We start from the raw sequence: 144,179 nt of genomic DNA, 5'->3' as shown, positions 1-144,179 counted from the left end.
TGAAATGAAAATCGCTTTATCGTCACGAGTAGGCTTCAATGAAGTTACTGTGAAAAGCCCCTAGTCGCCACATTCCAGCGCCTGTCTGGGGAGGCTGGTACGGGAATCGAACCGTGCTGCTGGCCTGCTCGGTCTGCTTTAAAAGCCAGCGATTTAGCCCAGTGAGCTAAACCAGCCCCTGGTTGTGACAGTAATAAAAATTATTATTGATTATTAACACCGGACTTCAACGTGTGATAGGTAGATATTATAGATACATAGAACAGTACAGCACAGAACAGGCCCTTCGGCCCTTGATGTTGTGCCGAGCAATGATCACCCCACTCAAGTCAACGTATCCACCCTATACCAGTAACCCCCCCCCCATGTATATAAATAATGTGGCTACAGGAACAGGTCAGAGGCTGGGAATTCTGTGGGGAGTAACTCACCCCCCAGTCTCCCCAAAATCTGCTCGCTGTCTACAGGGTACGAGTCAGGAATGTGCTGCCAGAGATTCTGACTCAGAAAGATTTGCGGATGGCTGTTTGTTCTTTGAATGGTGAGAAAAGGATAAGGATTACTTTGTACCGGGTAAGTGAGACTGTGGCTAGAGGGATTAGAGGGTTTTAGTTTGAACAGTGAAGGAGCTCATTATCGGCATTGTATGCATATTTTCAAGGATTGCATAGTCCTGTTATGTAGGTTGGCTGAATTGTCTTCACAAGTGCCCTGAAGGCTTTATCAAATTCATGATCAACAATAAAACATTCAGCTGAGGAAGGAGTCAGTGCTCCGAAAGCTCGTGTTTGAAACAAACATGTTGGACTTTAACCTGGTGTTGTAAGACTTCTTACTGTGCTCACCCCAGTCCAACGCCGACATCTCCACGTCAACAATAAAACCAGCATCTCTCCCGTGCCTGGACGTGTGTAGCTCCAACAACACTGAAGAAGCTCGATGTCACCCGGGTGGTTCTTTGATCATCGCCACATCCATCAGTTTAAACATTGACCCCCCTCCCCCGGCGACGTGCATTGTGCAACATAACACAAGATGCATTGCAGCAACCCATCGTGGAAGTTCTCAAAACCCACAACCTCTACGACATAGAAGGACAAGCGCAGCCAATGAACATCACCACCCCACCTGGAGGTTCCCCTCCAAGTCACTCACCATCCTGACTCGGGAATATATCGGCCGTTCCTTCGCTGCCATTGGGTCAAAATCCCAGAATTCCCTCCCTAACAGCACTGTGGGTGTACCTACACCACATGGACCACAGCGGTTCAAGAAGACAGCTCACCCCCACCTTCTCAAGGGGCAATTAGGGATGGACATGCCCACATCCCATTGTTAAGAACCCCACTGATGTGTCGCTGATCCCTCAATCCACCTTGAAGGAATTAATGAGCGGTTTCCACCTCCGGGTGAACCCCTCCTCTGACCCCCGCAAAGCGAACTTGACCTTCTCAAGCGGCAGGAATTCTGTCAGGTTGTTCACCCACATCCCTGCCATTGGTGGCTCCGAGACCCGCTAACATAACAAAATCAGTCTCCGGGCTATCAGGGAGGCAAAGGCCAATACATCGGCCTCTCAGTCCATCACACAAACCCGCCTCCCATCCATTGACTCCATCTACACCTCCCGCTGCCTGGGGAAAGCGGGCAGCATAATCAAAGATCCCTCCCACCCGGCTTACTCACTCTTCCAAATTCTTCCATCGGGCAGGAGATACAAAAGTCTGAGGACATGCATGAACAGACTCAAAAACAGCTTCTTCCCCACTGTTCCCAGACTCCTAAACGACCCTCTTATGGACTGACCTCATTAACACTACACCCTGTATGCTTCACCCGATGCCGGTGTTATGTAGTTACATTGTCCAAAGATGTGCAGGTTAGGTGGATTGACCGTGCTAAATTGCCCTGAGTGTCCAAAATTGACTTTAGTGTTGGGTGGGGTTACTGGGTCATGGGAATAGGGTGGAGGTGTGGGCTTAGGTAGGGTGCTTTTTCCAAGAGCTGGTGCAGACTCGATGGGCCGAATGGCCTCCTTCTGCTCTGTAAATTCTGTAAAAATTCTGTAAATTGTGTACCTTGTGTTGCCCTATTATGTATTTTCTTTAATTTCCTTTTCTTTTCATGTACTTAATGATCTGTTGAGCTGCTCGCAGAAAAATACTTTTTACTGTACCTCGATACACGTGACAATAAACAAATCCAAATCCAATCCCCCCCACCTGGACTCCTGGGTCTTCCGACGCACCAAATATCGGGGCCACCCCCACACCCAGAACCTCAGACACAACATCCGAGAACCCCCTGCAAGAACTCCCTCAGCTTTGGACACACCCAAATCGTGGACGTGATTCGCGGGACCCCCACACACCCCACCCACACCTATCCTCCACCCCTGGAAAGAACCAGCTTATCCTCGCAACTCATACATCTCCTCCAACTCCTCCAGTTACACAAACTATCCTACCACAAACAAGTCCCTAAAGTACTCTATCCCCACCAGCCACCAACCCCCGGTACCTCACATCCAGTCCGGCGGGCACAAACCTGTGATTATCACATGACGGCGCCCACAACGACGCGTCCTCCGACCCGAAATACAGCCTAGACTGGCTCCACTCCCGTAACGCCGAAACCACCACTGGCCTCATGGGGTACCTGACCAGCGAGAACGGAAGGGGCGCCAACCACAGGGCCCTCGAACTCGCCCCCTACACGACACCGCCTCCAGCCGCCCCCACACCGACCCCTCCTCCACCGCTCATTTCCTCACCATTGCGATGTTTGCTGCCCAATAATAAGTCATCAAAGTTGGTGCCGCCAGCCCCCCCCCCCCCCCCCCCTTACCCCCTCTCCAAGAACACCCCCCTCACCTGTGGGGTCTTCGCCGCCTGCAGAAACCCCAAAATTATCCCGTTTACCTTCCTGTAAAAGGACTTGGGAACAAAGATAGGGAGGTTCTGGAACAAGAACAGGAAATCGGGCAGGACCGTCGTTTTCACCGTCTGCACGCATCCAGCCAGTGACAGAAACTCCTAAACTCCGCCTTCATTCCCTCCTCCAGCCGTGAAGAATATTCATTAACTTAAAAGAAACACATAGCCTGAGAGGCTACAATACAGCACAATAATACACTTAACTAAAGTCAAAAATAGATAAAGTCGCCACAGTCCCAGATGACCACAGAGGGGGGAGAGCTGACTGGTGGTGATTTAACCGGAGGGTCACGGCACCTCAGGCGAGGGGGCAAGATTCAGAAGGCGGGGCCTTTATGGATAACCTCAGCCGTAACGGGGATTGAACCCACGCTGATGGCCTCGCTCCGCATGACAAACCAGCTGTCCAGCCCTGCGTGCTCCCTAGCGAGCAATAATCATAGAATCATAGAATTTACAGTGCAGAAGGAGGCCATTCGGCCCATCGAGTCTGCACCGGCTCTTGGAAGGAGCACCCTACCCAAAGTCCACACCTCCACCCCATCCCCACAATCCAGCAACCCCACGCAACACTAAGGGCAATTTTGGACACTAAGGGGCAATTTAGCATGGCCAATCCACCTAACCTGCACATTTTTGGACTGTGGGAGGAAACCGGAGCACCCGGAGGAAACCCACGCAGTCACGGGGAGAACGTGCAGACTTTGCACGGATAGTGATCCAAGCTGGGAATCTAACATGGGACCCTGGCGCTGTGAAGCAATTGTGCTAACCACTGTGCTACCGTGCTGCCCACGGTAATGGCGACACACACACACACACACACACACACACAGTATTTCATGAAGTTAACCCCTGTCCCCAGTTATCTATATTCCTGAACTATGAAAATGCCCCTTTCCCAAATAACATCCAATATTATATAACCCTATACAGTGGTTAGCACTGTTGCTTCTCAGCGCCAGGGTCCCGGGTTCGATTCCCGGCTTGGGTCACTGCCTGTGCAGAGTCTGCATGTTCTCCCCGTGTCTGCGTGGGTTTCCTCCGGGTGCTCCGGTTTCCTCCCACAAGTCCCGAAAGACGTGCTGTTAGGTGAATTGGACATTTGGAATTCTCCCTCCGTGTACCCGAACAGGCGCTGGAGTGTGGCGACTAGGGGCTTTTCACAGTAACTTCCTTGCAGTGTTAATGTAAGCTTATTTGTGACAATAATTAAGATTATGAAAAAATAAATCCCGCAGGTAGATATCACCCACACATTCGAGAAATGCCCCTTTCCCAAGCAACATCCGGAATATTATATGTGGAGAGAGAGGGGAGCTCATGTTTTGTGTCTGGATGTCTTTTTGTCAAGAGTCATCCTGACTTGAAACATTAGCTCTGTGTTCTCTCCACAGACGCTGTGGGACCTGCTGTGGGCTGGATGGTGTCCGACGACCGGATGATGGTACTGTGGGAGTGGCAGAGCGCCGGTCCGATTGACTGTGTAACTCTTTGCACTGATGTTGGTCTTTTTCTCACTGGCGGGGAATTGTACGTTTCGGATTATATTCTTGTTGCTTATTGTTTTTGTGCCTGGCAGCTGGGTGCTTGCTGGTTGCGGCCCCTCGTGCTTCTGTGCACTGGAGGTTCAGGGGCCTTCCCGGTGCTGGTGAGGGGGAAGGGTGTTCCCTCTCTTCTCTCCTCAGCTGTGCTCCGCCTGCCTTTTACCGGCGGACTGTGTTACTTGCGGGCGCTTTTCCACTGAAGTGGGGCTGTTGCTGGAACCAGGTTGGGGGCGGGGTGGAAGAGAGCATGTGCTAAATTATAATAATAATAATCTTTATTATTGTCACAAGTTGGCTTACATTAACACTGCAATGAAGTTACTGTGAAAATCCCCTAGTCGCCACATTCCGGCGCCTGTTCAGGTACACGGAGGGAGAATTCAGAATGGTCAATCCACCTAACAGCACGACTTTGGACTGTGGGAGGAAACTGGAGCACCCGGAGGAAACCCACGCAGACACGGGGAGAACGTGCAGACTCCGCACAGACAGTGACTCAGCGGGGAATCGAACCCGGGTCTCTTGCCGATGTGAAGCAACAGAGCTAACCACTGTGCTACCGTGCCGCCCATGCTCGAGTGTTGGTGGCTCTGCCTTCTTTGCATCTCATTTTTGGCTTTTTGTGGTCGCCCTATATTTTGTCTTGAATTTTTTGTGTAACTGGGCTGGGTTTTATTGGGGGTTGAATTGTGCCCCCTCTTAGGAAAGGGGGGGGGGGGTGTTCTCTCTCTCTCTCTCTCCCTCTCCCTCCCGCCATGCCCTGCACGGTGTCTTCCATTCCGGTGGTCTGTGCTGCTCGTTTGGGTGCCTTTCTGCTGATGTGGGGGCAGGAGGTACCGTTGGATGGGGGTGGGGGTGTGCTGGCTTGAAAGCTGGTGGTTTTATTTTCTTGTTGATTCACTGGTTTGTGTCTGTGGTGGATAGGGGATGTTTTTAGCTGATTGTTTTGTGTTCTTTTGTATTATGGATTTGTTAATAAACTCTGTGTGCTAGTAGTTCCTTGCAACCCTTTGATTGGAGGTAATGAAGTGCTTGGCAACCGATTGGATGTTGTTTCCAGAGGGAGGGCAGATAGGGAGTACATGCATTGATTGGACCAGCTTAGAGGTCAGTCACATGACAGCTGATAACTATCCTGCAGATATAGGGCTGTGGTTGTAGCAATTGCTTCACATGTTCTGTTAGGAAGTTGGTTGTAAACGGTTGGGAGAGAGAGAGAGAAAAAAAAACAACACACAAGCAAGGGACAATGAAGACTGTGAGTATTAACCTAACACTGGGTTAGTAATAATGAGGTATTTTGAATTGGAATGGGAAGTGTTCTACTGAAAGCTGATTTTAAAGCTGGCTGATTGATATGCTCCTCTCATCAGGGCTTTAACCTACAGCTGAAGATGGTTTTTGCCTTTTCTGGTAACTGGTCCCTTGTGTAAAACACACCAGTAAACAGATCTCCTAAATTGAGACAGCTATAGCCAAAATGTTGTTGGTTTAACATCCTCCAAACTAATCTCTAATAGGCCAGAACTCTTTCCAACTATACTGCACCTGAAGATGCTCTCTATAGAACTTTTAAAATCTTACCCTTTTAAGGTCCTGATGACCTGGTTTAGGTCCTAGTTTAGCTCATTGGGCTAAATCACTGGCTTACCAAGCAGGCCAGCAGCACGGTTCGATTCCCGTACCAGCCTCCCCGGACAGGTGCCGGAATGTGGAGACTAGGGGCTTTTCACAGTAACTTCATTGAAGCCTACTCGTGACAATAAGCGATTTTTATTTTCATTTCATTTTTCATTTCATATCTGCTAGAGAGTTTCTTTTTAAATCTTGCATTTCTGTAGCAATGCTCTTATCTGCACAGTAAGCTCATGCATATATCACTGAGCTAATGGAGCAGGTAATCTGTTTTTAGTAATGTTGATTGAGGAATAAATATTGACTGTGGGAGGGCCTCTGCTGTGCTTCAAAGTAGTGTTATGGGGTTATCTTTGTCTGTGCCTGAAGAGGGCAGACAGGACTCTGTTTTAATAACTTGCAGGATTGGCACATGTTAGATGGATTGGCTATTGCTAAATTGCCCCTTGGTGTCCGAAGGGTGGGGTGGGTGTGGTGTTTTTTTTGGAAGGTCAGTGCAGACTTGATGGGCTGAATGACCTCCTTTTGCACTGTAGGAATGCTATCGTCATATTGAACGGTGGAACAGGCTAGACCTACTTCTCCAATTTCACACGGCTAACTTCTCCTAATTCATATGTACGTGTAGAAGCACTACACTGTGGGTTACAAGGTCAGAGGCTGGGAACTCGGGCGGGGGGGGGGGGGGGGGGGGGGGGGGGAGTAACTCCCCTCCTGACTCTCCTCCTGTCTCCCCAAATCCTGTTCACCATCTACCAGGCACAAGTCAGGAGTGTGATGCCTGTGATTAACTGACAACTGATGTGAGAAACCAACCAATTTTGAGATCTGTTCGCTGATGGGTTCTTGGGGGGGAGGGAAGGGGAGTGGGTTCTGATGATGAACACTCCAGATCCATTAGGCCCTGATTTTAGGATATATTCTACAATGCTAAAATTAAATTGCATCTTTACTCTTGTGAAGTAGGTATTATCTCCCATCTTCTCCAATTACAATTTAACTTTGTGACCCACTAACCAGTATGAACTTGTTTCTGATGTGGAATATCAACCTTCTGACTTGTTGAGTGACTCGGATAGGAGTGTGACTCAATGACAGCTGACTTGGCATTGCACTTTCTAGCACTTTCCAGTGAGGCATTGGATCACAGCAGCATTTTTGTTAAACTTTAGCACTGTTTTGCCCAGTTGGGATTGGGAAGCTGGTTCTCCCAAGTTGGGGAGAAAACCTGCTCCAGGTTAGCTTCATCACGAGGGAGAATTGGAAGTGATCAGTATTCAAAGAGCTGGAATACCACTTCTGTATCCACATTGAGATCTGACAACTGCCCTCCTGCTAAGCAAGTGAATCCACCCCTTTGCTGGTAATTGGCTAGTTCAGAACCTTTTTTAGATATTCATTTAGGCAGCATGGTAGCACAAGTGGCTGTAGTTTCACAGCACCAGGGTCCTAGGTTCGATTCCCCGCTGGGTAACGGTCTGTGCAGACTCTGCACGTTCTCCCAGTGTCTGTGGGGGTTTCCTCCGGTTTCCTCCCACAGCCCAAAGATGTGCCGGTTAGGTGGAATGGCCACGATCGATTGTCCTTGGTGACCAAAAGGGTTAGGAGGGGTTACGGGGATAGGGTGGCAGAGGGCTTAAGTGGGTCGGTGCAGACTCGCTGGGCCGAATGGCCTCCTTCTGCACTGTATGTTCTATGTCTACGATTGTCGGTTTCCTCCGGATGCTCCCGTTTCCTCCCACAAGTCCAGAAAAGACCTGCTTATTAGGTGAATTAGCATGGTAGCACAGTGGTCAGCACTATTGCATCACCACTCTGTCATAATATCCACTCATGTATATGATGAGATGCAGACAGGCAGTGATTGACACATTGGATGACCAATGAGCACACACGACTCAGAACAACCAATCATCAGACAGGACACCACCACTATAAAGCCCACAGGGCACTAAGGCTCTCCCTCACTCACAGGACACAGCTAGGGAAATAGTCACAGTGCACAGGCCAATGAACATCACCATATGGTAGAGAGCTAGTGTGGTCAAGCCAGTAGGAGGTTCAGTTAGGTACATAGAGTGTCAACCCACAGCAGATTATGTACAGCAATCAACAGGTTCAATAAAACCGTGTTGGACCATCTCTTGTGTCGGAAGCCTGTTTCTCGTTTTACTGCATCCAGTTGCAGCCGATGTTAGACCAGCGCAGTTAACACATCACACTCCAGGGTCCCAGGTTCGATTCCCGGCTTGGGTCACTGTCTGTTCAGAGTCTGCACATTCTCCCTGTGTCTGCGTGGGTTTCCTCCCGGGTGCTCCGGTTTCCTCCCACAAGTCCCGAAAGACGTGCTGTTTGGTGAATTGGACATTCTGAATTCTCCCTCCGTGTACCCAAACAGGCGCCGGAATGTGGCGACGAGGGGATTTTCACAGTAACTTCATTGCAGTGTTAATGTCAGCCTACTTGTGACACCAATAAAGATGATTATAGTTGTCAATAAACAAATTCATGATCTTTTTAACAAGCTTAAGAATCTGATACCTGGCCAGCACGGTGACGCAGTGGGTTAGCACAGCTGCCTCACGGCGCTGAGGTCCCAGGTTCGATCCCGGCTCTGGGTCTCTGTCCATGTGGAGTTTGCACATTCTCCCCGTGTTTGCGTGAATTTCGCCCCCAACAACCCAAAGATGTGCAGGTTAGGTAGATTGGCCATGCTAAATTGCCCCTTGGAAAAATGAATTGGGTACTCTAAATTTAAAAAAAAAAATGATACCTAATAATCATCACAATCGTTCATGAGAGCTTTTGTACAGATGATTACAAACGATGGCTGGTAAGACCTTTTTGATATTTTTTTTTTGTTTTGTTTTGTTTGCTCACTGGAAAGTTCTTTGTCTGAATAAAAAAAACATCAGCTTTTGTGACATGATCTGTGAATGCAATGGATAATCCATGTTCTATAATGGCTTGGCAAGAGAAAATACTTCATCTGTACCCTTCTGACCTCCAGCCTGCTGAGCTGGACTCAATAAGCCTAATGTGTGTGTTTTTTTTTTGAGGAATTGGCTTGTTCTAAGTGGTTTCCAGGTGATTTGAGGGCTCCCAAAGCCATCAAAAACAGATGAGATACCTGAAGTCGGTTTGTATTTCTTAAAAACCTGGTTGGTAATGGCACACTCTGTTCCTGACCTTGCTTGGGGAGAGGACTGGGAGGGGGGAGAACTAAGCTACCTATCTGATCCACCCACTGAATGGTTCACGCTTTCCTCACCTAGTTTGCACTACATGGATTTGAGGCCTTGCTCTTTCTACATTACTAGATAGGTCCATAGGACCCCATTCAGCCCTTTGAGCGTGCTCTGTCATTCAATCAGGTCGTGGTTGATCTCTTCCTGGTCTCGAGGTCACCTCCCTACCTCCACTGCACTATGGAGTGGCGACTTCCACAAATCCCTCTGAGAAGTAGTAGTTTCTCCTCATCTCAGTTCGAAATCTACCGCCTCTCAACCTATATCTGTGACCTCTTGTTCTAGGTTGGCCCACATTTCGGAACATTTGATCTACATTTACTTTATCAATCCCTTTTAGTATTTTATATACTTTGATCAGATCCCCTCTCAATCCTTCTAAACTCCAGCGAGTATGAGCCCAAACTGTTGAATTTCTCCCCGTGAGTCAATCCTTTCGTCCCCGGAATCGATCTGGTGAACCTCCTCCGAACTGCCTCCAATGCCGCCACATCCTTCCTCAAATAAGGAGACCCCATCTGGACACAATACTCCAGATGTGGTTGCTCCTCATTCTACCCTCCCATGGCATAGAGTTGATAGCAAGAGAAGGCAACTTGGAGATGATCACCTGTTGTGATTTTCCCTGCCTGTAAACTCTCTCCTTGCGGTCAACCTCTCTAAATATGAGGCTAGTTCTCCACAAGGGGGAGTGCCCCATTTCTAAAAGCAAAAATATATTTCCATGGACCCTGGAGAGGCAAATCTAGTGACGGCTCAGTCGCTTAAACTCTCCCCCCCCCCCCCCCCACACAACCTCTTGTGTAGTATTAATGCAGGCCCTTTGTTGCTTGTGTCAACTTTCTAGAAAACTGAATTATCATCTCGCTATTGCTTGATTAGCCAACAGGAACCTGATGCTTCTGCATTTGCTATCTGACCTGAATGATGAAGCAACTGGAGTTGGGGCTTTCAAGGCAGCTTGAAGCTGGGAGATGAAAATAAACTGAAGAGTGTGGGGGTGGTGGGGGGGAAAGAACGTGACAAATGTAGATTTTATCCAAAACATCTATGGTGCAATTTTTGCGCTTCATGTCTACAGAACAGATACTTAACCGGTGATTTTCGTTTACTGTTTCCACCCATTTTTTGTCTTTGAAAAAAATAAGCTGCTATCGTTCGGGTTCCTCAAACATTAATTATGCCTTTTTGCGTGTTTTGCTGTCCAGATTTTTGCCTATAATTAGCGTCCTCCTGAAACTCCTTGGGGGAAGTGTTGCTATGTGTTTGGGTGCGAATATCAAAGGTTTAGAGCTCGACCACCTGGATCCGAGGAAATATTTTTTTTTAAGAAACAAGTCCCTTAGATATGAAACCAGGAGGAGGCATTCCGCCCTTCCTTCGAGTCTGTTGCATCATGTTGGATTATGCTGGACCTTCCACCTCCAATGCCTTTCCTCACACTATCCCCATATCCCTTTTTACTGTCTGGAAATCTGGCCTTGTCCATGTTGATCGAGCCTGGGGTAGAGAATTCCAAAGATTCACCAGCCTGGGTCTCCGTCCTAAATAATAATAATAATCTTCATTGAATAATGTAAGCCTACTTGATAATGAGAGAATTCAATGTCCAATTCGCTTAACACCCTGGGCGAGATTCTCCGCAACTGTGGAGAATCGTAAAGGCTGCTGTGGGACAGGCCGTGACCCACGGCAGCCTTCACGCCCACTTCCGGGGCCGATTCTCTCTTCCCCCCCCCCCCCCCCGGGCAGGGCTAGGAGCGCGGCCCCGTGTGTCACGGCGGCAAGGCCGCACGCCAAGCGTCACGCCGGCTGACGCGGGCGATGACTTCAGCCGCGCATGCGCAGGTTGGAGAACGCCAATCTGCGCATGCGCAGTTGGCATCTTTTCCCTCAGCCGCCCCGCAAGACGTGGCGGCTTGATCTTGCGGCGCGGCGGAGGGAAAAGAGTGCGTCCGTTACGGACGCACTGCCCACGATCGGCGGGCACCGATCGCGGGCCTATGCCCCCTTGGCACGGCTGTGGTACTGCCGTGCCAATCGGGCCCCCAGGTGCCCCAAACGGGCATCTGGCACCCGTTTCACGACGGCAGCAAGCAGGTGTGTTTGCTGCCCTGTTGAAACGGGCGTGAAGGCCCGGTCGCTCGGCCCATCGGCCTCGGGGAATCGCTGCTCGCCGTAAAAAAACGGCGAGCGGCGATTTGTGGCGTGGGCGGGCGGGGGGGGGGGGGAAGAATAGCGGGAGGGTGTGAAAAATGGCGGGTGTCTTTGGGACGTGTGGGAGACACCCGGGGGAAACACAGACACGGGGAGAACGTGCAGACTCCGCACAAACAGTGACCCAAGCCGGGAATCGAACACGGGGCGCTGTGAAGCAACAGTGCTAACCACTATGCTGCCGTGCCGCTCTAACCGTTTACGTGGGGTCTGAATGCTTTTGTGGAGTTGGGAGTACTTTGGTTTGATCCATCCTGCCCATCAGTTTTAAAGGTTCATTAAACTTTTAATAATATACCTTCATGAAGGTGACTGGCCAAGGCTAAATGGTTTCCTGAGAAGCTTTACACCACAGGAGGCGATTAGCCAATCGGGTATCCACTGACCTTCCCACACCCCTGTCCAATTCCCTCTGTGCCTTAATCACGGCCAGTCCACCTAACCTGCATGTATTTGGACTGATGGATGAAACGGGGAAACAGAGGAAACACCACAGACTCTCCCAAAGCTGAAATTGAACCTGGGTTCAATGTTGCCTAGTATGGAGGGTGCTAGCTATGAAGAAAGGTTGAGTAGATTAGGATTATTTTCGTTGGAAAGACTGAGGTTGAGAGTGGACCTGATTGAGGTCTACAAAATTGAGAGGTATGGACAGGGTGGATAGCAACCAGCTTTTCCCAAGAGTGGGGGTGTCAGTTACAAGGGGCCACGAGTTTAAGGTGAGAGGGGGAAAGTTTAAGGGAGATGTGCGTGGGAAGTTTTTTTACGCAGAGGGTGGTGGGTGCCTGGAAACACTTTGCAAGCGGAGGTGATAGTGGTGGGCACGATAGCATCATTTAAGATGCATCTGGACAGATACATGAACGGGCGGGGAACAGAGGGAAGTAGATCCTTGGAAAATAGGCGACAGGTTTAGATAAAGGATCTGGATCGGCACAGGCTGGGAGGGCCGAAGGGCCTGTTCCTGTGCTGTAACTTTCTTTGTTCTTTGGGTCCTTGACAGTGAGGCATCACTGCCAGCCACTGTACCACCATTTGGAGTTTTCTATGATGTCCTTGGGTTTGCTGCATAATGTACGTCGTTTTGAATCTGCTGCATGGGAGGGAAGAGGACAAGAGTTGCAGCATTTTTGCATTTCTTCCTGCTTGTTCTGGGGTTTAATTTCCAGTGGATATTAAATTGGGGAAATTGCAGAGGTGGGTTTTCCACCACTGGTTGTATTTGAACTGAAATCCCATGTGACTTGTGCCATTGGGGAGTGACCTGATTTGTCTGATTTCCTGTTCAATAGGTTCTGGAAATGTTTGATGTTGACATGAAAGTTGGTGACACAGTCAAAATCAAAGTTTTTGTTGACCCAGAAGCAGACAGGTAAGAGTTTAATAAATCTGTCTCTCTGTCTCTGTCTCTCTCTGTGTCTCTCTCTCTCTCTCTCTCTCTCCTAGTCCTGTAACACTCAACAACCCTATTCTTTGAAATCTGGCCTCCTTGTACATTTCCCACCCCCACTAGTGACGACTGGGTGTAGTCGAGGAATTATAGAACATGCAGTGCAGAAAGAGGCCATTCGGCCCATCTAGTCTGCACTGACTCACTTAAGCCCTCACTTCCACCCCATCCCCGTAACCCAATAACCCTATCCCCGTAACCCAATAACCCCTTCTGACCTTTTTGGTCACCTAAGGGGCAATTTAGCACGGCCAATCCACCTAACCTGCTCGTCTTTGGACTGTGGGAGGAAACCCACCCAGACACGGGGAGAAAGTCCGCACACAGTGACCCAAGCCAGGAATCGAACCTGGGACCCTGGAGCTGTGAAGCAACAGTGCTAACCACTGTGTTACCGTGCCGCCCAGTAGTTTTCACTACCCAGGCCTTCAGAGTGCAGTGGTCAATGAATTTCAAAGTAGTTAAAATACAGTTTTGTACCCCACCAGTTAGTCTATTTCATATTTTATTGTATTTTATGTTGGGGTGAGCCCTTCTCTTCTAAATATGTGTGTGTGTATATATTTGAGTTTGAACTTTACCACGGCAGTTTTGAGGAAATTAACAGTGGTGTTCAGAAAGTGAGGCTGTTTGTTTTTTTTTTATGCTTTTGCGGGAAAGAGGAAGTGTTTCTTGCCTGACCTGGCTAGGGTTCCAATCCAAAGTTCACTGGTACTTCCCCCCCCCCCCCCCCCCCCCCCCCTCAAATGGCAACTCTTCCCCAGAAACTGCTAGAGATGAATGATGAATAACAACCTTGTCCACATAGATTTACCACGTCTTGTTTAATCGTTATCATCAGGGGTTGGTTTAGCTCACCAGGCTAAATCGCTGGCTTTTAAAGCAGACCAAGCAGGCCAGCAGCACGGTTCGATTCCTGTACCAGCCTCCCCGGACAGGCGCCGGAATGTGGCGACTAGGGGCTTTTCACAGTAACTTCATTGAAGCCTACTCGTGACAATAAGCAATTTTCATTCATTTCATTTCATCTTTCGGAGGATGGAGCTTGAACTTTTTCTTTTTTCTGTTGCAGATTTGCAATTAGCCTGGGAAAAGATGACTTTGACTTGGCATTGCACTTCAACCCTCGGTTTGACGATCATCAAGACGGTCAGGTGATTGTCTTTAACAGTAAAGAAGGTGGTGAGTGGTGTACAGAGCAGAGAGAGGACTCCTTCTTCATGTTCGAGAAGGGAGAATGCTTTAAGGTGAGCATGGGAGACTGTGATCTAATTTCCCCACGGTTGATTTTTGAGGGAGGACACCAGCTCCCAAGTCTTGTCGTCCTCCAGGGTGGGTTGGCCTTGGGGAATCCGAGTCTGACCTTGGCTCTGCCTCTTGCTTCATTCCAACACCAGGGTAAAAGTCCAGCAGGTTTGTTTCAAACATTCACCTGAGGAAGGAGCTGCGCTCCGAAAGCTCGTGTTTGAAGCAAACCTGTTGGTCTTTAACCTGGTGTTGTCCGACTTCTTACTGTGCTCACCCCAATCCAACTCCGGCATTTCCACATCATTCTGGAGGGAAGTGGAATTGAAACAAAAGGCCTGAATGAAGTGGGGATGTGAAGCATTAGTTGACCCGAATCCTAACTCCTCGAGTGTCTTGTGTGTTGTGTTCAGTCTGTTCGCCTGTTGCAGATGGTCCACGCAGCACCTTATGCAAATCCTCCCCATGTTAACTGTCATAATATACACATCGGTATATGATGGTGCAGAGAGACATACTGCAAGACCAATCAACACAGCAGCCAATCACCAGTGTGGGCACAGTCACTATAAAGCCAGAGGGCACTAGTTTTCCCGCTCATTCGGGATGCAGCCTCTGAGACAGACAGAGCCCGCAGTCAGTAGCGCGAACATCTACCATGTGCTAGCAGTATAGGCTGGTCAGGTTAGGTATAGGTCTTCAGTCAATCTAACATAGTGTCGACCCACAGTGCAAGTATGTTCAACAGCTCTTAGTTCAATAAAATAGAGTTAGAACATAGAACAGTACAGCACAGAACAGGCCCTTCGGCCCTCAATATTGTGCCGAGCCATGATCACCCTACTCAAACCCACGTATCCACCCTATACCCGTAACCCAACAACCCCCCCTTAACCTTACTTTTATTAGGACACTATGGGCAATTTAGCATGGCCAATCCACCTAACCTGCACATCTTTGGACTGTGGGAGGAAACCGGAGCACCCGGAGGAAACCCACGCACCCAGGGGGAGGACGTGCAGACTCCACACAGACAGTGACCCAGCCGGGAATCGAACCTGGGACCCTGGAGCTGTGAAGCATTTATGCTAACCACCATGCTACCCTGCTGCCCCAAACAGTTGAACTGTTACAAGTGTTGGTAGCCTGTCTATGTTACTGCTAAGGTAAACGCGGTCTCCACAGATCCAGAGTACCCAACACATCATTAACCATACTGTGTAGCAGTCCCAATACGACCAGTTAATGATTTGTCAGCCAGGGTTGACTTAATTTGCCAAAGGCACTCTGAATGAGATGATCTGTTGGAAAAGCCATAAATGGTGATTCCTTTGAATATGCAATTTTCTTTTTTTTGAGGGACAATGGATTGAGATCCAATTAGAGTTGGATGTATTGGCCCATTTCCTCTTGGGGGGAGGGGGGGGGGGGGGGAGAAACACTTAAAATGGCCATTCGGGGATGATGTCAGGAAGCACTTCAAAGAGTGAGTTGTTTCTGTCACTTCAACAATTCAGCCCAGGCCCATCTACTGCCGCAGTTAATTTGCGTCCCATCCGTCTGTGCTGTCACTTGTGTTCCGACACGATGCCTGTATTAAAAAAAAAACTGGACCATTCTTTTAAAAAGCCAGGATATGTCTTGCATTATTGAGTAGCCTGCCACAAACGAGGCAGCACTGCGATTTTTAAACCTACCAGTTCTTAATCCTTGTGCCTAACCCACTGTGTACCGGATCCGGATGGCAGTTTGGCTGCAGTAAAATACTGCCTTCCTCGTCAGAGGCTTTTGAGTTCCTTTACCCCCCCCCCCCCCCCCCCCCCCCCAAGCTGTATCCACCTGATTTGGATGAGGGCCCAGTTCCTGTTCTCCAGTGCAGGGATTACATTCAGCAACAAATTAAATTGGCATTTATCAGACGTAATGCTTTAAGCCATGCCTGGGCTATAATGGGCTTTTGCCTTTTGGATACGATCTGCTTTGTAGTCCTATTAACATAACATTCTTCAGCCTCGCTGTCTAATTCCTGTTGTATGTTTGCTGCTTTTGTGTGACTGATTCGCTCTCTCCTCCAAGTGTCCAAATTGTTAACCAAGTTTCAGTTCAAATCCTTGTCGGAGAAGCCACTGTTTATATTTGTCTCAATCGCATCAGGCCCATCACTCGTAATCCAATCTAATCATCACCCTGCGGCACTGGTAGGTGTAAAATTGTAGTATTTATTTAAGCTTGTTGTGGAAAAGCTTGCATCAAAGCCTTGAAGTGGATTGCTTCTGACTCGCCGTTTTATATTGTTCTCAACCGTGATGGCACAAGAGGCTTTTCGGCCTGCCTTGTGCCAGCTTGGCAAAGGGGCAAATCTGCCACCTCCCTGCCTTCTCTCAGCCTTGCGCACTCTTCCTTTTTCAGATAATTAATTCTCCCTCGAAGAAAATCACACACTCTGGGTAGTGCATTCCAGATCCTAGTGGCTTGTTGTTTGCACCATAAATGTCACTGTTGCTGTTTTTTTTTTTTACCTTGTCCTATGGTTTTCTGTCTGGACTGTACACAAACGACACCTTTCGCTGTACACAGGACAAATCGCAAAGCCAATTTCCTTGAATCAAGTTCTCCTTGTTCTCGATCCTCTTTCCAATCGGAAGAGCTCTCCCCATTCCTCCCTCCCCCCCCCCCCCCCCCCCCCCCTCGCTTTGACTGAACTGGATACAACCGGCCACTTTTGAGGTTGAACCAGTGTGTTCTATAAATGTTGTAACACCGCTTGATTTTCATACTCTGAATAGTTCATAACCCACTCAACTCCTTTCCCTGAGGCAGTGCCCCGTATCCTGCGTTCTGCAGCTTGAGGGGGGGCGGAACTGCCTTGTGCATCAATAGTGTTTGGATAGCCAGCTGGGATAGTTTGATATGTACAAAAGGTTAAGGTGCTGCTAATTTAACCATAACCATGGCGGCTGGTATTATTGGGGGCATTCGCTGTTCAGCTTCTGGTTTTGTTGGTTTCTGGTGGTGATGTGCATCACTGTAAATACACAAGGGGTTAATCTAAATACATGTAGACTAGCTAGACACTAGAGGGAGCACCAGAGACATGACACACAGACACTCGTCCAATAGAACAGTTAGATAGGACACGACCAATGGGCATTCACGATACACACAAGAGGTGACACTACCACAGGAGGGCATTACACCAACCCATATTTTTTTTTTTTTTTTATAAATTTAGATTACCCAATTATTTTTTCCCATTAAGGGGCAATTTAGCGTGTCCAATCCACCTACACTGCACATTTTTGGGTTGTGGGGGCGAAACCCATGCAGACACGGGGAGAATGTGCAAACTCCACACGGACAGTGACCCAGAGCCGGGATCGAACCTGGGACCTCAGCGCCGTGAGGCGGTTGTGCTAACCACTAGGCCACCGTGCTGCCCCACCAACCCATATATAAAGGACACCACACACATGATCTGCCTCTTTCCAATGGAAACACTCAGTGAGTACAAACATGGAGTTGATTCAACATCACACCCACCACGTGGATTGTAGCAGACTGGTTAGTCAGTCTGGGTAGCTATAGTAGGATTAGCAGTAGTGGCGAACCCGAGTAATAGAAGTAGGGGTTGTTTAGCACACTGGGCTAAATCGCTGGCTTTGAAAGCAGACCAGCAGCGCGGTTCGATTCCCGTAACAGGCGCCGGAATGTGGCGACTAGGGGCTTTTCACAGTAACTTCATGTGAAGCCTACTCGTGACAATAAGCGATTTTCATTTTCATTTCAAGTGTAAATAGTTTAATAAACGTGTTGAAGTTATCTCCACGTCTGAACCTTCCTTTGTCAAGTGCACCACAAGGAAGCCGCTTATGCCACACTTGGAGCATAAGAAGATTTAGTGCTCCCCATATCACCTGCCCCGAGGATTCAAAATAATGTTATATTTCTGTTCTTCGAGAACTTGTGCTTGCTTTGGATGTTCCACTAGGTGGCAGCGTTTTCTACCATGTAACTGTATGGAGCATGGCTTGCAGACATACAATTCTCCTCAAAAAAACGCAGCCTGCCTCAAATCTAAATGACTGGGTGTGTTATGTGTAACCCCCAGCATTAACTCTGCCTGTGTCTGCAATGCAGATTAGGATTTGACTTTTATTTGTCTCGTTTTTGCACCTGAATAATTGTACCCTGCTGTCGGAGAGGCGAAGCAGCCTGAGGTTCGGCTGAGATTTGCTGCTTCTGCAAGTCTGATATCCTCTTATCGAGAAGGAACGGACACCATCCAGATGTAAATGGGAGTGTCCAAGTCATGATGCAGGAGTGACCGAGATAGAATAGAATAGAACAGTACAGCACAGAACAGGCCCTTCGGCCCTCAATGTTGTGCCGAGCATCTAGGAGTACAATGGGATTGACTACTTAAAATGTGTTTCAAATTGATCCATGCTAAAGCTATCTTTTCATTGAATGGTGAAAATTGTATAACATATTTTCTAATTTCCTTTTTTTTTTGTTCCAATATTAACCCTTGTTTGTTTTGCAGCTTTTCTTGTGGGGCTCTGGGTATCTTTGCTTTCCAAACACCCCTAAAAAAGAACTGGCTGATTTTTTAATGGTCTTCCAAAAGCTTTTCCTGTCCGACCTTGTATCTGTATCCATTGGTCACCCTTGGAAGGTGCTCCTGTTGAGTTTGGGCTCAGCAGTAGAGCAGGGAGCCTGGTAATTGGGCCATCAGCATCGAGCGACACCTCCTGTGTTTTTTTTTTTAACAGCTCCTGCAGTGACATGGTCAATGAGGTTTCTCTGCTTCTCATTCACAGTAGAAATTTATTGGTGTTAAAAGCGCCAGGTACAACAAGTTGTCACACACTGCTGTATACAACTTTGTAGCATCCTCTTGTTCAGTGTGACTTCACTGATGCAGATTTATAAAGGCTAGTTCCTCATCTGCATGTGGTGGTGAGCTGCCTTATTAACCTCTGCAGTCCATATGGTGCAGCTACACCCCTCGCCATGCAATGACAGTGATGGAACAGCAATTATATTTCCAAATCCGGGTGGGGAGTGACCTTTGCACCATCAATTGCAGGAAAGACTCTGATTGGGTATAACTGTGGCTTTATTACAGTCCGATGCCTACTGCAGCTGGCGAAATGGCTGATCAGAAGGAGGACACACATAGTTATACGGCTCCTTGTGGGCGGAGCTAGCTGGCAGGGGCTCCTTGTGGGCGGAGCTAGCTGGCAGGGGCTCCTTGTGGGCGGAGCTAGCTGGCAGGGGCTCCTTGTGGGCGGAGCTAGCTGGCAGGGGCTCCTTGTGGGCGGAGCTAGCTGGCAGGGGCTCCTTGTGGGCGGAGCTAGCTGGCAGGGGCTCCTTGTGGGCGGAGCTAGCTGGCAGGGGCTCCTTGTGGGCGGAGCTAGCTGGCAGGGGCTCCTTGTGGGCGGAGCTAGCTGGCAGGGGCTCCTTGTGGGCGGAGCTAGCTGGCAGGGGCTCCTTGTGGGCGGAGCTAGCTGGCAGGGGCTCCTTGTGGGCGGAGCTAGCTGGCAGGGGCTCCTTGTGGGCGGAGCTAGCTGGCAGGGGCTATCTGGGAACCTGTAGTGCAGGTCCTACCGTGCATCCCCTAATACAGGTGCACACTGGTTCACCGCAACCTTGAAGGGGCACCTCTCCCAAGTGGTAGGGTTCCCAGGTATCTGCTGCCCCTATGGCCTTTTAGTTGGTAGTGGGTCATGTGTTTGGAAGGTGCTGCATCGGGCGCCTTGGTGAGTTCCTGCCGTCCATCTTGTAAATAGTACACACGGCTGCCGCTATTCATAGTGGTGGAGGATTTGAATATTTGTAGGGGGGTGGGGGGTGCGTGCTTTGTCCTGGATGGTGTCGAGCTTGCGTTGTTGGAGCCTCCACTCATCTCAGCAAGCAGGGAGTGTTCCATTACACTCCTGACGTGCCCGGTAAGGTGGACACATTAAGGAGTTGACTCTAAGTTCCCTCCTGACATTTTTTAAAAAAAAACTCAAGCTGATGAGTCCTTGGATAAAACTGGTGTCAATTTACACAAGGTGCAGAGGGAATGGTTCAGGTGAATAGCAGCGATGCATTGAACAGGAACTTGATAACCACACTGTGGGAGAAAGGACTATGCGGATGGGGTAAGATTTGCAATGTCCTGTGCATCACCTCTCCCTTTATTGTTTTGACCGACATCTTCCTCTTGCCTCCACAGTTTTCCATTACGTTCCTCGGGGAGAAATTTGAGATCAAGTTTCCTGACTACGTACTGGAGTTCTCTAATCGGACTTCCATGGATACAATGACCTTCCTTTCTGTGCAGGGAGATGTTCGAGTCAAGTCCCTGAAATTTGATTATTGACCTTTTTTTTTTCCTTTCGCTGTTTAATGAAAATGGTGGGCCTTCATGGAGAAAAAATTACTTTTTCCTGTTTTTTGGGAGGGGGGGGGGGGGGGGGGGGGGGGGGAAAGAGTGAAAGCATAGGAAGGTAGAATTTTTCATCTCCAACTGTATTTTCTGAGCTATTTCAAACTGCATTTGTCCAAATGGAAAAGACGCTCCCTATATCCCCACCCCCTTGGCTATAGGATGTGAAGACTTGCCTTTCAATCCTTGCTATCCCATTTTGTACATGCCTCTCTAACCCAAGTTCCAAATCCAGCTATGCCCCTAACGAATGACTAATTGACTCCCTATAGAGGGAAGGCGAGTCCTTGAAGACTCTCGTCGCCGCCCTTCAAGCCTGACGACAAACTAGGCTGCTGGGACCAATGTTTACAAGAAATTGATCCCATGTGAATGCTACAGGAATAGCTGCACCTCTTTCCGCTTCCCCCACCCCTATATGGAATGAGTGCTGATTTATTTTTTAAAAAATTCTGATCGAACTACTTCATTCTTTCAGGCCCCAACGCCTGCAATTGCTCCCGAGGTGGGGGTTGTCATGGTGTCCGTAGCGACGGTATCGTGACTTGTTTATTTGCCCAATGAGTAGGCCCACTAACCTTGAGGTGCAGTAGGTAATAGGTTACCACTTGCAAAAATGAGCTTTCATCAAACCTGTGTCAATTTATACTTTTCCATTTATTTTTTTTTTGGTGTTTGCACTGGGCCACTTCCACTGCTCAAGTAGCATTTTTAAACATTTGTCCTGTGGCGGTTTCAACTCTGGATGGAAGGGAAAGTCACCTAAGGCGATGAAATCAAAGAAAATAATAAATCGCCTGTGATCTGTGGAATAGCTTGTGCAATTTGTGTTGCGTTTTTTTTTGAACTGCATAAATTTGTTTTTCTGCATAAATTGCGATTTATCTTGTTGCAATTTTTGGGCCTTAATGAGTGGTTTCATTGCATCCTAATTGGAGGGCTGAGTCTTGACGGCTGACATTGAGTGCTAGGCAGATTGACAGGCCCATGATCTGCCTTGGAGTGAATCTCACCTTTTTTTTCTTTGTCTATTAAACACCGGCTCATGGGATGGCTGTGTTTTTTTTTGTTATCACTGACTTGAGCCAGACCATTTGCAGCTTCAGAATCCATCCACCCTTCGCGGTCTGCAAAGAAAGCTTCAATGAGATGTCGCTGTGCCTATGGGAGCCTTTGTTGGCTCACACCACCGTGATAAGTTGTAAATAATGAAGTCAGCGATTTTTTTTTTTTTTTTTTTTTTTTTTTTTTTTTTTTTTTTTTTTTTTTTTCTTTTCTTCCCCCAGTATGTGAAAATTGCAATGATCTACCAAATGCAATAAATCTGAGGAGCTCTCTGCAGTGCGTTCATGCAAGACATTCCAATGCCTGTAGAGGAATCTTGCATTTGCTTGAAAATTCTCTTGAGATGATATTGCCAGAGGGTCAACTATGCTGGGCATGAGTAGGAAAAATATACCATCTTACGCAGACAATTCTTCACTCCTCCCTCCTGAAGATTTGAGTCTCCATCTCCCCTGTTATTAAGTAGTAATTCCACGTTTTGCTAAGGGAGCTTCAGCCATAGATTATAAATTTACTTCATGATGCAGTTTACGATTAAACTTCACGGTTTAGTTGAGTGGCCTATACTTTTGGTTGTCATACAAGGTAATCCCTTGTTTCTTTTAGTTTCTCAGGAGGTGAGACTGCGCAGTTTAGAGGAATGAGAGATCCAATTGAAATATAGAAGTTGATGAAAGGGGTTGACAAAATAGACTGAGTGGATGCTTCCTCATTATGGTCAGAGGCCATTGTCGGTTAAGGGGTAACAATCAGAAATTACTTCTCTACAGATCATGAATCTGTGGCATTCACAACGCCAATGTGGTGGAGGAAATAGACAGGTTTTTAAGTGGTAACGGGTTGTCCACAAGGGACGGTGCACTGCTGGTGGAGGATTCTGGGAAGTAGGATTCTGGGAAGTGGAGCCAGACAGCTGGTAGTGGTGGGGGAGCAATTTAGTCATAGCGACCACAATGTGGTGTAATTTAAGCTTGTTGTGGACAAAGAAATAGATGAGTTGCAATTTTGGGTTGGCGGGCGGGGACGCTGAGGTAGACTGGCAGAGGAGGATCTGGCTGAGGTGGACCTGGCTGAGGTGGACCTGGCTGAGGTGGACCTGGCTGAGGTGGACCTGGCTGAGGTGGACCTGGCTGAGGTGGACCTGGCTGAGGTGGACCTGGCTGAGGTGGACCTGGCTGAGGTGGACCTGGCTGAGGTGGACCTGGCTGAGGGTGGGCCTGGCTGAGGTGGACCTGGCTGAGGTGGACCTGGCTGAGGTGGACCTGGCTGAGGTGGACCTGGCTGAGGTGGACCTGGCTGAGGTGGACCTGGCTGAGGTGGCCTGGCGTGGTGGACCTGGCTGAGGTGGACCTGGCTGAGGTGGACCTGGCTGAGGTGGACCTGGCTGAGGTGGACCTGGCTGAGGTGGACCTGGCTGAGGTGGACCTGGCTGAGGTGGACCTGGCTGAGGTGGACCTGGCTGAGGTGGACCTGGCTGAGGTGGACCTGGCTGAGGTGGACCTGGCTGAGGTGGACCTGGCTGAGGTGGACCTGGCTGAGGTGGACCTGGCTGAGGTGGACCTGGCTGAGGTGGACCTGGCTGAGGTGGACCTGGCTGAGGTGGACCTGGCTGAGGTGGACCTGGCTGAGGTGGACCTGGCTGAGGTGGACCTGGCTGAGGTGGACCTGGCTGAGGTGGACCTGGCTGAGGTGGACCTGGCTGAGGTGGACCTGGCTGAGGTGGACCTGGCTGAGGTGGACCTGGCTGAGGTGGACCTGGCTGAGGTGGACCTGGCTGAGGTGGACCTGGCTGAGGTGGACCTGGCTGAGGTGGACCTGGCTGAGGTGGACCTGGCTGAGGTGGACCTGGCTGAGGTGACCTGGCTGAGGTGGACCTGGCTGAGGTGGACCTGGCTGAGGTGGACCTGGCTGAGGTGGACCTGGCTGAGGTGGACCTGGCTGAGGTGGACCTGGCTGAGGTGGACCTGGCTGAGGTGGACCTGGCTGAGGTGGACCTGGCTGAGGTGGACCTGGCTGAGGTGGACCTGGCTGAGGTGGACCTGGCTGAGGTGGACCTGGCTGAGGTGGACCTGGCTGAGGTGGACCTGGCTGAGGTGGACCTGGCTGAGGTGGACCTGGCTGAGGTGGACCTGGCTGAGGTGGACCTGGCTGAGGTGGACCTGGCTGAGGTGGACCTGGCTGAGGTGGACCTGGCTGAGGTGGACCTGGCTGAGGTGGACCTGGCTGAGGTGGACCTGGCTGAGGTGGACCTGGCTGAGGTGGACCTGGCTGAGGTGGACCTGGCTGAGGTGGACCTGGCTGAGGTGGACCTGGCTGAGGTGGACCTGGCTGAGGTGGACCTGGCTGAGGTGGACCTGGCTGAGGTGGACCTGGCTGAGGTGGACCTGGCTGAGGTGGACCTGGCTGAGGTGGACCTGGCTGAGGTGGACCTGGCTGAGGTGGACCTGGCTGAGGTGGACCTGGCTGAGGTGGACCTGGCTGAGGTGGACCTGGCTGAGGTGGACCTGGCTGAGGTGGACCTGGCTGAGGTGGACCTGGCTGAGGTGGACCTGGCTGAGGTGGACCTGGCTGAGGTGGACCTGGCTGAGGTGGACCTGGCTGAGGTGGACCTGGCTGAGGTGGACCTGGCTGAGGTGGACCTGGCTGAGGTGGACCTGGCTGAGGTGGACCTGGCTGAGGTGGACCTGGCTGAGGTGGACCTGGCTGAGGTGGACCTGGCTGAGGTGGACCTGGCTGAGGTGGACCTGGCTGAGGTGGACCTGGCTGAGGTGGACCTGGCTGAGGTGGACCTGGCTGAGGTGGACCTGGCTGAGGTGGACCTGGCTGAGGTGGACCTGGCTGAGGTGGACCTGGCTGAGGTGGACCTGGCTGAGGTGGACCTGGCTGAGGTGGACCTGGCTGAGGTGGACCTGGCTGAGGTGGACCTGGCTGAGGTGGACCTGGCTGAGGTGGACCTGGCTGAGGTGGACCTGGCTGAGGTGGACCTGGCTGAGGTGGACCTGGCTGAGGTGGACCTGGCTGAGGTGGACCTGGCTGAGGTGGACCTGGCTGAGGTGGACCTGGCTGAGGTGGACCTGGCTGAGGTGGACCTGGCTGAGGTGGACCTGGCTGAGGTGGACCTGGCTGAGGTGGACCTGGCTGAGGTGGACCTGGCTGAGGTGGACCTGGCTGAGGTGGACCTGGCTGAGGTGGACCTGGCTGAGGTGGACCTGGCTGAGGTGGACCTGGCTGAGGTGGACCTGGCTGAGGTGGACCTGGCTGAGGTGGACCTGGCTGAGGTGGACCTGGCTGAGGTGGACCTGGCTGAGGTGGACCTGGCTGAGGTGGACCTGGCTGAGGTGGACCTGGCTGAGGTGGACCTGGCTGAGGTGGACCTGGCTGAGGTGGACCTGGCTGAGGTGGACCTGGCTGAGGTGGACCTGGCTGAGGTGGACCTGGCTGAGGTGGACCTGGCTGAGGTGGACCTGGCTGAGGTGGACCTGGCTGAGGTGGACCTGGCTGAGGTGGACCTGGCTGAGGTGGACCTGGCTGAGGTGGACCTGGCTGAGGTGGACCTGGCTGAGGTGGACCTGGCTGAGGTGGACCTGGCTGAGGTGGACCTGGCTGAGGTGGACCTGGCTGAGGTGGACCTGGCTGAGGTGGACCTGGCTGAGGTGGACCTGGCTGAGGTGGACCTGGCTGAGGTGGACCTGGCTGAGGTGGACCTGGCTGAGGTGGACCTGGCTGAGGTGGACCTGGCTGAGGTGGACCTGGCTGAGGTGGACCTGGCTGAGGTGGACCTGGCTGAGGTGGACCTGGCTGAGGTGGACCTGGCTGAGGTGGACCTGGCTGAGGTGGACCTGGCTGAGGTGGACCTGGCTGAGGTGGACCTGGCTGAGGTGGACCTGGCTGAGGTGGACCTGGCTGAGGTGGACCTGGCTGAGGTGGACCTGGCTGAGGTGGACCTGGCTGAGGTGGACCTGGCTGAGGTGGACCTGGCTGAGGTGGACCTGGCTGAGGTGGACCTGGCTGAGGTGGACCTGGCTGAGGTGGACTGGCAGAGACGGGCATTCGAAAAGGAAATGGGGCCCAACATGTTGCTTTTGGGGTGATGGGAAGGAGTAACCAGCCCAGAAATGGAGAGCAAATCTGTAGAGGCATTAATGGAGTACAGGAAAGTGCAGGGTGGAGCTTTAGAAAGCAATTGGAAGAAGAAAGAGGGGATATGAGAAAGCTCTGGTTGGTAGAAATAGGGAAAATCCCCATTATCAATGGGAAGAGGTTAACCAAGGACAGTAGGGAGCAAGGGGGTAATCTGTGGGTGGAGCCAGAGGGCATTGGTAGGCTGTTAATGAATGTCATATCTGCCTTCCCCCAAGAGAATGAGGAGAACTCGGAGACTGAGGTTCTTGACACTCCCTGTTGGAATTTGTTCAAGGTACTGGAGGTGTTGACCGGCTTAAGTGCCAAATCTCACGAGCAGATGGATTGGATTGTGTCCCACGTTGCTGTGGAAGAGAGGGAGGAGATTGCAGGGGCTCTGACCCAACACTTTAGTTCCTCTCTGGTGACAGGGCAAGTGCCACAGGACTGGCAAGCAGCTAATGTGGTTTCACTGGTCGTAGGGATAAGCCAGGGAACTATAGACCAGTGAATCTCACGTGAGTGGTAGGGAAACTAGTGGAGAAAATTCTTGGGAGAGGAGGAGCGAATCTATCTCCACTTGGCAAGGCATAATCAGCATAGCTTTGACAGCGGGAAGTCATGCCGAACAAATTTGATTGAATTTTTTGAGGTGACCAGCAGGTGTGTAGATGAGGGTAGTGTAGTTGATGTAGTTTACATGGATTTCAGCAAAGCCTTTGACAAGGTCCCACATGGGAGACGTGTAAAGAAGGCAAATGCACATGGGAATCAGGGTAATTTGATAAGATTCATTCATAAATTGGCTTAGCTGTAGGAGACAGAGGGTGATGACAGACGGCTGCTTTAGTGACTGGAAGCCAGTGTCCAGTGGGGTACCAAAGGGATCCGTGCTGGGCCCCCTATTGTTTGTCATTTATATAAATGACATAGATGACTATGTGGGGGGTAGGATCAGTAAGTTTGCAGATGACACAAAGATTGGCCGGGTGGTTAACAGTGAGGTTGAGTGTCTTGGGCAACAGGAAGGTATAGACGGGATGGTCAAATGGGCAGATAAGTGGCAGATGGAATTTAACCCTGAAAAGTGTGAGGTGACACTTTTTAGAAGGAGGAATTTTATCAGGAAGTATTCAATGAATGGCCTGACGCTGGGAAGTTCTGGGGAAATCCTCCTTAGCATGTTTGTCCATGGATCTCTGAAGGTGAAAGGGCAGGCTAATGGGGTGGTGAAAAAGGCATATGGGACCCTTGCCTTTTCAATCGAGGCAAAGATTACAAAAGCAGGGAGGTGATGTTGGAGTTAGAACTTTTGAGGCCACAGCTGGAGCTCTGTGTGCAATTCTGGTCACCACATTATAGGAAGGATGTGATTGCTCCAGAGGGGGTGTAGAGGAGATTCACCAGCATGTTGCCTGGGATGGAACATTTCAGTTATGACGAGAGGTTTGATAGGCTTGGGTTGATTTTACTGGAGCAGAGAAGATCGAGGGGCGACCTGATCGAGGTGGACAAAAAGGACGTGGATAGGGAGCAGCTGTTCGCCTTAGTTGAAGGGTCCGTCACGAAAGAGCACAAGGTGAGGGGCAGGAGGTTCAGGGAGGATGTGAGGAAAAACATTTTTATCCAGAGGGTGGTGACGGTCTGGCATGCACAGCCTGGGAGGATGGTAGAGGTGGGTAGCCTCACATCCTTTAAAAAGTACCTGGATGAGTACTTGCCACGTCACAACATTCCGGGCTATAGCCAAGTGCTGGCTAGTGAGATTAAATGGACAGGTCAGGTATGGTGCAGACCTGATGGGCTGAAGAGCCTCTGCTGCACTGTTATTCTGTGAAGGTTTATGGACAACAGATAGGAAAGAGGCCGAGATGAGATCAGCAGATGGGATTGAATGACGGAGTAGTCTCAAAGGCCTGAATTCCCCCACTCCTGCTCTAGTTCATGCAATCTTGCCTCTGTCGCTCAAGCATTGGAGTGCTCCATGGGTCTAAAGTCTTCCATGGGTTCGATTGATCGAACATGCAGCATGGTAGCATTGTGGATAGCACAATCGCTTCACAGCTCCAGGGTCCCAGGTTCGATTCCGGCTTGGGTCACTGTCTGTGCGGAGTCTGCATGTTCTCCCCGTGTGTGCGGGGTTTCCTCCGGGTGCTCTGGTTTCCTCCCACAGTCCAAAGATGTGCAGGTTAGGTGGATTGGCCATGGTAAATTGCCCTTAGCATTGGGTGGGGTTACTGGGTTATGGGGATAGGGTGGAGGTGTTGACCTTGGGTAGGGTGCTCTTTCCAAGAGCCGGTGCAGACTCGATGGGTCGAATGGCCTCCTTCTGCACTGTAAATTCTATGAAATAAGTTAAGCACACCTGAATTTACTGTTTTGCTAACTCAGTTATTTGTTCTGCAGTTTTATTTTCTTCCCCCACTCTTCTTTCCTCTTTCACTTCCCCCTCTTTTATTCCTTGTATTTTTCTGTTTCTCCCTTGTCTCTCTTCCACCTTTTAAAAAAAAAAAATAAAAAAAATTTAGAGTACCCAATTCATTTTTTCCAATGAAGGGGCAATTTAGCGCGGCCAATTCACCTAACCTGCACATCTTTGGGTTGTGGGGGCGAAACCCACGCAGACACGGGGAGAATGTGCAAACTCCACACGGACAGTGACCCGGAGCCGGGATCGAACCCGGGACCTCGGCGTCGTGAGGCAGCAATGCTAACCACTGTGCCGCCGTGCTGCCCCTCTATTCCACCTTTTAATCGCTCCCTTGCGAACTTCCCTCTTGACTTGTTTAGACTGGATGCATTCCACCCTGCACACTTGATAACAGCAGAAATAGACAGGGTCAGACAGAGGAGACTTAATAACTGCAATTTTAGTCTTTTGTACAGATTTAAGTGAACCACACCCCATCAGCAGACAATTCAACACCATTGATATACAATTAACGCCATGACTAAAGTGGACAGAAACCAAAGGGGCTGGAGTGTTTTTTGTTTCTGGATGCCTCCTGCACCAAACGCAGGGTGATCCTTCCTGTGGGCTGAGAGAAGCTGAATGGCAAATTTGTTCCCCCCCCCCCCCCCCCCCCCCCCAAATCGAGTGTCAGGAGGAACATTCTTCACTCTGAGAGAAGGGGTGCACTTACTCCCCAGATAATTTCACTCCAGCTGAAACTCTTGACTGCTGATCAGAGCCAGCCCACTTTAGTTTCCCTCCTGCTTTACTTTTGCACTTGGCAGAAATGGTGCAACTTTTAAACGCACTCGCTCTCTCAGGCGGAGGATGTCCGTGACCACATTTAAGCGAGAAGGGGGAGTCTTTTTTTAAAAAACGTCAGCCGGCGTCACTCGTAGCAACAGCACCAGTAATAGCAGCTCGTGCACAACGCAACACCGCCCCGACCAAGCCGTCTCTCTGGGTGACGGGAGCAGAGGGCTATTTGCAATGGTCTGAGCCTTGGAGCTCTGCTTCTGCAGCGTTGTGGGAATGGGACACTGCCTGCTTCTGTTGATGTGATTGTGCAAGTCTCTAATAAGCTTTTATTGTCACAAGTATGAAGTTACTGTGCAAAGCCCCTAGTCGCCGCATTCCGGCGCCTGTTTGGGTAAGCCGGTACGGGAATTGAACCCGCGCTTGTTCTTGCATTACAAGCCAGCTATTTGGCCACTGAGCTAAGCCAGCCCATGTGAGAATCATGGAATTTACAGTGCAGAAGGAGGCCATTCGGCCCATCGAGTCTGCACCGGCCCTTGGAAAGAGCACCCCATTTAAGCCCACGGCGCCATCCTATCGCCGTAACGCAGTAACCCCAGCTAACGTTGTTGGACACTAAGGGACAATTTAGCATAGTCAATCCACCCACCCTGCACATCTTTGGACTGTGGGAGGAAACCGGAGCACCCGGAGGAAACCCACACAGACACAGGGAGAATGTGCAAACTCCGCACACACAGTGACCCAGAGCCGGGATCGAACTGTGACCTCAGCGCCCTCGGGCAGCAGTGCTAACCACTGCGCCGCCGTTCTGCCCTCCCGAGAACACTTCTTAATGATGTATAATCGGTTGCCTGAGAAATAAGACAACACTACTTTAAAGTTTACCGCCTGCTTGGGTTAGAGTAAGAGCAACAATAGCTCCTGGATGCAAGAACCTTTATATGGATTAAGAGGCCACTCGGTCCACTATTCCTGTACTATCCCACTCCACTGTACTTTCTCACATCATCAAATATCCATCCCATTCCCTTTTGAAGCCAGTTTTTCCATCAGGCGGTGGGTTCCTGATCATAACTTCAATCACATCTCTCTCGCTCTCATTGAATCTGACGTGAGTGTTGCCGGGCTGGGCCAGCATTTATTGCCCATCCCTAATTGCCCTTGAACTGAGAGACCCTTGAAATGAGTTAAGAGTAAATCTAGAGTCACATGTGGGCTAGACTAGGCGAACAAGCTGAGTTTTTACAACAATGGGTTTTATGATCATTTGAATTACAGATTTTTTTTTATTGGATTCAAAAATCACCATCTGCAATGGTGGGAATTTTAACACAGGTCCCCAGAGTGTTATCCTGGGCTTTTGGATTGCCAAGGTGATGATACCACCGCACCACCTCTTCCCTCATATATTGAAGGTGTTTTTTTCTTATTTGCTCTTAAGAAACTTTATCATGATTTTTCAGCAGGTTTGTTACGTCTCCCTTCCGCACTCCTCAGGAGAATATTCACAGCTTGTCAACTTAACTGAAGCCCCTCGTCCTTGTACCATTCTGATGGAGGTGGGAGTGTAGTGATAGTGTGGGGTCAGTGTGGGGTCAGAGGTGGACGAGGTCAGAGGGAATAGTGAAAACAGGGCAAGGATGCGAGACTGGAGGAAGAAATGGGGGTCAGACAAATGCGAGAGGGGGTGGGCATTGGATAGCCACGAGTCGTGGAAGTTTACCATCATTCGCACCTGCAGAGGGGATCATTTTTTATTGTTGTTGAAAGTGAGGCGGACCAGAGCAGCTTTGAGATAGCGTGGTGGGAGAAGGTTATTGAGAAAGCGCACTGACTTCTGGTTGAATCCTCGAGTTGCCTTCCTTTGCCAATCTGAGGTACGGGACTCCTTGGGGACTTGGGCCACCAGAGAGGCTGGAGGTGCTGAGGAGACCTCGAGGCAAAATGTGAAGGAAATTCTGCTGGTGAGGTGGGGTGAGGGGCGGAGTAACATTTCAGAAATATTTGATTCATGAACCCAAATAACTCACCAAGGCTCCCTCCACAGCACCTACCAGACCCCTGACCGCCCCCAGCTGGAAGGACGAGGGCAGCAGATACATGCGACACCACTGCCTCCAAACTACCCTGACTTGGAAATATGTGGGCCGTTCCTTCACTGTCGCTGGGTCAAAATCCTGGAACTCCCTCCCTAACAGCACTGTGGCTGTACCTACTCCACAGGGACAGCGGCTCAAGAAGGCGGCTCACCACCTCTTTCTTAAAAAATAAATTTCGAGTACCCAATTTTTTTTTCCAATTAAGGGGCAATTTAGTGTGGCCAATACACCCACCCTGCACATTTTTAGGTTGACTAGTCATTATCAGACACGGGGAGAATGTGCAAACTCCACGCGGACAGTGACCCGGGGCCGGGATTCGAACCCGGGTCCTCAGCGCCGCCGTCCCAGTGCTAACCACTGCGCCACACGCCACCCACCATCACGTTCTCAAGGGCAATTAGGGATGGGCAATCGAAAATGCTGGCCCAGCCATAGATGGCCATGTTCCATTAAAGAATATTTTATAAAACACCGGAGCCATTGCGTGTCCGCACACGAAGGTGAGCCGCCCAGCACCAGTATCAGGCGAGCTTAATTAGGCAGAGTCAATTCCAGAGGCTACACATCGAACACAAAATTCTAAAACACATGAGCTAAGCTCGACACGAGGAGAATGAAACCGAGGGAACACTTAAAGGAATGTGCCCTCATTTAGAGGTAATCTGCTACTTAATGCGAAAGTCCCATAGCCCTTTGGGCCGATGTCCTCGAGATGGGTGAGTTGAAATATTACTGGGTCAAATCCAGCCAAAAGGCACATTAGCCATTTTTGGTCTTTTATATTTATTGAAAAGTTCCGGCTTCAATCTGCTATTTGTGCTGACTTTGACTGCTATCCAGATGATCTTGGTTAGGCCACGTTGGGAACACTGTGCGTGGGACTAGTCTCCATATTACAAATGGGGTATAGAGGCACCGGAGAAGATGCAGAGGGGGATTTACAAGGATGATTTAGAGGTTTCAACTGTCTGCCGGAGGCCCTTTCCTCGAGAAAGGGAAGACCCGGGGATAATGGGGATCTTTAAAACTATGAAGCGGTTCAAGTCGTGCGCACATAGAGAAACTGGTGGGGAGCCCAAAGCGACAGGCCATAAATAGAAGATAGTCACTAGTCAATTCAACAAGGAATTCAGGAGAACATTCTCGACCCAGAGCGTGCTGAGAATGTGGAACCCACTACCACAGGAAGTGGTTGCGAAGAATAGCAGAGATGTGTTAAAAGGGGAAGCTGGATTAACACATAAGGGAGAAATAAATAGAAGCTTATGCTGATTGGGTGGGAGCAGAAACACCAGCACAGAACAATTACATAGGAAGTAGGAGCAGAAGTAGGCCATTCGGCCCCTCGCGCCATTCATGGCTGACCTGTTTCTATTTCAAGTTCCGCATACCCATCTACCCCCCCAATAACCTCTGACCCCCTTGCCTAACAAGAATCTATCTACCTCCGCCTCCCTGTCCACAGGCCCATAGTGGTTAGCATTGTTGCTTCACAGCGCCAGGGTCCCAGGTTCGATTCCTGGCTTGGGTCACTGTCTGTGCGGAGTCTGCACGTTCTCCCCGTGTCTGCGTGGGTTTCCTCCGGGTGCTCCGGTTTCCTCCCGCAAGTCCAGAAAGACGTGCTTGTGAGGTGAATTGGACATTCTGAATTCTCGTAGAGACCTGGGGGGGGGGGGCAATTCGGAATTTCAAGACTGGGATTGTCGATTTTTGTTTCTGAATAAAGGAGTTAAGAGGTTACAGAGCCAAGGATGGCAGCGAGAGTTGAAACACAGATCTGGCAATGATCTAGCTCGAGATTCAGATCTGTAAAATGGGGAGAGGGGCATTACTTGTTTGAAAAACGCCTGGAGGTAAAACGATAAGCTCCTCTGGAGTCATTGAGTCAAGTTAGATGCTGATGCCCGATACCTCGCCTTGTACCTCGGCTTGAGTCGCTTTGGCTGTGTCCTTTTGTGCGACTGACCTCTGAGCCCTTTGGCTTCCTCTCCGCCGCCTCTTAAAGGTGACCCGTTCAGTCGAGCTTCTGCTCCGATGCATGGCGTAGTCCTTATAATTCTTGGTGAGCAATGTATAGAGAAAGGGGTTGATGCAGCTGTTGCTGTAGGTCAGACAGGTCACAAAGAAGTTGACGTACATGTGGGCCAGGGGGGTCAAACGCAATGATTCGTAGTTATACAGCTTCACTAACTGCCAGACCCAAAATGGTACAAAGCAGGCCCAATATGCCAAGATGATGCTAAAAATCATGTACAGAACCTTCTGCTTCAGGGTACGGTTCCTGATGTCCAACATCATCCGACCTGAGACCCAATAGGCCTGTGCCAATCGTATGTATAAGCACCCAATGATAACACCTGGAGCTAAAACGCTGGTGTTGAATAAGATGGTCAGGTAGGCCTTGTAGGCCTCAGGCTTCCAGGTCGGGTAGCAAATTCTCTTGGCTGTTCCTGTAGGGTTGGTAGTTTCTTTCAAATGGATCATAACCATCATCGGTAAGGTCAAAAGGCAGGACGTTAACCAAATGGCCATAGTAATCACCTTCCTGCAGGTTGCTGAAGCCCTGATGTCCAATGGCATGGCCACAGCCCTGTACCGCTCAACGCTCATGATGGTCAGTATGAAGATACTGGCGTGCATGGTCAGGAGATCCAGGCTGAGCAGGACTCTGCAGCCAATTTCCTCAAAGTACCAATCCTTGGCAAAGTAAGTGCAGACCACAAATGGGATGGTGAATAAATAGAGAAGGTCGGCCAGTGCTAGGTTTGTAATGTAGACGTACAGGGACCCGACAGACTTGATTGAATGGTTGACAATCACCAAAGTGTAGACGTTGCCCACTATCCCAAAGACACACATGATGGCCAGAGTGGCTCCGAGGAGCGAGGTAATCAGGATCTCGTTGGTATCACCTTGACTTTGAAGGGAGGAATTGCTCGTCAAGTTGCCTCTTGTGAGTTGACCATTGCCAACTCCTTCCATTTTGCTTCTCAGTTGGCCGCAGTCCCTCAAGGTCGCTTAAAACGTCTTCTTTTCCTGCTGCACCCTTTCAGGGCATCTTAATAAAAAAAATTAACAAATGTATTTTTTTGATTAGTACAAGATTTCTTTGGCCTTCTTTCCTCACGTATACATTTTTTTTGTTTTATCCCAGAATTATATCTTGTGTTCATGGCCCCCAGCTTCTGAGCATTCTCTGCCAACGCTTGTATCTTGGTGCAAGCGGACGTCATGATAGAGCAAGGTTGTGACCTTCCCCCTCTGATTTATTCTCTCCCACTACTCTCTCCATCCTTCTTTGGCACCTGCTCTATGTGATTGGCGACGGAGGGGGGTAGTCTCTGAACCTGTGCCCACCTTTACATTATAAAATATTAATTTGGATGTGGGCATCGCTGGCCACATCCTGGGCTGGATTCACCGGTTTTGCGGCTAAGTGCCGACGCCGGCGTGGGAACTGTAGCGTTCTGCGATGCCAAAATCGGCGTCGGACACGCCGATTAGCAACAGCGCCGGGCAAAACCCCCGGCTCCCGCGCCAAAAACGGGCGGAGAATGGCCAGGTCCGTGGCTGCGCATGCGCACGGCGACGACTTGTATCAGTCGTGCCGTACAACATGGCGCCGGCCATACACGGATCCAACCTGCCAGATAGTGCCCCACTGGACCCACCCTCGCCACCTTCGGACCACCCCTCACCCGACCCTCCAGTCTCCCCCCCCCCCCCCCCCCCCGTCCTCCCGGCCAGTGGCACGGCTCCCCCTTGATTGTGGTGGCGGTGGACACAGTCCGCAGCCGCCATGTGAGGTTGACGAAAACCTCGCGCACACGTGATGCACGCCATTATTAATCCGGCCCAACGGGGGCGGAGCATCCGGGGGGGGGGGGGGGCTTCAGGTGACGTCATGAGGCTGTCCCAATGGCGTGCGCCATACTCCCCCGATGACGCCGTTTTGGAGGGGGCGGAGTATTCGAAAACAGGCGACGCCCCCCGATTCGATTGTAAAACGGGATCCTCCGGCTGATCGTCGATTACGATAGCGGCGTCGGGCAATGGAGAATCCCACCCTCTGTTGCCCATCCCTAATTGCCCCTAACTGAGTGACATGCTCAGTCATTACAGCCACCCTCACATGTAGGCCAGACCAAGTAAGGTTGGCAGATTTCCTTTCCTAAAGCCAATGAGATGGACATTCCCGACAATGGTTTCCTGGTCTACATTGGGCTTTTAATGCCAGATTTAAAAAAAAATTGAATTCAAATTTCATCGTCTGCCCTTTTAGGATTCAAATCAATTTATTCCACTGGGTCCCTGGATTACTGATCCACTAACTGCCCCCTCACTGGTGTTGAGCTGTCCTTATTTGTGCTGTCAAAGGGGCAAACGTCCTTTCTGATGTTTGAACTAATGTCAGCGTCACGAGAGAGCAGAAGCCCTTTAATCGCTGCTTGCCTGCTTGTGTGATAATCTCTTTATTAGTGTCACAAGTAGGTTTATATTAACACTGCAATGAAGTTACTGTGAAAAGCCCCTAGTCGCCACATTCCGGCGCCTGTTCAGGTACACAGCGGGAGAATTCAGAATGTCCAATTCACCTGACAAGCACATCTTGCGGGGCTTGTGGGAGGAAACTGGAGCACCCGGAGGAAACCCACGCAGACATGGACTCCCCACAGACAGTGACCCAAGCCGGGAATCGAACCGGGGTCCCTGGTGCAGTGAAGCAACAGTGCTAACCACTATGGGCCTGTTAACATTCCTTTCCAACTCCTTTTAACTTGGACTATATCTAGGATAGGTACAGCCTGGAGCAGTAGTGGCGAACCTATGGCCCATCTGTGTAATATTCTTATCGAATGGCCTGATTTATATTACAAGAACACTTGTAGCTAGAACTATAAACAATTTATTAACATTAACTGTGGGTCAAATATATACAAAACAACAATTGAATAATGGTATGAATATGCACAAGCAATCTCTCTCCCAGCTCCCTAATCAGTCTGAGGTCACCTGACTCTAACATTCACTTATATACTAATGAGGCTCCTGGTGGTCAGTCGGTGAATTACAACACAAGCATGATATCACTGCACTCTGGCTTCTCGGTGCCATCCCTGAGACGTCTTCTCGACCGTTGCCCGCATACAGGGTTGTCACATTCCGCTGATTTCTGTCTATGTAGTTTTTTTCCGACCAGTATGACTGAAATGATTCGCACGCAAAGCAAGGATGAGTGAAGTGAGGTGAGTGCTGATTGTCCACAACATTGACTGTGAGAGCCGTGTTCTCCGGCGCCGGTTTTCAGGCAGGGGCAGGGATCGATGGCGGCGGCCCCCCCCCCCCCGGCAATTCTCCGGGCCCCGATGGGCCGAGCGGCCACCTGTTTTTCGGCCAGCCCCGCCGGCGTGAAATAGACACAGCCCATCCCGGCGAGACCTGGTTTGGAGGGCAGTTTACGGAGTCCTCGTGGCAGTGGGGGGGGATCTGGCCCGCGATCGGGGCCCACCGATCCGATGGCGGACCTGTGCTGTGGGGGCAATCTTTCCCTCCGCGCCAGCCTCTGTAAAGCTCCGCCATGGCCGGCGGGGAGAAGAATTCCCCTGCGCATGGGCAGGAAACACGCCGGCGGTTCTGCGCATGCACCAGAACACGGCAGCAGTCCTGTGCATGTGGCAACTCGCGCCGGCCCGCGCCAGCCCTTCGGCGCCGGTTGGCGTGGTGCCAACCCCATCAGCGCTGGCCTAGCCCCCGGAAGTGCGGAGGACTCCGCAACCTCCGGGAGGCCCGACCCCGGAGTGGTTGGCTCCGCTCTTCACGCGGGTATGGGCCACCCCGCCAATTGCGGGAGAATCCCGCCCATTATTGTTACCATTTGAATTCAATGACAGTTCTATAGATATATAAATGTTGAAGTGGGGATCGGCTATTGGAGAGGCTGTCGTGGTATTGTCGCTGGACTAGTAATCCAGGCACCCAGGGTAATGCTCCGGGGATCTGGGTTCGAATCCCACCACGGCAGGTGGTGGAATTTAAACTCAATAAAATCTCTGGAATTAAAAGTCTAACGGTGACCATGAAACCATTGTCGATTGTGGTGAAAACCCATCTGGTTCACTAATGTCCTTCAGGGAGGGAAATCTGCCGTCCTTACCTGGTCTGGCCTACATGTGACTCCAGACCCACAGTCAATGTGGTTGACTCTTAACTCTCCCCTCAAGGGCAACTAGGGACGGGCAATAAATGTTGGCCCAGCCTGTGAAGCCCATGTCCCATGAACAAATAAATTAATTAATTAAAAAAATTCTGTGTACCTCACTGTTCATCTAAGAATGATTCAGTTGCATCAGAATTTAGTAAAGCCAAAATGCAGTTGGATGAGAATGCAATGGCTTCATGCCCTGATCGCTCTTTTTTTAAAAACAGATTTAGAGTACCCAGTTAATTGTTTCTAATTAAGGGACAATTTAGCACGGCCAATCCACCTATCCTGCACATCTTTGGGTTGTGGGGGTGAGACCCACACAGACACAGGGAGAATGTGCAAACTCCACACGGGCAGTGACCCACGGACAGTGGCCGGGATTCGAACCCGGGTCCTCGGCGCCGTGAACCCTGATCACTTTCAACCTCTCCTCGAAAAAGGCCGTACCACACGTCAGCAGCTACTCTTGTCAATTGGTAGATGATGGATATTTTCTCCTCATGCTCTTCCCCTGGAGAACAGTGTGAAGTAATGGGAGGAATCACGGACTGCTTAATGTCCTCATAGATTGTGAGGTGAGCATTTCCTCCATGGACCATCTTCTATCAGCTGATGTGAGGCAGCTAGTCCTGTATAGGTAACCATGGCCATTCTCTCTCTCTCTCTTTCCCTCTCTTTACCTCTCCCTCTTTCTCCCTCTCCCTGTCTCTCTCCCTCTCTTTCTATCCCTCTCCCCCTCCCCCTGTTTCCCTCTTCTTCTCTCTCTCTTTCTCCCTCGCTCTCCCACCCTCTCTCATCCTCCTCTCTCTACCCCCCTCTCTTTCTCCCTCTCTCTCTCTCTCCCCTCTCTCCCTCCCCTCTGTCCCTCCCATCTCTCTCCTCCACTCTCTCCGTCTCTCTGTCCCCCCCCTCTCACCCTCTCTCTCCCCCCCTCTCCACGCAGACACGGGGAGAGCGTGCAGACTCCGTACAGACAGTGACCCAAGCCGGGAATCGAACCTGGGACCCTGGCGCTGTGAAGCCACAGTGCTAGCCACTGTGTTACCGATCATGCTGATGCCTGTCCCCGTAACCCTTGACCCCCTAATCGATAAATACAATCTGTGTAACTCAGCCTTGAATATAATCAATGATTCGGCCCCCGCTGTTAATGCCGCATAATAACGACTCCGAGAGAAAATTATTATCTTCATTTCCAGTCTTAGAGGGAAAACCTTGGGCTGGATTCCGCACTGTCGATATTCTCCGTTGCGCCGCCATCGCGCTCACGTCCGTGGATTTACTGACAGCGTGGGGGGTGCCCATAATGGGAAACCCCCGTGGACGGCTGGGGGGGACGGAGAATCCTGCTGACGGCGGGGCACGCCGTTCAGGACAACGGGGCGGCGGGAGGGAGAATCCCACCCCCTTGGGAGGGAGATCCCACCCCCTTGGGAGGGAGAATCCCACCCCCTTGGGAGGGAGAATCCCACCCCCTTGGGAGGGAGAATCCCACCCCCTTGGGAGGGAGATCCCACCCCCTTGGGAGGGAGAATCCCACACCCTTGGGAGGGAGAATCCCACCCCCTTGGGAGGGAGATCCCACCCCCTTGGGAGGGAGAATCCCACCCCCTTGGGAGGGAGAATCCCACCCCCTTTGGGAGGGAGAATCCCACCCCCTTATTTTAAAACTGGGTCTCCTGGTTCTAGTCTTCCCGACAATTGGAAACATCCTCCCTTGGCGCTGAGCTTGCACCTGGAGTTACGGTTCAGAGGCACAGACGCTACCCACCACAAGACCTGCCATGGCAATTCTACATCTTGTAGGTGGTGTTGGGATGAAGGGTGCTTTGGAGTTGGGCTGTGATGGCCCCAGTAGTGTGCCAGCCTGGTGATAGTGGCTGCTTGGCTCACATGCTCAGTTGGGATCCTTGAGCTTCCTTGTCCACACTAAGTTGGAACAATTTCGGGAGAAGATTAAGATGAAAAAAGCAAGTCCACAGTTCTGCTGTGAATCTGCTGCTGCCCCCAGCCATAATTTGCTGATTGACTCTATGAAGATCAGAGACCCACATTCTGGGAGGAGGCCATAATAATAATAATCTGAAATAATAATATTTATTAGTGTCACAAGTAGGCTTACATTAACACCGCAATGAAGTTACTGTGAAATGCCCCTAGTCGCCACACTCCAGCGCCTGTTCGGGTACACAGAGGGAGAATTCAGAATGTCCAATGTATTAATCTGCTGCAGGTTGTTGCCCAAGACTGAAGACTTATGAAGAACATTGGCATTTGACCAACCATTTCTGAATAACTCATTGTGGGAGAGGGGTGTGGTTGTTTTACAAGGAAGGAGGAAACAAAATGACACATATCTTAAATACAGATTGTTGATGAAGCCAATATTAATTGAAGACAAAATCTGCATTAGTTGAAAGAAAGATTTGTTGCAGTAAGTCAGACCATCAAGTTCAGGGTATCATAGAGAGCTGTTTATTCATTTAAATAACTGCATAAACCTTACTCTTTAGAAAGAGAGACTGTGCACAATTAATTACAATCGTTGCACTCTGTTGCATTGTACAAAGATTTCCTTAAGCTGCTTGTAGGATCCATCTCTGACCTGTCACTCGAATGAATGGAGATAATGGGCTCTGTGTTCATATCTTTGGAATAAAAATTCATATTAACATCGACACAAGAAAGGTACAACAGAAAATGGAGATTCAATTTTCATTCTCTGATTTATAAGAAGTGCATTTTCAATCCTCATTATCAATGTGAGGAAAGTTGGAAATGGTAATAAATCCTTTCATATTCAGCCTCTGCACTGTCCCCATCAAACACTCCCAGGACAGGTACAGCCCGGGGTTAGATACAGAGTAAAGCTCCCTCTACACTGTCCCCATCAAACACTCCCAGGACAGGTACAGCACAGGGTTAGATACAGAGTAAAGCTCCCTCTACACTGTCCCCATCAAACACCCAGGACAGGTACAGCACGGGGTTAGATACAGAGTAAAGCTCCCTCTACACTGTCCCTATCAAACATTCCCAGGACAGGTACAGCACGGGGTTAGATACAGAGTAAAGCTCCCTCTACACTGTCCCCATCAAACATTCCCAGGACAGATACAGCACGGGGTTAAGTACAGAGTAAAGCTCCCTCTACACTGTCCCCATCAAACACTCCCAGGACAGGTACAGCACGGGGTTAGATACAGAGTAAACCTCCCTCTGCACTGTCCCCATCAAACACTCCCAGGACAGGTACAGCACGGGGTTAGATACAGAGTAAAGCTCTCTCTGCACGGTCCCCATCAAACACTCCCAGGACAGGTACAGCACAGGGTTAGATACAGAGTAAAGCTCTCTCTACACTGTCCCCATCAAACACTCCCAGGACAGGTACATCACGGGGTTAGATACAGAGTAAAGCTCCCTCTCCACTGTCCCCATCAAACACTCCCAGAACAGGTACAGCATGGGGTTAGATACAGAGTAAAGCTCCCTCTACACTGTCCCCATCAAACACTCAAAGGACAGGTACAGCACGGGGTTAAGTACAGGGGTTGCCATACCAACATCCCCGAACAGGCGCTGAATGTGGCGACTAGGGGCTTTTCACAGTAACTTCATTTGAAGCCTACTTGTGACGACAAGCGATTTTCTTTTTTTTTTCTTTTTTTTTCGTTTGTCCTATTTTCCTCCCTCTTCACCATTCTTCCCCTTGCCCCTGTGCCCTCTCTGTCTCTGAAAGAGCTTTTCATAGAATTTACATTGTAGAAGGAGGCCATTCGGCCCATCGAGTCTGCACCGGCTCTTGGAAAGAGCACCCGACCCAAGGTCAGCACCTCCACCCATCCCCAAAACCCAGTAACCCCACCCAACACTAAGGGCAATTTTGGACACTAAGGGCGATTTAGCACGGCCAATCCACCTAACCTGCACATCTTTGGACTGTGGGAGGAAACCGGAGCACCTGGAGGAAACCCACGCACACACGGGGAGGATGTGCAAACTTCTCCCAGACAGTGACCCAAGCCGGGAATCGAACCTGGGACCCTGGTGCTATGAAGCAATTGTGCTATCCACAATGCTACCGTGCTGCTGTTTTGCTATGATCGGAGAAGGCAGATGTGTGTAAAGTTTGGAAAGTTGCTGGCGCCCTCTTTTATCACCGGCAGTCATGGAAATAAGGAGTTTAATAATCGTTTAATTCCACTGAGGGGCAGGAATTAAACGAGACAAAGGGACATCTCATGCTGTGTGTCCATGAATCTCAATAGCCGTGGCCTGACTGTGCTTTCAAAGTTCACATCACATGAAACTTAACCAAGTGTGTTGTTGCAAGTCTTCCTTCTCTCAGAGCACTTGAAGTGTCTCATAAATAAGAAATAACCCTTGATTGTATCTTAGTGGCCTGCTGATGAATAACTTCAGTGGAAATGTTACGTGAAGAAAGTAACGATCAATATTTAAATGATCCTGTTAAATGACCATGGGATTCGCAAGCATGTGAAATGCCATGGGATTGAACGCTGAGCCTCCCTGAGCCTCTCTGAGTGACAGAGCTGTATGTGACGAGACTGCATTTCTCCTCCCTGTCAGCGAAGGTGAGCGAGTTAAAGATGTGGAGGGCATGGACCCCGGCTGTGGAGAGGAAGAGAGCAATCTTCCGTGCGTCCGAGGCAGCTTCCAGGTCCATGGCCTCGAGGTACAGCTGGAAGCACTGTTTAAAAATCTTCCAATTGGAGCCCAGGTTTCCGGTAATGCGGAGGGGCGGCGGCAGGGGAGCGGTGTCCATTCTGCAGGATGGCTAAAGACTGCTGATCACTGGTAGGTAGGTCTCAGAAGTACTAACCCCTCAACTACTGGTACCATGAAGTGTTGGGCACTGTGGACTTGTGAAGCAGACATATGCCACCAACACTGAAGAAGGTCCAACACTATTTTATTAACTACTTATAAAATAATAGACATACTATAACTGTGGGTTTACACGATGCTAGATTAACTAGAGACATGTGCCTGTCTGAACCAGTTGAATCTCTTAGCACGTGGTGTGAGTCTGTACTGTACTTAACATAAGAACATAAGAACTAGGAGCAGGAGTAGACCATCTGGCCCCTCGAGCCTGCTCCGCCATTCAATTAGATCATGGCTGATCTTTTGTGGACTCAGCTCCACTTTCCGGCCCGAACACCATAACCCTTAATCCCTTTATTCTTCAAAAAACTATCTATCTTTACCTTAAAAACATGTAATGAAGGAGCCTCAACTGCTTCACTGGGCAAGGAATTCCATAGATTCACAACCCTTTGGGTGAAGAAGTTCCTCCTAAACTCAGTCCTAAATCTACTTCCCCTTATTTTGAGGCTATGCCCCCTAGTTCTGCTGTCACCCGCCAGTGGAAACAACCTGCCCGCATCTATCCTATCTGTTCCCTTCATAATTTTAAATGTTTCTATAAGATCCCCCCTCATCCTTCTAAATTCCAATGAGTACAGTCCCAGTCTACTCAACCTCTCCTCATAATCCAACCCCTTCAGCTCTGGGATTAACCTAGTGAATCTCCTCCTTGATGAGCTCTCCTGCTTCTGACAGGCAGCATCCAGAACGAGCGGGAAAATGATGCCCTCTGCCTTTATACTGCGTGTGTTCTAACTGGTGATTGGCTGCGGTGTTTGTGCATGTTGATTGGTCCTAGTGTATATCCATCAGTATGTGTCTGCACCATGATATACTGGTGTATATTATGACAAGTGACAGAGCTGTATGTGACGAGACTGCAACCGTGGGAGCCGGGGCTGAAAATGGGACTCCGAACCGACGGGCCAGGAAGTCACCCCTTGTGGACATCGGGTAAAATGGGAATGAGGGCATGAGCTCAGGTGTTGCTGCCCAGAGTTAGGAGATTTTTACATCTCGCTCTAGAATTGGGCAGAGGCAATGTTTTTGCTGTTAGTTAATCGATTTATCTATAGGCCAATGGGAGCGATTCAATGGGGGGAGAAACAGAGCCCGCTTTTGGGCATATTGAGGGGGCTGTTTCTCGGCTTGGCCTGGTTGAGGAACATCCCGTCAAGCCCGCACTTTAGTCATTTCCTGCACTGGCAATTTCAGCTCAAAAGCCGCGAAGACCACTCGTCCATCAGGGGCCATTTGTAAAGGCAGCCCCGATCTATCGATACCCCCCCCCCCCCTCCTCAGCAACCCCACCGCGGACTCGGACACCCCCAATTCACCCAGCCTACCTCTTTCAGGGTCCTTGAACTGCCCCCCTCCCCAACCAAACCTCACCTTTTAAGGGCAAAGCACCTTGGGTCCTACGCCTGGCATGGGCAACCTTGAACCCGGGCACCTTGGGAAAAGAAAAACGAAAATGAAAATCGGTTATTGTCACGAGTAGGCTTCAAATGAAGTTACTGTGAAAAGCCCCTAGTCGCCACATTCCGGCGCCTGTTCGGGGAGGCTGGTACGGGAATCGAACCGTGCTGCTGGCCTGCCTTGGTCTGCTTGAAAAGCCAGCGATTTAGCCCATTGAGCTAAACCAGCCCTGTGGCACTGCTACCCAGGCACCCTGGGTGCCCAGGTACCAAGGTGCCAGCAGGAGTGCCAGGGTGCTACTCTGCCCGGAGCCCGAATACCCTGCAGCCTCCAATGTCCTCCAATGCTACACTTGACCTCTGATGAACGTGAAAGCGGGAGGGAGCTGGTATTATTGATGACGGCAGCAGCTTCCATTGATGTGATATCTTCGAAACATCCCACAGCCCACAGAATGGGTACTGTGCCAAAGAATAAAAGAAAGGTTCGAGAAAGCTCAGCCCAAGGGGGCATTTTTGAAAGGAGGGTTGGGAGAGACAGGGCCATCAGTGGTGGAGTAAAAGGAGGGAGGGATTCACAGGAGTGGAAGTGGGGAGGGGGGTGGCGGATTATCACTAGATGAGTAATCCAGAGTAAAACCCCGGCGACCCAGGTTCGAATCCCACCGCGGCAGATGGTGGAATTTGAACAAAACGTTACAAATCTGGGGCGGGGTTCTCTCAGCCCCCGACGGGCCGGAGAATCGCCGGGCGCGAATCGCGCGACGGCCCCCCACGACACCAATCTGCCGATTCTCCGGAGAATAGGCGCCGTCGGCGTGGCACCGGTCGGGAGCCAATCTACGCGGCCCCCCCCCCCCCCCGGTGATTCTCCGCCCAAGATGTGCCGAGCAGCCGCACAAAGAATCCGCGTCCCGCCGGCGCTGTCCACATGTGGTCTTACCCGGCGGGACCTCGGCATGCATCCATCCGGGGGCGGCCTGGTGGGGAAGGAGGGGAGTCTGACCCCTGGGGGGGGGGGGGGGGGGCTCCTCCGCTGTGGCCTGGCCCACGATCGGGGCCTACCGATCGGTGGGCCGGCCTCTCGAGCTGGGGGCCTCTTTACCTCCGCGCTGACCCCTGTAGCCCTACACCATGTTGCGTCGGGGGCCGGCACGGAGAAGGGAGCCACTGCGCAGGCGCGCATTGACGCAGGTCGCACTGCGCATGCGCAGACCCGCAGCGCCCATCTGTCGCCGGCTTCGGCAGCTGGAGCGGCGTGGGCCGCTCCAGCGCCGTGCTGGCCCCCTGTAGGGGTCAGAATCGCTGCTCCTGAGGCCATGTTGACGCTGCCGCGAAACGGGACAGCGTTTACGACGGCGTGAACACTTAGCCTCAGGATCAGAGAATCCCTCCCCTGGAATTACAGTCCTGATTGCCATAAAAACGCATCTGGTTGGCTAATGTAGTTTAGCAAACTCAGGGCAACTCAAGCCAACTTTAAGCCATACAATTGAACTCTTTAAGCCCCCGATATTATTCGAGTGTATCTGTGCTGCAGCCGTTCCCCCCTCCCCAGGCCCTGAGACACCTGACTCCCGAATGAATGAATAGTTAGTGCGGTTGTGGCCTGAACATTGCTCTGTACAACAGAAGCAGAATTTTGTACTCCAGCTGTATGGAGATAGAACGGACCATCACATTGGCATTTCTAATTGAGTGGAGAGGGAGGGGACTGGTCGCAGAGGTGGGGGGGGGACTTATATTAAATTGGAGTTGCCGGCCTTCACTGAGTTACCCAGTCTCAGTGGGGGCATTATGATGGCACTCAGAGCCCCTCAGCTATGGACAGTCCGTGGCACAACCAGCTCACGCCATCGAGGGGACTGGCGCACACCAACAATAACCCGCCCAGGGCCCAGGGAGCCAAGGGTCGCCAAGAGGTCAGAGGGGGAGAATTACAAAGGGCAATCAAAAAAAGATTAATTGTCAGGCAAAAAATGAAATTGATGATAAATAGAAATGATTGACTCGAGCTTACATTGATCCAGTGTTGCAGATTCTCTCCATCTTACTCAGTCTACCCGATCTTCAGATTAACTCTTGTGATCTTCCTGAATTCGTACAGAATAACCCACTTCCGCTTTCCTCTCGAAGAAACACAAGCGACAAAATTCAGGGTGTTCATTCCAATCTCATGTCAGTGAGATTCGCTATTTTCCATCTGTCTGAATTCAAAGCAGTAGCTGATTACCGTGTTTATCGAACAGGGAGTTTCAATCAGGCACCTAATCCATTATCTCGCTGAGAACCACGGGGTAGAGGGATTGATAGGGTGAAAAGAGAGAGTAAGCTGCTGCTCCAGTCGTTAGCTCACCCTCCCTATTTATCCTCTTCACCTCTCTCCTTCAAAGTTTTCTCCCTCCCTCTATCCATAATCCTCCCTCTCTCCTTGTCACCCACTCTCCTTCTTTCTTGCCCTCTCTCCCTCTTCCCTCTCTCCCTCCCCCTTGCTTTTCTTTTCCACCCTGCCCCCTTTATCACCCTTGCCCACCCCCTCTCTCTTCCCTCTCTTCCTTTCCCCCTTTCTTTCCCCAGCTTCCCTCCCTCTCCTTCACCACCTCTTCCCCCTCTCTTCCCTCATTCTCTCACTCTCTCCGGCCTCTCCACTTCTCCCTCTTTACGCCCCCCCCTTCCACACTCCTACCTTCCCTCTTTCCCTCCCTCTTACCCTCTCGCTCTCCGTCTCGCACCCTCTTTCACCCTCTCTCTCTCTCTCAATGTCTCTCACTCTCTCCTCCCCGCTCACAGTTTAGCTTGGTTACTGCTGACTGGTTTTGTCAGCTGATTGCTGCCCAGACACTAATCTCAACATCTACATGAGAAAAATAATGTGATATACTGTCAGTCAGCCAATCCTGACCAGTGAAATTCCATTCCTGCTTCACACCCGGCCTTCATTCTCTGAACTCAAGATTGCTCTCGCTGGCTCTATTCCTTCTCCCTTCATTTGTTCTTTCTCGTATTTTCCCTCATCCCATTCCACTGTCATCCTCATTTTCAATCCCTCTTGTTTATTAAAGGGAACAGGTGCAGCTGTGCTATCGGAAAGAATTTGAATAGAACCTCTCACAGTTCTTGGGTGACTCAAAGTCTTCACATCCAGTGTCGTCACCGTTTGTGAAGTGTGCTTACGGTTATAGTGCCGGGGAACGTGACCAGCACCTCCCACAATCAAATAAATGACCAGGACACCTGCTTGGGCGATGTTGGTTGAGGTGCTGGGACTCCAGGCAGAATACCAGGACTTAAAAGGTCTCGTCTTTGTGTTCAAATCCCTCCATGGCCTTCCCTCCGTCCCTATCTTCAATATTCCTCCAGTTCTGGCCTCTTGTGCATCCATGATTTTAAAGGCCCCACGTGTGGTGATATGCATCACTGTAAATACACGAGGGGTTAATGTAAATACACTATGACTAAGTATAGAACCTTAGTTCGGCCACACTTGGAGTATAGTATTCAATTCTGGTCGCCACACTACCAGAAGGATGTGGAGGCTTTAGAGAGGGTGCAGAAGAGATTTACCAGGATGTTGCCTGGTATGGAGGGCATTAGCTATGAGGAGCGGTTGAATAAACTCGGTTTGTTCTCACTGGAACGACGGAGGTTGAGGGGCGACCTGATAGAGGTCTACAAAATTATGAGGGGCATAGACAGAGTGGATAGTCAGAGACTTTTTCCCAGGGTGGAGGGGTCAATTACTAGGGGGCATAGGTTTAAGGTGCGAGGGGCAAGGTTTAGGGGAGATGTACGATGCAAGTTTTTTACACAGAGGGTAGTGGGTGCCTGAAACTCGCTGCCGGAGGAGGTGGTGGAAGCAGGGACGATAGTGACGTTTAAGGGGCATCTTGATAAATACATGAATAGGATGGGAATAGAGGGATACGGAGCCCAGAAGTGTGGAAGATTTTAGTTTTGACGGGCAGCATGGCCGGCATGCGCTAGGAGGGCCGAAGGGCCTGTTCCTGTGCTGTACTTTTCTTTGTTCTTTGTTCTAAGTAAACACTAGAGGGAGCACCAGAGACGTCATGACATGCAGACATACAGCTAATGAACACATAGAATAGGACGCGACCAATGGGCAGTCAAAACACCCAGAGGTGACACTACCACAAGGGGGCATTACACAACCCATATATAAGGGCAGGGCACACATGCTCTGTCTCTTTCCACAGGCGACACTTAGAGAGAAGGACAGGGGCAGATCAGAAGCATCACACCCACCACGTGGCTTAGAGCAGACTGGTTAATTAGACTGAGTTACTATAGCCAGATTAGCAGGAGAGTCGAACTCATAGAGAACTGTGCTAATGGTTCAATAAATCACATTGAACTGACTTCAATGTCTGGAGTATTTTCTGGTCAAAGCTGCATCGAGTTGCAGCCTGTGTTATCTTTCCTGAACGGTCTAGGCCTAGTTTTTAGTTCTAGAATCTCCAATCCGTTCCAATTGAAACTGGGCAGCACAGTGGTTAGCACTGCTGCCTCACAGCACCAGGGACCCGGTTAAAATCAAGCTTTGGCTGACTGTCTGTGTGGAGTTTGCACTTTCTCCCCGTGTCTGCGTGGGTTTTCTCCAGGTGCTCTGGTTTCCTTCCAAGGATGTGCAGGCTAGGTGGATTGGAGATGCCAAATTGTCCCTAGGTAGGGTTACAGGGATAGGGTGGGTAATTGGGCCTAGTTAGGGTGCTCTTTCGGAAGGCCGGTGCATACACAATGGGCCGAATGGCCTTCTTCTGCACCGTAGGGATTCTATGATTCTTCTATTCTACCCTGTCTTTTCCTGTTAATATTTTGAAGACTTTGACCAGATTGCTCCTTAACCTTATACATTTCAGCGAAAACATGGCTAATTGGTATAGCCGATCGAACGGCCCGGCCCCATCATGGCCGACTCGGGACGTGAGGAGGGCAATAAATCTCACCAGACGTTGTGATCTGGGTCTCGCCCCCACTGGGCCAGATCTGCGCCAGATCCTCCCAACGCCTGATCGAACTGATCGAAGGGATCGAACGCCCATGTCTGGGAGACATCGCCATGGCGCCATTTCGCACTGGTTCACACAAACGGCGCCCTGGGGGTGTCGTGTTATTCACCCTGGGGTAACACGGACTGCAACACGATGCAGCTAAACTGCAAAACATACACCAAACGTCGGCGTTGGTTCAATACGATCTTCTATAACAATGCACACAGCTGGCTGTAGGTTGACTCTCTACTACTCTAAGTATACTAACTGTAAGTAACTAGACCAGACTAACTCTGATCCACGTGTAGAAGGCGCTGACTGATATACACACCCTGACTGTCACTACAGTTGTCACCAGTGGAAAGAGGCAGAGTGCTGATGCCTCGTGTGTTTTATAGGTGGAAGCCCTCCTCTGGTGTTCTGTCTGGTGATTGGTTGTGTTCTGTCCTGTGTGTTGATTGGCTAACCTGGGTATCTGTCACTACCTGTTTTTACCTCAAAGACATGTCATAGAATTTACAGTGCAGAAGGAGGCCATTCGGCCCATCGAATCTGCACCGGCCCTTGGAAAGAACACCCTACCCAAGGTCAACACCTCCACCCTATCCCCATAACCCAGTAACCCCACCCAACACTAAGGGCAATTCTGGATACTAAGGGCAATTTATCACGGCCAATCCACCTAACCTGCACATCTTTGGACTGTGGGAGGAAACCGGAGCACCCGGAGGAAACCCACGCAGACACGGGGAGGATGTGCTGACTCCGCACAGACAGTGACCCAAGCCGGAATCGAACCTGGCATCCTGGAGCTGTGAAGCAATTGTGCTATCCACAATGCTACCGTGCTGTCTCATGATGTGCATGGGTGCATATTATGACAGGGGGGGGGTGTCTCCCAGGCCATCGGAAGTGCTGGGAATGACTGACATGACTGGGAAATTGGCTGAGTGGCAGGCGATAAAAAGTAGGACAATGGGCCGGTACTCAAATTGGCAGGAGGTGATAGAGATCAGTGTTAGGTCTCAATTGTTCACATTATCCATCAATGACTTGGATAATGGAATGGAAAGTCATACATCCAAATTTGCTGGTGGCACAAAGTTGGGTGGCATTGTAGACAGTGTAAAGTAAAGTCACCATAGCACCAGCTGACCCCAGCCCGCCCTCTCAACCTTTCCCCATTGAGGGGAGAGAGCTGGCTGTTGGTGATTCAACCTGAGGGTCACCACACCTCAGGCGAGGGGCAAGGTTGAGAGAGCGGAGCCTTCATGAATAACCTCAGCTGGTACAGGAATTGAACCCGCGTTGCTGGCCTCGCTCTGCAGCACGGACCAACTGAGCTAAATAGTGCAGGCGACAGCATAAAATTACAAAGGGATATTCACAGACGAGGTGGATGGGCTAAACTGTGACTGATGGATTGCAATGTAAGCAAGTGTGTGGTTATCCAATCTGGAACAAAAAAGGACAGAGCAGGGCACTTTCTAGATGGTATGAAGCTAAATTCAAGGGGTGTCCAAAGAGACCTGGGGGTTCAGTGGTATCGATGTTTACAATGCTAGGAATCGAGATGTCTAATGGAGTCCTGGCCTTTATATCGAGAGGATTGGAATATAAAGACCCAGGGGTTATGCTGCAGCTGTACAAAACCCTGGTTAGACCCCACTTGGCAGTCACTGGGAGCAGTTCTGGGCACCACACCTTAGGAAGGATATTTTGGCCTTGGAGGGAGAGCAGCGTAGGTTTACAAGAATGATACCTGGACTACAGGGGTTAAGTTGTGAGGAGAGATCATGGACAACGGGAAAAGAAAGAGTCCTCTTTGGGCGCATTTAACAGGGTGTTTCCCAGCACCTGCAGCACCGTGGCAACCCCGCTATCAAACGGGACTCTGTTTTTTTTAACCATGGCGAGGAATGCCCGTTGAGGTGGAACTTACCTTCATTTCCTGCACTGAGGGGTTGAGCTTTATAATTGTCGCCCCAATCTCCCCGATCTCTGGACCCCACACCGCATCCTCCAGATTCCCCCCCACCCCCCCCAAACAATGTCCCAACACACCTGTTAGGGGGTCTCGAGCCCACCCCTCATCCTACCTCATAAGGGCAGGGCACCCCTGGGCCCAATCCCTTGCCATTGCTAGCCTGGCACCTTGGTGGTGCCCCTGCCAGCTGGACGTGCCAGCCAGACACCAGGGCAGTGCCAAGATGCCAGATAGGCAGTGCCAAGGTGCCTTGGTGACAGCAGGAGTGCCAGAGCCACTCAACCAATTTCCCAGTCATGTCACTAATTAACCCCCAATTCGGTGGGCTTCTATCTTAGTTAAAGCCTCTTATGTGGAACTTTATCAAATACCTTCTGGAAGTCCATGCAAACAACATCCATAGACATTCCCCTGTCCACTACCAGAGACACAAGTTGACGTCGTTATGGCGTGAAGCACAAACTCTCCAGGAAGGAAGCTGGATAGATACGGTTGCCAAACCTTCAGGATTGCCTGTGATTCTCCGGGAATTGTTGGTCAATCGCCTGGGCAGAATCCGTAAGTGACACCCAGAAGAAGCAAAAATCATAGATCCATCGTAAAAGATTGGCCTTGAGAAAAAATGTCTTTCTCTTTATTTGTAAGAAAAACTATTGGAGAAGGAGATTTATTTGGAAATGGAATATCCAGGGATATACCCAAGAGTTGGCCATGGGCAGCACGGTACCACAGTGGTTAGCACTGTTGCTTCACAGCGGCAGGGTCCCAGGTTCGATTCCCGGCTTGGGCCACTGTCTGTGCGGAGTTTGTACGTTCTCCCCGTGTCTGTTCGGTGAATTGGGCATTCTGAATTCTCTCTCTTGGCGTGTTTGAGAGGAGTTAATCAAGTTGACAGTGACGTGAGTTAGAGGATACATCAAAATGGTTTTAGAAATAGCATTTCCCCCCCGTGTACCTATTTGTGTTCTGGACTGACTCGCTCCCTTGTGGTTTGCCTGAGCTGAACAACAGAAGCTGGTGAGAGAAATAGGAAACCAACACGCCAGCCCTCTCACAACGTCCTGTGTTTGCTAGTGTGGTGGCCTTTACTGTTGAGGCCACATTTTTCTTTTAACAATGGGGACAGAGAAAAGAAAGAACTCGCATTTCCGTGGCACCTTCCACCACCTCAGGGTCTCTCACAGTGATACACAGCCAATGAAATACTTTGCCAAGTGTATGTGCGAACTGATTCGTTCAGATACGAAGAAGTAGGAAAGACACTATAAAATGAAGGATATGATTCTAAAGAGCTAATAATAATAATAATCTTTATTAGTGTGTCACAAGTAGGCTTACATTAACACTGCAATGGCGTTACTGTGAAAAGCCCCTAGTCGCCACACTCCGGCGCCTGTTCGGGTACACAGAGGGAGAATTCAGAATGTCCAATTCACCTAACAAGCACGTCTTTCGGGACTTGTGGGAGGAAACCGGAGCGCCCGGAGGGAACCCACGCAGACACGGCGAGAACGTGCAGACTCCGCACAGACAGTGACCCAAGCTGGGAATCGAACCCAGGACCCTGGCGCTGTGAAACAACAGTGCTAACCACTGTGCTACCGTGCCGCCCTGGGTGCAGATGTTCACAGATCATTGAAGGTGAGAGGGAAGGCTGAGAAAGCGACTAATGAAACATTCAAGATCCTGAATGGAATGAATCAGGATCTAGGGCTGAACTCCAAAGGTAAGGTGAGAGTGACTGCCCTTGACACCAAGGCAACGTTTGATGGAATGTTGCCTCCCGGAGCCCTGGCTAAACTGGGATCAATGGGAATCGGGGAAAACTCTCCGCTGGTTGGAGTCATACCCGGCACAAAGGAAGATGGTTGTGGTGGTTGGAGGTCAATCATCTCAGCTCCAGGACATCACTGCAGGGGTTCCTCAGGATAGTGTCCTCGGCCCCAACTATCTTCAGCTGCTTCATCAATGACCTTCCTTCCATCATAAGGTCAGAGGTGGGGATGTTTGCGGATGACTGCACAGTGTTCAACACCATTCATGACTCCTCAGATAATGAAGCAGCCCATGTCCAAATTCAGCACGACCTGGACGATATCCAGGCTTAGACAGTCAAGTGGCAAGTTACATTCGTGCCACACAAGTGCCAGACAATTGCTATCCTCAACAAGAGAGGATCTAACCATCACCCCTTGACATTCAATGGCATTACCATCACTGAATCCCCCACTATCAACATTCTGGGCGTTACCATTGACCAGAAGCTGAACAGGACCCAGCCATATAAATATTCTGGCTACGAGGACAGAGGCCAGGAACCCTGTAGCGAGTAACTCACCTCCTGACCGCTCCAAATCCTGTTCACCATCTACAAGGCACAAGTCAGGAGTATAATGGAATACTCTCCACTTGCCTGGAAGAGTGTAGCTCCAATACTCAAGAAGCTGAAAACCATCCAGTACAAAGCTTCCCGCTTGCTTGGCACCCCTTCCACATTAATTTCCTCCACCTCCGACACACAGTGCCAGCCGCAGGGCCGGCTCAAGGCACCGGCAACTCGGGCAGTCGCCCGGGGCGCCATGTGCTAGGGGGCGCCAGAGACTCGGGTCCCGCGCATGCGCAGTTGGGCCGGTGCAAACCAGCGCATGCGCGGTGGCCGCCCTCAGGGCTGCCCCCCCCTCGGTCCGCCCCCCCCCTCGGTCCGCCCCCCCCTCCCCCGGCTCGGTCCGCCCCCCCCCCCCCCCGCTCGGTCCGCCCCCCGCTCGGTCCGCTCCCCCCGCCCCCCCCTCGGTCCGCTCCCCCCGCCCCCCCTCGGCCCCGCCCCCCCTCGGCCCCCCCCTCGGCCCCGCCCCCCCCTTGGCCCCCCCCCTCACCCCCCCCCCCCCTCGGCCCCCCCCTCTCCCCCCCCAAGGGCGCCGTTCAGCTTGCCCGGGGCGCCAGCAACCCTAGGGCCGGCGCTGGCCAGCCGTGTGTACCATCTACAAGATGCACTGCAGTAACTCACCAAGGTTCCTTAGGCAGCACCTTCCAAACACACGACCACTGCCATCTAGGACAAGAGCAGCAGATACCAGGGGCCCACCACCTGGAGGTTCCCCTCCCAAACCACTCACCATCCTGACTTGGAAATATATTGGCCGTTCCTTCACTGTCGCTGGGTCAAAATCCTGGAACTCCCTCCCTAACAGCACTGTGGGTGTACCTACACCTCAGGGACTGCAGCGGTTCAAGAAGGCAGCTCACCACCACCTTCTCAAGGAGCAATGACTCCCACATCCCGTAAATGAATTAAAAAAAAGAGTATTGAAGCAGGCAAATTATGTTGAGCCTGTTTGAAGCGTTGGCTGACCCTCAGCTGGGAGTTCAGGTCCAGTTGTGGGCACCGCCTTTTAGGGAGGTTGTGAAGGTATTGGAGAGAGTGTGGAAAAGATTCGGAGGGATGGTGCTCGGGATGAGGAACTTCAGTGGATGGATCGGCGGAGCTGGGAACGGTCTCCTTGGAGAAGAGTGAGAGGTTGAGAGTTGTTACGTAGGGTGTGAACACATTAATGGGTAAACCTGTCCCAATTGGTGGAAGGATTCAGACCCAGAGGACATTAATTGGCAAAAGAAGCAAGGGAAAAACATATTGCGTCGCGAGGGGTTAGGATTTGAATAGAAACAATGTGCAGGGGTTTGGGGGAAAAGGCTGGGGGTGGGCACTAAGTGCTCGTTTGGAGAGACGGTGCGGGGACGATGGGCCGAATGGCGTCCTTCAGCACCGGTATCAATTCTGTGATCTGATCAGACCCCACCAAAGTTCTGAGGCTGCGTTCCCATCATCCCTCCCACATGGAAACCAGCCGAAGGCGGAGGAGGACTCGCCTGATGGCTCATCTGTAAGGGAGCACTTGCGAGAGAGCAGCACTCCTTCATTTCTGCACTGGCAGGGGTCAGCCTTGGCCCCGTGTTTACGCCTCGGGAGTGGCCCAACGTTCACAAACACATGGAGACACAGGATAGGGGCAGAGGTAGGCCATTCGGCCCCTCGAGCCTGCTGTGCCGTTCGACAAAGTCGCGTTTGCGTTTGTGTTTCGAGTCCTGATTTCCCTAACTGACCCCCGATTCACCCCTCAATCAACAGCACTGAGGCAAAGGACTTGGCCACTGTCAAGCGCTGTTTGTGGGATCTTACTCTGCGTGACTTGGGTGCCTCATTTCCTTCGCTCAAAAAAGTTAAATCATTGGTGTGAAATGCTTTGAAACCTGCTGCCGTCATGAGAGATGCTTTGTAAGTGTAAATTCTTTCAATCCGAAATGTTTTCCCCCATCTCTTGCATTGTGAGAAATTTCAGTAATGCTGTTTGGATCTTTGATTTGTTTTGACTTAAGCTGACTGGTCTGGAACTTGTCCTGTGGTGTCACGCCCCCCCCCCCCCCCCCCCCCCCCCCACCACCACCACCACCACATTTTTCTCTGCTTGAGCTTAATCGATTAACCTGCATCTCGTCACTTTGTGGTTTCTGATTCACTACCTCTCGGTTTGACTCCCCCGTCAATAACCACACTCCCTCCGACCTCAAGCCCCTGCGTCACATTTCACAGCGAGGGCAGCTATTGAACGCATTAGATTGCTGCTGAGCCTTTTCAAAATGATTTTTTTTCCCCTTTATTGCTCATAATTTTTTTTTTTCCCGCTCAGCGAGGAGGGGCAACTGAAAGAGATCCATCTCTGGACTATCAGGTCCTGGTATTGATCATACCCCCAGGTCACCATTTGGAGTACTGTGAGCAGTTTTGGGCCCTGTATCTAAGGAAGGATGTGCTGGGCCTTGGAAAGGGTCCAGAGGAGGTTCACAAGAATGATCCCTGGAATGAAGAGCTTGTCGTATGAGGAACGGCTGAGGACTCTGGGTCTGTACTCGTTGGAGTTTAGAAGGATGAGGGGGAATCTCATTGAAAGTTGCAGGACTGGGTAGAGTGGACGTGGAGAGGATGTTTCCACTTGTAGGAAAAATTAGAACCTGAGGGCACAGCCTCAAAGTGATGGGATGATCCTTTAAAACAGAGATGAGGAGGAATTTCTTCAGCCAGAGGGTGGTGAATCTGTGGAACTCTTTGCTGCAGAAGGCTGTGGAGGCCAAATCACTGAGTGTCTTTAAGACAGAGATAGATAGGTTCTTGATTAATGAAGGGATCAGGGGTTATGGGGAGAAGGCAAGAGAATGGGGATCAGAAAAATATCAGCCATGATTGAATGGCGGAGCAGACTCGATGGGCCGATTGGCCTAATTCTGCCCCTATGTCTTATGGTCTTATGGTCACGTACAACATACTCACCTCCAATTCTGGCCTTCAATCACTCAGCCATTGGCGACGGTGCCACCTGCTGCCTGGGGCCTGAGCTCTGAAATTCTTTCCCGAAACCTCCGTGCTTCTCTCTCTCATCGGGCGGTATTAACCACCCCACACCCCCCCCCCCCCCCCCCCCCAACGCCGGGTGGGAAAATAGCCGGGGCGCCGCACGAATCGCGCCACGCCGCCCCGAACCCCTGCACGCGACTCTCCCACTCCCCCCCCCCCCCCGAAACCAGCGGCGCGAGAATCGTGCTGGGCCGCAATAGGCGAGCAGCGATTCTCCGGCCCGGATGGGCCGAGCGGCCGGTGAAAAAAATGACAGTTCCGCCGGCGGCCTCCGTACCTGGTCGCTGCCGGCGGATACTCGTCGCAATGGCTTGGGGGGGGGGGGGCGGCCTGTGGGGCAGGGAGGGGACTTCTTTCACCGTGGGGGGGTGTGGCCTCTGAAGGGGTCTGGCCTGCGAACGGGGCCCACCAATTGGCGGGCCGGCCTCCCCCCCCCCCCCCCCCCCCCCGGGCCTACTTTGCGCCGTGGCCGGCCCCTGGACACCCACACCATATTGCATCGGGGCCGGCGCGCGTAAGAAGTTCCCCGCGCATGTGCGGGATGGCGCGGCCCAACTGCGCATGCGCAGGTTGGCGCAGCGCCCATTTGGCACCGCGTAAGGAGGCTGGAGCGGCAGCGCAAACACTTGGCCTCGATATTGGAGAATCGCCCACATCACCTTTGTGACTCCCTGAATCCTACCTTTTTGACCGAGGATTTGGTCATCTGCCCCTCGTGTATCTCCTTCAGTGCTCCCATATGAAAGTTTATTTGAATGCCGCACAAATGCGAGTTCAGTGACAGACCGGACAGTTTTTAAGCCCGTCTGAGTTCGGGAAGGTTATTCGATCGCGGGAAATTGATCCAGGCCTCCCACACTTGACGTCCAGCCGGAAAGAACAAAGAACAAAGAAAAGTACAGCACAGGAACAGGCCCTTCGGCCCTCCAAGCCCGTGCCGACCATGCTGCCCGTCTAAACTAAATTCTTCTGCACTTCCTGGGTCCGTATTCCTCTATTCACATCCTATTCATGTATTTGTCAAGATGCCCCTTAAACGTCACTATCGTCCCTGCTTCCACCACCTCCTGCAGCGAGTTCCAGGCACCCACTACCCTCTGTTTGAAAAATTTGCCACGTACATCTCCTCTAAACATTGCCCCTCGCACCTTAAACATCTGCCTCCTAGTAATTAAAAAATAAAAAAAATAAAAAATTTAGAATACCCAATTCATTTTTTTCAATTAAGGGTATTTAGCGTGGCCAATCCACCTAGCCTGCACATCTTTGGGGTTGTGAGGGCAAAACCCACACAAACACGGGGAGAATGTGCGAACTCCACACGGTCAGTGACCCAGAGCCGGGATCGAACCTGGGACCTCAGCGCTGTGAGGTAGTAGTGCTAACCCACTGCGCCACCGTGCTGCCTTCCCCCCTAATAATTGACCCCTCGACCTGGGAAAACGTCTCTGATTATCCACTCTGTCTATGCCCCTCATAAAGGAGGCAGAGTTTGGTACAGGAATGCCTGGGTCACATGAATTTCTCTGATCTAAATCGTTCCTCAGTCATGGCCTCTGAGCCATTCAGTTATTAGGTACTGGAGGCGATGGGGAAAAGGCAGACAAACCGAGGCCTACTTTACAGGTCCTGATCCCACAGAGAAAAAGTGAGGAATAACCTACGTTTATATAGCGCCTTCAGGACCTCAGGATGTCCCAAAGCACCTCACATCAATGCACTTATTGTGTAGTCCACTTGGCACAGGGGGTTCCCAGGAAGAGCAGCACAAACACACACACACACACACACACACACACACACATAGGAACCAGGGGAAAGAGGAGGCCACTCGGCCCCTCGAGCCTCCTCCGCCATTCAATAAGGTCGTGGCTGATCTGATTGTAACCTCACGACCCATGTTCCTGTCGACCCTTGACCTTTTGTGCCCTGGTTAATCAAGAATCTATCTGGGCGGCATGGCGGCGCAGTGGTTAGCACTGCTGCCTCAGGACGGCGAGGCCTCGGGCTCTATCCTGGCCCCGGGTCACTGTCCATGCGGAGTTTGCACATTCTCCCCGAGACCGTGGGGGTCTCACCCCCACTACCCAAAGATGTGCAGGGTAGGATACCCTAACTCTGTCCCCTTGTAGCCTTCTTACGTCCGCTTCACAACTTACTTTCCTCCCGATATTTGTGTCCTCAGCAAATTTAACGGCCATACCTTCGGTGCGTGATCCCTGAGGCACACCAGTTGTTGCAAACAGCCAACCTGAAAACGACCCATTTGTGGCTACCCTCTATTTCCTGACAGCATGTCAACCTTCCACCTGTGCCAATATGTTACCTGCTACACCATGAACTTTTATTTTCTGCAATAACCTTTAACCTGACACCTTATCCAACCCCTTCTGGAAATCTCAGTACAGTACATCTACCGGTTCCCCTTTATCCGCAGCACATGTGACTCCTTCAAAGAACCCCAATAAATTGGTTAAACACATTTCCCCTTTGACAAAACCACTCTGCCTGATTGCCTTGAAGTTTTCGAAGTGCCCTCCGCAACATCTTTGATAATAGCTTCCAACATTTGCCTTTCACAGATGTCAGCTTAACTGGCCTGTAGCTGTCTCTCTGTCTCCCTCTCTTTTTGAATAAATGAGATGCAGTTGCTGTTTTCCAATCCAATGGTATCCTCCCCAAGGAGAGTCAATGGGCCAAGTAAACAAGGCAGCAAGGCGGCACAGCGGTTAGCACTGGGACTATCGCGCTGAGGACTTGGGTTCGAATCCCGACCCTGGGTCACTGTCCGTGTGGGAGTTGCACATTCTCCCCGTGTCTGCGTGGGTTTCACCCCCAGAATTTGGGCAGCAGGGTAGCATGGTGGTTAGCATAAATGCTTCACAGCTCCAGGGTCCCAGGTTCAATTCTCGGCTGGGTCACTGTCTGTGTGGAGTCTGCACGTCCTCCCCGTGTGTGCGTGGGTTTCCTCCGGGTGCTCCGGTTTCCTCCCACAGTCCAAAGATGTGCGGGTTAGGTGGATTGGCCATGCTAAATTGCCCGTAGTGTCCTAATAAAAGTAGGGTTAAGGGGGAGGTTGTTGGGTTACTGGTATAGGGTGGATCCGTGTGTTTGAGTAGGGTGACCATGGCTCGGCACAACATTGAGGGCCGAAGGGCCTGTTCTGTGCTGTACTGTTCTACGTTCTAATACAAAGATGTGCAGGTTAGGTGGATTGGCCATGCTAAATTGCCCCTTAATTGTAAAAAAAATAATTGGGTACTCTAAATTTTTAAAAAAAGGTGGGTCAAATAATAAATATAGGCTCGGGGTCACCTGCGAGAGAGGACATCCCTGCTTGAGATATTTGAGGGTTTCAAACCAGATACTACGTCAGGCATTGATGCACAGTCTAGAACCACAGGCATATGGGATCCAGCGCAGAAAATGCAAGGGGAACAGACAGTTATGCTCGATACAGTGGGAGGTTACATGTGCAATGGGCCTAGCAGACAGCAGAGAGTGTGGGAAAATTCAAGGGAAATTTATAAGATCATAAGGTTTAGAAGCAGAAGTAGGCCATTAGGCCCATCGAGTCCGCTCCGCCGTTCAATGAGATCATGCTTGCTCTGATATGATGTCGTGAATCATAGAATGGAGACAGCAGGGAAGGAGGCCGTTCAGCCTGCTGTCTTCGTGCTGGCCCAGTGCAAGAGCAATTCACTTAGTGCCTCTCCCCTGCCTTAACCCCACCCTTCAGATGGCCCACTGTCCTTTTTGAAAGCTGTGATCATCGTTGCCTCCAGCACACTCCAGGGCAGTGCATCCCAGTTCCTCACCACTCCATTGAAGCCCGACAATACAGAAGGAGGCCATTCAGCCCATCGAGCTGGCACCGGCCCTCCAAAAGAGTGCCCTCACCTGGGCCCACTCCCCCGTCCTATCCCTCTAACCCCAGTTAACCTGCACATCACTGGGCTGACTGCGTAAGGGGGGGGGGGGGGGGGGGGGGGGGGTTTACCAATCACCTTAAAGCCTGGAGAGATGTTTAGTGAGCGGGTGATTGAGAGAGGTTTCGTTCTTGCCGTGTGACTGGACAGCCTTACCCAGCGTTGCTTGTTGTGAACAACTTGAATTTGGGTTGTGCTTCACCATAGTAAAAGCTCCCAACACAGGAACAATATCAAACATAAAACCCATTTTATTATGTTAGCCGCGCTATGGTGTTGTTGGCTGAGGTTTCTGACCTCAGTGACACTTCACATTGGATGGTTTTGTTTTGTTGCATTGACGACCTCACAGAATCACACAATTGTTATGATGCAGAAGGAGGGCATTTTGCCCGTGGTGTCTGCAGTCTCTCCAAGCGAGCATCTTGACTCAGTGCCATTCCCCTGCTTCATCTCCCTACCCCTGCCCATTGTGTCCATTCGAATAACCATCCAATGCCCTCTCGAATGCCTCGCTTGAAGCTGCCTCCACCACCCGTCCAGGCAGCTCACTCCAGACCCCAACCACTCGCTGTGTGAAAAAGCTTTTTCCTCACATCAACGTTTGCTTCTTTTGCAAATCGCTTGCAATCTGTGCCTTGCTGGTCTCTCACGAGCGGAAACAGTTTCTCTCTGTCTACTCTGTCCGCTCCCCTCATGATTTTGAACAGCTCTATCAAATCCCCTCACAGCCCTTCTTCTCTCCAAGAACAGTCCCAACCTCTCCAATCCATCCTCATCACTGACGTTTCTCATCCCTGGAACCATTCTTCTAAACCTCTTCTGCGATCTCTCCAATGTGTTCGCATCCTTCTTAGAGTCTGGTGCCCAGAACTGTGCACAATATTCCAGCTGAAGTCTAATCAGTGTCTAGTCTAAGTTCAGCACAACCGCCTTGCTCTCGTACTCTATGCCCCTATTAATAAAGCCCAAATTATTGTCTGCATTATTAACTGCTCACTCTCCTGCCTTCAATGATCTATTGGTGGCATGGTAGCACAGTGGTTAGTACTGCTGCCTCATAGCTCCAGGGTCCCAGGTTCAATTCCGGCCTCGGATCACTGTCTGTGTGGAGTTTGCACGTTCTCCTCGTGTCTGCGTGGGTTTCCTCCGGGTGCTCCGGTTTCCTCCCACTGTCCAAAGATGTGCAGGTTAGGTGGACTGGCCATGATAAATTGCCCTTAGTGTCCAAATGATTGGGTGGAGTTGGGGTTGCGGGGGGATAAGGTGGAGGTGTGGGCTTGGGTAGGGTGCTCTTTCCAAGGGCCAGTGCTGACTTGTTGGGCTGAATGGCCTCCTTCTGCACTGTTGGGCTGAATGGCCTCCTTCTGCACTGTAAGTTGTATGCTCTATAAGCTCTTCTACCCCTTACTCTATATTGTTTCTTCATATTCCCCCTACCAAAATGTATCACCTCACACTCTGCGTTGAACTTCATTTGCCCCCTCCACCAACTTATCCCTGTCTTCAAAAGTTCTACTCTGTCCCCCTCACAGTTTACAAATACTTCCGCGTGTTGTGCCGATCATATTGAAACAAAACCAGTCTTTCCACTTTTTTTGGCCTTTATTTTTAGTTGAACATATTCCGATGAAGCGGTTAACATTTTAACGGCGAGTGTTGAGCAATTGACAGAGCAGCATTCCCCCCTGAGAGTGGACTATGGACCATGGTAGGGTCAACTGTGAGCTGCCAATATATCTGCCTGAAGGACCTCTCTTTTTTCTAAGAGATAGAACAAGCAAGGTAGAACAGGAATCAGGAATTATCAAATACAGCATTTTACTTTTGTCAGGATGTTGTTGTTGATGAACGTGAGGAACGTCATTACTGGGGAATCGAACACAGTCCTGTTTCAGTTCAGTCAGATCACACAAAGCTGGATTGAACAGTTCCAGATGGAATAAAGCACCCTTTACACTGTTCCCATCAAACACTCCCAGGACAGGTACAGCACGGGGTTAGATACAGAGTAAAGCTCCCTCTACACTGTCCCCATCAAACACTCCCAGGACAGGTATAGCACGGGGTTAGATACAGAGTAAAGCTCCCTCCACACTGTCCCCATCAAACACTCCCAGGACAGGTACAGCACAGGGTTAGATACAGAGTAAAGCTCCCTCTGCACTGTCCCCATCAAACACTCCCAGGACAGGTACAGCACAGGGTTAGATATAGAGTAAAGCTCCCTCTACACTGTCCCCATCAAACACTCCCAGGACAGGTACAGCACGGGGTTAGATACAGAGTAAAGCTCCCTCTACACTGTCCCCATCAACACTCCCAGGACAGGTACAACACGGGGTTAGATACAGAGTAAAGCTCCATCTACACTGTCCCCATCAAACACTCCCAGGACAGGTACAGCACGGGGTTAGATACAGAGTAAAGCTCCCTCTACACTGTCCCCATCAAACACTCCCAGGATAGGTACAGCATGGGGTTAGATACAGAGTAAAGCTCCCTCTACACTGTCCCCATCAAACACTCCCAGGACAGGTACAGCACAGGGTTAGATACAGAGTAAATCTCCCTCTGCACTGTCCCCATCAAACACTCCCAGGATAGGTACAGCACGGGGTTAGATACAGAGTAAAGCTCCCTCTACACTGTCCCCATCAAACACTCCCAGGACAGGTACAGCACGGGGTTAGATACAGAGTAAAGCTCCATCTACACTGTCCCCATCAAACACTCCCAAGACAGGTACAGCACGAGGTTAGGTACAGAGTAAAGCTGCCTCTACACTGTTCCATCGATCTTTGAAGATATCACTAGTAGAGTTCACCAGGGAAAACTCATGGATGTCGTATATTTAGATTTTCGACAAGGTCCCACATAGTGGATTAATACGTAAAATTAAAGCGCATGGGGTTACGGGTAGTGACTTGAGATGGATAGAAAGCTGGTTAGCAGACAGGAAGTAAAGAGTTGGAATAAGTGGATTGTTTTCCGATAGGCAGACAGTGACTAGTGGGTACCACATGGATCTGTGCTGGGACCCCAACTGTTCACATTATATACTAATGATTTGAATGAGGGAACTAAACGTATTGAGTGGCACAGTGGTTAGCCATGATGCTTCACAGCGCCAGGGTCCCGGGTTCGATTCCCGGCTTGGGTCACTGTCTGTGAGGAGTCTGCACGTTCTCCCCGTGTCTGCGTGGGTTTCCTCCGGGTGCTCCGGTTTCCTCCCACAAAGTCCCAAAAGACGTGCTTGTTGGGTGAATTGGACATTCGGAATTCTCCCTCTGTGTACCCGAACAGGCGCCGGAATGTGGTGACTAGGGGATTCTCACAGTAACTTCATTGCAGTGTTAATGTAAGCCAATTTGTGACACAAATAAAGATTATTATAAGATTGTTAGTATAATCTCTAAATTTGCAAATGATACAAAGTTGGGTGGGAGGGTGAGCTGTGAGGAGGGTGCAGAGACGCTTCAGCAGGATTTGCTCAGGCTGAGTGAGTGTGCACACGCATAACAGTTGCAGTATAATGTCATAAATGTGAGGTTATCCACTTCGGTGGCAAAAATAGGAAGGCAGATTATTATTTGAATGGGTGTAAATTGAGAGAGGTGGAAACACAGCGAGACCTTGGTGTTCTTGTGCATCAGTCGCTGAAAGTAAGTGCGCAGGTACAGCAGGCAGTAAAGAAGCAAATGGTATGTTGGCCTTCATAGCGAGAGGATGTCAGTACAGGTAGAGGGATGTTTTACTGCTATTGTACAGGGCATTGGTGAGGTCACACCTTGAGTATTGCGGGCAGTTTTGGTGTCCCTATCTGAGGAAGGATCTTCTTGCTATGGAGGGAGAGCAGCGAAGGTTTACCAGGCTGATTCCTGGGATGGCGGGACTGTCATATGAGGAGAGACTAAGTCGGTTAGGATTATATTCATTGGAGTTTAGAAGAATGAGAGGGGATCGCGTAGAAACTTACAAAGTTCTAACAGGATTAGACAGGGTAGATTCAGAAAGAATGTTCCCGATGGTGGGGGAGTCCAGAACTAGGGATCATAGTTTGAGGTTAAGGGCCTTTTAGGATTGAGGCGAGGAGAAATGTCTTCACCCAGAGAGAGTGGTGAAACTGTGGAATTCACTCCCACAGAAAGTAATTGAGGCCAAAAATGGGGCAGCACGGTAGCATGGTGGTTAGCATAAATGCTTCACAGCTCCAGGGTCCCAGGTTCGATTCCCGGCTGGGTCACTGTCTGTGCGGAGCCTGCACGTCCTCCCCGTGTCTGCGTGGGTTTCCTCCGGGTGCTCCGGTTTCCTCCCACAGTCCAAAGATGTGCAGGTTAGGTGGATTGGCCATGCTAAATTGCCCGTAGTGTCCTAAAAAGTAAGGTTAAGGGGGGGTTGTTGGGTTACGGGTATAGGGTGGATACGTGGGTTTGAGTAGGGTGATCATTGCTCGGCACAACATTGAGGGCCGAAGGGCCTGTTCTGTCCTGTACTGTTCTATGTTCTAAAATGTGTAATTTTAAGAAGAAGTTAGATATCGTTCTTGGGGCTAAAGGGGTCGAGGGATATGGGGCAAGGTGGGATCAGGGTATTGAACTTAACGATCAGCCATGATCATAATGAATGGCAGAGCAGGCTCGAGGGGCCAAATGGCCCTCCTCCTGCTTCGATTCTCTATGTTTGTGTGTGTGTAAAACATTCTGCGGAGTATTTAGGACTCTGCACCCTGCGCTCCCAGCTGCTCAGCAGGAAGGTGGAGCTGTCGATTCTCAGGACAATCTACTCCCCAATGTCTGTATTTGCAACAACCTGATTCCTGAATTGCTGCTTCAAATTCTGACGGTAAAGGTCAGGCTCGATTAGTCGGAGCTCTGAAAAACCCTCGCCGCCCGCCTGGTTTATGTTCCGGGACGTTTTCGGAGCTGAGCCAGCAGTTTCTGAAGCCATGGCCACAGGGGAAATGCCCCTCGCCTCCATCGGTAATGGTCGGTGCCGGTGGTAACCGCGGGGAGTCTGTTAATCTGCCAGCAGCATCGTCACAAAATTGTGTTGTGTTTATCTGTAAAGCTGGGGTCAGAGGTAACAGGTTGGAGGTCAGCTTGTTGGTCATTTATCGTTTGTGCTTGAAATAGGCTTCCACTGAAACAGAAAAATAAACCGATTTACTAGATTGAGGAACAAACACACTCAGGGCAGTCAGCAGCTCAGCAATCACATCTTTGCACCTAATCTTCTCCCCCCCCCATCATCTCCACCCTCATTGAGGAAGTAACAACCCAAGTGGACCAGTGTTCGTGTGAGACGAAGACGTGGGGTCGCTACTCCCCAGTGTAGCCCCTCCCTCAATGTGGCTCCTCCCCCAGTGTGGTTCCTCCCCCAGTGTAGCCCCTCCCCCAGTGTAACTCCTCCCTCAGTGTGGTTTCTCCCCCAATGTGGCTCCTCCCCCAGTGTAGCCCCTCCCCCAATGTGGCTCCCCCCAGTGCAGCCCCTCCCCCAATGTGGCTCCTCCCCCAGTGTAGCCCCTCCCCCAATGTGGCTCCCCCCAGTGCAGCCCCTCCCCCAGTGTGGTTCCTCCCCCAGTGTAGCCCATCCTCCAGTGTAACTCCTCCCCCAGTGTAACTCCTCCCCATGTAGCCCCGCCCCCAATGTAACTCCTCCCCCAGTTTAACTCTTCACCCAGCTTAGACCCTCCCCCAGCTTAGACCCTCCCCCAGTGTAGACCCTCCCCCAGCTTCGACTCTCCCCAGTGTAGACCCTCCCCAGCTTAGACCCTCCCCCAGCTTCGACTCTCCCCAGTGTAGACCCTCCCCAGTGTAGACCCTCCCCCAGTGTAGACCCTCCCCCAGTGTAGACCCTCCCCCAGCTTAGACCCTCCCCCAGTGTAGACCCTCCCCCAGTGTAGACCCTCCCCCAGTGTAGACCCTCCCCCAGCTTAGACCCTCCCCCAGTGTAGACCCTACCCCAGTGTAGACCCTCTCCCAGTGTAGACCCTCCCCCAGTGTAGACCCTCCCCCAGTGTAGACCCTCCCCCAGTGTAGACCCTCCCACAGTGTAGACCCTCCCCCAGTGTAGACCCTACCCCAGTGTAGACCCTCTCCCAGTGTAGACCCTCCCCCAGTGTAGACCCTCCCCCAGTGTAGACCCTCCCACAGTGTAGACCCTCCCCCAGTGTAGACCCTCCCCCAGTGTAGACCCCCCCCAGTGTAGACCCTCTCCCAGTGTAGACCCTCCCCCAGTGTAGACCCTCCCCCAGTGTAGACCCTCCCCCAGTGTAGACCCTCTCCCTTTCAAACACGCAGGGGTCAGACATTGTTTACAAACAAGAACCCTGGCTGATTTCCGACGGCCACCCCACACCCTCTCCTTGTCCATGACTGTGAGGCCACGGCTAATGCCCCAATAACTGGCCTGGATCTGAAATGTGTAAATTGATCACACTTGGTTGTAAGATTCCTGAGATCTTCCTGTTCCATGTGCCTACACAATGGCCATTGACAGAACGCCACCCGTGTTCCGAAGATACAGAGTGAATCTTCAAAAAGGCACCGAAAACTTTCATGGCCAACCCAAGCTGGGTGGAGTGCGGGAGAAAGTGTGTGAGGAAGGAACCTACTTGTAAATTCCTGGGGTGACATCTGTTGATTCATCACCCCGTTGAACACGCTCATCCACTCCTTCCGATCGCTTTCAGTTTCGCATGTGAACGGGAACTCCCTGTCCGGTGTTACTATGGTGATGCCATATTGCCAGTTTGAGTTGCCCTGGACACCAGGGGGAAGTCCTTCCTTGACCAGGTATTTATTGTCACTGCTGCCAATGAAAACTTCGCCTTTGGCAAATGCATCCTGCAAAAATATCGCACACAGCGGGCATTAAACGCTTTCCCGAGAAGGTGGGCAGGGAAATTTGCCACCCCCCCCATTTCCATGTACCCCCAACCCTACCACACTTTTCCCTTTAGGTATTTATCAAATTCCTTTTTTGAAGTTACCCCTGATCCTTCCTTTCAGGCATCGCATTCCAGATCTTAACAACGTGTCATTTCTCTCATCTCCCCAATCTTTTGTCACTATCTTAAATTTCTGCCCAACCATTCAGTCACTGCGAACCATTTCTCCTTCTCCCCCAACGGTCCCATCAAATCTCCCCGGTAGCCGCCTCTGCTTCCCAGGGGAACGCCCTCAGCTTCCCCGAATCTCCGCGGAACTGGAGACCCACCCTCCCTGACACTGTTCTGATGAATCGCCTCTGCACCCTCTCCAAGGCCTTGACGTCCTTCCCGAGTCAACCGGGTGCTTAGTGCGATTCCTGGGCGATGTGACACTAAAACTGAACCCAAACAGACAACCCAGGAAATCACACAACATCCTCTTTCATACAGGAAACCAGATTAAAGTCCAACAGGTTTGTTTGGAATCACTAGCTTTCGGCGCGTTGAATGAAGAGGTGGGATCCACAAACACATATATAGACAAAGTCAATGATGCAAGGTGGTACTTAATGCGAGTCTTTGCTGATGTTTCAAAGTATCAGCAAAGTGTGAGAGTGATACAGTGTGCAAGGGCAAGTGAGAGAAAGTGTGAGAATGATACAGTGGGCGAGTGAAAATGTGAGTGTGAGAATGATTACAGTGTGCGAGAGCGAGTGAGAAAGTGTGGAGAATAATAAAATGTACAAAACCTTAGTTAGGCCGCATTTGGAGTATTGCGAGCAGTTCTGGTTACCACATTATCAGAAGGACGTGAAAGCTTTGGAGAGTGTGCAGAGGAGGTTCACCAGGATGGTGCCTGGTCTCCAGGGTGTTGGCTATGAGGAGAGGTTGAATAAACTAGGATTGTTTTCCCTGGAAAGACGGAGGCTGAGGGGAGACCTGATAGAGATCTACAAAATTATGAGAGAGATAAACAGGGAAGATAGTCAGAGGCTTTTTCCAATGGTGGAAGTGTCAATTACAAGGGGGCACAGGTTCAAGGTGAGAGGGGGAAAGTTTAGGGGAGATGTGCGGGGTAAGTTTTTGATGCAGAGAGTGGTGGGTGCCTATAACGCGCTGCCAGAGGATGTGGGGGAAACAGGCATATTAGCAACATTTAATATGCATCTGGATGGGTCCATGGATAGGAAGGAAATAGAGGAATATGGACCGAGTGGGGGCAGAGGTTTTGTTTATAGTTCAGGCATCATGGTCGGCACAGGCTTGGAGGGCCGAAGGGCCTGTTCCTGTGCTGTACTTTTCTTTCTTCTTCGTTCTCTGTCATGTGAGAGTAGGTGAGAGAATGATACTGTGCAAGAGCGAATGGGAGAATGAAACAGAGTGAGAGAGTGAGTGACAGTGTGAGAATGTGATAATGATACAGTGTGGGAGAACGATACAGTGCGCTAGAGCGAGTGAGAGAAAGTGCGAGTGTGTGGGAGAATGATAGTGAGTGAAAGTACGTGAGAGCGAGTGGGAGACAATGTGAGAAAGATACAGTGTGCGAGAGAGTGAAAGTGAGTATGTGAGAGCGAGTGAGAGAAAGTGTGAGAAAGAGAGTGTGCGAGAGAGCGATAGAAAGAGAATGTGAGAGCGAGAGTGTGAGAGGGTGATCCAGAGAGACTGAGTGAGGAAGTATGAGAGCGAGAGTGTGAGAGAGAGACCTTTGGCCCTGGACTGCACACAGCCTAGATTTGAACGTACGCACCAAAGGATCTTTGTAGTACATCAGACGCCGGTGATCCAGTGTAAACCATCGTTTCTTGAAACCTTCCGTTTGCTGTGAGCAAGAATGAAATGAAAAATGAAAATCGCTTATTGTCACAAGTAGGCTTCAAATGAAGTTACTGTGAAAAGCCCCTAGTCGCCACATTCCGGCGCCTGTTCGGGGAGGCCGGTACGGGAATCGAACTGTGCTGCTGACCTGCCTTGGTCTTCTTTGAAAACCAGCTCTTTAGCCCTGTGCTAAACCAGCCCCCACAGAAAATGTGAGGGCTTCAGTTCAGCTGGTTACTTTATAGAACCAGTGTTTGCCATATGTTGGTGGAGCTGTGGGTGACTCACAGAGACTGATGGGAGGAACTCTGCTGGGCTTTCGTTCAGTGGTTTGAGTCCCACCCCAAAGACCTGAGACTGTAACCTCGGCAGGCATTCCCAATGCAGGAATGAGGGAATGCCGCACTATCCCAAGGAGCTGTTAAACAAAACTGTCTGCCTCACAGCTAGACACAGGGCCACTATTTCAAAGAAGAGGGCGGGAGTTTCCCCTGATGTCATGGACCAATATTTATCCCCAAATCAACATTAACCTCCATTGCCCAGCTGGTGAATCAGTGCTCCATGTGAACACCAAATGGAAGAATCATTGAGGGTGCCAGGTATGATGAGTGTAGGAAATTGTTACATATTATATTTTATATTTGTTGCAGTAATGTTATAAGAAAACCCTGGTTTCAGATACATACCAGGCAGTATATCAGCTAAAGTTGTGATTAAGGGGTCGTAAAAGTAATTGTTGATTTTAACCACTCACTTCCTTACAGATAGATGGCTAATGGAACATTATTTTGATTTTGGAAGATCCCTGGGGTGTAGGCAATTTATGGGGGGGGGGGCGCTTAGTCCTGCATGAGCAGGTCATAGGGCATCTTAGTGAGAGGAGGCCGAAGATAGCCTTATGATGTAATTAAGGGTGGAGCTAGGTCTGTGTGTAGTTTACAGTTTTCCATCGGGATTTAGTCTGACAAAACAGGACTTCAACTGGCTCCTGGAAGGTTTTCTCTGAGGTCTTTGCACAGAGAAAAGCAAGTAAACCTGATTGTTAACTTTATTTATAAGTGGTCTTTGAACTCTATTGGTTTGCTCAATTGGAATATATATAGTTGCAGATGTATACAGTAAGTTACAGTTTTTCCTTCTATTTAAGAAATGTCTGAACTTTTAACTGTAAAGCGGTTACTTTGTTGCTAATGTGATTGATTCTGTGTTTAAATTAAAGTTTGTTTTTCCATAAAAGATACCTATTGGTCAGAGTTATCATTGCAAACTGCAAACTTCTCATTGGGATCCGAACACAAGGGCACAGAACGTAGTCTAGGTGGGAGACGTCAATGTCCATCTTCAAGAGTTGCTTCGTAGCATCACGTCTGACAGAGCTAGCTGACTCCTAAAGGATATAGCTGCTATTGGTTTGTGGTAGGGGGTGAGGTAACCAACAAGAGGGGAGAGCCTACTCGACCTCGTCCTCACCAATCTAACTGTCTCAGATGTGTCTGTCCATGACGGTATTGGTAGGAGTGACCACCGCACAGTCCTTGTGGAGACAAAGTCCCGTCTACACATTGAGGATACCCTCCAACGCTGTGACATTGCCACCCTGCTAAATGGGATAGACTTTGAACGGATCTACCAACTCGAGACTGGGTATCCATGAGGCGCTGTGGGCCATCAGCAGCAGTACAATTGTACTTGACCGCTATCTGCAACCTCATGGCCTGGCATATCCCCCACTCTACCATTACCACCCAGCCAGGGGATCAACCCTGGTTCAATGAAGCGTGCTGGAAGGCATGCCAGGAGCAACACCAGGCAGACCGAAAAATGACGTGTTGACCTGGTGAAGCTACAACACAGGACTACTTGTGCGTCCAACAGCAGAAGTTGAATACTGTAGCTAAGGGATCCCACAGCCAAGTCCTGTCACACACATGAACGGTGTTAGACACTTGGGATTGTCCGGAAACGCAAATGGAGCAATATATCTAACATAATATATACAATAATATGCTGGATAAAAGCAAATTACTGTGGATGCTGGAATCTGAAACGGAAGGGAAAATGCTGGAAAGTCTCAGCAGGTCTGGCAGCATCTGTAGGGAGAGAAAAGAGCTAACGTTTCGAGTCCAGATGACCCTTTGTCAAAGCTAAAGACAGAGAAAGTGGGAAATATTTATACTGTGGAGTGAGAATGAAAGATGAATCATAGCCACAGAAACCCAGGGAAACCGGGTGCTAATGGCCACAGATACCAAGGGGAAAGAGTGTTAATGGGAGTTCCCAGAGAGAACAAAAGATGTGAAAGGTCAAACAGCAGAGAAACTAACATCAGAGGATGAACTGTAGGTGTGGGGGGGGGGGGGGGGGGGGGAGGGGGAAGCAAAGAGGAGAAAGGTGAAGGGAAGGTGGATAAGATTGGGGGGGGGGAATTAAATTTATATTAAGAAAGAAAGAAATGGTAAAAGACAGTTCAAATGAAATGGGATGAAAACAAATGGATCGAGGTGGGGTCGAGCTGATCATCTGAAGTTGTTGAATTCGATGTTCAGGCCGGAAGGCTGTAACGTGCCTATCCGGAAGATGAGATGTTGTTTCTCCAGTTTGCGTTGCACTTCACTGGAACATTGCAGCAGGCCAAGAACAGACATTGGACAGCACGGTAGCATGGTGGTTAGCATCAATGCTTCACAGCTCCAGGGTCCCAGGTTCAGTTCCCGGCTGGGTCACTGTCTGTGTGGCGTCTGCACGTCCTCCCCGTGTCTGCGTGGGTTTCCTCCGGGTGCTCCGGTTTCCTCCCACAGTCCAAAGATGTGCGGGTTAGGTGGATTGGCCAGGCTAAATTGCCCGTAGTGTCCTAAAAAGTAAGGTTAGGGGGGTTGGGTTACGGGTATAGGGTGGATATGTGGGTTTGAGTAGGGTGATCATTGCTCGGCACAACATCGAGGGCCGAAGGGCCTGTTCTGTGCTGTACTGTTCTATGTTCTATGTGGGCATGGGAGCAGGACCTTGTCTGTTCTTGGCCTGCTGGAATGTTCCTGCTGTACCCCGTTTCCCTGGGTTTCTGTGGCTATGACTCATTTTCATTCTCACTCCACAGTATAAATATTTCCCACTTTCTCTGTCTGTTAGCTTTGACAAAGAGTCGTCTGGACTCGAAACGTTGGCTCGTTTCTCTCCCTACAGATGCTGCCAGACCTGCTGAGATTTTCCAGCATTTTCCCTTTCGATATACAATAATATCTACGCTGGAATGCTCCGGAAGTTGGGATTCTGTTTTCCCGCCGGGACCGTTCTCCCACCCGGGAGTTTCCCGGCGGCTTGGGAAATCCCATTGACAAGCGACGAGAGTAGAGGGTCCCGCCGTCAGCGAACGCTCGCCTCCGCAAAACACGCGGCTGGGAGACTGGAAAATCCAGCCCGTAATCTTCTTTCCTTCTCTTACCCGTGACATATTTGTAACTTGTCTGAAATCCATGGCAGCTGTAAGGTAAGTAATTGTCTATGTGCGTTTTAAAAAATGTTATTGTTCCCTGGCCGTGGTCCCTTGAAGGAAGTGGAGTCACCCACATGGCTGGACCTGGAGTCACGTGTAGGCCAGACCAGGGTGAGGACGGCAGATTTTCCTGCCTAACGGACACGGGTGAACCAGATGGGTTTTAACGACAGTCGAAGTTAGTTTTATAGTTGCTGTTGCTGACCAAGTTCCAGACTTTAATCCTTTGGATTCATTAACTGGATTTGTTAATTGAATCTGGATTCCAACCGGCTGCCTTGGTGGGAATGTGTCCTCAGAGCGTTTGCCTGGCCTCTGGGTTACCTGGCGAGCCACATTGTCTCTATTCTAACATCATCCTGATAGAGGGAGCGAGTCACTGGAGTGATACCAATATTCATCGATTAAGGTGCCGATGAGTAAGTCAAAATACATTGAAGAGAAAGGAATTGAAAAGGAATTTCCTTCAGAATGTAGTTCCACATTGGATACTCTGTGTTTGTGTGTGTGTGTTTGTGCTGTGTATGCGTGTGCTGTTGTGTGTGCGTGTCCGTACTGTTGTGTGTGCGTGTTTGTGCTGTGTATGCGTGTGCTGTTGTGTGTGCGTGTCCGTACTGTTGTGTGTGCGTGTTTGTGCTGTGTATGCGTGTGCTGTTGTGTGTGCGTGACCGTACTGTTGTGTGTGCGTGTTTGTTTGTGTGTGTGTTTGTGCTGTGTATGCGTGTGCTGTTGTGTGTGCGTGTCCGTACTGTTGTGTGTGCGTGTTTGTGCTGTGTATGCGTGTGCTGTTGTGTGTGCGTGTCCGTACTGTTGTGTGTGCGTGTTTGTGCTGTGTATGCGTGTGCTGTTGTGTGTGCGTGACCGTACTGTTGTGTGTGCGTGTTTGTTTGTGTGTGTGTGTTTGTGCTGTGTATGCGTGTGCTGTTGTGTGTGCGTGTCCGTACTGTTGTGTGTGCGTGTTTGTGCTGTGTATGCGTGTGCTGTTGTGTGTGCGTGTCCGTACTGTTGTGTGTGCGTGTTTGTGCTGTGTATGCGTGTGCTGTTGTGTGTGCGTGTCCGTACTGTTGTGTGTGCGTGTTTGTTTGTGTGTGTGTTTGTGCTGTGTATGCGTGTGCTGTTGTGTGTGCGTGTCCGTACTGTTGTGTGTGCGTGTTTGTGCTGTGTGCATGCATGTGTATTTGCTTGCATGCGTGTGTATTTGTGCTGTGTGTGTTTATTTGCATGTGTGTGTGTGTGCATATGTCCTGTGTGTGTGCGAGAGAGAGAGAGAGAGAGAGAGAGAGAGGGGATCTCCCAATTTCACCAGACAACACTGAGGCTCTGAAACTTTACTGCGTGTCCGGGTCCAGCTCATTGTCTGTAGAACGCCAGCGACAACACAACACTCCAGCCTCTGCCCTGGAGCCCCCCCTACCCCTGGTCTCGGAGACAGGGCTATTGTTTGAAATATAAATTCTTAAGAAAAGAGTTGAAAATTTGCAACTCCTCGGCACGCCTCTTAATCACCTTGGAAGGGTTGTTGTTGTAGAAAGTGGCCGCCATTTTGCCCACCGCAAGATCTCAGAAAGAGCCAAATGGCCAATGGGTGGTTGACAGGATCTTTTCGTGGTGGTGTCGGCAGTGGAAGGGAGGGTGGTCAGACTTGTGACAATATGTGTGATGTCTGGCACATTAAGAGGTAATGTAATGCTATATTCGACCACCAGATGGAGCTGGGGAGCAGACCTATAAAAGGAATGCCTCTCAGACATCTGGGAGAAGGTGTATGAATGAGCATGGAGAAGCATGGAGTAGGTATGAGTTAAGATAGATCAGTAGTATAGAGTTCTGTAGCACAGAGAGAGTACAGTCTTATTTATTAGTTAATACCTTGTAACATGTTTGAATCATAGTTTGCATAATGTAAATAAACTAGCTTTGTTTAATAACATAGCTTGATGTTCTTTGGCTACACTACAGCTTTACTCCATCCTGAGAAACTCAACAAAGAACATCACAAGAGTCCTCACTAACTCTCCAATCTTCCAAATGGTGCCATCGATCTTATTCAATGGGTAGAAAGGAATTGTGAGTGGTGACAGGAAGTGTTCCCAGTTTTCCTGAGGAAAAGTGCTGCTTCCCGGTGAAACGGTAAACGTGAGTTAAAGCCGATTAGGATAATTATTGTGCCTGTTATTTACATTAATATCTTACACTCCTGTTGCTCAGCGGTGTGTGTGTGTGTGGGTGATAGCTTGGAGCCATGTTGCAGCTTTGACTTCGAAATGACGCCAAGATGTGAGGCTCTTACCTTGGGCCCTGTTTTCTCCATGTAACCCTCCTTTAGGAAATTCCTTGTCAGTTTGTGCTTTAGCTGTGAATGGAATTAAGAGCCGCTCAGTAAATTAATCAAACGTTAAGAGGCACTCGACATGCCGAGACAGCATACGTTCCGAAAAATACATATGGAAAAGTACACGGCAACATGTGTGACGTGTTCCGTTCCCTCGTCCAGCGGCTTGCGGTGAATCAGGAACTCAGCCCAACGCATCACACAAGCTTGCCACCCTCCCATTGATTCTGTCTACACCTCCCGCTGCCTCAGGAAGGCAGACAGCATTATCAGAGACCCCTCCCACCCAGGCTTTGCCTTCTTCCAGACCCTTCCATTAGGCAGAAGGTACAGACATCTGAAGACCCACACATCCAGACATAGGAACAGCTTCTTCCCCACAGCTACAAGACTCCTCAACGACTCCCCCTCGGACTGATCTGTTTCCTGTAAGAACTATATTCACAATGCCCCATGCTGCTCTTGTCTGGCCTTGTTCCGCACTGTAACCAATCACTATTTGTCAATGTTCTCTGTTGATTATTCTTTTGTCTACGATGTACGTACTGTGTACGTTCCCTTGGCCGCAGAAAAATACTTTTCTCTGTACTTCGATACATGTGACAATAAATATCAATCAATCAATCAATCGACTCTACAACACAGCGACAGACCATTCAACCCCACCGGTCTATACTATCCCCTGCAATTAATCCACATGATCCTCCTCCTATTCTAGGTACCTGTCCCCATCCTGCCCATCAGCCCTCTATTATGTCTTCATTATTCATGGTGTGTCCATGAATGGTCTAGTCTGCATCCTCCCCCCCCCCCTCACACCAGGTCCATTTTAACTCCGCACCTTTCTCTCACGCTTACGTGTCTGTCCTTGGCCAGCTGCAATGCTCCAGGTGGAAGAGCAACTTCTCACCTTCTGATCAGGCACGGCGCGATTCGATGTTGAGTTCAGCATCTTTATATTGTGACCTTTCTCCTCCATCTTAAACCCCCCCTTTTTAAAAATATTGCATTCATGTATTTGGCAATCAGACTGGAAACGTTAGGTCCGTTTCGCTCTCCACAGACGCTGTCAGACTTGCTGGGACTGTCGAGCATTTTCTGTTTTGTTTCAGATTCCACCATCCGCAGTCATTTGCTTTCATTACCAACATGTATTGAATCATCTGTGACGGACGGAGGAATTTAGGAAAATTGGACTAGAAATGTACCGGGCAATTTAAGAGTTAAAAGCTTTGGGGGTTAGAGTGTGATTGACTGCAGTGGTCCTGTTTGGCAGGTCCTGGGGGATATTAGCAGCCAGAAGGTGAAATTGACCGGAGGAATGTGTTTTTCAGTCTGGGCTAACGCGCTGTGGTTTGACTAGGGACGGTCCCTGGGGAGTTAATGCACTTTCAATCCTTGGGGAGATGATATCAGCGTTATGTGGAGAGAAAGAAAGATAGGGAGCGAGGGACATTTTTGAAAAAGCTTTTGGAGGCAAGGGTCGAAGTGTGATCTGGGAACCCTTGTGTTTATTAAAGACAAGTAAAGGCAGTTTATCTTTCCAGTAGGATAATTTTTTTAAAAGAGTAATATTTTAAAACAGAGCAGTCTTGTCTGAAGACAAGGGGGAGGCTGTAACAACCCTGTTGAAGCAGCTATTTGAAGACATTCAGCCAGAGTCTGAAGGGATTCTAACCGGGGCCCAAATCTGTTCTGCAAAGCAAGTATTACTCTATGCCCCGCTGATTTCAAGGTGGATTGGGAGCCGTATGTTCCATTTCTTGTTATTTAATGGGGAGTTGAATATTAGGTGTTAAGGGGTATTGTAAGTTGATATTTTCGCTGTGAAGTTAAAGAGTTTAATCTTGTATTCATAATAAAATTTTATTTTAAAATACCCAAAGCCCTATTTCTTCATGCCATCACTCCCGGGGTGAATCATTCTTTCTGTACAGTCTTAAATAAACTAAGGTACAGGGATTTTGGTCAGTATGCTAGACACAGCTGGGAATCGTAATACAATCCAGACTTACCCTCCCTGTCTCACTCCCAGCCATTTATCTTTTGCCCTTAAAGTTGCTACATTTTGTTGCAATCGCCCACAGCTCTAGCACATTCTCCCATTTAGTTCTGACGAAGGGTCAAAGGACTCTGTTTCTCTCCAAACAGGTGGCGGCAGATCGGCTGGCATCGCTACGTGATTGGAAAACTATTGGATCGTTTTCAAATCCCATGTGGTTTACTAATGTCGCTTTAGTGAAGGAAATCTGCCGTCCTTACCCGGTCTGGCCCACATGTGACTCCAGACCCATGGCCATGTGGTGGACGCTCGACTAGCCCTCTGGCAACACTCTCAGCTCTATCCAACTGCCACAGAAAAGATGGCAGACCACCACCTTCACAAGGGGCAATTAGGGATAGTTAACCAACGCTGGCTTAGCCAGCGACGCCTACACTCCCCCATCAATACAGCAAAAATAAAAGGAGCTGGCCTCCAGAGAGGCTGAGAGAGGAGAGTGAGTGACTGTCTCTCTGTGATGAGATCATCAAAGCCAGAGCCGTCTTGTGGAGATGTGCCTCAGTATTACAGTCCGACGCTATACCAGCGGAGCTTACCTCATCGTCACTCGCTCCTGGGAAGGCCACTTGTAAGTAATGGAACTGGACCGCACGAATGGCATTGAACCAGTCCACAATTTCCTGTGGAGAGAGACAAAAAAGTATTAGAATGGGCTTCGGCCTGTGAGCAACGAGCGCTCTGAATGGCTGACCTCCCCCAGGGTTTCCTGGGAGAGCTCAGGAAATGAAGACATGAAGACGGACACTCCACGTCGCAGATGTGGAGAAAAGTCACGGGCGTGTTGTTCCTCCTCGTTCCTTCGAAGACTTTTGAGTACTCGCTGTAAAGGCACGGAGGATAGAACAGCAACTTGCAACATTCCTTCATGGGATGTGGGCGCGTTGTTGCCCATCCCTAATTGCCCTTCCTCAGTTGTCTTTGAGCTGAGTGTCTCGCTCGAACATTTCAGAGTCAACCACATTGCTGGGTGGGTCTGGAGTCACAATTAGGCCAGATTTCCTCCCCTCAAGGACATGAGTGAACCAGATGGGTTTTTACAACAACCGATGATAGTTGAGTTACGACGAGATTTATTAATTGAATTCCACCAGCTGCCGTGAAGGATTTGATCCGGGTTAGGAGAGAATTAGCCGGGGCCACTGGATTACTAGTGCCAGTGACATCACCACCACACCAGCATCTCAGGAAAGACAACTCCTTTAGGAGGAGCCGGGTAAAGGGCGACACGGTGGCACAGTGGTTAGCACCGCTGCCTCACACCGCCAGCGACCCGGGTTCTGTGTGGAGTTTGCACGTTCTCCCCGTGTCAGCGTGGGTTTCCTCCGGGTGCTCCGGTTTCCACCCACAATCCAACATGCACAGGTTAGGAGGATTGGCCACGATAACTTTCCCTTGGTGTCCAAAGATCACGTGGGGATAGGGTGGGGGACATGGGCCTAGATAGGGTGCTCTTTTGCAGGGCCGGTGCAGACCCAATGGGCCGAATGGCCCCCTTCTGCACTGCAGGGATTGTGTTGTATTCTAAAGCAACATTTGATGAGGAAAGTAAAGAGTTGTTTCATTAACAGTCGAGATTAACCCAATTTGGTAAAAAAATGTTCCTGTTCCTTTTCCCATTGGCTGTGGGATGACAGCGTGTCAAATGGGTGAACCGATGGCCGGAGAACCTCCGACAGTTCAGAATGCCCTCAATACTGACCCTCTGACAGTGCAGCACTCCCTCAGTACTGACCCTCTGACAGTGCAGCACTCCCTCAGTACTGACCCTCTGACAGTGCAGCACTCCCTCAGTACTGACCCTCTGACAGTGCAGCACTCCCTCAGTACTGACCCTCTGACAGTGCAGAGCTCCCTCAGTACTGACCCTCTGACAGTGCAGCACTCCCTCAGTACTGACCCTCTGACAGTGTGGCACTCCCTCAGTACTGACCCTCTGACAGTGCGGCACTCCCTCAGTACTGACCCTCTGACAGTGCAGCACTCCCTCAGTACTGACCCTCTGACAGTGCAGCACTCCCTCAGTACTGACCCTCTGACAGTGTGGCTCTCCCTCAGTACTGACCCTCTGACAGTGCGGCACTCCCTCAGTACTGACTCTCTGACAGTGCGGCATTCCCTCAGTACTGACCCTCTGACAGTGCGGCACTCCCTCAGTACTGACCCTCTGACAGTGTGGCGCTCCCTCAGTACTGACCCTCTGACAGTGCGGCACTCCCTCAGTACTGACCCTCTGACAGTGCAGCACTCCCTCAGTACTGACCCTCTGACAGTGCGGCACTCCCTCAGTACTGACCCTCTGACAGTGCGGCACTCCCTCAGTACTGACCCTCTGACAGTGCAGCACTCCCTCAGTACTGACCCTCTGACAGTGGGGCGCTCCCTCAGTACTGACCCTCTGACAGTGCGGCGCTCCCTCAGTACTGACCCCCTGACAGTGCGGCACTCCCTCAGTACTGACCCTCTGACAGTGCGGCACTCCCTCAGTACTGACCCTCTGACAGTGCAGTGCTCCCTCAGTACTGACCCTCTGACAGTGCGGCACTCCCTCAGTACTGACCCTCTGACAGTGCGGCACTCCCTCAGTACTGACCCTCTGACAGTGCGGCACTCCCTCAGTACTGACCCTCTGACAGTGCGACACTCCCTCAGTACTGACCCTCTGACTGTGCGGCACTCCCTCAGTACTGACCCTCTGACAGTGCGGCACTCCCTCAGTACTGACCCTCTGACTGTGCGGCACTCCCTCAGTACTGACCCTCTGACAGTGCGGCATTCCGTCAGTACTGACCCGCAGTCACCCCCCAGCCGCCTTTGGTCCAAAGAAAATAAATTGGACATATTAGATTAATTTGTCCTGATTCAGCGACCAAGCAGATGTTTCCCTTGGTTGAGATCAGAAGCTGTTGGACAATATCGGTGACGAAAGCGATATTGAATTGAAGTGTGCAGCCTGGAGCAGCCTCTCTGTTTAAAGAGAACATGTTGCCTGTACTGATTCTCTGCGGTTAAGCTTTGTTCTGCTGTTGGGAGTTTGATGGAGTATGGTGTTGAACTGGGATGAGCTTATTAGAAAGAAATTGGGATGCATCACTTAACACGGAAATGTACTCATTAAAAGTGGTTTAGTCTGGCACTGGTATTAAATGACAACATGAATTCTGTGCAGCTAAAGGTTAGTGCAAGTGCAGAACCAATCGCAGCCTTTCATCATTTCCCCTCATCATCGGGAAGCTGCTCCAGTGCGCTTCAAGTCATCTCTGGGTGAGTGCAGGCTATTCAACCAGGGACCCCATCACAATCTCCTCATCTGACCCAATGCCTCACATACAAACCATTCCCTGAACTGGTAACCCTGCCTAACCCTGCACCCATTCCCCCACCCTCCCACTGGAGGTGGGTAAGGTGGGGGGGGGGGGGGGGGGGGGGGGGGGGGGGGGGGGGGGGGGGGGGGGAGAGCTGGGGGGGGTCAGGGGTCAGGGGAGGGGCATAGTGCGGGCTGAGAGGAAACATGGTCACTGAATCCAAAACGTGAAAACCCAATTTGTCAGTAACTTGAGGTCATGGAATCCCTGCAGTGCAGAAGACGGCCATTCGGCCCATCGAGTCTGCACCGACCTTTGGAAAGACCTCCCTATACCGGCCCAATCCTTGCCCTGTAATGATATGTATTTGTGTATGTATACCAGTGAAGGGTTAATTATTACATCTCAGTGTAATCCAAACACTAGAGGGCACCACCAGTTCCCAGGATAAATATCAGGGGCTGGATTCTCTGTTTTTGGGACTATGTCTCCATGCCATAGTAAAAACGGTGGAGTTTCATGCCCAAAGAAACATCGTGTGAAAAGGCCCCATATTCCTAGCCCTGGAGGGGGCTAGCAGGGACTTGGCGTGTTTCTAGCAGCCTTTGCCGCAGTTACGGGCCACGGGCGGACTCAGAGTGCGGAGCAGGACCCTAAAAATAGACCCCACCCCATCGGCTGTGCGGCCGACCCTGACCGCCTGCCCAAACATTGCCCGACCTCGTATAAGGACCCCCCGCCCCCCGCCCTCTGGTCGGCACGCCCCCGACCAGGGCTGCCGCGGTCTGAGTCCGCAGACGCCACGCTAGTTTCCCGTGGTCCACGCCGTCGGGACTTCGGGGGCGCACAATGGCCACAGAAAGGGGATACGTGGCACGGCGTACTCCTCGGGTACACCGCTTTTCGGGGCCCGGAGAATCTGGGAACTGGCGCCGGTGTCCCGATTCTGTGCGGGGAATTGGATTCTCCGCCCTGGTGCCCGTCGCGATTTCGGCGTTGGGGTGCGGGAAGTCCAGCCGCAGATCTCAGGGATCTTCAGTGTTAGCAGAGGAGAGTAATTGATCACAGCTCGAGGAATAGTTTAGGTTCAGTGTTAGCAGAGGAGAGTAATTGATCACAGCTCGAGGAATAGTTTAGGTTCAGTGTTAGCAGAGGAGAGTAATTGATCACAGCTCGAGGAATAGTTTAGGTTCAGTGTTAGCAGAGGAGAGTAATTGATCACAGCTCGAGGAATAGTTTAGGTTCAGTGTTAGCAGAGGAGAGTAATTGATCACAGCTCGAGGAATAGTTTAGGTTCAGTGTTAGCAGAGGAGAGTAATTGATCACAGCTCGAGGAATAGTTTAAGTTCAGTGTTAGCAGAGGAGAGTAATTGATCACAGCTCGAGGAATAGTTTAGGTTCAGTGTTAGCAGAGGAGAGAAATTGATCACAGCTCTAGGAATAGTTTAGGTTCGAGAAAGCAATAGCACGGGTACATCATTAGTTAATATTAGATTACAGATTACTGTATTAATAGTTATAGCTCAGTAGAGTGTGCGAACTCTTTAATTTAATCGTCATTCAATGAATTAGTTTTGCTGCACTGTTTCTTTATCATCTACTCATCAAACCATTCTGGATCTCAAAACAAGAATAACGACATATTACATCCGAGTGCAATATAACACGCCCCATCCCTGTAACCTCACCTAACCTTTTGGACACTAAGGGGCAATTTAGCGTGGACAATCCCCCTAACCTGAACATCTTTGGACTTGTGGAAACCGGAGCACCCGGAGGAAACCCGCGCAGACACGGGGGAGAACGTGCAGACTCCGCACAGACAGTGACCCAAGCCGGGAATCGAACCTGGGACCCTGGTACGGTGAGGCAGCATTGCTAACCACCGGGCCACCGTACCGCCCATATGAAATTGAGGTGTTGTTGGACGGGGAAACTAGTGTTGGTTAGCGAACACGGGGGTTGATGGGCGAAAGGGACTTGATGGGAGTTGGGATAAAGGCAAGTTTGGTGGAGGTGGAAGGTGGAGGCTGACGAGGAGAGGATTGGAACAGTGAATTTGGAGCTCGCTGTGATGTTGATGAGGAATTGGGGACATAACCCCGAGCTTACTCAATTCTCCAGATCAGTTTTTTTCACACACAATGCCCAATTAGTGCAATTTCCTGAGAGGACGTTCAGCTACTTTTCCATTCTATCTACATGGGAGTGTTTAGTACTGACTGGAATGAAGAGAACTGTAATTACCCCGATAACAAACAAGTTGAATCCTGCTCCAGGTATCTGCAGACTGCCAAAGGAATTCTTTCTCCACTTCAGACTGACTAATTTAAAAGTGTGTGAGACCTACATTTTTTTTGAGGAGTAATTATGCAAATTGGGCACGTTCTGACTGGAAAAGAGAAGGTTGGGAAAGGATATGATTGCCTGCTGAAAAGCTGGATTATGTAGACAGTGACGGGCGGCTCCATTTTATCTGGAATCGCACATCCAGAGGACGAGGCCTGTGCTTAAAGGGGCCATACACTCCTGGAAATATCTGAATAATTTGAGGCCTTGTGTCACGGGTGGTACCGTCTCTATTTCTGTACAGGCAGCTTCACGTTCATGTCCCACGTTGGGACGTGCTGGCATAGAGGGAGTGTTGTGATTCACTCTGGTCTTAATTCCTCCGCCATCCTCCAAAGGGGAAAAACGTGAAGACTCGCTGAAACAAATCACCTACTCTGCCACTGGAAACGGTCTGGGGCGGCACGGTGTCACAGCGGTTAGCACTGCTGCCTCACAGCTCCAGGGACCCGGGTTCAATTCCGGCCTCGGGTCACTGTCTGTGTGGAGTCTGCACACTCTCCCCCCCCGTGTCTACGTGGGTTTCCTCCGGGTGCTCCGGTTTCCTCCCACAAGTCCAAAGATGTGCAGGTTAGGTGGATTGGCCGTGCTAAATTGCCCCTTAGTGTCTAAAAGGTTAGGTGGGGACAGGGTTGCGGTTTGGTCTTAAGCACGGTGCTCTTCCCAAGGGCTGGTGCAGACTCGATGGGCCGAATGGCCTCCTTCTGCACTGTAAATTCGACATGCCTGATGGTGAATGGAGCTTGGGAAGAACAGGCGAGTTTGGACCGATGGTTCTCAAAATCCCCCGGCCCACCACTGTGGGGCTTCCCCTGCCTCGTGTCTGTGTCTGCTGTCGGCCCATCGAGAGAGACTGATCACTGGGATTAGTCAATAACTCCATGATCATTGTATCATGTGACTACCAGGGTGGGAGTAGATTGACCCGATGGACTGAGGGTTTTCCTTTACCTCGGATTATCTTTGCTCTGAGGTTGAGCCTGGAGATTTGAGCACCAACTCCAGTGGGGTATTGTACTTGACGGAGTGCTGCAACGTTAGAGCTTCCGTTTCTCAGACATCATCTTAAACCGAGGAACTGCCCGTCCTCTCAGGTGGAAGCATACATTCCCTTGCCCACTATTTTGAAGAGGGGAGTTTTCTCTGTCCATCTCTCCTGTAGGCATGGCTCCAACGGGTGATCAAAGATCCCTTTGGCATTCTCCGAGGAAGAGTCGAGTTGTCCCACTCTCCTGGCCAACACTCCTCCTTCAATCAACCAACATTAAGGACAAATCATTCATCCATCTCACTGCTGTTAGGAAGGAGATTCATTGGGTCGATCCAGTCTTGTGCCACAGCTCCCGAACTAGACGTTTTCCTCGATAATTCCCCTCCACACACCTTCGGTTATCAAACAAGAGCGCGGGGAGAAAATCTGGGAAATGCCTCAGGAGTGACAGTTGTTGGAAATGTCTGGCAAGACGTGCTGCCCAGTTTTCCTTCCATGGTCGTCACTACATCCAAAACGTTACTCCTGTGCTGAGACTTTTCGAATGTGAAAGGTCCCATTTTGGTCAGTCTCTCCGGGGTAATCTGCGGACTTTGACGGAGCTCTGTTTTACCCGACCACCATTGAGAGCAGACACATGCCCCCCCCCCCCCCCCCTCCCCCCCATCACGGAGTCACTCACCAACCCGGCTGGGAAATATATCGGCCGTTCCTTCACTGTCGCTGGGGCAACATCCTGGAACTCCCTCTCTAACTGCACTGTGGGTGTACCTACACAGCATGGACTGCAGCGGGTTCAAGGAGGCGGCTCACCACCGCCTTCTCAAGGGGCAATTAGGGATGGGCAACAAATGCTGGGCCCAGCCAGCGGCGTCCACGTCCCGTAACTGGTTAGGTGGATTGACCATGTTAAATTGCTCCTTCGTGTCCAAAAGGTTGGGTGGGGTTACGGGGATAGGATGGAGGCTCTTTCCAAGAGCCCGTGCAGGCTCGACGGGCTGAATGGCCTCCTTCTGCTCTGTAAATTCTATTGTCTGATTCTATGAACTGAATGAAAAAGGTCTCTTGGAATGAATTTGCAAAGGATATTTCCTCAGATTGATAAAAGTCCAGCTCCTGCCCTGGGGGGGGCGAGGTTAGAAATCCCCATTTGGAATTTCTTAAACTTTTTAATACCGTTGAAGCTTGACAGATACGTATTAGATTTGTACATAGAACATAAAATATACAGATTGTTCGGATCAACAAATCTCTGCTGCTCTTTAAGCTCTGCCACGTGTCTCATATGTATATGCGGATGTATTTATATACGGATTTATATCTTAAAAATATATACATGCAGAGAGAGAGAGAATGTGATTATGTTTAATTGCAGAGATTCCACGAGGCATTGGAGATTCATTAAGTGAGGGCTATGTGGGATGAATTAGTTAGTCTCTTTCGCACGATCGTATTCTCTCGAAGGACTGCCTTTAACTTGATTTTTAATGGACTTAATTTGTTGTTGATGTAAATTTGAATCCAATTAGCACAAATTCTCAATAAACATTTCAAGTCTCACAGCGTCTCCTTTCTTAGCGTTCACCAAGGTAAGCATGGACATATATCGGCTGAACTCCCCACTCCCTCCTGCCTGAAACCTGTCTCACTCACTTTACCCGCACGCCCCTTCATTCTCGGCCTCTTTGCGTTCACTCCACCCTCTCTGCCTGGTCATATGGTCATTTCTTGAGCCGTCCCAGTTCTGGGGGAGGTGGGGGAGTAGTGGTATTGTCGCTGGACTAGTGATCCAGCGATCCAGAGTAATGCTCTGGGGACCCAGGTTCAAATCCCGCCACTCCAGATGATGAAATTGGAATTCCATAGAAATCTGGAATTAAACATCTAATGATGACCATGAAACCATTGTCAATTGCCATAAAAACCCATCTAGTTCACTTTAGGGAAGGAAATCTGCCATCCTTACCCGATCTGGCCTACACGTGACTCCAGACCCACAGCAACGTGGTTGACTCTTCACTGCCCCCTCGAGGACAATTAGGGATGGGCAATAAATGCTGGCACAGCCTGCGATTATGGGCAGCATGGGTGGCCCGGTGGTTAGCACTGTCGCTTCACAGCTCCAGGGTCCCAGGTTCGATTCCCGGCTGGTTCACTGTCTGTGCGGAGTCTACACGTCCTCCGCGTGTCTGCGTGGGTTTCCTCCGGGTGCTCCGGTTTCCTCCCACGGTCCAAAGATCTGCAGGTTAGGTGGATTGGCCATGATAAATGGCCCTTAGTGTCCACAAAAAAAGGGTAGGTGGGGTTACGGGGAGAAGGTCCAAGTGTGGGCTTGGGTAGGATGTTCTTTCTAAGGGCCAGTGCAGACTTGAAGGGCTGAATGGCCTCCTTATGCACTGTAAATTATATGACACCCATGTTCCATATGAAAAAAAAAATTTCCTTCCGAAACCCCTCGGCGCCTCCGTCTTTAAGACGAAGATTAAAACTCATCTCTTCGACCAAACCTCTGTCCAGCCCGTTTGTGATTGGTTACACCTCTGTGAATCACGTTTTGATAGTTAACTGCATTAAAGGCACTATTATAAATACAATTCGAGGGGCAGCATGGTGGCACAGTGGTTAGCATTGCTGCCTCACGGCGCTGAGGTCCCAGGTTCGATCCCGGCTCTGGGTCACTGTCTGTGTGGAATTTGCACATTTTCCCTGTGTCTGCGTGGGTTTCGCCCCCCACAACCCAAAGATGTGCAGGGTAGGTGGATTGGCCACGCTAAATTGCCCCTTAATTGGAAAAGATGAATTTGGTACTCTAAATTTATTTTTAAAATGTGTTAATATGACTAGGGGTATTACGGTACCTGGAAGTGAGCTGCTATTGGTGCAGAGGACTCGCTGCCCATTGGCCCGGGTAAGTCATGTGCCTCTCAGCCGATTGGCTGAGAGGTAGGTAGCTCCGCCTACGAGGCGGGATATAAGAACCCGTGCTTCCCGGCAGTCGGCCTTTCTTCTGTACGTCTGCTGCCGGGGACACTTCTTGTGCATTAAAGCCGATCGTTCGGACTTCATCTACGTTTCGTGTCCATTGATTGTGCATCATAAAAATAAATAAATACAATTTGTTGCTTTGTCCGCCTTGACTCATCAATGTTCATCTCCCACTACCCCACACCAGAACACCACCTACACTGGGACACTAACTGTAAACATCAGAATTGAAACTCAGAACCACACATTGAACCCCCCACACAATGTTGAGCGACATCTTTTCATCCGTCTGCCCTGCCTCACCTTTCCCTCTTCATGGTAAACAAAAATATTCCGCGTGCTGTTGTCCTTCAGGTAAGTGATCTGCAGGCCATTGGGATTCCCGATCTTGGTAGGTTGGAACGTCGCATTGATGTTGTCCACTTTGATCACAGCCTTGGGCTCTTTAGCCTGTGAACAGAAACAGGAGAATATAATTCTTCAATCTGTTGACAAATTAATGTTAATGAAAGGTATAGGGGACACATTTACCAGCAAGCATGATTCATGACTTGCGAATAGTCCTCCCCGTCTCCATAACAACCTCCAGCCAAACAACCCTTTCTGCAGTTCCTCCAATTCCGGCTTCTTCATCACATTGGGCGCCTGCCCCCTTTCGCTGTCTGGTGTCCTGAACTCTGGAATTTCCCCATAAACTCCTCCACCTCCCTCTCCTCCTCCTGAAAAACGGCCTCTTCGACTGAGCCTTTGGTCAACTGCCCTCGTGCTCCTTTATTCAGCAGCACGGTAGCATGGTGCATAAATGCTTCACAGCTCCAGGGTCCCAGGTTCGATTCCCGGCTGGGTCACTGTCTGTGCGGAGTCTGCACGTCCTCCCCGTGTGTGCGTGGGTTTCCTCTGGGTGCTCCGGTTTCCTCCCACAGTCCAAATATGTGCGGGTTAGGTGGATTGGCCATGCTAAATTGTCCGTAGTGTCCTAAAAAGTAAGGTTAAGGGGGGGGGTTTGTTGGGTTACGGGTATAGGGTGGATACGTGGGTTTGAGTAGGGTGATCATTGCTCGGCACAACATCGAGGGCCGAAGGGCCTGTACTGTTCTATGTTCTAATTTGTTTTGTCTCTGGGATGTTTTACTACAGTAAAGGCCGTTAAATATTGTCACTGCGACAAAGTAAGAGTAAATCAGCGCATTAAGCAGACGTGACAGAGGCAATTGCGATTTGGATGCAATGTCGGTAATGGTTGCTATATTTGGACCATAGCGTTGTCACTTCCTGTATACTGTTCTCTTTCGCTCATCACTTTAAGGAATTATGACTCATCCTTTTCCCTTGTAAGCGACAAAGGAAGTAAAGATTAAGGCATCTTTGAAATGGTTCGGGGAGAAAGGAAGGACTTTCATTTTCATAGTGCTAGGGGCTGGTTTAGCTCACTGGGCTAAATCGCTGGCTTTTAAAGCAGACCAGGTAGGCCAGCAGCACGGTTCGATTCCCGTACCAGCCTCCCCGAACAGGCGCCGGAATGTGGCGACTAGGGGCTTTTCACAGTAACTTCATTGAAGCCTACTCGTGGCAATAAGCGATTTTCATTTTCAACACCCCCAGGGCATCGCTTTACGGCCAATGAAGCGTTTTGGAAGTGTGGTCACTGTTGTAGGAAATGCGGCCGCCAATTGGGCACAGCAAGATCCCACAAAGAGAGAAGCAACAGCGACCGGATCATCTGGTTTTTTTTTGTTGATTGGGTGATAAATAACACCCAGAACTCCAGGGGGAATGGACGGCTCTTCATTGACATGGTGGCTGTGGGTTATTTTGTACCCATCTATTTTTCCCATGGGGGCCGGTTTAGCTCAGTGGGCTGGACGGCTGGTTTGTGATGCTGAGCAAGGCCAAACAGCATGGGTTCAATTCCCCGTACTGGCTGAGGTTATTCGTGAAGGCTCCGCCTTCTCAACCTTGCCCCTCGCCTGAGGTGTGGTGACCCTCAGGTTAAATCACCACCAGTCAGTTCTCCCCCTCAAAGGGGAAAGCAGCTTATGGTCATTGGGGGCTATGGCAACCTTTCTTACTTCACATTTTGCATGGGGCCTGAGTTCAGTGTCTAAAGGATGGCGCCTCCTACAGTGCGGCACTCCTTGAACTGCACTGAGAGTGTCAGCCGGCATTATGTGCTCATGATTCTGGAGTGGAAGCTCAATCTGTAACTACCTAACTCAGAGGGGAATTTGGGACAATCTGAGGATGTGAAAGGCGCTATACAAACGCAAGTTCTTTCTTCCTCACAACCTTTGGATTGAAATTATTTGGCACGTTGTGTGCAATACAGACCTTGCCCCGTCCATACAATAATGTCCTTCGATAACAAAACTTGCATGAAACATCATGCGTTTGAAATCAGTGGAACGCGAGGCGTGTTGCCTAGCGTCCCTCCTCATTTTGACAGTCGCTGACCCCGCCCCCCCCGTGAGTTGGGCAAGCGAGTCAAAATAAATTCAGAACAGGGGTAAACCTACATCATTCTTCGCAAAGTACTTCAGGATTCCATCCGACTCCGACAGGACAAACTTCCGATTGAGGAACTGCCCATTGTCCCGGCCACGTTTCCATAGAAACCCTTCTCTGTAGCCTGAGGGGAAAAAAAACATATGGAGACAGGTTCAGGAATTAAATGGCAGCAGAGTGATGCGGACTTGAGGCGTGCACGGCTCCTTATGACTTTGAACAGGACAAATCATCCTGGGATCAAGGTTTACGTTGGATCTGTACAGACCGCTTCCTCTCACCGATGGCTCAAACAGATATCTCCCTGAGAGAGAGGGGGGGATGGACTGAGAGACACGAGTCAGTGTACAGATATCTCCCTGGGAGAGAGGGGACTGAGAGACACCAGTCAGTGTACAGATATCTCCCTGAGAGAGGGAAGGGACTGAGAGACACCAGTCAGTGTACAGATATCTCCCTGAGAGAGAGAGGACCGAAAGACACCAGTCGGTGTACAGATATCTCCCTGAGAGAGAGAGAGGGGAATGAGAGACACCAGTCAGTGTACAGATATCTCCCTGAGAGAGAGGGACTGGGACACCAGTCAGTGTACAGATATCTCCCTGAGAGAGAGAGGGGACTGAGAGACACCAGTCTGTGTACAGATATCTCCCTGAGAGAGAGAGGGGACTGAGAGACACCAGTCAGTGTACAGATATCTCCCTGAGAGAGAGGGACTGGGACACCAGTCAGTGTACAGATATCTCCCTGAGAGAGAGGGACTGAGAGACACCAGTCACTGTACAGATATCTTCCTGAGAGAGAGGGGACTGAGAGACACCAGTCACTGTACAGATATCTTCCTGAGAGAGAGGGGACTGAGAGACACCAGTCAGTGTACAGATATCTCCCTGAGAAAGAGAGGGGACTGAGAGACACCAGTCAGTGTACAGATATCTCCCTGAGAGAGAGAGAGGGGACTGAGAGACACCAGTCAGTGTACAGATATCTCCCTGAGAGAGAGAGGGGATTGAGAGACACCAGTCAGTGTACAGATATCTCCCTGAGAGAGAGGGGACTAAGATACACCAGTCAGTGTACAGATATCTCCCTGAGAAAGAGAGGGGACTGAGAGACACCAGTCAGTGTACAGATATCTCCCTGAGAGAGAGAGAGGGGACTGAGAGACACCAGTCAGTGTACCGATATCTCCCTGAGAGAAAGATGGACTGAGAGACACCAGCCAGTGTACAGATATCTCCCTGAGAGAGAGAGGGGATTGAGAGACACCAGTCAGTGTACAGATATCTCCCTGAGAGAGAGGGGACTGAGATACACCAGTCAGTGTACAGATATCTCCCTGAGAGAGAGGGGATGAAGAGACACCTGTGAACTCTGGCACTTCCAGGATTCCCAGACCAGTCTCTGGTGTGGAATTATCTTATCTGCAAGAAGTGCAGGGGATAATGATGTGTTTAGTTAGCCACCTGAGCTAGCTACAGTTACAAGTATATAAGGGAGTGATGCTAAGCCTTGTGGGAGAGTGTGTGCGGGAGTTAGCTAGTGAGAGTCAGAAGTACAAATAGTGTGAGTGAGAGCAGATCATAGTTAATATCAGTATTAAGACTAGCTGCAGTTGAGTGCAGCTTAAATGTTAATAATGAACTGTGTATTCTTTAGGAGTACGTGTCGAATCCAAATTAGCAGTGTTAATAAATTTATAGCTTTTTTAAAGTTCTAGCTATTTTGTGGTCTTTGTGAACGCTACCCCAACCATCCTGAGTTAAGCTACCCCAACCATCCTGAGTTAAGCTACCCCAACCATCCTGAGTTAAGCTACCCCAACCATCCTGAGTTAAGCTACCCCAACCATCCTGAGTTAAGAGACACAAAGACCACCACAACTGAGGGTTGGATTTCTTCACTGTTGGTTGCGGATAAACCTCATTGTCAGCCGTGGCCCAGTGGGCAGTATTCCTGTTCTTCACTCCTGAGGTCATGGGTTCAAGCCCCACACCAGTGATTTGAGCGCAAAACCCAGGTTGACACGTCTGCTACGTTGGGAATGCTGCCGTGTCGGAGGTGCCAATCTGTGCTCTCTGCTCCATCACTGCAGATACTGTGACAACTCATTCAGAGACAAGCGGGAGAGCTCTCCCTAGTTTCCTGGGGGTGGTGAGCAGGCGCAGCAAGTAATCAGGAAAGCTAATAGAATGTTAATTGTGAGGGGAATTGAATATAAAACTAGGGAGGTGATGGTTCAGTTGTACAGGGAGCTGGAAAGACCACGGAGCCGGGATTCTAAGTCCCCACGCCGGCAGGAGAACTGGCGGCAACCACTCCGGCGTCAACATCGGCCGAAAGTGCGGAATTCTCCGCACTTCCAGGGGCGAGGTGGACACGCGAAGGGTTGGCGCCGCTCCAACCGACGCCGAAGGGACTGCGCGAGGTCAGGCATATGCCAAAGGGCCGGCGTGATCTCGCCCATGCTCGGAACCACCGGCGTGTTTTGGTGCATGCGTGGGGGGGGGGGGGGGGGGGGGGGGGGTTCTCTTCCCGTGTCGGCCATGGCGGAGCCCGACAGGGGTCGGCGCGGAAGTAAGGAGTGCCCCCACGGCACAGGCCCGCCCTCAGTTCGGTGGGCCCCGATCACGGGCCAGGCCACCATTGCGCCCCCCGCCCCTCCCCCACCGGGGTCGGATCCCCCCGTGCCTACCCGAGGACCGCCCCAGCCGGCTTACCTGCCCAAGTCCCGCCGTGTGGAACCATGCCTAACCCATGCTGGCGGGACTGGGCAAAAACGGACGGCCGCCATCGGCCCCCGATCGGCATGGCGGGAATCCCGCCCCCGCCCGAAAAACGCGCCGAAGAATACGGCAGCCGACGCCGGGGCGGCGGGCAGGATTTGCTCCCCCCCCCCCCCCCCCCCGGGATTCCCCGCCCCAGCAAGGGGTCGGGGAACCCTGCCTCACATCTGGAGTATTGTGAACAGTTTTGGTCACCTTCTGTAAGGAAGGAAGTAAATGCGTTGGGAGCCGTTCAGAGAAGGTTGACCAGACTAATACCAGGAATGGGCGGGTTGTCTTATGAGGAACCTTTGGACAGACTGGGTTTGTATCCACTGGAATTTAGAAAAATGAGAGGCAACTTGATTGAAACATATCAGATCCTGCGGAGGATATCGACAGGGTGGCTGTGGAGAGGATGTGTCCTCTTGTGGGAGAATCTGGAACGCAGGGGTCACTGTTCAATTATAAGGGGTCACCCATTTGAAAGAGAGATGAGGAGAAATGTTTTCTCTCAGAGGGTGGTGGGTCTCTGCAACTCTCTTCCTCAAAAGGCAGTGGAAGCGGAGTCTGAGAATGTTTTTATTCAGAGCTGGATAGATTCTTGATTAACAAGGGGGGGTGAAAGGTTATCGGGGGGGTCAGCAGGGATGTGGCGTGGAGGTGACACGGTACGGTGGCACAGTGGTTAGCACTGCTGACTCCCAGCTCCTGCGACCCGGGTTCAATTCCAGCCTCGGGTGACTGTGCGGAGTCTGCACGTTCTCCCCGTGTCTGCGTGGGTTTCCTCCGGGTGCTCCGGTTTCCTCCCACAGTCCAAAGATGTGCAGGTTAGGATTGGCCCCAATCAATTGCCCCTTAGTGTCCAAAAAAGGGTAGATGGGGTTACTGGGATAGGGTGGAGTTGTGGGCTTAAGTAGGGTGCGCTTTGAAGGGGCGGTGTCGACTCGATGGGCCGAATGGCCTCCTTATCCACTGTAAATTCTCTGATTCTATGAATGGCGGAGCTGATTCGGAGGGCCTCCTCCTGCTCCTAATTTGTATTTTTGTATGTTCCCGGGACCAATATTAATTTGTAAACCGGTGTCATTATTTGACCATTTGTGGGATCTTGCTGTGCGACAATCGGTTGTCCTGTTTCTACATTAGAGCAGTGACTACACTTCCGTAAAGGTACCTCGTTAGCTGTTAAACACTTCAGACATTGAGACTCGAAAGCTTCTATTTAAACGCGAGTTCTTTCCGTTTGACATCTACACTGTGCTGGGTGAGTGCTCCGCACCGATGTGGAAGATTAACCAGTGCTTTGATCTGGGCAACTATACGGTTTCAGTTGGGTTTTTTTTTAATAGAGTGACAAGAATCATTCAGATGAGCATTTGAAATGCCAAAGCCACGGGCCAAGTGCTGGAAACTGCGATTAGAAGAGATAGGTACTGTGGACAGGATGGGCCGAAGGGCCTTTTCCTGTGCTGTAAGGGACTCTACGATAAGCCTGTGGCTCGGTTGGTGGGGATGGGGGGGGGGTCCCTGAACTTTAGCTGTGCCAAGTTGGGTGAGTGTCCTGTGGGTCAGTGGGGATTATTGCTCCAGAGAGAGGGAGAGAGAGCGAGAGAGAGGGAGAGAGAGGGAGAGAGAGCGAGAGAGAGGGAGAGAGAGGAGAGAGAGCGAGAGAGAGCGAGAGAGAGGGAGAGAGAGGGAGAGAGAGCGAGAGAGAGGAGAGGAGAGAGAGGGAGAGAGAGGGAGAGAGAGGGAGAGAGAGGGAGAGAGAGGGAGAGAGAGCGAGAGGGAGAGAGAGGGAGAGAGAGGGAGAGAGCGAGAGAGAGGGAGAGAGAGGGAGAGAGAAGGAGAGAGAGCGAGAGAGAGGGAGAGAGAGGGAGAGTGTGCAGCGATTGGTGTGGCAAATTGGTGATAGAATCAAAACGGAAGCAAACCTGCCCAACACCTCTTCATGGGACAGGCGCTGAGAGGCGGCCGGCGGTGCACACATGGCTTGTCTTCTAAATGCGACGTGGTAATTCTGAGGAAAGGAGTTCCTCTTCATAGAAACTGCACTAAATTCAGTCGTATTGTTCAGAGGACTGATCCGCTGATAAAGCTGTGGCTTCGAAGAAACTGTAACTAAAAATGGACAGGCTTTTGAAACGCTGAAACACACTCTGCTGCGTTAGCCAGCCACTCATTCAGCCGTGGAGGCAAATGAGCACAGAATTGCAACTGCTGACAATGCTCTGGCCTGGAGCCCCTCCTCTGCCCGTCCCCCCCCCCCCGGATCTGCAGCTTGCTGAAGCCATCGTTCGGTCGAACCAACCACAGACGACAGTTGTAGGTTGGATCGATCGATGCTCTGTGCTGGGTGAACGGACCTTTTCGAATGCCCACCCGTTATTGCCACGAGAAGGTGCTGGTCAGATGCCTTCTTGAACCGCCAACATAGTAGCTTGCTACAAGCGAGTGGTCTGTCCAAACCTTTTCAGAAGGCAACTAATCAAAAGTCTAACCACATTGGGCTGGAATCACATGTAGGCCCAGTCCGGATAAAGGCAGTCGATTTTCTTCCTGAAGGATGTTCCCGATGGGGTGGGGGTGGGGGGGGGGTGGGGGTCCGGAACAGGAGTCACAGTCTGAGAACAGTGGTTAGCACTGCTGCCTCACAGCTCCAGGGACCCAGGTTCAATTCCAGACTCGGGTGACCCTCTGTGCGGAGTCTGCACATCCTCCCCGTGTGTGTGCGTGGGTTTCCTCCGGGTGCTCCGGTTTCCTCCCACAGTCCAAAGATGTGTGGATTAGGTGGATTGGCCGTGATCAATTGCCCCTTAGTGCCCAAAAGGTTTAGATGGGGTTACTGGGTTACAGGGATAGGGTGGAGGAGTGGGATTAAGTAGAGTGCTCTTTCCAAGAGACGGTGCAGACTGGATGGGCCGAATGGCCTCCTTCTGCACTGTAAATTCTACGATTCTATGAGCCCAGCCATAAGGATGCTGGCTAAACTCAGCGGGTCTGTGGAGAGAGAGAGAGAGAGGGACAGAGTTCATGTTTCGTGCCCGTGTGACCCCTGCCATGCGGATTTTGAGTGAGGATAGGATTAGATTTTGTTCTGGTGCCTTTGGCAGCCAAATAGCCCACCAGATGTCCTGTCGAGTATTGCTGAAAAGAGAGACGTGCTGCTGAAGCTTTCTGTCTTTAACTCAACTGGACAAATTTCAAACAATCACAGCAATTTACGCTACTCGGGAAACGGGTACAGATCGGTCATCATGCGAAGCTGGGGAACCTATAGTTAAATATAAAGCCTTTACAAAAGCAAAGTGGCCACTCTTTTCTTTCCTAGATGGTTTGAATTAAAATGCAGGGATTCTTTTGTATGGTTTGACCAAACTGTACTGTCTCCCCCTGAGATCAGCGTTGAGCAAAAGGATAGACAGCTTTGGAGATGGTGCCAGAAAACCTTACAAGGTAAGATAGCAGAACAGCGAGGTTCAACTTATTGGGAAAGGATGAGCTACTGGGTCTTTTAGCTCTGGATAAAAGAAGGCTGAGGGGGGGTCTAACAGAGGTGTTGAAAATTATGGAACATAGAACATTACAGCGCAGTACAGGCCCTTCGGCCCTCGATGTTGCGCCGTCCTGTGAAACCCTTCTAAAGTCCCTCTACACTATTCCCTTATTGTCCATATGTCTATCCAATGACCATTTGAATGCCCTTAGTGTTGGCGAGTCCACTCCTGTTGCAGGCAGGGTATTCCACGCCCTTACTGCTCTCTGAGTAAAGAATCTACCTCTGACATCTGTCCTATATCTATCTCCCCTCAATTTAAAGCTATGTCCCCTCGTGCTGGACATCACCATCCGAGGAAAAAGGCTCTCGCTGTCCACCCTATCTAATCCTCTGATCATCTTGTATGCCTCAATTAAGTCACCTCTTAACCTGCTCTCTAACGAAAACAGCCTCAAGTCCCTCAGTCTTTCCTCGTAAGATCTTCCCTCCATACCAGGCAACATCCTGGTAAATCTCCTCTGCACCCTTTCCAATGCTTCCACATACAGGTTTTGATGGAGTAAACACGGAGCGAACGGGCAGGATCTCCCAGTCACGGAACCCGGAATTCCCACCCGAGGTCAACGGACCTTCTGCTTCTCCGTCAGATTCTCCGTCCCACCCATGCCGATTCCCGTGGCGGGGGGGGGGGGGGAGGTTAGGCCACCTTTCCACTTGTGCGGGAAGGGCAAGGGTCGAAGCCTTCAAAACAAAATAGCCACCGGGAAATCCAATCAGAATTCAGGAGATCCAGGCAAAAGAGGTGGGGGTGTGGGACGAGAGTGAGCAGCTCCTGCAGAGGGCTGGCATGGACCAGAACGGGCTGAATGGCCTGACTCTGCACTGGAACCATCCGATGATTCTTCACCCAGAGGGGGCTGAGAACGAGGGACTCACACCCGCACGGAGTGGTTGAGGTGACGAGGGGAATGGATAAACATGAGGGAGGGAGGAGTAGAGTGTGACGTGCAGAATTGGGTGAGCAAGGTGCGAGGGGAGTCCGGTGGAACATTGGGTCGAAAGGCCTCTTTCTCTGCGGTAAAGTCAATGTGATTTGATGTAATGTTATTCTCTAGCAAGTCTCCAGCAGCGGGCGCTACAGAAACAGAACAGGGAATGAATCAACGAGGGAGAAGAACATTGAGAAATGAGCCAAGCGGTCCCACTTACCCGCAGCGTACGCCAGTGCTTTATTTGCTTCAGAGAAGTCCTTCCGCTCATACTTCGCTCGAATCCATTGCTCTCGCAGGATCCTGTGAACCCAAGGGAGACTTAGGTCAGCAATTCTCGCAGTAACTCAGTGTGACCCAGTGTGCGCCACAGGCAGCCCAGTGTGTGATGCAGGTAGCCCAGTGTGTGATGCAGGTAGCCCAGTGTGTGACAGGGGTAGCCCAGTGTGTGACACGGGTAGCCCAGTGTGTGATATGGGGAGCCAAGTGTGTGACGCAGGTAGCCCAGTATGTGACAGGGATAGTCCATTTTCTGACACAGGTAGCCCAGTGTGTGATATGGGTAGCCCAGTGAGTGAAATGGGTAGCCCAGTGTATGACACAGGTAGCCCAGTGTATGACGCAGGTAGCCCAGTGTGTGACGCAGGTAGCCCAGTGTGTGACGCAGGTAGCCCAGTGTGTGATGTAGGTAGCCCTGTGTGTGACACAGGTAGCCCAGTGTGTGATGCAGGTAGCCCAGTGTGTGATGTAGGTAGCCCAGTGTGTGACACAGGTAGCCCAGTGTGTGATATGGGTAGCCTAGTGTGTGACACAGGTAGCCCAGTATGTGACACAGGTAGCCCAGTGTTTGACACAGGTAGCCCAGTGTGTGACGCAGGTAGCCCAGTGTTTGACGCAGGTAGCCCAGTGTGTGATGTAGGTAGCCCAGTGTGTGACATGGGTAGCCTAGTGTGTGACACAGGTAGCCCAGTGTGTGACACAGGTAGCCCAGTGTGTGATGCAGATAGCCCAGTGTGTGATGTAGGTAGCCCAGTGTGTGACACAGGTAGCCCCGTGTGTGACACAGGTAGCCCAGTGTTTGCCACAGGTAGCCCAGTGTGTGACGCAGGTAGCCCAGTGTTTGACACAGGTAGCCCAGTGTGTGACGCAGGTAGCCCAGTGTGTGACACAGGTAGCCCAGTATGTGACGCAGGTAGCCCAGTGTTTGACGCAGGTAGCCCAGTGTGTGACACAGGTAGCCCAGTGTGTGACGCAGGTAGCCCAGTGTGTGATGTAGGTACCCCAGTGTGTGACGCAGGTAGCCCAGTGTGTGACGTAGGTAGCCCAGCATGTGACACAGGTAGCCCAGTGTGTGACACAGATAGACCAGTGTGTGACACAGGTAGCCCAGTGTGTGACGTAGGTAGCCCAGTGTGTGACACAGGTAGCCCAGTGTGTGACATCGGTAGCCCAGTGTGTGACGCAGTAGCCCAGTATGCGGTGCGACAGATACCTTGCATTACACAGCTAAACCGAAAATAGTGAAAAAGTTTAGCACTGCCGACAAATATCTAGATAAACTGGATGGCACCTCAGGTATTTTCTCAATGAGCCGACTGCACTATTCCTAACTCCATTGGAAAGACAGGACAGAAGCTGTGTTGAGTGTGTGTATTGTACTCACTGACAGTCCATGTACGTTGGTATGTAATAGTACGCTGGAACATAGGCTTCATATTTCTCCTTGGCCGCTTCATTTCCATGTTGGGCCATATACTGGAAGAGAGAGAGAGTTATTTAAACCTCAAGACCGGGCAGAGGATACATGTGCACACTCAAACTCCTTTATCATTGTGTTCTGCTGCCAGATATCTGCCAGTGTTAACCATTGGCCGGGTATGAGGGGCACAGGGGACGGCCTGGGGGGGGTCAAAGCTCCACACGGGGACCTTCAAACCCCGTGCCCCATTCCCACTCTCTCTGCTACCCGTAGGTCAACTCTCCATGTTCCAGGGTTTCAGATGAAGAATGGTCCTTGGCTGAGATACTGGAGGGGAGGTGATAGTTGGGGAAGTGCGACTTGCGTTCAAGTCTCTTCATGGCCTCGCCCCTCTTGATCTGTCAATTCTTCCAGGCCTACAAATCCTTCTTCCCCCAATCCTGTCGTTCTGCTCACCCTACCTCTTCCCTCCATCAATGGCGGCATACCTTCAGCTCTGAAATTTCCTCCCTAAACCTCTCTGCCTTTAAGAGCCTCCTTAAAACTTACCCCCCCCCCCCCCCCCCCCCCCCCCCCCCCCCGACCAAGCTCCAAGTCTGTCTTCCTGGTTTTGTGGTTCATTAACCTCATTGCGTTCCGTGAAAGCAACTTTGGACATTTTATCGCATGTTCAAGGTGATGTTCAAATGCATTTGAAGGCGAGGGTGTGGGGAGAATCGGATAGCTCTGTGTTACCAGCCTTTTGAAATCACAAATCACATTTTATCCAGAAACCCTCAGTCACAGGGTTTTAACAGGGAAAACTCTTCCGTGAACTCTCACATTTCCCATCCCAGACATTCGCTGTCTGACAAGGTAACCGGTTCAAAATGTTATCTGCTTGCAGTAGCTGGCCCCTTTAAGGGGCCATCTTTTGAAAGGTCACGTGACCCCACTCCTCCAGTCAGCAGCTAGCGTGCGCGATGGGCAGCACGGTAGCACAGCGGTTAGCGCAGAGGCCTCACAGCTCCAGGGTCCCGGGTTCGATTCCCGGCCTGGGTCACTGTCTGTGCGGAGTCTGCACGTACTCCCCGTGTCTGCGAAGTGTACGAGAGTTGCAGAGATACCTGTATTCGGTGGAGTGGATCCCATCGACTCCTCTGCTGAGGTTTGGGTGCGGTATGTTGAGCAATTAGGATTTTTCTTCAGAGCAAACAGAGTTGAGGAGGAGGGAAAGAAGAAGGCGATATTGTTATGAGCGTGCGGGGCCTAAACCTACGATCTAATCCATAGCCTTACATCCATAAACGCGCCCTATGCAAGCTCATTTATAGATATTGTGACTTTGGTACTACCACACAAAACGTTAGCAATGGAGAGCATTGCGAAGGGCGCCCTGGGACCTCAGACGCGCAGGATGGTGCAATCCACCTGTTAGCACGGGAAGCTGCAGACAGCAGTGGCACCAAAAGCAAAGAGACCAGTTTCAACTGGGAAAAAAAATACAGAAGCTGGTCGAGTTACAGCAGGCAGCCTGGTGGCGCAGTGGTTAACATTGCTGCCTCACGGCGCCGAGGTCCCAATTTCGATCCCGATTGCGTGGGTCTAACCCCCACAAACCAAAGATGTGCAGGGTGGGTGGCTTGGCCACGCTAAATCGGATTTGTTTATTGTCACGCGTACCGAGGTACAGTGAAAAGTACTTTTCTGCGAGCAGCTCAACAGATCATTAAGTACATGAAAAGAAAAGGAAATAAAAGAAAAATACATAATAGGGCAACACAAGGTTTGTGTACCTCTTCGTGTACAGGACCACCTTGGTTTAGGGGCTGGTTTAGTTCACTGGGCTAAATCGCTGGCTTTTAAAGCAGACCAAGCAGGCCAGCAGCACGGTTCAATTCCCGTACCAGCCTCCCCGAACAGGCGCTGGAATGTGGCGACTAGGGGCTTTTCACAGTAACTTCATTGAAGCCTACTCATGACAATAAGCGATTTTCATTTTAATTTTCATTCCTCTTCACATACAGGACCGCCCCGCACTTGACCTCACGTTTACCTCCAGCATTGATGGGTCGATATTTAAGGACCAGGCGAAGCTTGGTATTCCCAAATTTAACGGGGAAGGTAGAGGCAAGACAGTGCAACTGTAGCCGATGCAGGCTGTAGCTGTTTCAGACAGTAGCTGATACAGGCTGTAGCTGTTTCAGACTGTAGCCGATACAGACTGTAGCTGTTTCAGACAGTAGCTGATACAGACTGTAGCTGTTTCAGACTGTAGCCGATACAGACTGTAGCTGTTTCAGACTGTAGCTGCTACAGGCTGTAGCTGTTTCAGACTGTAGCCGATGCAGGCTGTAGCTGTTTCAGACAGTAGCCGATACAGGCTGTAGCTGTGTCAGACTGTAGCCGATACAGGCTGTAGCTGTGTCAGACTGTAGCCGATGCAGGCTGTAGCTGTTTCAGACTGTAGCCGATGCAGGCTGTAGCTGTTTCAGACTGTAGCCGATACAGGCTGTAGCTGTGTCAGACTGTAGCCTATACAGCCTGCAGCTGTTTCAGACAGTAGCCGATACAGGCTGTAGCTGTTTCAGACTGTAGCCGCTACAGGCTGTAGCTGTTTCAGACTGTAGCCGATGCAGGCTGTAGCTGTGTCAGACTGTAGCCGATGCAGGCTGTAGCTGTTTCAGACTGTAGCTGATACAGGCTGTAGCTGTTTCAGACTGTAGCTGATACAGGCTGTAGCTGTGTCAGACTGTAGTCGATGCAGGCTGTAGCTGTTTCAGACTGTAGCCGATGCAGGCTGTAGCTGTGTCAGACTGTAGCCGATGCAGGCTGTAGCTGTTTCAGACTGTAGCCGATACAGGCTGTAGCTGTTTCAGACAGTAGCCGATACAGGCTGTAGCTGTTTCAGACTAGCTGATACAGGCTGTAGCTGTTTCAGACTGTAGCCGATACAGGCTGTAGCTGTTTCAGTCTGTAGCCGATGCAGGCTGTAGCTGTTTCAGACTGTAGCCGATGCAGGCTGTAGCTGTTTCAGACTGTAGCCGATACAGGCTGTAGCTGTTTCAGACAGTAGCCGATACAGGCTGTAGCTGTTTCAGACTGTAGCTGATACAGACTGTAGCTGTTTCAGGCGGAGGGGTGCCTTAGACTGTGAGCTGCTTGATTCACCCAGTTGTCTGCTGAGCAAAAGTATGTCAAACAGGAGACAGACGGTAACATGTCCCCAGTCTGCCTGGCTCCCTGTCCAGTCAACCTGTGGTTACACCTGCTCTGCCCATGGCTGCCGGATATTCTGACTAACCATCCACAAGATAGGGGGGCTCTCGCTGCACATCAATTCATCTCTTCCTGTTAAAATCTATTCCCCCCCCATCCATGCTCCCCCCCCAGGTTGGCTGAACTCTGCCAGGAGTGAAATCAGCCTCTGAGAGTGAGAAGCTGCCAACTCGGCCTCCCAATGTCAAATCGTGTCCATGGTGCGGTTTCCACTCCAGACCCCGGCCTCTCACTCTGACCCACATTGATTCCCTCTTTTTGGAGCTGCACGTCCAATTTTTGTCCCAGTGAAACACGGTGGGCCATTTCAAGGTGCTACCTAAATACAAGATGGTGTTGTGATAGACAATAGGTTAGAGAGGGAGAGAGAGAGAGAGGGCGGGGGGGGGGGGGGGGGGATGAGTGATAATCGTTGGTGTGAACACAGAAACATAGACAGAAACTGGGAGAGAAAGTGAGATGTATGGACACAGGGCGAGAGAAGGAATAGATAAAGAAAGAAACACTGAAAAATAAAGAATGGTTCTGTTGATAAGTGAGAGCGAGACTGACAGTGACAGAGAGAGTCAGTAACAGAGATGGAGACAGTTAAAGAGAGAGAGAGAAATGGTTGTCGAGAGAAAGCGAGAGAGAGACAGTTACAGAGAGAGAAAGACAGATACAGAGAGAGAGAAATGGTTACAGAGAGAAAGAGAGAGAGAAGGAGACAGTTACAGAGAGAGAGATGGTTACAGAGAGAAAGAGAGAGAGAAGGAGACAGTTACAGAGAGAGATGGTTACACAGAGAGAGAAATGGTTGCAGAGAGAAAGAGAGAGTGAGACAGTTACAGAGAGAGAGAGAGATGGATACAGAGAGAGAGATGGTTACAGAGAGAAAGAGAGAGAAAGAGACACAGTTACAGAGAGAGAGAGACAGTTACAGAGAGAGAGAGAGATAAATGGTTACAGAGAAAGAGAGAGAGAGAGAGGGAGACAGTTACAGAGAGAGGGAGCCAGTTACAGAGAGAGAGAGAAAGAGAGAGAAAGAGACACAGTTACAGAGAGAGAGAGAGAGACAGTTACAGAGAGAGAAAGAGAGAGAAAGAGACACAGTTACAGAGAGAGAGACACAGTTACAGAGAGAGAGACACAGTTACAGAGAGAGATGGTTACAGAGAGAGAGAGACAGTTACAGAGAGAGATGGTTACAGAGAGAGAGAGAGAGTTACAGAGAGACACAGTTACAGAGAGAGAGCGACAGTTACAGAGAGAGATGGTTACAGAGAGAGAGAGACGGATACAGAGAGAGATGGTTACAGAGAGAGAGAGACGGATACAGAGAGAGATGGTTACAGAGAGAGAGAGACGGATACAGAGAGAGATGGTTACAGAGAGAGAGAGATGGATACAGAACTTTCGGCTTTTACCTGAATTTGCGAATCTTCCCAAGGGTCCAGCAGGAGAGATTTGATTTTGCTCACGTCGGGGATGTTCCGATGGATCCCCGAGCATTTTAGGCAAATGAAGATTCCGAGTGTGGTCGAAGCCCATTCAGGTTCTGAGAGAAAGAATCCAAAATTAGCACACAGCAGAAATGTAATGATTCTACAAGTGGTGCAAGAGACTCCATCGCGAATGGGGGACAGTAAGTTACAGTAACTATCTGTGGGGAGGGGGAGACTGAGAGAATCTCGGTGCAAATGTCCCACAAGAGATCAGTGCAACTAGCCACAGCCCACTGCCCAGGGGGCACCAAGTCACAAACCAAACTAATTACAGTCTGTACAAATTGACAGAGGGAATATGGAGCAGTAGGAAACGCTATTCTGGACTACAAGCTGAGGTCAATTGTACAGTGCAGAGGGAGCTTTACTCTCTATCTCACTCCATGCTGTACCTGTCCTGGGAGTGTTTGATGGGGACAGTGTAGAGGGAGCTTTACTCTGTATCTAACCCCGTGCTGTACCTGTCCTGGGAGTGTTTGATAGGGACAGTGTAGAGGGAGCTTTACTCTGTATCTAACCCTGTGCTGTACCTGTCCCGGCAGTGTTTGATGGGGACAGTGTAGAGGGTGCTTTACTCTGTATCGAACCCGGTGCTGTACCTGTCCTGGGAGTGTTTGATGGGGACAGTGTAGAGGGAGCTTTACTCTATATCTAACCCTGTGCTGTACCTGTCCTGGGAATGTTTGATGGGGACAGTGTAGATGGAGCTTTACTCTGTATCTAACCCCGTGCTGTACCTGTCCAGGGAGTGTTTGATGGGGACAGTGTAGATGGAGCTTTACTCTATATCTAACCCTGTGCTGTACCTGTCCCGGCAGTGTTTGATGGGGACAGTGTAGAGGGTGCTTTACTCTGCATCGAACCCCGTGCTGTACCTGTCCTGGGAGTGTTTGATGGGGACAGTGTAGAGGGAGCTTTACTCTATATCTAACCCTGTGCTGTACCTGTCCTGGGAGTGTTTGATGGGGACAGTGTAGAGGGAACTTTACTCTGTATCTAACCCCGTGCTGTACCTGTCCTGGGAGTGTTTGATGGGGACAGTGTAGAGGGAGCTTTACTCTGTATCTAACCCCGTGCTGTACCTGTCCTGGGAGTGTTTGATGGGGACAGTGCAGAGGGAGCTTTACTCTGTATCTAACCCCGTGCTGTACCTGTCCTGGGAGTGTTTGATGCTGTCTGGGGGGGGGGGTTTGAAAACAGGCTTCAAATGTCCCAATTTTACTCCCTGTCTCTTTCTGGAGCAGCATAATGCGTTGTTTTTTAAAAAAAAACTTGCACACCTCACACAACATGCCCAACCCATTAATGGCAAAGCCACTCCAGCAACAGAACGCAACATGGAGCAACGGTGGAGAGAGGCAGGGAGGGGAGACGGGCCCATCCCCCCCCCCCCCCCCCCCCCTCCCCCCACCCTGCGGGAGACAGTTCACCAGCAGCTTCTTCATAGATGATTCAACATGAACAGTTGTGAGTGCAGACACGTGGGCCCTACCTTACCTCACCTGATTGCCAAGGGTGCCGCCCTGGCGTGTCGCAGCAAGTGACTGAGCCTGGGTCCAGACAAGCCCAATCTGCCTCGCTGCAGGAATGATAAGAATGACTCACACCCTCGCAAGGTAACCACTCTCTTGAAGCAGCAGCTTAAGCGGATGATGTATCCCTGGCCCTGAGTCAGAGGCCTGGAAACAGAACCTTTAAGTTGTGGAGAGAGATCAGTTTCCCAACAATGCGACAGTGAGTACACTGACTTCATTAGCTGTGAAGTGCTGGAGGCCGCGCTAAAGCTGAAAATCTATTTGTCTTTCACAGTGTCATTGATAGGCGCTGTCAGAATCACACTACTTCATTCAATGGATAGTGGAAATCCTCAGAACTCTTTTTCTTACGGTGGCACAGTGGTTAGCACTGCTGCCTCACAGCGCCAGGGTCCCGGGTTCGGTTCCCGGCTGGGTCACTGTCCGTGCGGAGTCTGCACGTCCTCCCCGTGTGTGTGTGGGTTTCCTCCGGGTGCTCCGGTTTCCTCCCACAGTCCAAAGACGTGCAGGTTAGGTGGACTGGCCATGATAAATTGCCCCTTAATGTCCAAAAAGGTTACGGGGATAGGGTGGAGGCGTGGGCTTAAGTAGAAGTGATCTTTCCAAGGGCCGGTGCAGACTCAATGGGTCGAATGGCCTCCTTCTGCACTGCAAATTCTATGATTCCCCCCCCCCCCCCCCCCCCCCCCGCCCGTCCCACTCCTCCAAACCACCTTTTGAATTCAGGGGTCAATCGAAAAAATGTCAAACGGAAGTTCATTAAAAGTTATGGAAACTGAGATGATTGGGGTTCAGATGCAGATAAGCTGTGACCTTTCTGATGGCGGAGCGGGCTAGGGTGGGGGGTGGGAGTGGGGGCTGCGTACAGCCCCCTCCAGTTCCCACGTAGTTCAGGCATAGCTCTTTCTGTTGTACTGTTGGCATGGGTCCACCAACTGGTGTCTGTTCCCGGGTGTCTCTACATGTATCCACTCAGTCAGGGTGGAGCTCACTCCTCCCAGGCAGTTATTAGATTTGGAATTCTGACAACAATTGTACGTTATCTTCGCCTCGCCCAAGGTTTTTTTTACACTCCTACATTAAGGCAAAGGGCTGATTGGATAGCAATCAAGAGGCAGTTTTAACTGACCCCCCCCGTTGCAGCTCGGAGCAGCGAATGATGCCATTGTGAGAAGAACATTGACCCAGGACACCGACGCTCTGCTCGATCTTCGGAAGAGAGGCGATTCTATTAATCAACCCTTTGCCTTAACGTATGAGTGTTAAAAGCGTTGGGGCGAGGCTTGGTTAACGTGCAACTGTTGACAAAATTGCAAATATAATGGGCGGGATTCTCCCTCTCTGAGACTAAGTGTTGACGCCAACGCAGAATCCGTGGACTTTCATGACAGGAAAACCGGCGTCGAACCTGGATCGATTCCGTTACCGTTGAGGGGCGAATACCGGCATCGCATGGAACACAATCCATCCAATGGGAAACGGTGCTGGATTTGCCGGGTCCGTGATTGACACTCGGGAGGCTGACAACCTGCAGCTGCACATACACATTACACTCCCCACACACACTCATCCCAGCCACACACACACATTACACTCCCCACACACACTCATCCCAGCCCCACACACACATTACACTCCCCACACACACTCATCCCAGCCGCACACATACATTACACTCCCCACACACACTCATCCCAGCCCCACACACACATTACACTCCCCACACACACTCATCCCAGCCGCACACACACATTACACTCCCCACACACACTCATCCCAGCCCCACACACACATTACACTCCCCACACACACTCATCCCAGCCCCACACACACACATTACACTCCCCACACACACTCATCCCAGCCCCACACACACATTACACTCCCCACACACACTCATCCCAGCCACGCACACATTACACTCCCCACACACACTCATCCCAGCCGCACACACACATTACACTCCCCACACACACTCATCCCAGCCGCACACACACATTACACTCCCCGCACACACTCATCCCAGCCTCACACACACATTACACTCCCCACACACACTCATCCCAGCCGCACACACACATTACACTCCCCACACACACTCATCCCAGCCGCACACACACATTACACTCCCCACACACACTCATCCCAGCCGCACACACACATTACACTCCCCACACACACTCCCCACACACACTCCCCACACACACTCATCCCAGCCACACACACATTACACTCCCCACACACACTCCCCACACACACTCATCCCAGCCACACACACATTACACTCCCCACACACACTCATCCCAGCCACGCACACATTACACTCCCCACACACACTCATCCCAGCCCCACACACACATTACACTCCCCACACACACTCATCCCAGCCACGCACACATTACACTCCCCACACACACTCATCCCAGCCGCACACACACATTACACTCCCCACACACACTCATCCCAGCCGCACACACACATTACACTCCCCGCACACACTCATCCCAGCCTCACACACACATTACACTCCCCACACACACTCATCCCAGCCGCACACACACATTACACTCCCCACACACACTCATCCCAGCCGCACACACACATTACACTCCCCACACACACTCATCCCAGCCGCACACACACATTACACTCCCCACACACACTCCCCACACACACTCCCCACACACACTCATCCCAGCCACACACACATTACACTCCCCACACACACTCCCCACACACACTCATCCCAGCCACACACACATTACACTCCCCACACACACTCCCCACACACACTCATCCCAGCCACACACACATTACACTCCCCACACACACTCATCCCAGCCACACACACACATTACACTCCCCACACACACTCATCCCAGCCCCACACACACATTACACTCCCCACACACACTCATCCCAGCCGCACACACACATTACACTCCCCACACACACTCATCCCAGCCGCACACACACATTACACTCCCCACACACACTCATCCCAGCCTCACACACACATTACACTCCCCACACACACTCATCCCAGCCCCGCACACACACATTACACTCCCCACACACACTCATCCCAGCCGCACACACACATTACACTCCCCACACACACTCATCCCAGCCGCACACATTACACTCCCCACACACACTCATCCCAGCCTCACACACATTACACTCCCCACACACACTCATCCCAGCCACACACACATTACACTCCCCACACACACTCATCCCAGCCACGCACACATTACACTCCCCACACACACTCATCCCAGCCCCACACACACATTACACTCCCCACACACACTCATCCCAGCCACGCACACATTACACTCCCCACACACACTCATCCCAGCCGCACACACACATTACACTCCCCACACACACTCATCCCAGCCGCACACACACATTACACTCCCCGCACACACTCATCCCAGCCTCACACACACATTACACTCCCCACACACACTCATCCCAGCCGCACACACACATTACACTCCCCACACACACTCATCCCAGCCGCACACACACATTACACTCCCCACACACACTCATCCCAGCCGCACACACACATTACACTCCCCACACACACTCCCCACACACACTCCCCACACACACTCATCCCAGCCACACACACATTACACTCCCCACACACACTCCCCACACACACTCATCCCAGCCACACACACATTACACTCCCCACACACACTCCCCACACACACTCATCCCAGCCACACACACATTACACTCCCCACACACACTCATCCCAGCCGCACACACACATTACACTCCCCACACACACTCATCCCAGCCGCACACACACATTACACTCCCCACACACACTCATCCCAGCCGCACACACACATTACACTCCCCACACACACTCATCCCAGCCGCACACACACATTACACTCCCCACACACACTCATCCCAGCCGCACACACACATTACACTCCCCACACACACTCATCCCAGCCGCACACACACATTACACTCCCCACACACACTCATCCCAGCCGCACACACATTACACTCCCCACACACACTCATCCCAGCCGCACACACACATTACACTCCCCACACACACTCATCCCAGCCGCACACACACATTACACTCCCCACACACACTCATCCCAGCCGCACACACACATTACACTCCCCACACACACTCCCCACACACACATTACACTCCCCGCACACACTCATCCCAGCCCCGCACACACATTACACTCCCCACACACACTCATCCCAGCCGCACACACACATTACACTCCCCACACACACTCCCCCACACACACATTACACTCCCCACACACACTCATCCCAGCCCCACACACACATTACACTCCCCACACACACTCATCCCAGCCGCACACACACATTACACTCCCCACACACACTCATCCCAGCCACACACACACATTACACTCCCCACACACACTCATCCCAGCCGCACACACACATTACACTCCCCACACACACTCATCCCAGCCTCACACACACATTACACTCCCCACACACACTCATCCCAGCCCCACACACATTACACTCCCCACACACACTCATCCCAGCCGCACGCACACATTACACTCCCCACACACACTCATCCCAGCCGCACACACACATTACACTCCCCACACACACTCATCCCAGCCCCACCCACACATTACACTCCCCACACACACTCATCCCAGCCGCACACGCACATTACACTCCCCACACACACTCATCCCAGCCGCACACACACATTACATTCACCACACACACTCATCCCAGCCTCACACACACATTACACTCCCCACACACACTCATCCCAGCTGCACACACACATTACACTCCCCACACACACTCATCCCAGCCCCACACACATTACACTCCCCACACACACTCATCCCAGCCAACACACACATTACACTCCCCACACACACTCATCCCAGCCGCACACACACATTACACTCCCCACACACACTCATCCCAGCCAACACACACATTACACTCCCCACACACACTCATCCCAGCCCCACACACACATTACACTCCCCACACACACTCATCCCAGCCCCGCACACACATTACACTCCCCACACACACTCATCCCAGCCGCACACACACATTACACTCCCCACACACACTCATCCCAGCCGCACACACACATTACACTCCCCACACACACTCATCCCAGCCTCACACACACATTACACTCCCCACACACACTCATCCCAGCCACACACACACATTACACTCCCCACACACACTCATCCCAGCTGCACACACATTACACTCCCCACACACACTCATCCCAGCCGCACGTACACATTACACTCCCCACACACACTCATCCCAGCTCCGCACACACATTACACTCCCCACACACTCATCCCAGCCGCACACACATTACACTCCCCACACACACGCATCCCAGCCGCACACACACATTACACTCCCCACACCCACTCATCCCAGCCCCACACACACATTACACTCCCCACACACACACATCCCAGCTGCACACACATTACACTCCCCACACACACTCATCCGAGCCGCACACACACATTACACTCCCCACACACACTCATCCCAGCCGCACACACACATTACACCCCCCTCCACACACACTCATCCCAGCCGCACACACACACATTACACTCCCCACAAACACTCATCCCAGCCGCATACACACATTACACTCCCCACACACACTCATCCCCGCACACACACATTGCACTCCCCACACACACACATCCCATCTGCACACACATTACACTCCCCACACACACTCATCCCAGCCGCACACACACATTACACACTCCACACACACTCATCCCAGCCACACACACATTACACTCCCCACACACACTCATCCCAGCCGCACACACACATTACACTCCTCACACACACTCATCCCAGCCGCACACACACATTACACTCCCCACACACACTCATCCCAGCCGCACACACACATTACACTCCCCACACACACTCATCCCAGCCGCACACACACATTACACTCCCCACACACACACATCCCAGCCGCACACACACATTACACTCCCCACACACACTCATCCCAGCCGCACACACACATTACACTCCCCACACACACTCATCCCAGCCGCACACACACATTACACTCCCCACACACACTCATCCCAGCCGCACACACACATTACACTCCCCACACACACTCATCCCAGCCGCACACACACATTACACTCCCCACACACACACATCCCAGCCGCACACACACATTACACTCCCCACACACACTCATCCCAGCCGCACACACACATTACACTCCCCACACACACTCATCCCAGCCGCACACACACATTACACTCCCCGCACACACTCATCCCAGCCGCACACACACATTACACTCCCCACACACACTCATCCCAGCCCCACACATACATTACACTCCCCGCACACACTCATCCCAGCCGCACACACACATTACACTCCCCACACACACTCATCCCAGCCACACATACACATTACACTCCCCACACACACTCATCCCAGCCAACAAGATGGCACTGGTTGTGCTGGGGTGCGGCCATACAGCTGATGGGCTGACTGGGGCCAGAGGGCACCCTGAGGGGGTGCCCTGGGAGGGGACACCTATACGACCCGTGGCCCTACGCTGACAGTGGGCTGTTAGCGGTGTGCGCAGCTGCATGGCTGCCTTGCCGGCTGCGGTAAAGGTGCTCCATGTCCGCCCACCCCGACCCTACAGCCCACCTCCTGGCCACCTCCCGCTACTCCCCCCGGCCCTGGCAGAAGCCCCCCGGCCAGCAGCACAGCTGTCAGCAAACTCAGGCGATGTTGGACATTCTCCGTACCCCCCCCTCTCTCTCTCTCTCTCTCAGCAGCCACCGCGCCGGTTTCACCATTTTTAAAAGCACAAGTGAACCGCGCCGTCGGGAACTCTGCCCATCGGAGGCGGAGCATCGCGGAGGCCCCGGAGAATACGGGATCGGGCCCGCTAATGACAGGCAAACGGTGTTCACTGTACGTGCAGAGTGGAACGCATTGAGGCCGCTGTCGGGTTGCTGGAGCTTGGCAATTTGGCGTCAAATGGACGCCTGCCATGATTTTGGCGTCGGAACCGATTCTCCGCCCAATCGCCTTTCACGAATTCAGCGTCGGCTAACGGAGAATCCCGCCCAATAACACCCACGAGGATAGACGTTTCGCTTCAAGGTTTCATCTGAAAAACAGCACCCCCGACAGTGCAGCACCCACTCGGCGCGGCACCGGGAGTGTCGGCCTGCATTTTGTGCTCGGGCCTCTGGAGGGGGGACATTCCGAGCTCACGAGAGCGCCGCACACCCCACGGCGTGTCTGACACCCGCGCAGGCGGAGGTAATGCAGTCAGGAAGAAGAGTTGGGTTGGCAATGCTGGAATGCACCAACCTGCACCTAAGATGGTGCAGCCCGCACGCAGATGTCCCGTGGCCTCACCCACCCCTGGGTCAACTCTGTGACATCCTCCCGTCCCCTCCGAGATCTCACATCCTGGCCCCCCCCACCCCACCCCACCCCACCGAACAGCCACAATTTTAATCGCTCCAGCATGAGCAACAGTGCACCCTGACCTCTGAAATTCCCTCCCTACATCTGTCCCCCATCTCTCACCTTCTTCAAAGACACCCCTTAAAATCTACCTCTTTCTTCACCTGTCCTGACATCTCCTCATGTGGTTTGTTAACATAGAACATAGAATAGTACAGCACAGAACAGGTCCTTCGGCCCTCAATGTTGTGCCGAGCCATGATCACCCTACTCAAACCCATGTATCCACCCTATACCCGTAACCCAACAACCTCCCCCTTAACCCTACTTTTATTAGGACACTAAGGGCAATTTAGCATGGCCAATCCACCTAACCCGCACATCTTTGGACTGTGGGAGGAAACCGGAGCACCCGGAGGAAACCCACGCACACAGGGGGAGGACGTGCAGACTCCACACAGACAGTGACCCAGCCGGGAATCGAACCTGGGAACCTGGAGCTGTGAAGCATTTATGCTAACCACCATGCTACCGTGCTGCCCCTTGTTGTCAAGGTTTCTCCAATAAATCCTCTTGCGAAATGCCTTGGGCCTGCGGAAAAGGCGCTATATAAACGCACGCTGTTGTTGTAGGAATTGGAAACCCCAATGCTGATGGTACTTGGCTGGACCGGTTTAGGTTGAACTTTGCCCCAAGATATGAAACATCTGAAAACGGATGGTGTCGGACTAAACCCCCACTGAAACGCTGGTTAATATTGGATGTGGAAGGGAGCTGGGTCTCTCTGCACCATTTAATATGGAAGTTTAAACATGGTTCATTGACACATTGAGTATAATCTGACACTGCTCGTTTTCCAAGGATCTTTGTGCCCAATTTAATGATACATCTGAGTGTGGGTATAATGTGGTTTGGGCAGTGCAGTCAGTCAGGCTGTGCAGCATCACAGGTCAGAGGCGGTCGGCAGTTATTTTGGACCCTTGTTCTTTACCACAATGAGTGAATCGTCTTAAAAAAGAACGTGTGTTCACAAAAGATCATTTTCGGTTTTCTAGATGTTCAGAAGAGTTTCACAGCTCGTGAGCTTCTGATTGAAGCTACCTGCTGTTCTCGAAACCCCCCTCCCCACCTAACTCCCAAACCCCCGTGCCCACCACCACCTCGATGGACAATGGCAGGGGGGGTGCCGTGTCTCACCGGCCTGACTTGGAAAAGCATCGGCTGTTCCTTCACCGTCGGCGGGCCAAAGTCTTAGAACTCCTGCCCTAACTGCACAATAGGTGTACCTACACGGACTGCAGCGGTACAGCAAACTGAAACATTTAAAAGTGAAGGTAGTGGGCAGCACGGTGACGCAGTGGGTTAGCCCTGCTGACTCACGGCGCCGAGGTCCCAGGTTCGATCCCGGCTCTGGGTCACTGTCCGTGTGGAGTTTGCACATTCTCCCCGTGTCCGCGTGGGTTTCACCCCCACAACCCAAAGGTGTGCAGGGTTAGGTGGATTGGCCGTGCTAAATTGCCCCTTAATTGGAAAAAATAAATTCGGTACTCTAAATTTATTGAAAAAAAGAGTGAATGTAGTTTAGTATGGAGGGAGGGAGGGAGGGAGGGGGCTTTGAAAGGAGTTGCTTAAAATGGGGGGGTTGCTGTAATTGGCTAAGGAACCTGCCTCCTGTCCACCAGCGAGATGAATTAATGGCTCATTGTAGATTCCCCACAGTCACTTACAATAATTCAACATCGGGCACCTCACCAGTGTCGGATGTGACACTCAATAAAATCCTGAATATCAGTAATAACCTCAATTTCAGCCGTATTAATACATCTATCTCAGGTTACCACACATCAAGGGATACACTGCCATGCAAAAAGTGAAGCCAGCACGGTAGCATAGTGGTTAGCACAATTGCTTCACAGCTCCAGGGTCCTGGGTTCGATTCCCCGCTGGGTCACTGTCTGTGCGGAGTCTGCACATCCTCCCTGTGTGTGCGTGGGTTTCCACCGGGAGCTCAGGTTTCCTCCCACAGTCCAAAGATGTGCAGGTTAGGTGGATTGGCCATGATAAATTGCCCTTAGTGTTGGGTGGGGTTACTGGGTTATGGGGATAGGGTGGAGGTGTTAACCTTGGGTAGGGTGCTCTTTCCAAGAGCCGGTGCACTCGATGGGTCGAATGGCCTCCTTCTGCACTGTAAATTCTATGATCTATGATAAACTTCTGGAATGTTCTCTGGTTGCCTCGGAGGCTTTTATACGCAGCAATTTGCAAACGGATTGCATTTAGCACAGGTTAGCACAGGGATAACCCACTGCGGCACTGGGCTAAATCGCTGGCTTTGAAAGCAGACCAAGGCAGGCCAGCAGCACGGTTCGATTCCCGTACCAGCCTCCCCGAACAGGCGCCAGAATGTGGCGACTAGGGGCTTTTCACAGTAACTTCATTGAAGCCTACGCGTGACAATAAGCGATTTTCATTTCATTTCATTGGATTGGATTTGTTTATTGTCACGTGTACCGAGGTACAGTGAAAAGTATTTTTCTGAGAGCAGCTCAACAGATCATTAGGTACATGGGAAGAAAAGGGAATAAAAGAAAATACATAATAGGGCAACACAAGGTACACAATGTAACTACATAAGCACCGTCATCGGATGAAGCCTACAGGGGTGTAGTGTTAATGATGTCAGTCCATAAGAGGTTAGTAATAATGTTAGTCTTAGAATTCAATTTGAAAAGATTGGAAGGGGTATAAGTTAAGTAAAAAGTGGATCTGTTGGGGAGAGTTCGCAGAGCCGCCTCGCTCCGGCGCCATCTTGGTACGCCCTTGGTACGGGCTGGAGAAGAAACTAAAAATAAAAACAATGAAACCTGGAAAACTAAAGCATTCAGTGTCCCTGACGTCCCAGCTTGGCCAGACTGGAAACTGTACCCTGACATATTTATTGTGTTGGCAGCGAGTCGATCCTTGATTTCCCGTTACGCACTCCAAATTTTAATGGTTTCACCTTTGGTGACCACCGTATCTCTGGATGTCTGGAGCTTAAATTCTGGAATGTCTTGCCTAAACGTGTCCCGCCTCTCCTCTTAAACAAGGCCCCGATCCGATCATGGACACAACTCTTGTTTTGTCACCTGTCCCCCGAAACGCCTGTCTCGCTACCGTTAAAGAACCTGTCCAACCGACCTTGAAGATAACAGTGACACACTCCACAGATCCAAGAGGTAGAGAATTCCAAAAGGTTAACTAACCATCCTCTGAGAGAAGAAATTCCTCCTCATCTCTGTCTAAAACGGGTGACCCTTTATTCTGAAACCCACAATTTTCGATCCCCCCCCCCCCCCCCCCCCCCCCCCCCGTGAGGGGAAATATCCTCTCAACATCTACCCTAGTAGGCTAGCACTGTGGCTTCACAGCGCCAGGGACCCAGGTTCGATTCCCCGCTGGGTCACTGTCTGTGCGGAGTCTGCACGTTCTCCCCGCGTCTGCGTGGGTTTCCTCCGGGTGCTCCGGTTTCCTCCCACAGCCCAAAGACGTGCAGGTGAGGTGGATTGGCCGTGATAAATTGCCCTTAGTGACCAAAAAGAAAAGGTTAGGAGGGGTTATTGGGTTACGGGAATAGAGTGGAAGTGAGGGCTGGAGTGGGTCGGTGCAGACTCGATGGGCTGAATGGCCTCCTTCTGCACTGTATTTTCTATGTCCTATAAAGGATCATTGGACATTTAGAAATATAATGGCAGCTTTTGGCAGAGACAATAATCTAATGAGAGGGAAATTATCTTTGACGGACATGGGTGGAGAATGTTTTGAGGATGTATCTAGCAGAATAGACAAGAGGTAACCATGCAACGGGTATAGTTATCTAGATTTTCAGAAGGGTTTTGAGAAGGTCCCACATAAGAGGTCAGGAAACAAAATTGGAGCACATGTGATTGGGGGTAATATACCGATGTGGATTGAGAATTGATTAACGGACAGAAAACAGAACGTAGGAATAACGGATCATTCCCAGGTCGGCAGAGGGTGAGGAGTGGAGTACCGTAAGGATCAATGCTTGGACACAAGCTATTCAAAATCTATAGCAATGATTTGGATATGAGATCACAGAATCAGAATTGTTACAGCGCAGAAGGACACCAGCTCTCCAAACAGAGCATCTTGACTTGGTGCCTCTTCCCCTGCACCCCTGCACCCCTGTTTCTATTCAAGTAATCATCCAATGCCCCCTCGAAAGTGTTGATTGAACGTGCCTCCCCCACACTTCCAGGCACAGCATTCCAGACCCCGACCCCTCGCTGCGCGAATCACATTAAATCTGTGTCTCTCGTTCTCGATTCTTTTGCGAGCAGGAACAGATTCTCCCCCATCTACTCCTGTCCAGCCCCCTCAAGACTCTGAACATCTCTGTCAAATCTCCTCTTATCCTTCTTCTCTCCAAGAGGAACCGTCCCAACCTCTCCAACCTATCCTCATCACTGAAGTTATTACATCAAACATTTCCGAGTTTGCTAATGACACAGAACGTGGTAAGGTTTCAAGGAGATTGGGACGGGTGCCTTGAATGGGAACGAACATGGCAAATGACATATAGGGTGGGATTCTCCGGCCCCCCAAAAGTCGGCGAGACGTGACTCACGCCGCCCGCCTCGGAGAATGGCGGGGACCGGCACGACTCAATGGGCCCTGTAGTACAGTACAGTGCTACAGTACTGTCCATACTGATCTGAATGGCCTCCTTTTGCGTTATGCGATTCATAGAATCATAGAATTTACAGTGCAGAAGGAGACCATTCGACCCATCGAGTCTGTGCCAGACCTTGGAAAGAGCACCCTACTTAAGCCCACACCTCCACCCTATCCCCGTAACCTAGTAACCCCACCTAACCTTTTGGACACTAAGGGGCAATTTAGCCATTGTGCCGACTTGCCACCCTAACTTCCCTGGGAGAACCCCCCTCCTCCCCGGAACCCATTGGTGTACGATGCAGATTCCACAGCGAATGTCGCTCAACGTCGGCAATGTCCCAACCTGCCTTACAACCCATTGAACAAAAAAAGGAAAACTGCGATCGCTGTCCTTTCGTAAGGGAACACATGAGCCAATTTGTGCACAGCAAGATGTCATAAACAGCAATGGCCAGATGGTGGGAGTCTGGGTTGTTTTTTTTACAAATGTTGGTCAAAGGACGAATATTGGCTATCGCAACAGGGAGAATCTTGACATAGTCCCCATCGAGCCTTTATTTCCACAGCTGCCACCTCCGGCAGTGTAGCACCCCCCCCCCCCCCCCCCCCCTCGTGCTGCATTGGTGGGGTGAATGTGCTGCAGTCTTGGGAAGTGAACCCAACCACTGGTCTGGTTTAGCCAGCATGGCATCAACACATTCCTGGCCCTTGAGCACCCCAACACCCTCCCTTCATTGCAATCACCCACTCAGCCCAGAGCCTGGGTGAAGCAGGGTGTTACAGAGAGAGAGAGACTTTCTTAATAAACTCTGCAATGACCTGCTGCTCACTTTGTGTCCCAGAGAGAGAGGGAGAACTGGGTCTTGTAACTCCTCCAGTCCAAGACAGGTAAAAAAAAATCATGTGGCACTCACCTGGCAATTGGCAATCCGCGCAGATCGCATTCCCAGATTTCTGCACCACGTCTTTGAGGGCTCTGAAAATCCTCTCCCTTTCTGCCGACATCCTCAGCTTGTCAGTTTCCAAGTGGGTTGATTGCAAAGCTCCAGATCAAAGGAGAAAGTTCTTGTTGTTCCTCCAAGTGAAACTTACAGTGGAGACTTGGAGTAAAGACACAGGCGTGGGCAGCTCGCTGGGTTGCAGACCCTCCCTGTATCCAGTGAGCCCCCCCCCCCCCCACCCCACCCCCCCCCCCCGCCACACACACACCCACACTACTTTGTTCCACCTCTTCTGGGATCCAGGATCTCGGGAGCACTGAATGACCCTTCTTTTCCCACCCCTCTCTCCTGGAAATTAATTAAAAAGCTGGGAATGTAGGAAGTGCCAGGCGGGGTGAATAAACAAGCCTCCCCCCCACCCACCCCCCCTGTTCCGCATTCCTCGCTGACACACAGCAAGTGGGCTCGGCACTGAGGCGAGAGAGAGAGAGAGAGAGAGTGGCCCGGCACCGCCTCCCCGCGGCCGCTGCGCGCACTGCAAGTGCCAAACGCCAGCCAAAAAGGCACAGATATCGATGCTGGAGATATCCTGCAGGCCCGGGAGCATGGGGGGGGGGGGGGGGGGGGAGAGAGAGAGAGAAACAATGGGTTACTCTTCCAGGTGGGATAATCCTTCCAAGTGGCTTTTGAAGCCTACACAACATTGGCCAATTTGCGTAAAACTCAACAAATCAGATGAATTCAAAAGTTGATCGGTGTTACTGGTTGGTGGGTTGGCACTGGGCATCTGCTGTTTGCGGGTGCTTGCTGCGCACAGATTGGCTAGTGGCGCAGTGGTTAGCACTGCTGCCTCACAGCGCCAGGGACCTGGGTTCAATTCCAACCTCGGGTGACTGTGCGGAGTCTGCACGTTCTCCCCGTGTCTGCGTGGGTTCCCTCCGGGTGCTCCGGTTTGCTCCCACAGTCCAAAGATGTGCAGGTTAGGGGGATTGACCATGCTAAATTGCCCCTTAGAGTCCAAAAGGATAGGTAGAGCTACGGGGGGGGGGGGGGGTTAGGGCATTTGGCCTGGCTAGGTGCTATTTCGGAGGGTCGGTGCAGACTCAATGGGCCGAATGGCCTCCTTCTGCACTGTAGGGATTCTGTGATTCACCAGTCACAAATTAAGCTTCAAAGCGGCCATATCAGCACAGTGAAAACTTAATGGTCACTTCTGATGCTGGCTTTATAAAATACAATTTGTCAAAAAATGGAATTTAGATTCACCAAACTGCCGTGGTATCTCTGGGCTTTAAGAAATAACGAACTAATAATAATCTTTATTAGTGACACAAGTAGGCTTACGTTAACACTGCAATGAAGTTACTGTGAAAAGCCCCTAGTCGCCATACCATGGCACCTGTTTAGGCACACAGCGAGAGAATTCAGAATGCCCAATTCACCTAACAGCACGTCTTTTTTGGGACTTGTGGGAGGAAACCGGAGCACCCGGAGGAAACCTAAGCAGACACGGGGAGAAGGTACAGACTCCGCACAGACAGTGACCCAAGCCAGGATATCGAACCTGGGACCCTGGTGCTGTGAAGCAACTGTGCTGACCACTGTGCTACCGTGATCGCCCGAGTCACTTGGTAGTACTGGACTTGAGAATTGCTAAAAAAGAGACTTGCTGTCGAAGCTTATCATCGAGCACTCATCAGGCCAGATGCACAGGAATACCAAATCGCAAAGGGAACAGCAATTTCTGCTGCATGAGAAGAGGGCGTTGATTGGCTGGCAAGAAGACACTGATTGGTGGATCTGTTGCCATGGAGACTACACCAGGGAACAGTTAACTGCCAACCTTTTGTTTAAATTCAAACCAAGGCTGTCGACTCCGATTGGTCAAGGCACTGGCATGAGGAATGAACCAGGGAATGGCTGTCCCCCAAGCTTTTGCTTAAATTGAACAAGGCTCAATGTGTGGACATGTTCTCCCTGTTTGTAAAGGACAGGGCCACGTGTGTGAATACATGTTGCCTCAGCCACACTGTGAGCCCGACTGATAATCTCAAATTGGTTGTCAGTGCAATTCCTAGCACAATCAGAATTGTTTAGTAAGTGCCGCCCAAACGTGGAATCGCATCTAATGTTGGACGCTAGCGGTCTGCATTTTGCAATCATGGGGTGGTTGTGTATGATCAGGACTTTAACCGTTGTGAGCAGGGGCACACTGCTTGATATGAGTCATTCGGACGTACAGCCTTCATACCTGGCATCACATCAGCACTGAAATTCATATAGCAGATTGCTCATTTTGTATGATAGGCAGATTGTCTTGACCACGGCGCCCTGCTCGTGGCAAACGCCACTCGTGCTACTACTGCATAGTAACAGTGTGAAACAGTTACTCACTTTTCACTTGTTACTCAAATGTTTGAGATACTTTACAATCTGAGGTAGACAGGGCACTTTTCAGCAGCAAATGTGGCAGCTTTAAACCCATTCATGAGTTGTTGCGATATTCAGAACGCAGTGATCTGCTCAGGGTAGCCATTATCCCACAGGATAGCTTTGATGCGTCCTATTTCGGCATCGAGCTTGCACGGCGAGCAAATGGCTTGCATCCTATTTACGAGGTTGCAGATGAGGCCAGTTTTAGCGAGCATGGAACTGTAGGAATCCCAATGTGTATATCAGCCAGGGAAGGTGGCTTGTGGTGGACAGCACGTGGCGCCCCATTGGCAGATTTCTCGACTGGAACATCGAGAAAAGGGAGCTCGTTTGAGTGGTCGAATTCAGAGGTACTTTGAAAGTACTTCCACAGGGGTACTTTGAGCCCAGGATGGAGCCCATTGAGATGTGAAAGGACCATACTGGTGGTCGGCAAGGAGCAGGAGGTCAGGGGTCATTCCTTCGAAATTTGTTTCTCGTGGAAATCGTCGAAGGTTTTGGCGGGAACTGAACCTAAAGGGAACCCCATTGGCAACACCATCTATTTGGGCGAAGACGGTGTAATTGAAACTGGACTCAAGGTGCTGTGTTCATGAATGCAGGTCCAGTGGTAGTGCCTCTGGATTGTCACGATATGGTGATGTGCTGCAATTGCCTATGGTTTCCTTGAGTGATGCACGTGTGAGCAATGGCAAACGAGCACAGGGGCAGGTCTCTGCGATCGATATGCAAATCCTATATGGTCTTTGCAAAGGTGGAGGGACCCTTTGCCTGTGCATGTGGAAAACTTGCTCAGAACCTGTAGCAACACGCCCAACCATTTGACCAATTCATATTGTGCCAGACCGGTCATAGATAAAGAGAACATATAGGGACATCATTGGGAGGTCCTGTGGAGCAGAGGTCCTACCTCTGAGCCGGAAACTCCGGGTTTGAGTCCCGGCCCAGGACCTGATGGCCAAGGAATGTGCATTCATAACACGGCCAACACAGGTTGAGTGTGGGGTTACAGGGATAGAGTGGGGGAGTGGACCTAGGTAGGGTGCTCTTTCAGAGGGTCGGTGCAGACTCAATGGGCCGAATGGCCTCCATTTGCCAAATCGCCTCCCCTGGCATTTATATAATGCCTTTCGCAACCTTGGGATGGTCCAGAATTACAGTCAATTCAAGTGTTTGTGAAGAGTAATCATCGAAACATGGAGTCGTAGAAAATGTACAGCACAGAAGGAGGCCATTTGTCCCATCTCGTCCATGCCAGCCCGAGGTACCCTTTCTAATCCCACCTTCCTGCACCCTGTCCATAGTCCTGTGTCTTAGAGCCCTGATGATGCAGATCCAGGTACCTTTTTAAAGTTTAGGGTCTCTGCCTCCACCAACTCGGGCGGCGAATTCCAGACTCCCACTACCCTCTGCGTAAAAAACATTCCTCCTCATGTCCCCTCTGCACCTTATCCTGAATCTATATCCCCGATTCTAGAATTCTCGTAACGTAGGGACCGGGGGCAGCTAACCTGTGCACAGCACGATCCCACAAAGTGCAATGCAATAACGACCAGAGCATTTTCTATTTTTTTTTTTACAGACATGTTGGCTGAGGAGAAATTCTGCAGCAGGAAGGGCTTCGTGCTCGAGTCTCTGGGGGTGGGGATTAACCCCACAACCTCCTGGCAGAGATCAGGGTGACCACCGACAACGCGGGGAGCCAAGGTCTCAATCCCTCCAAACCCCAGCAACTCCACTGAGTGCGACCTCCACTCTGATCTGTTTATTTTGTTGCCAGCGATTGAAATTTCTTTCAAAGTCACTGCACCCACTCCTCCCCCATCTGTCCATCAAGAGCCAGCCGTTTGGAATATTGACACCGAAGTAATGACTTTATAATGGGATTTGTCTCTTTTGCATTGTCAGTCTGGAGATCTGATCTCAGAGAGGAGCCGGGGAGGTGATTTAATGCAAGAAGTTGTCTGAGCTGTATTGGATATCTAAATGAAATTCAAAATGAGTTTCACTTTCTCTGTTAAAGGATACATAGCGCATTGGTCCTGGGCCACCTGAGCACCTCCAATTTATTTCCAAACCCTATCTCGGAGTCAGTAGTCATTTTTTGTTAAGTTTATCCTATAAAGTGTTTTTGTATCATTGGCAGTCAACAAGATATTCAATTTTGCATGGGTAAATTGTCCTGCTTTTCCTGCCTGATAATTCAACTTTAAAAATAATAAGTCCTGTATTTTAGATAAATTGACTGCTTCCGACTCTTAAGAAACGTGTTACTGCTGGAGCTGATATTCATTGGATTTTTGACGAGCTCATCCCACTCTTCAAAGATCACCGAGGGAAGAAGCACTTGGAAGCCGCTGCGCAATGTTATTGTTTGAACACCCGACGCGTTTTGTGTTAATCTCATCGCTTCACTAATGTCATATTGGCCGCGACTGAGTGGGTCGCACTGGTGCTTCCGAGTCAGAGGTTTATGGGGTTCTAGTCCCCCCCCCCCCCCCCCCCTCTCTCTCTCCCCTCCCCTCCACCCCCTGCACAGAATCTAGGCTGTTATTTCCAGTACAGCATCGAGGGAGAGCTGCCTGATCAGACTGAATAGTGAATTATGGGCGGCACAGTGGTTAGCACTGTTGCTTCACAGCGTCAGGGACCCGGGTTCGACTCCTGGCTTGGGTCACTGTCTGCGCGGAGTCTGCACGTTCTCCCCGTATCTGTGTGGGTTTCCTCCGGGCGCTCCGGTTTCTTCCCACAAGTCCCGAAAGACGTGCTTGTTAGGTGAATTGGACATTCTGAATTCTCCCTCCGTGTACCCGAACAGGCGCCGGAATGTGGCGACTAGGGGGATTATCACAGTAACTTCATTGCAGTGTTAATGTCAGCCTACTTGTGACAATAAAGATTATTATTATTAATTGGTGGATAAAAGGGCAACACGGTAGCATGGTGGTTAGCATAAATGCTTCACAGCTCCAGGGTCCCAGGTTCGATTCCCGGCTGGGTCACTGTCTGTGCGGAGTCTGCACGTCCTCCCCGTGCGTGTGCGTGGGTTTCCTCCGGGTGCTCCGGTTTCCTCCCACAGTCCAAAGATGTGCGGGTTAGGTGGATTGGCCGTGCTAAATTGCCCGTAGTGTCCTAAAAAGTAAGGTTAAGGGGGGGTTGTTGGGTTACGGGTATAGGGTGGATACGTGGGTTTGAGAAGGGTGATCATGGCTCGGCACAACATCGAGGGCCGAAGGGCCTGTTCTGTGCTGTACTGTTCTATGTTCTAAAGATCCCATGGTAATATTTTTGAAGGGGAGCAAAGTGGGGGGGGGGGGGGGGGGGGGAAGTCCTGACAAATTAGCTCCAGAAAATAGGTTTGACTTAAAGTCGATGTTCAATGGAATAAATATTCCATAATGAATTCATTGATTCAAAGATGCTAACAGCGCAGAGAGAGGCCATTCAGCCTCGTGTCCATGCTAGTCGACAAAGATCTGACTACACTCATCCCATTTTCCAGTGCTTGGCCCTTAGCCCTGGAGGCTAATGCAGCGTAAGTGAATGTCTAAATACTTCTTAAGTGCTGAGAGAGTTTCTGTCTCAAGCACCCTTTCAGGCAGTGAGTTCCAGACTCCCATTGCCCTCTGAGTGAGAAGATATCTCCTCAACTCCCCTCTTAAACTTCCAGCTCTTACCTTAAATCTATGCCCTGGTTATTGATCCCTCTACTGGTGGGAAAAGTGCCTTCCTGTCCACCTTATCTATGCTTCACCCCCAGCCCCCCGCCCCCATATCTATTGACGATATCTCATCTGAATCTTTTTATCGCTGTAATATTTGTGAGATGTCAGTCAAAAAACCAAACCCAGTTAACATGGTCTGAATCCTCTTCCAGCCCAAAGACCTTCCGAGTGGTTAGCACTGCTGCCTCACAGCGCCAGGGACCCGGGGCAGCACGATGATGCAGTGGTTAGCACTGCTGCCTCACAGCGCCTGGACCCGGGGCAGCATGGTGATGCAGTGGTTAGCACTGCTGCCCCACAGCGCCAGGGAACCAGGGCAGCACGGCAATGCAATGGTTAGCACTGCTGCCTCACAGCGTCAGGGGCCCGGGGCAGCACGGTGACACAGTGGTTAGCACTGCTGCCTCACAGCGCCAGGGACCCAAGTTCAATTCTGGCCCCGGGTGAAAGTCTGTGTGGCGTTTGCACCTTCTCCCCATGTCTGCATGGGTTTCCTCCGGGTGCTCCGGTTTCCTCCCACTGTCCAAAGATGTGCAGGTTAGGTGGATTGGCCATGATAAAATTGCCCCTTGGCGTCCAGGGATGTGCAGGTTAGGTGGGGTTACGGGGAAAGGGGTGAGGGAAGTGGACCTAGGTACTGTGCTCTTTCAGAGAGTTGGTGCAGACCTGATGGGCCGAATGGCCTCCTTCTGCGCTTTGGGAATTCTGTGGTGCTATGGCGATGTGTTCCACCAATTCATCCCCCAGTCAGTGAAAAGCAGGCAGGGTGTTACCCAATTGCATTAATCTTGATTGCCATTCAAGCAGTCTTTTTATTTTTCATTTCCAATATTTTTACAGCTAATGAATCAAATCGCTCATGGCAAATGGAATAAAAAATGAGCCAATTTCTACATTTCTTGTCCGAGTTACTCACATCAACGTCTTGGCGATTAATCTCCAACTCTGAGAGACTCCAGGGTTGGTGATAGGTTGAAGGCTGGGAGGTGGGTGTGTGGGAGGTGGATGGGTACGAACGCCCCTGGATTTGGAGCCTAGCGTGGGGGTCAGTGTTTTGAGTACAGGGAGTGGAAACAGATAGGAAGCTTCTTGAATCCTTTCATTAATGGAGGGGGGAGGGGGTGAGAGTATCAGTGGTGAGGAGGTGTGATGGTGATGGAGAAGCTGTAAATTGCAGTCTCTCCACTCTGCTGGACCCAGTTCTCTCTCTGTTGACCTAGTTTACAGTGACTGCCACACTTCACACTTTTCAAATTACTGACATTGCTTCCATTTCACCAAGATTATGAGGTTTGCTGAACCTACACTGATCTCATCACTGCGAAGGTTTGCTGAATAACTGTAACCCTAGAACTGGAGATTTCCGCTCGTTCCTTCCCTGCTCCTCTATCCGTCATCACCTTCCCCCCCCCCCCCCGCCCCCCTCCCCACCATCCCCCCAATCCCCTTTGATGAACCTTGTTTTCTGTAAAGTGCGTTAAAATTGTCCTCATCTGCCTCATCGGCGTGGGAGCAGGCAAGTATCATCTCTGGGGTTGGGTTTGCTCGAACAACACCCTCCTCTACCTCAGCTCATCGTCTGCTGAAACTCTCATCCATACCCTTGTTACTCTGGTTTTGACTACTCCAACACTCTCTTCGCCAGCCTCCGCCATTCTCAACAATCTTCGGTTCCTCCAAGACATTCCTACCTCCTATCCAGTGCCCTTCAACCCCTCTGCTACATTGCCGACTGTTTCTCATGGTCTAAGTGCGCTGCGCTGATTTCCTTGGAAGAGAGGAGGCTGGCGGGGACGAGATTTAATTGAGGTGTATAAGATTCTGAGGGGCCTGGATAGAATCCAAAGAACAAAGAACAAAGAAAATTACAGCACATGAACAGGCCCTTCGGCCCTCCCAGCCTGCGCTGATCCAGATCCTTTATCTAAACCTGTTGCCTATTTTCCAACGATCTACTTCCCTCTGTTCCCCGCCCGTTCATAAAAGAACAAAGAAAAACAGGGGGAGGTCTATTACTTGTGACAATAAGCGATTATTATATTATATTGTACAGGGGCTTGGTGGGGCCACACATGGAGTATTGTGGGCAGTTTTGGTCTCCCTCTCTGAGGAAGGATGTTCTTGCTCTCGAGGGAGTGCAGCGAAGGTTTACCAGACTGATTCCAGGGATGGCGGGACTGTCATACGAGGAGAGATTGACTAGGTTGGGATTGTTCTCGCTGGAGTTCAGAAGAATGAGGGGGGTCTCGTAGAGACTTATAAAATTCTAACAGGGCTAGACAGAGTAGATGTTACCAATTATGGGTGTGTCCAGAACCAGGGGTCACAGTCTGAGGATTCTGGGTAAACCATTTCGGACAGAGATAAGGAGACATTTCTTCACACAAAGAGTGGTGAGCCTGTGGAATTCATTACCACAGGAAGGAGTTGATGCTAAAACATTGAATATATTCAAGAGGCGGCTGGAAAGCACTTGGGAGAATGGGATCAAAGGCTATGGGGAGAAAGCAAGATTAGGCTATTGAGTTGGACAATCAGCCATAATCATGATGAATGGCGGAGCAGGCTCGAAGGGCCAAATGGCCTCCTCCTGCTCCTATCTTCTATGTACTTACGTATCTATGTCAGCTGCTTTCATCTTTGAGGGGGGAGAGCTGACTGGTGGTGGTTTAACCTAAGGATCACCACACCTCAGGGAGGGGCAAGGTTGAGAAGACGGGGCCTTCATGGATAACCTCAGCCGGTACGGGGATTGAACCCACGCTGCTGGCCTTGCTCCGCATCAGTAACCAGCTGCCCAGCCTAAACCCACCCACGTTTCCACAGGGGTACACAGAGAATGGTATTAATTCCTTAGAGCCTATTGTATAAGATGTCGGTAAATGTTAACAAAAAAAACAACATTGATGAATATTATGCATTACTGCAGGCAAGAGGTTAATTTAATTTGAATTACAAAGGCCTGGTGCGCTTGCTGAGACTGATTTCCTCAGAGACAGCCCGAGATTAATCAAAAAATTATTTATCACATCTTTTTGCAGCAAATACATTCTTTGTTGCTGTAGCTTTCATTTAATTTTTCTTACCTTTTCCCACCTTTGGGAGCAAACCGCCTTCAGGAATTGACAGGATTGATGACAAACGAGACACTGTAAGTCTTAACCTCAGCATGTAGCGAAATAACTTCATATTAAAAATAAAGATTTACAAAGACGATAGCAGAATTGAAAGGTTATAACCATCAGCTCAGGACTGGTGTTCCGATGCTACAGAACAGAAGATGTGACCGACCTGAGGTCTTTAAGATTAGGAAAGGGGTCGACCGGGAAGATATAGACATTGGGCAGCACGGTAGCATAGTGGTTAGCACTGTGGCTTCATAGCGTCAGGGTCCCAGGTTCGATTCCCGGCTTGTGTCACTGTCTGTGCGGAGTCTGCACGTTTTCCCCGTGTCTGCGTTGGTTTCCTCCGGGTGCTCCGGTTTCCTCCCACAGTCCAAAGATGTGCAGGTTAGGTGGATTGGCCATTGCTAAATTGCCCTTAGTGACGAAAAAGGTTAGGAGGGGTTATTAGGTTATGGGGATAGGGTGGAAGTGAGGGCTTCAAGTGGGTCGGTGCGGACTCGATGGGCCGAATGGCCTCCTTGTGCACTGTATGTTCTATTGTGGGGAGAGCAATCCTTAGGGGCCATAAATATGAGATAATCACGAATAATTCCAAAAAGGGATTCAGGAGAAACTCCTTTATTCTGGGAGAATGTGGAATTCAATCCCACACAATAAGTAGGGAAAAAATAATATAATGGGAACCTAGATACGAGAAAAAAGGTGCATTTCTTTAGCGCCTTTTATGACAACAGGCCATTTCGAGGCCCTTCACAAGACCATGAACGTCAGGCGCAGTTCTAAACAGGGCGGCCAATCTGCACACAGTAAGGTGCCACCAACAGCAAAGGGATGGTGATCAGATAACGTATGTTTGTTTCTGTGTGATTTTGGTTGGTAATATTCAGGACACCGCTCACTGCCCCTCTTTGAAATATTGGCCAAGGGCGAATGGGGGACCTCAGTTTAATGTCTTACCTATAAGCCAAAATCTCCAGAAGTGCAGAAATCACAAAACCTCCTTGTGGTATTGATAAATTCAGGATGATTGGTGTCGTGTTCACAAAGACCACAAAATAACTTGAACTTGAACAAAGCTACAAATTTATTAACACGATTAATTTGGATTCGACACGTACTCCTAAAGAACACACAGTTGATTAATAACATTTAACTGCACTCACCTACGGCTAATCTTTAAACTGATATAAACTATGATCTGCTCTCACTTACACTCCGTGTACTTCTGACTCTCTCTAGCTAACTCCTGCACACACTCTCCCCACAAGGCTTAGCAACACTGCCTTATATAGTTGCAACTGTAGCTCCCTCCAGTGGCCACTCTCGACACTTCATTAACCCTTGCAGTTCTTACAGTTCAGATAATACCGCACTCCTGACACAGGGGGTGGAGTGTCAAACCCAGCGGGCCAGGCTGGCAAAGTGCTAAAGCTCCAGATTGACCATCATGCCAACCCACTCCTTCCCCATAAAGGTTGAGACGGAGGAATTCAAGGACTCACTGACGGCCCGTCAACATTTTGTCGCCCGATTGCCTGTCACAGGGAGAGCTCAAAGAACTGAAACAAAGATTTGGCCTTTGTTTTTAGTTTATTTTATGGTTAATGGAATGATTAGAGTCTTAGTCACTGCGAATCGAACCCTGTTGCTGAACCATTCACAGGCAGGTTGCGAGAACAAGGTTGGAAGAAAGATCACTTTGAAACCGATTATTATAATCACCTGCTTCATTTCACTGTGTGAAGGAAATACTCTTATTGACCTGGGAAAATTATACCGCTGTCACTATTTAAAGACTTATTTGAAAGGTTCCTTTTCACTTTTTTATGGGGATATTTTCTTTTGATTGGAAAGCCAACGATTTCATTGCACCAGATGCTGCCAAGGCAGCTATTCAACAGCGTTAGATACAGAGTAAAGCTCCCTCTACACAGTCCCCGTCAAACACTCCCAGGACAGGTACAGCACGGGGTTAGATCCAGAGTAAAGCTCCCTCTACCCTGTCCCCATCAAACACTCCCAGGACAGGTACAGCACGGGGTTAGATACAGAGTAAAGCTCCCTCTACACTGTCCCCATCAAACACTCCCAGGACAGGTACAGCACGGGGTTAGATACAGAGTAAAGCTCTCTCCACACTGTCCCCATCAAACACTCCCAGGACAGGTACAGCACGGGGTTAGATACAGAGTAAAGCTCCCTCTACACTGTCCCCATGAAACACCCCCAGGACAGGTACAGCACGGGGTTAGATACAGAGTAAAGCTCCCTCTACACTGTCCCCATCAAACACTCCCAGGACAGGTACAGCACGGGGTTAGATACAGAGTAAAGCTCCCTCTACACTGTCCCCATCAAACACTCCCAGGACAGATACAGCACGGGGTTAGATACAGAGTAAAGCTCCCTCTACCCTGTCCCCATCAAATATTCCCCGGGGAGGTATCATATGCCTTATCGTGCTGAGTTCCACATTCTCATCTCTCTCTGGCTTTATTTCATGCCCCCCCCCCCCCCTCCCCCCTCACCCCCCATACTCCCCCTGCAAATCAGTTTGAATGTCTCGGGCAGTCTTCTATGTTCCGGAGTGAGGAGCCCATTAGTTGAACCCCCCCCCCCCTCCTCCTCCCATATCCTCATAAGCCACCAAGTGGTCGCTTTACTGTTCTGTGGGGAAGGGAAGCAACCACTTCTCACAATCTTCTGGCCTCCCTGTGACCCCAATGTCACAATAAGCGATTGGCTTCAAAGCCTTCATAGAATTTACAGTGCAGCAGGCGGCCATTCGGCCCATCGAGTCTGCACCATGACTTCAAATTCCGAGGTGTGCACATCGCCGACAATCTGTCCACCCCCCCCCCCCCCCCCAATGTCGACGCTCCGACCAAGAAAGCACAACAGCGCCGATACCTCCTCAGGAAACTGAGGAAATTAGCTGGGAGAGGGTGAGCCACTGTTCGGATTTCATCCACACCTGAGCAAGTCAATCAGAGCAGGTTAGCCAGCAACAACCTTGACTCGCCTCTGCAATTACGGTGGGAGCAAGACTCTCGCAGATGCCCCAGGACAGGATAGGAAGGATTCGGATCCGTCATCTTTTGCTCTTTGAAATCCCGGTAAATTGGGTCGGATTTTTCACCACGCACCTAATGAATACAAAATGGAGCTCGCCGAGAAAAATATATGTCGACGTAATGAGGCATCAACATATCATTGTCTCGGCATCACACAACCCCTGAACTCCTTAAATTACAGAGTTTTAAAAAGAAACACAAGTTTGCATTTAATTATATTTCCACAGCTCTTTAAAAAAAAAACTTCAGGAAAAAATTGATAATCTTTTATCTATGTTGGAAGGGAAATTAGAGAATCATAATTACACTTGTTATATTGAGCCGCCTGAGAACATTCCAGCTCGAGGATTGTAAAGATTAAAGTTTAAATAATTCAGCTGCTGATTGTGAGAGAGGTTTGTGGGGACAAACTGAAGTTAATAGCCTGGGCTGGGGATGTTAGTATTGAGTAATTGATGCAATGTTTGGTAAGTGCTTTATCCTTCCCAAACCTTCCTGCTTCTCAGAGTCACAGCAGGTTTTTAGATCGTAGAACATACAGTTCAGAAGGAGGCCATTCGGCCCAGTGAGTCTGCACCAACCCACTTTAAGCCCTCACTTCCGCCCTATCCTCGTTACCCAATAACCCCTCCTAACCTTTTTGGTCATTAAGGGTGATTTATCATGGCCAATCCACCTAACTTGCACGTCTTTGGACTGTGGGAGGAAACCGGAGCACCCGGAGGAAACCCACGCAGACACGAGGAGGACGTGCAGACTCCGCACACACAGTGACCCAGCCGGGAATCGAACCTGGGACCCTGGCGCCGTGAAGCCACAGTGCTATTCACTTGTGCTACCCTGCAGCCCACAAGTTGACTGTTAACTTTCCAGTTACGATGGGTTAGTGCCAACCCAAATTTAAAAAAAACAGGATGTGGGCGTTGCTGGCTAGGCCGGCATTTATTGCCCATTTCTAGTTGTCCTTGAGAAAGTGGTGGTGGCCACCTTCTTGACCCGCTGCAGTCCATGAGGTGTAGGTACACCCACTGTGCTGTTAGGGAGTTCCAGTATTTTGACCCAGCGACAGTGAAGGAATGGCCGATATATTTCCAAGTCAGGGTAGTGAGTGACTTGGGGAATCTCCATTGAGTCATTGAGTCCTAGAGGTTTCCAGCATGGAAACAGGCCCTTCGGCCCAACCTGTCCATGCTGTCTAGTTTTTACCTCAAAGCTTGTCCCAATTGCCCCGCATTTTGCCCGTATCCCTCATTACCCATCTTACCCCTATAACTGTCTAAATGCTTTTTAAAAGACAAAGTTGTACCCAGGTGGTGGGGTTCCCAGGTATCTGCTGCCCTTGTCCTTCTAGATGGTAGCAGTTGTGGGTTTGGAAGGTGCTGCCAAAGGAACTTGGGGAGTTACTGCAGCGCACCTTGTAGATGGTACACACGGCTGCCACTGTGCGTCGGTGGTGGAGGGTTTGAATGTTAATGGAAGGGGGAGCAACCAAGCGGAGCTGCTTTGTCCTGGATGGTGTGGAGCTTCTTGAGTGTTGTTGGAGCTGCACTCATCCAGGCAAGTGGAGAGTTGGCAAAACCCATTACCTCTGAGCCAGATGCCTCCAGATCCTGGTCATGCTCCACTCCAGGACCTGTTGGTCAAGGAAGGAATGTTCATGCAAATCATAGGAGCTGTTGATTGATCTGAAATGGTTTCCAGCATGTTCCAAGCGAGGGAAAGTGTGTCTGGATACAAGTTACTCCTCTGTAAGTAAAGTTTCCTCCTCACAGTGAGTCAGAGGACATGTTGTGACAGAAGTAAATAAGATTTTCACTTGAATCGCGCGGTAATCGACAAGACTTTTCACAAACTGTTGGTGGATGGGAACCGTCATTTTCATTCTACACACTCCCACCCTCAGTAAAATGTAGCTCATCCAGGACTTTGCTGTTTGTGTCCTAACTCGCAGTAATCCCAATCATCCATCGCCACCTGCACACATCGACCTACTTCAGTGACCACAGAAGCCAGCGGTCGGAAGGATAAAGGTTTCATTACTTTGAACAGAAGATGTGCCCAGGGCCGTAACCATCGACGATCGCAGTCCCCACTGGGACAACCAACATGACGGTCCCTGCTCGGGCCGGCTTCTATGCTCGGCTTAACAGGCCGCAACTGGGTGGTGCCCCCCCCCCTCCCCTGCGCCCCCTCTTTCCCCCCCCCCCCCCCCCCCCCCCCCCCCCCACCCCGGCCTACCTGGGAAGCCCATACACCATGGGCCCCATGGGGGATCGACAATGGGGGGGGTTCTGGCCCCTACATTGACTCTCCCCCCCCTCCCACCCCGGCCTACCTGGGAAGCCCATACACCATGGGCCCCATGGGGGATCGACAATGGGGGGGGTTCTGGCCCCTACATTGACTCTCCCCCCCCCACCCCGGCCTACCTGGGAAGCCCATACACCATGGGCCCCATGGGGGATCGACAATGGGGGGGGTTCTGGCCCCTACATTGACTCCCCCCCCCCAGCGTTCCTCTACTTCTGGCTCCCTGCTGCTCTCTGATTTCAATCACTCCTCGATGGGTGACCTTGGTTACAGAGGCATCGGTCCTAAACTCAGGAATTCTCGCACTGAACCTCACCTCCTCGCTCTGCTCTCCTCAGCTGCTTTCCAAAACCTGCCTCTTTGATCAAGCTTTGTGTCACTTGCCCTCTGGCAGGAAACATTTCCTTATGCTCAATGTCAAATTTTCCCCTGATAATGACTCCTGCGGGGGGATGGGGGGGTTGGGGTGGCCTTGGGACATGATTCTCTGTTATAGGCACCAGATAAATGCGAGTTGTTGTTGTTTTTCAATGCTCTTTCGTTAGAGACAACCTTAAATTGTAACTGGGAGCGTTTGACAAACGGATTTCCCTTCTTCCTGTTTCAGTGCTCATCAAGTGCAATAAAAATCTTCTCCTCGTGATAGTTGAATCCTCTCTCACCTCTGTCCTCTGGGCTTTCTCCGTCTCACATGTTTATGACCCATGGATTCGCTACAATACAGAAGGAAGCCATTTGGCCCACCCTCCCTACCCAGGCCCACCCTCCCACCCTATCCCCGTTACCCCACCTGACCTGCACAGCTTTGGGTTGTGGGAGGAAACCGGAGCACCCGGAGGAAACCCACGCCGACGCGGGGGAGAAAGTACAAACTCCACACAGACAGTCTCCCGAGGCCGGAATCGAACCCGGGTCCCTGGCGCTGTGAGACAGCCGTGCTAACCAACGCGCCGCCGTTTACCCGATCTCTCATCCTTTCCTCAATTCTGGTGAAGTCAGTACTTGTCTGATCTTTCTGTCTCTTCTGAATCAACACTCGAATCAGTGTGACAATAAATAGCTGCTTTTTGTTTATTTCCAGCCTCTCTTCCTATAAAAGAATAAGAGGGCCTTAGCGTCATCGTTGCTGCTCCCCCCCATCAAGGGGGCCACTTGGTGTCCAATAGACCGTTTGCAGGAACCAGCACCATCACTTACCCCTAGCCTTATCTCTTCCTGCTTTTCTCCGTTGAAGTCAAGATCAATTCCATCATCTAAATTATTCTTCCCCCAGAATCCTCCCTCAATCTTCCCATGGACTGTCCAATGGGGGTTTGGTGTCATCGAAACACTTCACCCTCTCCCTATTATTGTCAGCAGTAGACAGGAGAATCCTGGCCAGGGATCCCAGAGAGTAGACCCACACTTTATCCCTTCAGCAAGAAAGTGAGAGGTGGAAGCAGGATTAAGCCTGACCTCATCTTGAGCTTGTCCTGCCAATTAATAAGATCAAGGTCGATCCCCCACCCTAACCCCACTTTCCCGCCTTTTCTCCCTATCCCTTAATTCTCTTCCATCAACCTGCCTTGAATTAACTTGCCGCCTGCAATGCATCACTCTAGCGGGGGATGTCACATGATCTCCTGCCTTTATCTGCCCCCCCCCCCGCCCGTGGTGATCTTTGCGTTGCTTATCTAGGATGGTTGGCGTAGTGTTCCACAAAGACCACAGTATCGCTTTTACTTAGACAAAGCTATGATTTTATTTCCACTACTAAACTGGGTTTCGACACTTAGTTCTTTTAGAATGCAGAATTGATCAATAACATCTGACTACACTCACCTACTGCTAATCTCACGAGCTGGTTTAACTAGAATCTAACCTTCTCCCACTATCTGCTCGGATGACCTTCACTAGCTATCTCCTGCATACGCTCCTCGCCAAATGTCTAGCATCACTGCTTTATATAGTTGTATCTGCAGCTCCCTTTAGTGGCTGTTCACGGTACTACGTTAACCCTTGTAATGCTGATAGTTATGGTAATCCTTCCCTCACCCACCCCCACCCCCAGACTCCTGCCATTTCAGAGCAGTGGGGCGCAGGGCTGGCTGGGTAGTCACTGTACCCTGCTCTTGTCGCTCACGCTGCCTGCGAATGGGCGGCCTTACGGCGAGAACCCCCCCCCCCCCGCGGCGAGGGGCTGCATGGCGCGCGCTGCCTGTTTACACTCCAACCATCTCGGAAGCGCTGGGGCCTGGCCAGGAGATCGAAAACAACCCCCAGAGAGCCACAGAGAGAGAGAGAGAGAGGGTGCTCGCCTCAACCGTCTTTATCCGAATATGTCCAGCGGCCATCGATCCCCCCCCCCCATTCCCGCCGCCGCCCCCGCCTCCCCTCGGGGAATAATCCGGCAACTGGCGATCCCACCCACCCATTCTGCGTCCGGTAACACTTCACTGATCCTATTGAAATCCCCCCCAGGTTGCGTTTTCCCCGGGAGGGAGAGGCCGATTGCGGGGAGGGTGGGTCACTCCGGAAGGATTGACAGCCCGGCTCTCTGGGGTAGAGGCTTCCGAGGATAAACCACCGGCGGAGTGGCTAAAATTCCCCACTTCACTCCCAACTGGCCGTCCCCTTTCCCTAAATTGGGGTCTAAGTGCTTCTGGAGACCCTCCGGTACATTTTTTTATATTTCTTTGTATTGCTATTTTACTCCCAGTTTCTGTGACTTGGCGACCACTAGGTGGTGCCTGTCCCTTTCAGAACATCCGCAATTTTTATCTTTTTGCAGCCTAATTCGCCCATAAATAAGATTAAACACAGCTGCGTGACTATCGGTCGCACATTGGACGAGATTCCACTGGTTTGCAGTCTGAATCGCCGGACCGCTGTTGAACCTCAGCAGGTATCCCAGCTCGAGGCTGAGGGAGCGCAGCACTATCCGACGGTAGGATGAGGAAACTCGGGCTGGGCAAGGGGGCCCCCTCGCCTGCGAGAGGGCAGCGGGGACCAGAGAGCAAAGATCCAGCTGCTTAACCGCGTCCTTGCAAACCTCCTATCGGTCAGACGTGACAGTGAAGAGATGGCCGCTGCCGGTCAACCAGAACAGACCACTTCGCTCTGCTGTATGTGACCAGACAGTATAAGCAGACGCTGGGAGACTGTCAAAGGATGAAAGCAGGACTTGCATTTCTGTAGCGCCTTCCGCAGCCTCGGGATGCCTCAAAGCGCCTCCCAACCCACAAAGCGCTTTTTGAAGTGAGGTGGGGAACACAGCGACCAAGGCGTGCACAGCAAGATCCCACTAACAGCAATGCGACAAAATGACCCGCTAATCTGTCCTCTGTCGATGTTCAGCCTGCGGTAAATATTGGCCAGGGCCGACTGCGGAGAACTCCACTGCCGTTCTTGAGAATCGTGGCCACGGGGTCTTTCCTGTCTGTTTGACGAGGCAGAAAGGGCCTCCGTTTAGCATCTTATCTAGGAGCCAGCACCTCTGGCAGTGCAGCACTCCCTCAGTGCTGTGACACTCTTGAGTGTCAGCCTGGGCTTTCTACTGAAGACTCTGGAGTGCGCCGGTGGTCCTGTCAGCTGCTGACGCAGAGGTGAGAGTGTGGCCCACAAGAGCAACGGAACCACATCGACAGAGCTGAGCCTTGTAGCCATGTGAGAAAGGTAGGTAGCAGTCGATGTGATTGGAAGAGGAAAGGATGTTGTGGGGGACGGCAGTGTTGGCGAGTTGGGGGTGTTGTGTATTTATAACGATATAAAGGCATCAATCACTCAAAGAGGAATTGGGTGAACACATTATGGGTTCATTCATTGAGACTAGGTACATGAGAAGAGTTGTTCACACGGTTCGAACACTCAAAGACATTGGCAGCCGAGACGTCTGCCCTGTGCCCTGCTTGCTGGCTAAAGGGAAACTGAGACTGGATCCCATGTCACACTTCCCTCCCAGTGATGGCGTGCTGCCAACACTTCAAGGCACATTACCGCAGGGGGAAGCTTGCGGTGAGGCAGGATTCGGCAGGGGGAGCGCGGAAATGGTGTGGGAGAGAGGGGGAGGAGGCGGTGTGATGGATGAGAGGGAGGCACGGGGGGGAGGGGAGGGTTCCGTGGATGAGGGGAGGCTGGCACAGGGGGAGGGTGATGCGTGGCAGGCGATGGTAGCGCGGGAGGGGGGGGGGGGGAAGGGAGAAGAGGGCAGGGTTTGGAAAGGGGAAGAACTGTGTACAGAAAGCCTCTGATGGGAGTTTGGGGGCCTGGGTGACTACACTGGGGTTTTTTACACTTTGTCCTGTCCAAGTGACAGTTCATAGAGACAGGGACAGATGGGAAGCTTTTATACAGCGCTCAACTCTACTCAACTCTGCACTGAGGCGATCAGGTTTAATCAGGATCTCACGCTCTCTGGGCTGTTTAAGTGATATTACTTGTGACATTCCATTTTCTCTTCCCATCTCCAATGTATATTTTCTCTCCCCGGAAGGGACGGAATATAAACAAGCAACAGCCCTCCAAATACTAAAGAGTTTTGGAAGATCTGGCCCTGAACTCCTAATCCATTCTTACTTGGGATGGTCATTTCTACATTCATTCACTTGGGAACTTTTTACCATCCAAGTTCCATTCCCTTCATCTACTGAACGGTACCAGCTTTTCTCGGGAGCCTTTGGACTGTAGGATTCCTGCAGTGCAGAAGGAGGCCATTTGGCCCATTGAGTCTGCATCGACACTCTGAAAGAGCACCCTACCTAGACCCACTCCCCCCACCCACCGCCCCATCCCCGAGACGCGGTAGCACAGTGGTTAGCACTGTAGCTTCACAGCGCCAGGGTCCCAGGTTCGATTCCCGGCTTGGGTCACTGTCTGTGTGGAGTCTGCACGTTCTCCCTGTGTCTGCGTGGGTTTCCTCCGGGTGCTCCGGTTTCCTCCCACAAGTCCAAAGATGTGCGGGTTAGGTGGATTGGCCGTGATAAATTGCCCCTTAGTGTCCAAAAAGGTTAGGTGGGGTTACTGGGTTACGGGGATAGGGTGGAGGTGTTGACCTTGGGTAGGGTGTTCTTTCCAAGGGCCGGTGCAGATTCAATGGGCCGAATGACCTCCTTCTGCACTGTAAATTCAATAATTTTATGACCCCCACATAACCTGCACATCATTGGACACTAAGGGGCAATTTATCACGGCCAATCCACCTAACCTGCACGTCTTTGGACTGTGGGAGGAACCCGGAGCGCCCGGAGGAATCCCACGCAGCCACGGGGAGAACGTGCAGACTCCGCACAGACAGTGACCCAAGGCCAGAAACGGAATTGGGTTCCTGGTGCTGTGAGGCAGCAGTGCTAACCACTGTGCCAAGATGGCAGACTGGGCCCCTGGCTCTGTGAGGCAGCAGTGCTAACCACTGTGCCACCGTGCCGCCCCAGGTCCCTGGCGCTGTGAGGCAGCAGTGCTAACCACTGTGCCACCGTGCCGCCCCAGGTCCCTGGCGCTGTGAGGCAGCAGTGCTAACCACTGTGCCACCGTGCCGCCCCGGGTCCCAGGCGCTGTGAGGCAGCAGTGCTAACCACTGTGCCACCGTGCCGCCCCGGGTCCCAGGCGCTGTGAGGCAGCAGTGCTAACCACTGTGCCGCCCCAGGTCCCTGGCACTGTGAGGCAGTAGTGCTAACCACTGTGCCACTGTGCCGCCCCGGGTCCCAGGCGCTGTGAGGCAGCAGTGCTAACCACTGTGCCACCGTGCCGCCCTAGGTCCCTGGCGCTGTGAGGCAGCAATGCTAACCACTGTGCCACCGTGCCGCCCTGGGTCCCTGGCGCTGTGAGGCAGCAGTGCTAACCACTGTGCCACCGTGCCGCCATGTGTGAACCTGTAGACTATTTGAATTTTTAAAAAATGTATTCTTTCATGAGATGTGTCTATCACTGGCAAGGTCAGAGTTTGTTGCCCACCCCTAATTGCCCTTGAAGTGAGTGGCCATTTCAGAGAGCATTTACCATCACAATTAGATCTAACGTCCGCTGTAAGATGTTGCATGTTTTTCGGTAGGTCTCATGAAGAGATTTTGAGCTTTTGATAGTTCAACAATAAGTGTTAATTATCTCCAATGTGGAGATGCCAGAGTTGGACTGGGGTGAGCACAGTAAGAAGCCTTACAGCACCAGGTTAAAGTCCAACAGGTTTGTTTCAAATCACTAGCTTTCGGAGCACTGCTCCTTCAGCTTCCTAACCTGGTGTTGTAAGACTTCTTAATTAATTCCGAGTAACTATACACACTATAAGGTATAAGGCAGACTGTCTCCATGCTTGCCTCTACACACGTCTCTGTGCAGTCCAAGGTTACCCTCTGGGCACGGGTCATGTGTTGCTTTACATTACAGTGTGGGCGGTCCTCTACTCAGTCCCACGTTAACCCTTTCTATGTCAGAACCTCACACTACAATGTCCTGGCTTATATGTTTCCAACACGGGTCATAGAGGTTTGTAGGACAGAAGGAGGCCATTCATCTCATCATGTCGATGCTGGCTCTTTGAACCCAATTAGTGCCACACCTCCACCCACTTCCCATCCTTCCCAAAAGCTCAGCATATCTTTCCTTTACAAGTATTTATCCAGTCCCGTTTTGAATGTTACGATTCAATATGATTCCAATGCTCTCCGGGCAGCGTTTGACAGAACTTTTGTCGAAAGAAAATCATTTAAATTCTTCCTTTTCGCAATTATTTAAAATCCGCATCATTTGGTTCCTGACTCTTCTGCCAGAGGATGTCCCTTTTCTGCTTATGAACGTTATTAGAGCTCTCCATCGTTTGAGAAGCTTTGATTCAATCTCTTAACTACCTCTGGTCTAAGGTGCACGTCCACAGCTTCACCATTCTCTCCACAGAACTCTCCGCACACGGACCGTTTTAGTAAAACTCCTCCGCAGCCTTTCAACAGCCTTTTTAAAGTGCATTGCTGAGAACTGAGTGCTCCAGCAAAGGTGATTTGTGCAGGTTAAACATAGCTTTCTTTCTTCTACATTCCATTGTATGCAACATAACAGTGATCACACTTCAATTAATTGGGAGTAACAACATTTAGGACATCGGAAAGTTACAGGCGATAATGATGGGGGAATGTAATTTTCAGCTTTCTGCTCAATATTGTCAGTTATTCACAAGGCAAGAGAGTTTAAAATTGCCCCTCAATCTCAGAACAGGTATAGCACGGGGTGAGATACAGAGTAAAGCTCGCTCTACACTGTCCCCATCAAACACTCCCAGGACAGGTACAGCACGGGGTTAGATACAGAGTAAAGCTCCCTCCACACTGTCCCAATCAAACACTCCCAGGACAGGTACAGAACGGGGTTAGATACAGAGTAAAGTTCTCTCTACACTGTCCCCATCAAGCACTCACAGGCCAGATACAGCACGTGGTTAGATACAGAGTAAAGCTCCCTCTACACTGTCCCCATCAAACACTCCCAGGACAGGTACAGCACGGGGTTAGATACAGAGTAAAGCTCCCTCTACACTGTCCCCATCAAACATTCCCAGGACAGGTACAGCACAGGGTTAGATACAGAGTAAAGCTCCCTCTGCACTGTCCCCATCACGCACTCCCAGGACAGGTACAGCAAGGGGTTAGATACAGAGTAAAGCTCCCTCTACACTGTCCCCATCAAACACTCCCAGGACAGGTACAGCACGGGGTTAGATACAGAGTAAAGCTCCCTCTACACTGTCCCCATCAAACACTCCCAGGGCAGGTACAGCACGGGGTTAGATACAGAGTAAAGCTCCCTCTACACTGTCCCATCAAATACTCCCAGGACAGGTACAGCACGGGGTTAGATACTTGGTGTAGGATTGGGTACGGTTAAGGATTTTTGATGGTTTTCTCTTATATCTTTTGTCACATTAATTCATCTTTATTGGGCAGTCAGGCAGTTTGCCTCAACACTGGCCATCCCTGATCCTAGAGGGAATCCCCAATTTTGTTAGGACCCCACACGGGAAACCAACCATTAGACATTTGTAAACCTGTGAGAAATATTACTGCACCACAGGAGTGATAACACTGACCAATAGGTATCTTTTATCTCAAAACATTCCTTAATTTAAACACAGAATTAACCACATTAGCAACAAAGAAATAGCTTTACTGTGAGCAGTTACAACCATTCTCAAGTGAAAGAGAAAACCTTAACTTACTTCCTAAATCTGCCCCTATATTCCAATTAAGGAAACCAATATATTTCAAATACCACTCATGAATAAAGTTAAAAAACAGATTTCGAATTGCTTTTCTCTGTGCAGAATCTTTGGAGAGAGAACATTCAGGACGAAATGAAACACCCCTGCTCAGATTAAAGTTCTTCTCAGACAGACCTCGCTCTTCCATTAGCTGCATCATTTGTACCCAAAGCATAAAGAAGTCTTTTGTCTGTTTTTACAAGATATCCCTTAACTTGTGCAGCCAGGATCAATGCCGCTCAAAATGATTAATTATTATTGAGTGGTTCCTCAAACATAAACAATATTCCATTTGCTATCTATCTGTAAACAGGTAAATGGTTCTCAAGATTTATTGGCGGAATACTTCACCTGCAAAACAATGATTACTTCACCTTTGTGACACCTTAATCACAGCACTAGCAGTCATACTGTCTGCAGACAGCTGAACGGAGGTTTTAATAACGTTAGTGCAAAAAACTATAAAATATGTCAATTTCTTACATTTATCACACCCCAGACTCCCAACTTCCAATTGGTCGAATGTTGGTTAAAATCCGAGAGAAACTCCATTTCCTCTGTTTCAGTGGAGCTCCTCATTCCCAACTCAGTTTGCGTTCCCCTTACTGTTAATGGAGCCTCAGCCTTACAAGTGGCGCTAGCAATCATAGAATCATAGAATTCACAGTGCAGAAGGAGGCCATTCGGCCCATCGAGTCTGCACCGGCCCTTGGAAAATCACCCCACCTAAGCCCATACCTCCACCCTATTCCCCTAACCCAGTAACCGCACCTAACCTATTTGGACACTAAGTGGACCCACGCAGGCACGGGGCAAACGTGCAGACTCCGCACAGACAGTAACCCAAGCCGGGAATCGAACCTGGGACCCTGGAGCTGTGAAGCAACAGTGCTAACCACCGTGCTACCGGGCCGCCTTTAATCCATTAATGCCACTCACCATCTAGAGCCCTGCCGGTAATGTGACTGAAAAGTAACCAACCACACACCAAGCTGTACAGTGTCAAACAACGGTAAACCTCAACATTTGTTAAAAAGAGTTCAAAAAGATTGCAGGAACTAAAAGTGAAGGAGACTCAGTGGAGAGTCATGAAGCAGGCACAGAATTGGAATTGAACATGTCTTTAAAGGTCAGCCTGGTTTCCATCTAGTCTTTTAAAATCAGTTAAAAGCACCGTCTTATTTTATAATGGATTTTTCTTTTGCTGTTGCGGTAACTAAGATCTGACTGCAGTGCGTGACGCACCAATCTGACGGTGACATTTATACAGGATTCAACTCGTGCCCACCACCAAGAGTCACATTCCGGAACCTTTGGCCTGTTGCCTGATCGCTGCGCCTCATTATTTGGCGTGGAACAGCTGGTCCTTCTCTGCGAGCTGTCCGATTGAGGCTTCTGCCTCTTGACAGGTTGTCAGCACTCTCCCGAGACCAGCAAATGAGTGGGAGCAGCTGGGACCCGCTGGGTGGATCGCTTTAATTGACGCCCTGGCTGAGCTCTGTGGCCAGCCCAGATCTTCATTTACTTTAATGACTCACTGTCAGTATTTCACATTTTGATATCACGGCCTGGAGAATTGCCGCGCATGCGCACCGGGCCGGCCGGCAGCGGCCGTGCCGGGCTACATGGCGGATGCTGCCCGCGGACACGGGCCGCGAAACAGTGCCCCATCCCCTTCGGCAGGCCCGCGCGCCCCGGACCGCCCCACCACAGTGCCCCCAGCCCCATGTATGTCTCCCCCCGCCCGCGGATCGGCCTTCCCCCCCCCGACTGTGACGGCACTGGAATGAGTCCGCAGCTACCACGCTGTGCTCCCGATGGGTGAGAGCTCACGTGTCCCACGCCGTCAGGAACACGGCCGGTGGGGAACGGAGCCTCGCAGGGCAGGGCTTCAGCCAACGTACGGAGGCCGTGGATACGACGTGTGGCGTACGCCACCTTTCAGGGGGCAGAGCATCGCAAAAACAGGGATTCTCCGCCCCGTCGCCGATCGCGATTCCGGCATCAGGGATAGGAGCATCCTTATTACTGGTACCTTGGCTCCACACAGTGATGACATCATCTTACCAAGCAAAAATCTAATGAACTCCACAGGGAATCCCGTTCATCAAAACAACATTCCAAGAGTCCAAGCTTTTTACAATGCTTTAATTGCACCTCTTGCTCCCAAAAGCTTAGTTGTTTTGCTTACTCCATGTTCACCGAGGTGTACCTCAACAAACTAAATTGCCGGAGATGAGCGTGAGGAGGTGGGGGATGTTGGGGCTAGTGATCGGAGGAGGTATCCAGACAGGGTATAGCTTATCTTGTCTGGAGTACCGTGGGTTGAGTGAACTGTGTTGTATTGGGTGGGTTGCGTAGGGTGAGTGGAGCTGGAGTGTGCTGGGATTTGTGTACTGGTTTGGGGCAATCAGGTTGCATTGGGCAATTCTGGGTGGGGTTGGGTCATGCTGGATGGGGTTGGATGATCCTGGATGAGTTTAAGTGATTCTGGATGGGGTTGGGTGTGATGAATGTAGAAATTTCAGATGTATTGTATTATAGGTATGTGGTGCAGTAAGGGTTAAAGGCCTGGGTTAGTGTGTGTGCGACCGCTGCGATCACGTTTTAAAATAAATCCTACTTTGAAAGACAACTAAGCTTTTGGGAGCAAGAGGTGCAATTAAAGCATCGTAAAAAGCTTGGACTCTTGGAATGTTGTTTTGATGAACAGGATTCCCTGTGGAGTTCATTAGATTTTTGCTTGGTAAGATGATGTCATCACTGTGTGGAGCCAAGGTACCAGGCATTTTGCATAAGGCAGTTCAGTGGTCAGCTAAATGGACCCGTGACCACATGTTTGCTCTCTGCAGTTCAGTTGAAAGGTGTCTGCAGATAGAAGAGCAGTGTGGTTGGAAAGATGAACAAACTAGCTGAAACAACTTCCGAGGACATACAGCCAGAGTTTCTGCATGGTTCTGAACGGGAGTCAGATCATTTCTTTAAAGTAGAATCAATAGATCTCTCTTGTTGTCGAAGAACATCTCTGTAAAACAAGTTTTCCTGAGTGCCAGTAGTATTTCATAGTGGATGGAGAGCTGAGTTGGTTCTTTTTTTCTTGGTGTTTAAGTGGGAATAATGATAGCAGTTAAGGATATTGTATTCACTGTATTGAGCAGTATTATTTAAGGGGTAACTGTAAGCTATTTCCCATGTTCTGTATGTGGGAATAAATTGGGAAGTACAAAAGTAATTAATAATGATGTAGAAGGAGGAAATGCTATTCCAATTAAATAAAATCTATATATAGGCTCAATCCACTGAAGTTAGCACAGGTACAAAAGGGGATTTACAGCTTGCTTAGGAATTATACCATCAAAATGAGTTGCAGCGATTGGAGCTCATCTATTGTGATGGTACCAAAACCGGATGAAACACCACGAGTGTGTGTAGATTACAGAAACGTGAAAGCAGTTACAAAGTCAGATTCCTATCCTATCCCTCGTTTGGAAGACTGTGTTGAAAAGGTGGGACAAGCAAATTTTATTACCAAACTTGATTTACATAAAGGATATCGGCAAGTATCTTTATCAGATGAGCCAAATAAGTTTCGGCTTTTGTGATGCCAAATGGTGTGTATTAGTTTAAAATTATGCCATTTGGAATGAAGAATACGGGAGCAACTTTCCTAGGATTAACCAGCAAGGTCATTTCTGGACTAAACAACACATTGACGATTTGATGGCGTTCGATTAAACATGGAAGGAGCATTTGGAACATTTAATGGAATTATTCGATCGACTACAGAAGGCTGGATTGGTGGTAAACTTGGATGAAGTGAATTTGCGATTGTTCAAGTCACATTCTCAGGCCATACAATTAGAACATAGAACATAGAACAGTACAGCACAGAAAAGACCCTTCGGCCCTCGATGTTGTGCTGAGCTTTGTCCGAAACCAAGATCAAGCTATGCCACTCCCTGTCATTCTGGTGTGCTCCATGTGCCTATCCAATAACCGCTTGAAAGTTCCTAAAGTGTCCGACTCCACTAGCACAGCAGGCAGTCCATTCCACACCCTAACCACTCTCTGAGTAAAGAACCTACCTCTG

The 144,179-nt window shown here is 50.6% G+C and overlaps 3 protein-coding genes and 1 long non-coding RNA gene across 5 annotated transcripts; 2 read left to right on the top strand and 2 right to left on the bottom strand.

Annotated features, from left to right (window-relative positions):
* The first annotated feature begins 5,585 nt into the window (after nucleotides 1–5,585).
* On the top strand, nucleotides 5,586–21,763 carry LOC119956548 (galectin-1-like). Its single transcript, XM_038783846.1, has 4 exons — nucleotides 5,586–5,741; nucleotides 12,876–12,955; nucleotides 14,106–14,280; nucleotides 20,502–21,763. The coding sequence occupies exons 1-4, from the start codon at nucleotides 5,733–5,735 to the stop codon at nucleotides 20,646–20,648; spliced, it is 411 nt and encodes a 136-aa protein (XP_038639774.1). The 5' UTR covers nucleotides 5,586–5,732; the 3' UTR covers nucleotides 20,649–21,763.
* An 11,181-nt stretch (nucleotides 21,764–32,944) lies between these two features.
* Nucleotides 32,945–46,481, bottom strand: LOC119956507 (urotensin-2 receptor-like). Of its 2 annotated transcripts, XM_038783788.1 has the most exons (3): nucleotides 46,444–46,481; nucleotides 45,754–45,940; nucleotides 32,945–34,275 (listed from the first exon to the last, which is right to left on the bottom strand). In XM_038783788.1, exon 3 carries the CDS (start codon nucleotides 34,197–34,199, stop codon nucleotides 33,108–33,110), a length of 1,092 nt encoding a protein of 363 aa, XP_038639716.1. In that variant the 5' UTR covers nucleotides 34,200–34,275; nucleotides 45,754–45,940; nucleotides 46,444–46,481; the 3' UTR covers nucleotides 32,945–33,107. The 2 variants fall into 2 exon arrangements, 1 of the variants encoding a protein (XP_038639716.1); XR_005458643.1 differs by lacking the exons at nucleotides 32,945–34,275; nucleotides 46,444–46,481 and adding an exon at nucleotides 39,923–40,070 and having other exon boundaries at nucleotides 45,754–45,935.
* An 18,016-nt stretch (nucleotides 46,482–64,497) lies between these two features.
* On the bottom strand, nucleotides 64,498–117,427 carry zgc:92360 (uncharacterized protein LOC436988 homolog). The gene is made up of 11 exons (XM_038783850.1): nucleotides 117,178–117,427; nucleotides 102,444–102,574; nucleotides 97,744–97,835; nucleotides 96,301–96,383; nucleotides 88,839–88,951; nucleotides 86,629–86,775; nucleotides 77,235–77,318; nucleotides 74,595–74,657; nucleotides 68,744–68,815; nucleotides 66,679–66,910; nucleotides 64,498–65,204 (listed from the first exon to the last, which is right to left on the bottom strand). The coding sequence occupies exons 1-11, from the start codon at nucleotides 117,266–117,268 to the stop codon at nucleotides 65,176–65,178; spliced, it is 1,137 nt and encodes a 378-aa protein (XP_038639778.1). The 5' UTR covers nucleotides 117,269–117,427; the 3' UTR covers nucleotides 64,498–65,175.
* Nucleotides 74,269–121,814, top strand: LOC119956552. Its single transcript, XR_005458648.1, has 3 exons — nucleotides 74,269–74,440; nucleotides 94,991–95,048; nucleotides 121,220–121,814. It is a non-coding gene; the product is annotated as an uncharacterized LOC119956552 (long non-coding RNA).
* Nucleotides 121,815–144,179: the final 22,365 nt, after the last annotated feature.

This window comes from Scyliorhinus canicula, chromosome 23, assembly GCF_902713615.1.
Source record: "Scyliorhinus canicula chromosome 23, sScyCan1.1, whole genome shotgun sequence".
Lineage (NCBI taxonomy): Eukaryota > Metazoa > Chordata > Chondrichthyes > Carcharhiniformes > Scyliorhinidae > Scyliorhinus > Scyliorhinus canicula.
The sequence above is the reverse complement of the archived record's forward strand: the minus strand, read 5'-3'. Positions and strand labels throughout refer to the sequence as shown.

Bases quoted from the DNA above. Each gene is read 5' to 3' on its own strand.
- LOC119956548 (XM_038783846.1), top strand. The intron at 12,956-14,105 runs GTAAGAGTTTAA...TTTCTGTTGCAG, and splicing joins GTTGACCCAGAAGCAGACAG to ATTTGCAATTAGCCTGGGAA. The intron at 14,281-20,501 runs GTGAGCATGGGA...TTGCCTCCACAG, and splicing joins AGAAGGGAGAATGCTTTAAG to TTTTCCATTACGTTCCTCGG.
- LOC119956507 (XM_038783788.1), bottom strand. From the start codon at position 34,199: ATGGAAGGAGTTGGCAATGGTCAACTCACAAGAGGCAACTTGACGAGC.
- zgc:92360 (XM_038783850.1), bottom strand. From the start codon at position 117,268: ATGTCGGCAGAAAGGGAGAGGATTTTCAGAGCCCTCAAAGACGTGGTG. The intron at 88,952-96,300 runs GTAAGTGGGACC...TTTTCCCCTCAG, and splicing joins AGCACTGGCGTACGCTGCGG to GCTACAGAGAAGGGTTTCTA. The intron at 68,816-74,594 runs GTAAGAGCCTCA...TCTTGCTCACAG, and splicing joins TGGAGAAAACAGGGCCCAAG to CAAACGGAAGGTTTCAAGAA.